The 144,179-nt window shown below is 38.3% G+C and overlaps 7 protein-coding genes across 9 annotated transcripts in view; 5 read left to right on the top strand and 2 right to left on the bottom strand.

Annotated features, from left to right (window-relative positions):
• Positions 1–52,634, bottom strand: part of LOC127451964 (myosin-binding protein C, fast-type-like) — a 53,500-nt gene extending 866 nt beyond the window's left edge. Inside the window, exons 1-33 of the mRNA XM_051717061.1 lie at positions 52,030–52,634; positions 47,763–47,957; positions 33,192–33,227; positions 32,615–32,629; positions 31,892–31,912; positions 29,245–29,265; positions 28,851–28,865; positions 28,059–28,142; positions 27,548–27,696; positions 27,342–27,459; positions 26,828–26,876; positions 26,419–26,475; positions 25,983–26,155; positions 23,835–23,967; positions 23,413–23,537; positions 22,862–22,967; positions 22,047–22,207; positions 15,957–16,122; positions 15,557–15,663; positions 15,441–15,470; positions 15,173–15,315; positions 14,742–14,901; positions 14,521–14,625; positions 13,992–14,180; positions 13,764–13,898; positions 13,392–13,559; positions 12,205–12,293; positions 11,863–12,058; positions 10,528–10,667; positions 5,642–5,801; positions 5,033–5,169; positions 4,716–4,902; positions 1–1,735 (exon numbers count right to left, since the gene is read on the bottom strand). The exon at positions 1–1,735 is cut by the window's left edge and continues 866 nt beyond it. Of these exons, the coding sequence (XP_051573021.1) occupies positions 1,698–1,735; positions 4,716–4,902; positions 5,033–5,169; positions 5,642–5,801; positions 10,528–10,667; positions 11,863–12,058; positions 12,205–12,293; positions 13,392–13,559; positions 13,764–13,898; positions 13,992–14,180; positions 14,521–14,625; positions 14,742–14,901; positions 15,173–15,315; positions 15,441–15,470; positions 15,557–15,663; positions 15,957–16,122; positions 22,047–22,207; positions 22,862–22,967; positions 23,413–23,537; positions 23,835–23,967; positions 25,983–26,155; positions 26,419–26,475; positions 26,828–26,876; positions 27,342–27,459; positions 27,548–27,696; positions 28,059–28,142; positions 28,851–28,865; positions 29,245–29,265; positions 31,892–31,912; positions 32,615–32,629; positions 33,192–33,227; positions 47,763–47,784 (3,435 nt within the window). The 5' untranslated portion in view covers positions 47,785–47,957; positions 52,030–52,634 and the 3' untranslated portion in view covers positions 1–1,697. The remainder of the gene's footprint in view (positions 1,736–4,715; positions 4,903–5,032; positions 5,170–5,641; positions 5,802–10,527; positions 10,668–11,862; positions 12,059–12,204; positions 12,294–13,391; positions 13,560–13,763; positions 13,899–13,991; positions 14,181–14,520; positions 14,626–14,741; positions 14,902–15,172; positions 15,316–15,440; positions 15,471–15,556; positions 15,664–15,956; positions 16,123–22,046; positions 22,208–22,861; positions 22,968–23,412; positions 23,538–23,834; positions 23,968–25,982; positions 26,156–26,418; positions 26,476–26,827; positions 26,877–27,341; positions 27,460–27,547; positions 27,697–28,058; positions 28,143–28,850; positions 28,866–29,244; positions 29,266–31,891; positions 31,913–32,614; positions 32,630–33,191; positions 33,228–47,762; positions 47,958–52,029) is intronic.
• Positions 52,635–53,063: 429 nt separating this feature from the next.
• On the top strand, positions 53,064–62,546 carry LOC127451942 (ER membrane protein complex subunit 10). Of its 2 annotated transcripts, XM_051717029.1 has the most exons (8): positions 53,064–53,225; positions 53,394–53,460; positions 53,544–53,656; positions 53,763–53,876; positions 55,225–55,409; positions 59,219–59,312; positions 59,971–60,069; positions 60,711–62,546. In XM_051717029.1, the coding sequence occupies exons 1-7, from the start codon at positions 53,130–53,132 to the stop codon at positions 60,055–60,057; spliced, it is 756 nt and encodes a 251-aa protein (XP_051572989.1). In that variant the 5' UTR covers positions 53,064–53,129; the 3' UTR covers positions 60,058–60,069; positions 60,711–62,546. The 2 variants fall into 2 exon arrangements, with proteins under 2 accessions (XP_051572989.1, XP_051572988.1); XM_051717028.1 differs by lacking the exon at positions 59,971–60,069 and having other exon boundaries at positions 60,711–62,542.
• An 11,126-nt stretch (positions 62,547–73,672) lies between these two features.
• Positions 73,673–89,369, top strand: LOC127451679 (tripartite motif-containing protein 16-like protein). Its single transcript, XM_051716546.1, has 5 exons — positions 73,673–73,783; positions 83,497–83,532; positions 84,282–84,344; positions 86,341–86,480; positions 88,445–89,369. The coding sequence occupies exons 1-5, from the start codon at positions 73,729–73,731 to the stop codon at positions 88,862–88,864; spliced, it is 714 nt and encodes a 237-aa protein (XP_051572506.1). The 5' UTR covers positions 73,673–73,728; the 3' UTR covers positions 88,865–89,369.
• Positions 89,370–91,730: 2,361 nt separating this feature from the next.
• On the bottom strand, positions 91,731–99,310 carry akt1s1 (AKT1 substrate 1 (proline-rich)). Its single transcript, XM_051716059.1, has 6 exons — positions 99,150–99,310; positions 97,693–98,427; positions 97,277–97,541; positions 97,093–97,176; positions 96,534–96,703; positions 91,731–92,917 (listed from the first exon to the last, which is right to left on the bottom strand). Exons 2-6 carry the CDS (start codon positions 98,065–98,067, stop codon positions 92,780–92,782), a joined length of 1,032 nt encoding a protein of 343 aa, XP_051572019.1. The 5' UTR covers positions 98,068–98,427; positions 99,150–99,310; the 3' UTR covers positions 91,731–92,779.
• A 130-nt stretch (positions 99,311–99,440) lies between these two features.
• Positions 99,441–118,015, top strand: tbc1d17 (TBC1 domain family, member 17). The gene is made up of 17 exons (XM_051716058.1): positions 99,441–99,969; positions 100,714–100,809; positions 100,914–100,991; positions 101,193–101,310; positions 107,679–107,865; positions 107,951–108,062; positions 108,137–108,307; positions 110,024–110,149; positions 110,306–110,409; positions 110,788–110,882; positions 114,447–114,563; positions 114,649–114,749; positions 114,834–114,933; positions 115,370–115,467; positions 116,221–116,337; positions 116,501–116,587; positions 116,692–118,015. Exons 1-17 carry the CDS (start codon positions 99,943–99,945, stop codon positions 116,875–116,877), a joined length of 1,920 nt encoding a protein of 639 aa, XP_051572018.1. The 5' UTR covers positions 99,441–99,942; the 3' UTR covers positions 116,878–118,015.
• Positions 118,016–128,821: 10,806 nt separating this feature from the next.
• LOC127451691 (G1/S-specific cyclin-D2-like) lies at positions 128,822–131,116 on the top strand. 2 transcript variants are annotated; one of them, XM_051716569.1, is made up of 5 exons: positions 128,822–128,949; positions 129,156–129,417; positions 129,705–129,920; positions 130,037–130,357; positions 130,487–131,116. In XM_051716569.1, the coding sequence occupies exons 2-5, from the start codon at positions 129,199–129,201 to the stop codon at positions 130,625–130,627; spliced, it is 897 nt and encodes a 298-aa protein (XP_051572529.1). In that variant the 5' UTR covers positions 128,822–128,949; positions 129,156–129,198; the 3' UTR covers positions 130,628–131,116. The 2 variants fall into 2 exon arrangements, with proteins under 2 accessions (XP_051572529.1, XP_051572528.1); XM_051716568.1 differs by lacking the exon at positions 128,822–128,949 and having other exon boundaries at positions 128,972–129,417.
• Positions 131,117–132,545: 1,429 nt separating this feature from the next.
• On the top strand, positions 132,546–142,186 carry nucb1 (nucleobindin 1). Its single transcript, XM_051716567.1, has 13 exons — positions 132,546–132,657; positions 132,934–133,057; positions 133,175–133,282; positions 134,363–134,495; positions 134,632–134,735; positions 135,150–135,335; positions 135,462–135,552; positions 135,643–135,701; positions 138,033–138,125; positions 138,399–138,488; positions 139,190–139,363; positions 139,527–139,653; positions 141,312–142,186. The coding sequence occupies exons 2-13, from the start codon at positions 132,944–132,946 to the stop codon at positions 141,398–141,400; spliced, it is 1,368 nt and encodes a 455-aa protein (XP_051572527.1). The 5' UTR covers positions 132,546–132,657; positions 132,934–132,943; the 3' UTR covers positions 141,401–142,186.
• The last annotated feature ends 1,993 nt before the right edge of the window (positions 142,187–144,179 follow it).

The following is a 144,179-nucleotide window of genomic DNA, read 5'->3' as shown; positions in this document are numbered from 1 at the left end:
AAAAAAAAAAAAAAAAAAAATTTACGTAAAAGAGAAAGTGGAGATTTATAGTAATAAAGAACATAAATATTGATCTGTTTCTCACCCACATCTATCATATCACTTCTAAAGATATGGATTTAACCACTGGAGTCTTATGGGTTACTTTTATGCTGCCATTATGTGCTTTTTGAACCTTCAAATTTCTGGCCACAATTAACTTGCATTGTATAGACCCACAGAGCTGAGATATTTTTCTAAAAATCTTCATTTGTGTTCAATAGAGGAAAGAAAGTCATACACATCTGGGATGGCACGAGGGTGAGTAAATGATGAGAGAATTTTCATTTTTGGGTGAACTATCCCTTTAAAGTGGACGATTCTCTTTAGAATTTAAATGGTTTGCGTGAGTGTTGTGGTCTCCGCCGAGACATCGAGGGAATGCTTGTTGAATCGCACAATTGTTGCATCTCAGAGTTCTGATTATTATATCTTTGCAGCACGCTGATGTGCGTTGCAGTGGTAAATTTGTTTCAGCGGCCCGAAAATTCAAGTCTCACGATGATGGAAAAATCCTTCGAGCAAGATTTATTGCTATGTTTTATTAATTTTAAATTAAGATACGTTGTCTTTTTATTTGGCAAAGACAGAGCCTGAAAGCGTGTGTTGGCAAAGCCATCTGCTGTTAGTTAGGTAGCTGCGCCATCTGCTGGTCACTCTGAGTAGCTTTAGTTTGTGTTTCCCGCTTTTTTAAACTAGGTTTAGAAGTAACGTATCATGTCTTCGCATCCTTTCCATTTAAAAAAGTGGTACTGTTAAAAATCAACTCATTTATTATGCCTTTTCTCCTTTCTTGAGCATTCCTCGTGGGAAAACCCTCAAACTCACCTTATTCAGCTTGGCTCCAGGATACAGCAGCGTAGTCCTGGTGAGATTTAACCGGTGCTGGCGAACCTTGGGCCGCAGCTTCTCCCAGAGGATCCGCGCTGGTGTGTTTGTTTTACGGGTGTGTAAATTAGCCGTAATTCGTTTGCTCAGTAATGACGTGGGAGAAGGCTAATTAGGGCAGAGTTGATGGGTGCGTAAATGAGTCTCTAGTGTGATATGCTAATGAGACCCTGATTCTCTAACTCTCCTCCAGTCTGCACTAACGCATTCATAAGCAGACAAAGGGTATATATTATATAATTTTAACCATAAACATAACCAAACCTTTTTGACTGTGAACAAATAATTAAAAAACTCATACTTCAACAACACACATATATATGTATGAGCTTTTACTTAAAGCAATTTGACCTGCAAAAACCTGACATACAAAGCATATCAATAGACTTAAGCGACTATATAAGAGAAACAGAAGACTATATTAGATTGAATACTGATTCTGCTAACATTAAACACACAAAAAAAGTACCATGGTAGTTTGGATCATGGTATTCTTTGAAGTACCTTGGACTACCATGTAATATGGAGTCTACTTATTCAGTACCACAGTACTTTATATATCAAAATAAAATGTTATTATTACCATCTAATTGTGCCAAGGAATCGCCACGGTACTTTTTTGTAAGGGTCAAAAGTAAGGCAAAGAAAAGACAGCATAACGATGTAATTTTATTCTAACTAAATAATTATTCATTTTTTTATCTTTCCCGATACTCTCGTGATGCCCATATGCCTCCTGGCTTCTTTAGAGTATCTCCAGGGTTTTGCATTCACTTCTTCATCCCTTCCTTTTCCTTTTCTGTTAAGACTAAAGTGGGAAAAGCAGAGAATATTACATGAGGAGAGGCAATTGAGAAAGTTGTGTGAAGAAAAAAATTAAAAAATCTAAAAGATTGTTTTCCAAGACTGTGATACTGAGTATCATTTTTCTTATCATTTACTCACCCTTATGCCATCCCAGCTGTGTATGGCTTTCTTTCTTCAGCGAAACACATTTGAAGAAAAATTTAAAAATATCTTAGCTCATTAGGTCCTTATAATGCAAGTGGATGGTGATACAACATTTGAAGCCCCAAAAAGAACATACAGTCAGCATAAACATCATCCATATGACTCTACTGGTTAAGTTAATGTCTTCTAAAGTGAAATGATGGCTTTTGCTGTAAAAAAGATCAGTATTTAAGTACTTTTTAACTATAAATCATCGCTTACGGTCAGCAGCAGTAATTGCGTTGGCATGTTCACGCGAGAATAGACACACAAGCCACACACCCGGAAGAGCAGCGCTGTTAACAACTGAGTCAGAGGGATGCTGTACAAAAGCTTTGTTGGTTTTGGTTTAGATCTGTAATTATATCTGTTTGTTTACTCACAATTGGGTGTTTGTGTGCTCATCTTGAATGTCTCAACCCAGAGAAAAACGTGATATTACTAGGGCTGCCCCTGACCAAAGATTTTAATAGTCGACTAGTGGAAATTAGTTTAAGTAATTAGTCGACTAGTTGTCACACGTTTATGATATTAAGTTAATTACTTAAATATATATTTTTTGGGGGGCATCAGAAAATGGTTTGAGTTCCAGGGCTGAGAAAGAATGTTATAAGTAACATTGCTAACACTGTTCTACATTACAGAGAAATACTAAACCATAATAATGAGCCTTTAAAATATAAATTTTACAAGCGCACGCACGAAGCAAGCCGCAGCGACACAGGCAAAAGTGGGAATGATTCTGAATGTGTCGGTAAAACCAGCAAGGAGACCGTCTGAACATTTTATTAATTTATAGAGAGAAATGCACATTAGGGTTTTGCAGACAGATGATGATCTCAGGGATCGACGATGGTCAGAGTGATCGCCAATAGCTGATGCCTTTGACGATGTCAAGACGATATTTGGCTCGTTTTCCCATTAATGTATTAAATTCTACTTATTATTATTATTAGGCTATTATTATTATCAAATTAATATTACAAATAATTTGCCTGTAGACACACAGTCACACGCTTGAAGAAATACACTTCATGTTATTAAGAACAGATGACAGAAAAGCGTCTATGCGCATGTATGACACGCTGTTTGTACGGAGGCGTGCAGTCTCGTGGAACGTGCATCTAAAAGGTTCTCACTCTTTCTTTGTTTCTGTCTTCTGAATTTATTTATTTTTTGCAAGAACAGTATCGTCTATGAGTGCTGCAAATGACCTCAGACATCTCAGCTCAGGAGGTGTTTTGAGTTCAGTTCACTTTTTTTCCACAGAGCACTTTTGTGAACGCAACTCTGCAGCCTATACTACATCTGTGATTAAAACATAAAATAATACAAAAACAAGTTCACCTCATTCCATGATTTATATTTCAGTGATTATTATCATCATTATAATTATTATTTTTACATTTAAAATTGTTTTTATGTCTTCATTTGTTTAAGTAATTTTCCGCCTGCATGTTTAGACGGATTCTTGCCTGACGGTAAATGGAAGGTTACTTATATAGATATTATATATATATATATATATATATATATATATATATATATATATATATATATATATATATATATATATATATATATATATATATATATATATATATATATATATATATATATGATCACTTTATTATTTTTATTGCTTTATTTTAATTGCGTTTTCATTTTGTTTGGAGTGCAATTTGAATTTAGAAATGTATTTTATTTAAGTTTTTTGTTTTTTAAATAAATTAATTAAATTTTTAATGCAAAATCACTAAAGCAAGAATATTCACCAATCCCTCAGCCCCGGGGTTGCCGATGTAATTGGATATTGTGATATATACAGTATATATATATATATATATATATATATATATATATATATATATATATATATATATATATATATCATGAAGGAGGGAACAAAATCACAAAGGAGGGAACAAAACAAATTTATTCACACACATGATGTATTTTCCCAGACAACGAAATACCCGACTGGTAGAGAATGCACGGATGAAGTAGGTTAGCTTCCAAAGAGATGTTGTTCTTCACAACTGTTGTAAAGCCATCTTTCAAAAAGTTGAAAAACACACATTTGAATTGCACTTAATTTTTGTCCAGTTTCATCTGAATTTTTAGTTAAAATAAATAAAAAATAAAGTACAAAGTTTTGAAATCAAGGTGTCTTGCTTTATTGTGTAGGCTTAACCCTAACCCTGCTTAATGAAAATTGCCCCATAGTACCACTTAGCGTCCAACCAGCAGTAATACTTGTGTTCGTCAGTTTCCTGTGGAGTTCTTTTTTTTCTGACCAACCAATCAAAACTTGGTCGACCAAGACTCTTCTCATCAACTAACGTTTGGTCAACTATTAGGGGGCAGCCCTAGAGATTACATCCATAACATGCCAACGTGAATACATCACACGAGAGACCGCGTGAACTCCACCCTCTCATAAATGCACATAATGCTTCTTACCAGAAGTGATGATTTATAGTTAGAAAGTACTTAATTACTGATATTTTTCACACAAAAAGCAACCATTTAGCTTTAGAAGACATTCATTTAACCACTGGAGTTGTATGGATGATGTTTATGTTGACTGTCTGTGATTTTTGGAGCTTCAAAGGTCGGCTCACCTTCCACTTGCATTTTAAGGACCTACAAAGCTGGTATATTTTTCTATTTTTCTTCAAATATGTGTTCTGCTAAAGAAAGAAAGTCATACACACCTGGGATGGCATGAGGGTGAGTAAATGATTAGAGAATTTTCATTTTTGGGTGAACTATCCCTTTAACATAATTGGCCATACCTCGAACCTCCAGCTTGCATTCCACTTCATCCTGTCCTAAGTCATTGACAGCTCTGCATGTATACTTCCCCCCATCAAACAAGCTGGGCCTACGGATGTTTAAAGTCAGCACGCCCTGGTTATTCTGCATGAGAAACTTCGGGTCCTCCCCAATAATCATCTTATTTTTCATCCATATAATCTTTGGCTGGAAGGAGAACAACAGAATGAGAGAGAGAGAGAGAGAGAGAGAGAGAGCGCAATGTAAAGTCATTTAAAAATCTCTGGCAGGGCGTCTGAGTTTATACACCGTAGTCACAAACTACAAATTCACTTACTTTGGGGTAACCACGGACAGCACAGCTGATGGCAGCACTGTAACCAGCAATGACACACCTATCCACGAGAGGTGTGATGAATTTAGGAGAGCTGTTCATGTCTTTTTCCTTATAGGGCTGTGTATTAAGATTAAGACCTAAGAAGAGGAGACAGGAAGATGATTACATATTACAAATACTGCTTCAGCAAGGACATTTGAACTAGTGCAGTAATCTGAAACACTTAACAATAAGTTTTGTATACATTCGATACGTTAATGCATTACTGTAGGTATCATGAACTAACAAAATATTTTTACAGCATTTGTTAATATTGCTTAATGTTACTTCATATATATACAATTGTTTATAGTTCATGTTATTTCATAATACATTAGCTAATGTAAATGTATACAACTTTTAATGTTAAAAATGTTTTATGCTGAAATGAACATTAACCGAGATTAATGAATGCTGCCTGTAGAATTATTGTTGATTGTTAGTTTCCGTTAACTAATGAGATAACTAATGTAAAAGTATACAACACAGTTAAGTGTTTTGCAGTATTCATGTAATGTACAATGTTCTGTAGTGTTTCGAGATTACTCTTTAAACAGAGTTTCTTGGAACCTGTTTTGGTGATGACAGCTGTGTTTTTGCTGACGCCAGCTTCATCACTCAGGCCACAGATGTTCTCGCTGAACACACGGAAAGTGTACTCATTCCCCATCACCAGATCAGACACAGTGCAACTGGGTCTGCGATTGTGCTCAAGAACTGTGAACCATTCCTAAAATGAGTTATAGATGTAGAAATAATTACTTGTAAGATTTGGTTATATCACAAAGAAAGAGCCAGAAATAAAGTAAATAGATCACCACTGATTTAAAGGAATAGTTCACCCAAAAATTAACATTTTGTTATAGTTTACTCACCCTCATGCTGTTTTAAACACTTACGACTTACTAATGGAGATGTAGTAGTGTGAATATCAAGAGGCGTCTTTTCAGTACAATGGAAGTGGATAATGCACGTGCATAGTCGGCAGTCACGTTCCCGATCTAGTCTTATCGATCATAATAAATCATTATAAACATCTAAAATTAACATTATATGTTTGATAATATGTAATCTGACCTTCAGTGCATCTGCTGTGAAGTGTAAGGTGACTTGGTGATTTTTATTTTTAAATACAGTGCGCATTATTTTATGCTGGGGAATTAGTCAGTACAGGAAAGTCTCACGTGCGAAAGGGTTAAAAAATGGACACAAAAGTATCATAAAAGTAGCCCATGTGACTCCTGCATCTTATTCCAAGTCTTCTGAATGCATAGGTTTTGGTGAGAAAGAATCTTGTGAAAATATTGACGTCTTTTTTTGGTGAATACATTTTTTAAAACCATGGTTTTCAAGCTGGGCATGTCAGAACATGTCAGGGGAGATGCAGAAAATGTTGATAAATACACCAAGTAAAATCAAAAGATAAATGATTACAATAATGTGAAGATAAATTAAAATGAATAGCTTAGCAGGCCGTAGTCCAGCTTAATAGACCGTAGCTCTATTGCATTATAATAATGTTAAATGTTAAGAGCACATGTATGTCATGCGAGAGTGCATCCAAGTACTGGTTGCGTGAGCGCAAATCTCTCCGCTCACACGGATTTCCTTTGCTCTTGCACAAAACTGGACACGCGCTCTCAAATATACACTGCTCTCTTATGAAATTCCCTGCTCTCGCTCTCACTCAAAACGGGTGCATTTGCAAATATATAGTAATGCCATTTAGTTCTGCCTCTGTTAATTAGAACAAATATTCGGCCACTGTATATGGGGTATATTGAGGGAGAAACAATACCAGAGTTTGAGGAATCAACTCACCATTTGCTCGGAAACTTTTTTAGGAACTTCAGCATCATACATGGTTAAATTAATATTATAAGAATGATATTCTGATGCTCGCTGACGATGTAAGAGACGTGAGCAAATCAAATGACATACAAACCATCAATTAAGAACATCTGTTGCGACTCACGTCTACTTACGACTTTCATCTCAGTGGAAAACGTATCTGCACAAGTTTATCTAGAATGAATAAAGGATTTTCCAGAACTCATGTGGTGGCACATTCTTATAACATCTGAAAATATGTGGAACAAAATAACGACATGTCCATTAATACAAGTTCAACATGTTATCGGTTCGACCTGTCTTCATGTGTTTGTAACAAGTGCAGTTTCACACAGAGATGGAGACTGGATCATGTGAAGCGAGTTTATCTCAAATATAGACAAAAAAAAAAGTTACGCTTAAGTTTAAGGACAAACATGTATTTTTAATACAAATAATGCAAAATACGGTTTCATATTATTTACACATACAAATATTTATAGCTGTTAATCATGCACCCGTGTATGACGCATTGCCGAATGAGTCCATCAGACTAAATTTAAGGTTATTGATCATCATTGGTGAATTGCTCCAACACCTAAAAATATAATTAATTTTGATAATAAATTAATAGAGGAAAATACTTAATTAATCTTCAAATAAGTTGCCAGAATGTAGTGCTGTTTTTGGTGCAAGAAAGATATATATTTTTTTACATTTAGCAAGGCTATCTTATTTAATATTTACTTGGCAATTGAATAGACCTATGCACAACATTATTGTATGTATAAATCTGCAAAAAAGAAAAGAATGAGTGGAGGGGCTGTTGAAGACTTTAAAAATCCCTGCTTTAAACCAAGACTCTGAAAAGATATATATCCGTTCAGGGGCGTCGGACCACGGGTAATGATTGACCTGAGTAACGGGCTCCCACTGGAGGGGGGCCCACAGAAAGGTTTCATTGATATTCCATCATATTTCATTTGTTATAAATATTCACAGATCAGCCACAACATTAAAACCACCTGCCTAATATTGTGTAGGTCCCCCTCGTGCCACCAAAACAGCACCAACACGCATCTCAGAATAGCATTCTAAGATGCTACTCTTCTCACCACAATTGTACAGAGCAGTTATGTGAGTTACCGTAGACTTTGTCAGTTCGAACAAGTCTGGCCATTCTCTGTTGACCTCTCTCATCAACAAGGCATTTCCGTCCACAGAACTCCCCCTCACTGGATGTTTTTTTGTTTTTGGCACCATTCGGAGTAAATCCCAGGAGATCAGCAGTTACAGAAATACTCAAACCAGTCCATCTGGCACCAACAATTATGCCACGCTCCAAATCACTGAGATCACATTTTTCCCCCATCTGATGGTTGATGTGAACATTAACTGAAGCTCCTGACCCGTATCTGCATTATTTTATGCACTGCACTGCTGCCACACGATTGGCTGATTAGATAATCGCATGGATGATTGTTGGTGCCAGACGGGCTGGTTTGAGTATTTCTTTTTGAGTATTAATGTAATACCTGCACTATTACATACGTAACAAACCAAGTGCATTTTAAACTCAACTCAACATATATTCAGCATTCCGAAGCTGTAGGCTACATCACTATTGAAGTAATAACTTATTAAAATGGATATGAGAAGGGATGTTGTGATGCGGCTCGAATGTTTTAATCATATGCTGACATCCCACATCTTCATCACTGTAGAAGGGCAACCTATCATTGGCAATGAACAGCCCAAGCATTCAGTTATTCTTTCATATCTGTCAGAATTAGCACTGAGTGCTTGCTTAAAAACAGAAGGGAGTTTGTGCGCTATCTTTTCCTGGGTGATTTTGGCGTAAATGTTTAATTATATAGATGTATTACCAGTATACAACACTTGCGTCAAGCGATGTCTGCAAACAGTGCCTGTTTTGTAAATGTTTTTTGACCATCGCTGTTGTAATTGACTGCAAAAAGAAAATGTTCCCAAACAGGAGACTTAATTAACGTATAATTAACTTCTCTATCAGTTGCTCATTTTCTATGTTTGCCATTTTCAACTACACACAACACGTGCAGAACTGTGATCTCATCAATCTGACCCACTTGAAACACAGGCAGAGCGTTTACAGTTCCATTCAGGGGTATTAGCAGAGGTTGGAACTGCATTTGTCTTTTTGACGCTTTGATTTGTTCGCCAAACCTTGTGCTTCAGATGCGTCATTGAACTTGAGGGGAACCGCGGTGCCAATGCTTACTATATATATATATATATATATATATATATATATATATATATATATATATGTATATATGTATGTATGTATGTATGTATGTATGTATATATATATGTAAATATATGTATATATGTATATATGTATATATGTATATATATATATATATATATACAGTACTGTGCAAAAGTTTTGGGCACATAAGATGTTTCACAAAAACATTAGTCTTCAGATGGTTTTTTTTTATATTTTCAGCTTTAGTGTGTCAAAAGGAAATATAAATTTTGCACTCCCAAACATTCCTTTTGCAAATAAAATAGAACTGGAGAACAGGGAGCCCTGCAACAGATGGCATGGCCCCTACAGGCCCCCCCCCACCCCCGAAGATCAAGTCAGTCTGGTACTGCTTGAAGAGACAGAAGCTATTGAGACAGCCTAAATAGATAGAAGAACTGTGTCAAATTCTCCAAAAAGCTTGGAACATCCTATCAGCCAACAACCAAGAAAAACTATGCCCAGGTGTACCTTTGAGAATTGATGCTGTTTTGAAGATGCTGTTGTTACACCAAATATTGATTTAGCTTTTTTGTTATGTTTACTGGACTTTGTATTACGTTAATTGATAAATGAAAACTATTTATGGCATTATTTTTAAGAAATCCTCACTATGCAACACTTTTCACAAGTGCATAAAACTTTTGCACAGTACTGTGTGTGTATATATATATATATATATATATATATATATATATATATATATACACACACACACACACACACACACACACACACACACAGTATAATTTGTACAATTTATATTTTTTAAATTGTATCTAGAAGGGTTACCTAGAAGGTTAGAAGGTCTCTTCATAATTATCAGCATGAGCTAAGTGGATATTGTAACCAAAATATTCCTCTTATATCAGTTAGCAACTTTCTGAAACTACCTGAGAGCAGAAATGTCTCAGGATAGACAACCTGGTACTCTTTTCATTTCAGAAATGCTATGGTGACTTTGCCAAAAAGGAAACCCAAATTTATGTATAATTTATTTCGTTAGTAGGCTTAGTATATCTTTTTTTTAATAATGTATTGCTTGATCCAAATAATATGTGTGTTTGAACATAAACATTTATGAATTAGCACTGTTAAATATCCATTTAAAAAGTTTATACTGGATATTATCCCCACCACAAACCCAAATTGGTCAAGGGGCCCTAAAATAGTTCTGTGCTTGGGATCCCCAAAATTTGGTGCTACACCCCTGTATCTGTTGTAAGAGAGAGAGAGAGAGAGAGAGAGAGAGAGAGAGAGAGAGAGTGAGAGAAAGAGAAAGAGAGCTGTATAAAAGCAACACAGGAAGAAGGTATGGTTACTGGTTGGGGTTTACCTTGGTTTTCAGGTCTGCCTTTTGGATAGTGTAGCCAGTGATCTCACTATTGCCATTATCTTTAGGTGGCTTCCATTCCAGAGCAGCATTAAAGCCCCAAACATCGGTTACTGTAACACTCATTGGTGGCCCTGGTTTGTCTGCAAGTGTATGTGAAGGAAAGGAAATAGAGGAACAAATTACTGTAGGTATATGACTATAGAGTTTGACACTGATATCTTGTCCTAAATTCATCCAAAAGACAAGTTAATGTGTGCTAATCAGAGATGCAAGTGAGTGAGTTGAAGAATGATAAAGATGAAAGAGAGGGATAAAATGTTTAAAAGGGGTAAGAGAAACAGAGAGATTGTGAGCACATAAGAGTGAAAGCTAAAAAGGAAAGAAAATATGTGTGAGAGAGAGTTAGAATTTGCGGCTGGGAGCGGTTGGCATTAATCCTGGGCAGGCTGCTGGGATGCTGGCAGCAAACTGTGACTAAATGGTTGTCTGGCTCATCTGAAGGGTTTTTGCGCTCTCATTAGTTTACCTCCCAGCGGGAAAACAGAGTGAGTGTCCCCTAATCCAATCCTAATCCCGTTCAACACCAGGAATAATCTAAACAACACCCCACAGAATAATCCCTGCAGCCGTACTGACCTATGACACCCTCAATTTTGTTGAAAGTGTAAGTGTTTAATTTGAAACCTTTCTGACAGTTTCGGAGTTGGAAATTTAGCAGATGGGAAAAGCGTCAATTTTAAAAGTGATCCTGCTCTATGGGTTAACAAAATTAACCTGACTCACACTTAACGTCACAGAGAAATAAACCCTTTGAACTGTCAGTGTAATCCTATAATTTTATGTCAGCCTTGTAGTTGTGGCCCTAGTGATGATGTGACCTACCTACACAAATTAATGTAAAATATCTATCTCTTCAGCACACTTTTGTTTAAATATAACCCTAAAAAAGTGCCAGTAAAGCTAAAGTGTGTCATTTCTGCTGCAGTAGCATCACCCAATGGCATTTAAAAAAAAAATAATAAATAATGGTTTTCAAACAGATTTCAGAAAACTGCCCCCATCTTCTATTGGTTGTACAAACAGATAGTCCTGGCCCAAACTCACACCATTGGTCGAGCCTATTTGCTGTGTCAGGCTGGACGAGCTGCTCAAACGAACAGAGATGTTCTGATGGAGTCACAGAGCCACTCTGTTTACACATTTAGGGGAAATCAACCCATGAATCACTTACTCATATTTGTCTATCCAAATTATGCTGGGAAAGAAGAAAGTATTTAACATAAAAAAACTAAAATTACACACATCAGCTTTAACCAAATTACTGTTCACACTAACCTACAATCCGGATATCAATAGTGGCTTTGTCCTCCATATTCTCAATCTGCACAGACAGAGTGTATTGGCCTGAATTTTCTCTGACTGCCTGCCTGATGAACAGGATGGTGTCCACGTCAGTTGTCCGGACATTTACCAAAGCTGTGTCTAGAGATTGACCATCCTTGAACCAGTTCACCACTGGGCGTGGTTTGCCCTGAGTGCAAAGTAGACGAGTGCATTGACTTGAGTAGAGTAGACTTGAGGTAAGTCCATAATGTGAACTGTTGTAAAGACCAGAAACTTAACAGCACAGTTGCATTAAGTAAGTAGGGAGCAGAGGACAGGAAGTGCACGACTGACCTGGAAGGGAATGACAAGGTTGACCTTCTCGCCCACTCTTTTGATATACTTAGTCCTAAGCTGCCGAGGGAGACGGATTTTAGGGCGCTCTGAGAGAGAAGAGAATGTAAAGGGAGGGGAGAGAAAAGGAAATGTGCTGTAAATTACAGAAGACAGATATTGGGGTGTCAATTCATGACATATTCGACTTGTCACAATTATGTGTAAGAGTGTGCTGTGTATGTGTAAAATGTGAGGAAAGTGTAAAATCTACAGCCTCATGATCTCATGAAAATTATGTGATCGTGGCTAAATTTGTGCAAACGAAATTACATGCTTCATTACATGTTTCATTGCAGTTTCCCAGTGAAATGTCCAGCGAGGGGTGCCAAAAGTGAGTGAAACGGTATCATAATCAGACGAGATTTTTAAGGTGAATGTTAGATGGAGGTTTAAATGAATAAAATGTACCACCCTAACCTAAAACCTAAACCTAACCGATAGTGTCCTAAAAGCAAATGCGACATGAAAAGCAAATTTCCTGAAGCAACCACATTGTATTTTGTCGCTTCTGTGATGCTTTCGGCTCACATGTCAGCTTGTGTGCTTGGCTGGGCTTGAGCCTTGGCCTTCTGGGTTCAAAGTCCAACACTATATCAGGCAAGCAATTCAAATGATGCATTATAGTAAAAGTGTTTTGATATCATAATATAGCAGGGTGTGAGTAATAGCGTGAGAAATAAGTGTTTATAAAGTCATAATCAGCCGTTGTACTCGTGATTTACGTAGTGAAAGTGAATAAAATGCACAGTTATGATTCTATTAATGTAGTGCCTCTAGTATTAATTTCACCAGGAAACTGTGGCTAAATGTAGAACGTGGCACATAAAACTCAGTTTAATGCAAAAATTTTGTTATAGTTATCATTCTATGAGACTAGGTTGAAAATCTGCATTTGTGTAGCCAAATCTATGTAAAACTGAAGTGAGTAATTTCTGCACCTCTAGCGTCACCAAATAGATTTGTAAAAAATAATCACTGTTTTCAAACAGAATTCCAAAACCTCCCCATCTTACATTTGTCTCTGCATATTAAGCTGGGATACGAGAAAGAATTGTAACATCCAAAAAATTACACACGTCAGCTTTAAGCAATCTACATATACCCCTGAGAAATTGTCTGAGTTAATGTATGAGCATGAGCCTCACCGACAATCTCCCGGATGGTGACAGCTTGCTTCATCTCAGCTGGAGGGCTACGGCCGGCAATGTTCACAGCTGTCACCCTGAACAGAAGCTTCTCTCCCACGGGCAGCCCTTTGACCCTGTAACTGTTCTTCTCAACAGGAGTCTCGTTTGCTTGCACCCACTCAGTGCCTGCGAGTCCCACCAGGAGCAAAGGAAGGGTCAAACCAGCAAGATGTGTAAACATGTCAAAAAATGATCAAGAAGAATTATTTCACTGTGATGGTGTGCAAACTGAATCAGCACAACTCATTGACATGCAATGATGTTCTTGTTCTTTACTCTGCTCTATAGCTAACAAGTTCACTTTTCTTTTCACTGTCTTGTGTGCCTCACCTCCCTCAACACAATATTCAATGAAGTACCCATCGATGCCACCGGCTCCAATCCTCTCAGGGGGAAGCCATTTAAGAGCACAGGTACCATCAGTGATGTCGTCCACCATCAGCCGTGTTGGTTCGCTGGTTGGAGCTAGGAAGGAGAAGAGAATGCATGCAGTTTAAATAAGTTTGTTGAGAAAGCAACAATTAAAACAGATTGAGGAAGAAACAGATTGGGACCAACCAATGGGCATGAAGGGTTTGGAATTAGCACTGGGCTGGGAGATACCAATACCATTAACAGCAAACACCCTCATCTCATATAGCACCCCCTCAATCATCTTCTTAGCCTCATATGTTGTGGACTCATAAATGTCAAAGTTCAGCCTAGTCCATCTGGAAGAGCCCTTCTTCTTCCTCTCCATTAGGTAACCTGGAATTACAAACAAAGTTGCAAAGTCAAAGTATGTTTATTGCCATTTCTCCTACACAGTAGGAGAGGAAACAAAATACAACAACTCCTGGAGCCACAGAGCAGAACATGTACTGCAACAGAACATTTAGCATACAAATGCAAAAAGAGACCAATGTGTACAAACATATTATAATAAATATTTAATTGTAATGTGTTCTATGAGGTAGAAATGTCTTGGGTGGGGTTAAAACGGGTTAGTGCAAATAATGCAATAGTCCAAAAGATTTATAATATACAAGATATTCAAGGTTTTCCTAAGCCTGGAAAAATAAAAAGAAATAGTGAGCATCTATTTTACCTTTCACTGGAACTCCACCATCAAATTTGGGTGGTTCCCACTGGATAATAGCAGTGTCCTCTCCCACTCCAGTGCATTTCACATTCTCAGGCGGATCAGGCACATCTGAACACAGCACAGAGCCAGGTCAAAAACAGCAGAAAATTACAGGGGTAAAGGGCCGTAATCAAGAGAATAAAGGGGTGGAGAACAGAGGTCAGGGTCAATAAGGATTAACTTACCAACTATCTTAACAAAGACATCAGCCTTGTCCTCTCCAGCAGGGTTGGTTACAGTGATGTGATAGAGACCTTCATCTGATCTCTCTGCCCCTTCAATAACAAAAGAGCTCAGGGTCTTCCTGGTCTCCACCTTCACACGCCCTTCAGCCTCAGTGATCTCCTGCAACATAAACAGAAATCATGTTTTTAAACAAGCTGATCAATTGGAAACATCATATTTCAAAGTTGCTTTCCTTTTGCAGCAAGTATGTTCGATAACTGCAGAGATAATGTGTTATAGGAGTCTGGAGAATGAGAGCAATGATGTACATTTTTAACGGAGAACATATTTCTCTGAATCTGATCTGAAATTTAGCAAATGTTTCTGTCAGGGGCCCATATGGGTCATTGGCTCTGCCCAAGTGTGTGGCAATTTTCCAGCAAGCCCTCACTGTATCTCCTTTTTTCCAGCATACGGTGGGGGTGGGTTCCCCTGTAATGTCAACATCAAAACGCATCTTGTTTCCTGCCACAACGATAATGGTGTTTTTGTTGACAAAGCTGCCAGTGGTGTCCAAGTGAATTTTGGGAGGTTCTGGAAGATAACAGTAAGAATTAGCAAATAAAGCAGCTGGACTGGAAAAATAATTCTTACAACCTAGGAATCCTGACCATGCATAGAAATAATATATCAGACTTATTGATGCCATTGATACTTACCTTGACGAGGAACATAATCAATCTTGATCTCTGTGGGTAAGAAAATATAGTGATCAGAGTCAAGGCTGAAAATTTAACAGCTGATTTAAAGAAGCATCTCTAATTCTGTCCCATACCCAAAAAGTTGAGTTTGGCAGAAAGGGAGAGAGCGTAACCATCTGGTACAAAGGTGTAATCTCCTGCATCCTCAGGCTTTACATCATTTATCATTAGCTTGTGAGTCCTGAGATAAAGGGACCAACATTTACCATGACAACAGCAAAGTATGCAACCTTATCTTTACCTAAAAAAGCAGTCTTGTTAAGAATGATAGAGCATTTTTACTTGACAACAGTGAACTAAACTACTTCAAAACAACTCCAAGAACTAAAAAAGAAGAACGCAGTGTACATTTCAGTGACTTATCAGCTTTAGTGCCTTGGCATAAAAAAATATGTAGATATCTTTGAGGTCAGGGACGAGGCAAGCTTGCTTATGCATGAATTGATAAGGGTGGTTGTGAGTGGGCCAATATACCTGCCGACGTGTGTCATTTTGATGCGGTCACTGGGATTGACCTCCACCCCATCCTTGTACCACTTCCCAGTCACTTTCTCATCAGACACTTCACACTTAAAGACAGCCTGTTCTGCTGCCTTCACTGTCAGATCAGCTATACTCTGCAGAACCTCCAGCTCCTTGTCTATAATAGAGAAAAAAGAGAAGGACCATGAGCTAAAGGCAATAAAGACATAAAATGAACAGAGAAATATTGCTGATCAGCCAGAAGGTGGAAGGATAATTAAAAAAGGAGAGTGATAATAATTTATGGGATAATGGAGATGAACATTGTCACTGCAACCAGTAGAAATTGCTTTTAGTCTACACAGGAAGCATGGCTTGCCCTTAAACTTCAGAAGATATGTGGCACAGACAAGTTTAATATACTGTATGTACGGTCACGTGAACCATGCGAGGTTCGGATGTGTGAACGGCGAGCTCTGCACACTTTGCTAGTTTTAACACTATTAATGACATAAACCGGTGAGATTCGGTACACTGTGTTCCATAACTGTTCTAGGAGGACACTATGTCAAAGAATTCAAAATCCTTGGGCTCTGGAGACATTAAAAGACACTTATGTGCTCAAGCTGACACCCCCGAGGCCCCAAGCCAGGGAGCCGATTTGGTCGGAGGAATGAAGGAAATTTGGCGAGAGATGTTGAACATGTCAGCAATGCTGAAGAAGGTCGTTGCTAACTTGGAGGATCTTGCTGTAATACGTTGACCGATCACTGCCATGGAGACTAAATTCTCTGAGGTGGTTTCAAGAGTGGGAGATGTCGAGAAACGGATCGATTATCTGGAGTCATCGGAGAGGGAATTATCTGCTAATCCGCTAGTGACCAAGTTGGATTTGGAGCATGTCTGGGAGAAGTTAGAGGACATGGAGAACCGTAGCCGGCCGAAGACGCTCAGGATATGTTGAAATTCCTGGACGGGCTATTTGCGAATCTGCTTGACATAACAGGCCATAAGCTGGAAATCGAGCGAGCTCACAGGGTTCCAGCACAGCAATCCGCTGAGGGAGAGAGGCCAAATTCTGGCCAAATTTCTGAGATCATCCAATAAATATCTTGTGTTATGCGAGGCGAGGTGTAAAGGAAGGCTTTTTCGGAAGAACCACAGCATTTTACCCACTTAAGTTCTTAGGGGCCAGATCATACAGTATGCCTCATTCACAAAAAAATCCAAAGCACGAGAACTCGTGGAGTTGGAAGGGAATATTAAAAGTGCCGAGGCAGAGCTGAAGCACCAAATGTCATCTGATGGCCTCAGAGAATTGACCCGATTGAAATACAGATATAATACTTGTCATGATCCACTGTTGTGTTGCCTTGTGTTTATCCTCTGTCTTCTGTTTTCCCCAGACTACACTTCACAACATGCACTGCCCTCATCTCTGTGAGCTGTTCCCGATTATTCTAACCTGTGTTCCATTCCCTCGTTAGCCCTTGTGTACATAATGCCCTGATTTCTGCTCAGTCTTTGTCAGTTGTTGTTTTCTCCAGTTCATGTACCGGTTGCTATCTTGGATGTAACATTTGTTTTGTTTCCCAGTTTCTAGTCTTGCCTTGTTCCAGTGTTTACCCTGTTTTTGTAAATTGATTTAATTTCTATTAAATTTAAGCTGCATCTAGATCCTGCTCTCATGACTTCCTTCAAATGTTACAATACTATTTTGTCTTGGAAAGTTGAGTTTTGGCTATTCAGGGCAAGGCAGGAAAACGTCTGGTTCCCTATCTGTCACTCACTCGAAATTGGTGTCGATGTAGTGACACTAGGGGTCACTCTTGGGAGCCCGAGACACCTCCGGTCTTTGATAAAAGGCCAATGAAAATTGGCGAGTGGTATTTTCATGCCACTCCCCCGAACATACGGGTATAAAAGGAGCTGGTATGCAACCACTCATTCAGGTTTTACGCTGAGGAGCCGATATAAGGTCCGGCCATTTCAGCGGGTAGTTCAGCGTTGTGGCAGGAGGGACCAACGTCTCGTTCCCTCCATCAGGGAACGGAGGTTACACCAGTAACCATGACGCTAGTTATATAAAACAGAGAGAGTCTTTTTCTACCATTCCCTCAGTGAAATATGCTGGTGGTGAAATATTTACCTCAGCCATTGATATTAATAATGCTTTTAAAGTGGGGGAGGGGGGGCTGAGTAGCTCAGCAAGTAAAGATGCTGACTACCACACCTGGAGTCGCAAGTTCGAATCCAGGGCGTGCTGAGGGAATCCAGTCAGGCTTCCTAAGCAACCAATTGGCCCAGTTGCTAGGGTGGGTAAAGTCACGTTGGGTTAACCTCCTCGTGGTCGCTATAATGTGGTTCTCGCTCTCGGTGAGGCACGTGGTGAGTTGAGTGTGGATGCCGCGGAGAATAGCATGAAGCCTCCACATGCGCTAGGTCTCCGCAGCAATGTGCTCAACAAGCCACGTGATAAAATACACGGATTGATGGTCTCAGACGTGGAGGCAACTGAGGAACTGAGTGAGCCACTACGCCACCAAGAGGACTTAGAGCGCATTGGGAATTGGGAATTCCAAATTGGGGAGATAAATCCACAAAAAAATGCTTTAAAATAATTCTATCTCGATCTCTATAGTTCCATGTCTTCGTCTACTGATAAGGATATTAGAAACTTTGTGGAACCATTCCAGAACTTCCTAAACTGACGGCTGAGCAAAACATTTCTCTTGATTCTTATATAAGCTTGGAGGAGCTTGGCGAGGTAATTAAGGCCTTGCCTATAGGCAAGTCTCCGGGACCAGATGCCTTTGTTAGATCTTATCTTATACAGAATTGGCTCCACTTTTGCTAGAAGTTTATACGGAATCATTAAAGATTGGAAAGCTTCCACCAACCATGACGCAAGCCCGGAGCAGTCTGATTCTTAAAAAGGACAAAGATCCAAGCGAAGTTCGGGAAAGTTCGGGAAACTTTTATTGGTTGGATTAAGTTACTTCATAGACACCCAGTAGCGGCGGTACAAACGAATAGATTAATTTCAGATGATTTCACTCTGGATAGGGGCATCCGGCAGGGTTGCCCTCTTTCCCCATTATTGTTCTGTCTTGCTCTGGAACCATTAGCAGCCGCGATAAGAAAGGAGGATGATTTTCCAGGGGTGGTGGCGGAAGGTGTGGTACATAAGCTTTTGCTTTACACAGATGATATTTTATTATTCGTCTCCGGCCCTACTAGATCTATGCCTAGCCTCCACAGAATTATTCATTCCTTTTCTATGTTCTCGGAATACAGAATTAATTGGTCTTAATCCGAAGCTTTGGCTCTGACAGCGTACTGCCCGGTAACGGCTTTTCAGCCGGGCGCCTTCCAGTGGCCCAAACAGGGCATTAAGTATTTGGGTATTTTATTCCCAGCAAATTTGTGTGATTTAGTTAGAGTTAATTTTGACCCTTTAATAAAAGGTTTTCAAGCAATGTGGGCAGGTGGGCTTCATTACATTTATCTATGATTGGGAAGGTTAATGTTATTAAAATGAATTGTATTCCAAAATTTAACTGCCTGATACAGTCTCTCTCTCTTATTTCAAGCAATTTGATAACATAGCGAAGCCCATTTGGAATGGTAAGCATCCCAGATTACATTTCAGTAAATTGCATAGGCAGATTAACAAAGGTGTGCTAGGCCTACAAAAGATTTTGTTTTATTATTATGCATTCGGTCTCAGACATTTGGCTCACTGGTCGCTTCCACCTGAGAGAGCCCCTCCCTGGTTTTGTATTGAACAGGAGGTTCTTGCCCCTATTTCGCCATTGCAAAGCCTTTCTGTCAAACTAATCAGAGAAGTTAAGTTACACCCCGTTATCTCACCTTTACACTCAGTATGGACAAAAGTGTCCAGAGTGTTTAATTCTGACATTTATTTAAATGTTGCCTCGAGCATATGGCTGAACCCAAAATTATGTATTAATAAGTCCCCTTTCTGCTGGACAGGTGACCTATATGAGAGTAGAGTGTTGAGAGCCTTTGAAAATTTGGTTCAACATTTTGGGATTCCCAGATCTCAGTTCTTTAGGTATTTACAGCTGCACCACCTGCTCTGTACCATTTTTAGGAGTAGTGTACATCCCCCTAAAGTGGCAGATACTCTGGGAGTGGTGATTACTGCTTTTGGAAAAGGTCATGAGGTATCAGTGTATTACTCCCTGCTAATTCAGAGTCTGGGGGACAGAGCTTTATCTTCTATCAAGAGATTATGGGAGAAAGATTTAAACTTGATATTGGAGGAGGGAGTGTGGGCTAGGATTCTAAAAAACATCAAGTCTGCATCTAGAGATGCAAGGGTGCGCCTTATGCAATTCAAGATTTTACATCGATTCTATTGGACCCCCTCTAGATTGTATAGGCTTGGTTTTAAAGACACACCCACCTGCTGGCGATGCCAATCAGAAGATGGAGACACAACCCATGTTTTTTGGTGATGTGTTAAGAACCAAGAATTTTGGCTAAAGGTTCAGAGATTTATGTGTGACATACTGGGCACTCAAATTTCATTTTGTCCCAGACTGTATTTTAGGCAATGGAGCGGTCATCAACATAGGGGATAAACACATAAAAAATTGGGTCCTGGCCAGTGGTATGATCGGCAGACAGATTGTTTTAAGGGGATGGAAGTTGGCTGGAGCAGCCTCATTTCAAGAGTGGTGCATGGAGATGGGGAGCGTGGCGGCTTTCAAGGAAGTGTCATGTAGACGGCTGGGGAATTTGGATACGTTTGATGGGAAATGGGGCAGCAATTTGGTGTTCTTGTAGGGCTCTCGGGGAGGGGCAGTGGAGAGAGAAGTATAGTTTTAAACTGTGTGTGATTATAATAATAATAATAATAATAATATATATATATATATATATATATATATATATATATATATATATATATATATATATATATATACATATATATGTTGGAGAGGTCGAGGAGGCTGATTGCACCACCTTTAGTGAGCCGCTGGCGCCCCACCTTTACATGGTGCCCCTATGCACTGCATACCTTGCATATATGGTTTTTGCACCTCTGAGTCCATTGAGCCCCATTGAAGTCATGCTTCAATGGGAGTCTATGGCAGATACCTGTACCATTCAAATCAATGGTGAAAAAGACCGATGTTCATTGGACAAGAGGCTCTAAACATGACATTTTAGGGTCCCCTGAATGCTGTGTTTCTCTAGGAGTCTTTGGGAGCTTCATGAGTCCCATTTGCATTGGAAAAATCAACTGACTGTTTATTGGACATTGGGCTTTCAATCAGTGAATTTCTGTCCCGCTTGGATGCCCCTGAGTTCCCTACATGATGATTCGTCGAGTTCTCAAATGGGCGGAACTTTATCAGTTATTAAAATGGTGATGTACATGACTAACAGCGTATGAAATGTTAAAGCACCGCTAATGAGTACAGAGTGTTTGGCAGCTCGGAGATACAAGCACAGTTATTTGCAGTCTGACAAAACACATTTATTTTAGCTTTCATAATTGGATATTTTGCCTATTGGTACTTTTAAGTGTTGCAAAACAGTTTGAGCTTAGTTAATTATTTCTGTTTAGAACTGTACAGCGTTAACAATAGTTTGAGCTGTTTCACTGCTTGAGTAGTAGTTTGAGCAGCTTTTGGGAGCAATATTGCAGATACCAAAAACAACAGTCTGTGCTTACCCACTCTTGAAAAGCACCAGCCGCCACTGCTGCAAATACACTTTCTGAGCACTTTATTAGGAAAATTATGGTCCAAATAAAGTGCCAGATGTGGTCTTCTGCTGTTGTAGCCTATCTGCCTCAAGGTTCGACGTGTTGTGCATTGTGAGATGCTATTCTGCTCGCTACAATTGTACAGAGTGGTTATCTGAGTAACCAGAGCCTTTCTGTCAGCTCGAACCAGTCTGGCCATTCTCCGTTGACCTCTCTCAATAACAAAGCATTTCAAGATTTTATGCGTTGAACTGCTGCCACACGATTGGCTTATTAGATAATTGCAAGAATAAGTAAGTGTACAGGTGTTCCTAATAAAGTGCTCAGTGAATGTATATCCCACTCTTTCGAAGAATTACCTTCAACTTCTAACTCTCCCTTGGACTCCCCCCCATTAGTGAAGACATAGTATGTTCCCATGTCCTCTGTAGTCGCCTCGTTGATGATGAGCCAGTGCTTCGTCCCATCTTTCTTAAAGCGATACTTTCCGTCTCTGCTTAATTCCACTCCATCCTTCATCCTGAGAGAGATGAAGAGAGACAGAGGGAAAGCAAGATAGAAAGAGACAAAGATGGAGATAGAAAATATTGTTAAGAAGAAAAAGCAGGAAAAGGAGATCTATGATGAGGCAACTGATGATGGAAAAAAAAGAGTGGGGGATGTATAAAGGGAGCAGAGATGGACAGAAATGGAACATGATGGAAATAGGGAGGAAAAAGACAGAAAGAGGACAAGAGCAAGAGAAAATATAGCTTGTCCGGGCCTTTGATAATTTACAGGATAACAATTTAAGGTCAAAAGAATCGGGTAAAAACTGAAAAAGCTAAATGGACAGACAAGATAAGAACTCTCATTATATGGTTTGACTTCATAATTTTACAACCATGTCATCCAGTGTGCAGAAATACAGTAGTTTTAATGGTGTGACTGGATTAATCTATGAAGCAGGTCTTTTGGATTTCTATCGATTCTGTGGTTTGGCTGGTCAACAGATCAGATTTCTCTGTGTGATAGTGAGTTAATTTAATCAGTTGGTGAACTACTCTGCATGTATTGAGAGTTTAACCAAGAATTTTCAGTTAGACTTTGGTCAATTGATTTGTAGGGTTGTTGACTGAACTAAATGGCCAGCTGACCATGCAAGTGTTGCCCACTGCTAAGTCCATTATCTCACCATTTCACATTAGCTCCCTCTTCAGAAACCTCAACCTCAAACTCCACCTTCTCCCCAACCACCACATGGATGTCATCCAGCATCTTAGTGATTGTGACCGGGGGTTCTGTTGATACAAATACACCAACAAGTGGCATTACACCCTCTACAGCAAAGGCATTTTCATCAAATTCAGTGCAAAGGATCAGTCTGCAGATACTGTCTGGACATGGTTTTTACACAATTGCAATTACTATACAGGAGCAGATGGCAGCTGCAATGCTACACGTTTATGATGAATTACCCTTCAAGAACTTAGACAAAAGCAGAGACTTAGCTCAAAACAAATACTAAAACAAGAGAAGGGCTGCATATAAAAGGGGAAAAAAAACAGAGTCAAAATAATCAATAGCACAGATGGCTGCCATTCAAGGACAGACAAACAGACCACAGGACAAAAGCAGACATAACTATATACGGTGACAGATAAGCAGTACAAACGAGACAGCTAAATTTACAAAGCGGGTGGTATGTTAATGATGTCAATGATAATGATAATGATGACAATATACCTTGGATAAAGACCTCTGTGAAACTTTTCTCCTCTCCAACCACACATTCGTAAGCAGCATCATCCGCAAGATTGCACTTGTTAATAGTGAGCTTACGGATACCACCTACACTCTCAAAGACATATCTAATAGAGAGAGAGAAATTCAGCACGGACCTCATTGAAGGCAGAAAGCATCAAAGTGCATCATATATTGTAGAAACCAAAGAGGTGCCTTCCAGTCATGTCCTATTGGTAATATTCCTTTTACTACAGTAGATGTACTGGCATTGTCTTTTTTCTTTTCCCACCCTTAAAAATATCATCAGTGTTGTGACCAGTACACCTTGGTGTTTTTGAAGTGCTATACAAAATACTTTATTCTTTACAAAGCACAAACACACACACACACACACACACACACGCACACACACAGGATCATACTTGGCTGAGGGTTTGATCTCCTGTCCATTTTTCAGCCATTTGACTTGAGCGTTGGGGTCAGTCAGTTCCACAGAAAGATTTATTTTCTTGCCTTTCTCAACAGAGTAAGCAGATTCTAACTTTCTCAGGAAAGCTGAAACAGAATGAACAAATTCTAAATTGTAAGTATTGTACTATATTGTAGTACTGTCTGTGTATGTATGTAGAGTACAGTGGCCTCAAAAAGTATTTGGACACTTAAAGCTACACTATGTAAGATTTTTTGATAGAAATGAACAAAATTTAAAGAATGAGCAAGTACACCAACAATCCATCTTTCAAACCATGTTTTTGCCTTACCCCAATTCACTATGGTAAGCCTATAATAATAATTTATATTTTAGAGCTGTCGGGACGGATATGGCGGGAAATTGCATACTTTTGTCATTCGTCCGTGCGTGTTTACATCATGTCCATAAATAAAAGAAAAAGAAGATCCAGCTACTACAGTGCATGTATATGTGTGCTGACAGGTGTGGTAGTAGTTTGAAGCTGAAAGCTTGCACCCACCACAAATGAGTGATATTGACCAAGGATCATTCAAAAAGGCAACCCTCTGGGGAATCACCCATTTTCAAAATAAAGGAACCTTGAACAGAGAAGGGTATACAAGCAAAAAGCAAAAGCCACAATTACCAAAAAATGTACCTCTGTAAGTAACTTGCAGTTTTATGCTTCAACCGCTAGAGTGCCAAAAGTTACATAGTGTAGTTTTAAGTCACACTTAAAACTGCATGAATTTTATTGCATGAGAAAAAAATATTAAATCAAGTGGCCTCTTCAAACAAATGATGGTAGACCATTTCTCAGAACTAACTTTACCATTTTGCAATTTATTTTAACCAACTGGTCCCAATGTAATTTTTTGTGGATGTCTAAAGGGGGGTGCGAGATGATGCAAAACAGTTAAAGAGGTCCTTAAAGAGCTTGTTTACATTGAAAAACAGCACGGACGGATGCAAAAACGTTCTGTGTGAACTACACTTCTCAGGATACACTTAAAATGACAAATGCTTTAATACAACGACAAGAGACAAAGGGAGACAAAAGGCTTAACATGAAAATAGTGTATTTCTTGTTGGATTAGTGTCTTTGCTTTGGCAGTAAATACTGTTTATCACAAGGGAAATTACGTTAAGCGTTTTAACTAAACCTGTACTACAGTACTATTCATTTGTATTAAAAGTGCTGCAGTTTTTCTCACTGTTAGTCTTTCTCTCCCCTCCAGAATGAGTACAATAAAATGTAATGCCATTTCATGAATAGATGCGTTTACTGGTGTTTTAAAATCACAATGGTGGGAAACAATTAACATGCACTCGAATGTTATATTTTTGACAAAAATCATTCTGCTTCTGACAGAAAAAACGAGGTTGATTTCTCTCGATTTGTGAAACATTCTCAACAGTTTGTGTGTGTGATGCTTCCTTGGGTGTGAGACAGTTCCTTATTATATTCCTTATTATTTTCCCTTTATTAATTTTACCTGATACTGCTTCAGCGTGATGGTGTCTCTCCACTCGCTGCCATGATGAATTCTCTCAGTTGGTGACAGCGGTTGTCAGGGGCAGGGAATGGTAGAATTCAAGTGATAATGCACATATTGCAACAAAGAATCGGTAGTTTCCCAAAACAGCATGGGATACAGTTAAAGGGAAGCTAACATGACAGTAGATTATGGACTTATGAAGCAGCAAAACAAGTGTGTATACCGAAGGTGTACGCAAATATTGATCCTTAGAAGTCATTATATGCAAACAGCCCTGGGAAAAAGTAAGCATACGGCGTATACGTGCGTGTGGCCCCGACTACACCACTGATCTAAAGTCAAATCTCTTCAAATTTACACATGGCCTTGCACAGTGAACAATAACTATTCATTATTACAAATATATACAAATACTTTTTATCATTTAAAATCCTGTAAAATATTTTGTTTTAAAGGTGTGCTTGTGCTATCCTTCTTTGAATTTAAATGATTTTATATTTTAATATCTAATGCGACAACATTCATACATTTTTAATTGTGGCTTAAGTGTCAAAATAATTTTTTGGGCCAGCATATGTGTGTGAGGGACTGTATCTGTATGCATCCATTGCGTGTCTCACCATCACTCTTCTTGGGCTCCACCTTCTTCATCTTCTTCAGTCTTTTAAGCATGCCCCTGAGGTCAGTGATGCCGTACTGGAAGGCGATCTTCTCATAGTCACATGGCTTAGCCTTCTTCAGGATCTCCCACACATCCACGTCCACCTCAGGCTCCTCCTTCTGCTTCCTTTCTCTGAGGGAAAGACAGATGCACAATACATCGGGCACCATACCGGTTATCTCCCAATATTATTGCTTTTAATGTATCGTATTGGTCAGTATTGGATATTTAAATTATGGACTCTTTCAGAGCTGTGTGCATTCATGCATAAAAATGAGTTAAGTTCATTACTGATGATACACTGAATGAATGACACCAGTTCATCAATGATGAAAGATGATGTATTGTACAGAGTAAAAAGAAAAGACATTTAGAATGTAAAATGTGTTCCAGACCTTTTCTTGAGTAAACCACTGAAGTCCAGATCTCCTGCATCCTCTCCTGCATCTCCCCTATGGATGGTAGAGGGTAAATTAATGAAAAAATGTTAGAGAGCATCTCAGCATGCGATACAGGTTTTGCAAGCAAAGCAAATTTTGAGACAAAAAAGAAAAACTATTATGACTAACTAATGAACTGTAAATAATGTTTTGAACAAATAACATAAGCACCATATTTGACTTTAAGGAGGGCTGACATTTTAAAGTACTCCTAATAGGTAAATCTCATGGTGCAATCTGAGTTTTGTCTCGCGCAATGCAAATTGTTATTTGGTACCCCAGATAAACTGACAAGTACACAATTAAAGACAAAAGAGAAACTTTGTACATAAGAATTTCTGCATACAGAAGAGAACAAACTCACGATCGTTTGAATGCCTCCAATATGTTTGTTTGCTGTGCCTCTTCGGCAGCTGGGGAGAAGATGAAACAAATGACGATGATGAAAAACTGTGAGAGTCTGATTTGCTCCACAATCTGATTGCTGTCAAAGCCAATAAATGTGTAGTGCTAATTTACTAAATGCTGCGTAACTAGCAGGAGAGGATCTAATCAGCTAAATACCAACTGAATAATAAATAAGCTCAGTGGCTTACAGTAAAGTGCATGCACACACATTGGGTGTGTTAAATGACTCGGTTCTCTGTCTGAAAATTTGCATCATAAATGTTCTATGAGGTACATCAAGTGCTGTGTTAAATCTCCATGGAATACAAAAGGAGATGTTAGGCAGAATGTAAGGTGACTGAAACTAATGTACTGCCTAACATCTCTTTTAATATTCCACAGAAGAGGGTGTTAACATGAAAACAGAATTGTAATGTTTTTGGTGAACTATCCCATTCATATTTTGTACTCATAACAGTGTAATGTCCTACCTTCAACAGTGATGTCAAACGTACAGCTGTCACACTTGTCTTTGGATGTGACCTCACAACGGTAGCCTCCTGCATCCCCGTCCACAGCCTTAACAATGGTCATCTCATAGGTGTATATCTTACATACAGAAAGAAGAGCTAGTTACTGTTTTAGGGTTAGGGTTAGGTAAACAGCTCATATATAAAACATACATTCCTTCACACACCTTGCTGTTCCTGTCATAGGTTTCTTTGAACTGCAGGTGTTTCCCAGCTTTGCTGCCCAGATCCAACCATTTCCCCTTCAACCACTTCATAGCTGGCTTTCTTAGCAGCTGAGAGGAGTCCACCTTTGCCACAAATGTGAAATCTTTCCCTGTTATCAATGATAAAATGAAGAAGGCAAGTAAATTTGATTTGTAAAGCTCTTTTCACAATCCACGTTATTTCAAATACATATAAAATACATATTAAATAAATGTCAATGGACATTGTTTCACAACAAATAATGCTTTAATGTCTGAAAGCCCCCAGTGAGCACCTGTGGAAAGGAGCTCCATAAGATATGAAAATGAATCTCTAAATACCATTTATTTTAGATGTTCAATGCCGTCCATTGATATGTGCTTACAGGAAAATATATTTCACTATGTTTATAGCTTTCTTTTTTGACACATAGTTCTCAAATCTTCAAATGAATTCAGCAGTGGAGCAGAGAACAGTCGAGAACTGTCTCACCTTTAATTACAGTGACACTCTGAGGCTTCTCCACAAACAGGCCAGTTATCTCAGACCGCTGAGGCTCTTCTCCTGGGACATGTTCTACCAGGGGAGTCAGAGAAATGGTGTAAACTAATATGATCTACTGAATGCCCACATTAATGGACATGATAGACAAGGCATAGTAAACAGGGAATGAAAAGCGGCTGAAAGGAGTTCATAATTCTTGATATTCACTTATCATTTAAAGACCCCATGAAATCGCTTGCTGAGCCCAGGGTTCTTTCCTGTTTATGTATTTCCAGTTGAAACAAGAAGTAAGGGTGGGACATATCGAAGGGCTTGTTCTTTTTTTAAATAGCCATTAGCCTTTAGTTTGCGTCACAGCCACAAACGTGACTTGCTACCTGCTATTGCTAGTCAGAAATGTGTGTGTGATTGATGAATCATCAATATTTTTGGTTCGCTTTCCTGGAAGAGACTGTAAATTCTTATTAAAGTCTCTAAATTCGTAAATATGCTAAAAGTTGACTTTTCAACTTTTAGGTGCACAATAGCACAGCTAAGCTAACAGACATGGACTAAAAACACAAAACTCTGATTTTGATTCCATGGGGTCATTGGCAGGTTGGGGATTTTTATGCTCAACTTTTATCCTTTTCAGTTTCTTAAGGTCTGCACTGGGATGTGAAAGACACTTACACAATTTCCTTTTGCATGACCGTTATGAAAGTGTTTTGTTTTTTTGTGTTTTTTGTTTTTCATGTATATGTCATTGACAATACATGCTAAAGGATTTGTGTGTCTTACCATCCTCAGGCAATTCTGTATCAGAGAAAAAGAGAGAGAGAGAGAACGAGGGAAACCATTAGAAAGTTGATAATATAGGCCAAGTCTTTAGGGCCCTTTTAAGGCTGACCTATTAGGAGGCATTCATACACACATACATACTAACATACACGCACGCGCGCTCAGAAACTGCCTTCCTCTTGTCCTTCAGTCTTTCAGAACAAATAAAGTGCATAGTCGTTAATGAAGTTATTTCTCTATTAACCAGTCATACAAATTCTTCACACTGTACACATTTCCCTGCAAACCATTATCATCATAGTGGTATTGGTAATGGGTGTTTTGATGCTGGTTAAACTGAAGTTATGTGGATGGTTGTGATGGCTGATTATTTAAAATTCATTTTCTTTCTCACCTTCATAATCAGACAATAGCTCTAAAGAAAAATAATTTGCAGTAAATATGAAATGTACATTATATAAAACCAATCAATACATGTGTATGTTTCAAAATGCTTATGTAGCCACTAGATACATCAACTATCCGTATGGAATCAAGGTCAGATTATATCATGCATTTCCATAAAATCAGAGAAACAACTTCACTTTCACATTCACTTGCTGTTTTATGTTTATGCAAGTCAATTTGATATACTGAACATGACACTGATGAAAAGTCACAGTGCAATGCTTAGCTTGGCTTATACTAAAAAATAATATTTATTTTTTTAAAAAACAAGCTTTGTAAACAGCATATTTTCAAACTATTTCTGGGGCCAAACTTCAGGACACCAAGGTTTAGACCAAACCATCCTAATGTATAACATTTACTGTACCTAGACACGCTTATCCCAGATTAGACAAATGCTCTGCTGAATTTTAACACCAATGTCAGCCACTAAACATGTGCACTGTGAACATTCTCCAAGCTCTTGTCCAGCTCTGGGTGTCCTAACCTCATATTGCTAAATGTCCTGACCCTAACACTCTCACACTCCAGCACTGGATCTCAAAAACAGATCCAGACATTTCCAATGGTGAAACTTTCAATGTGACAACCACTTCAGAGTATCAGTATACTATTTTAACTTGGCCTCCTAGGAATGGTCACCACACCTCTACAAACATTTCAAGATGTTAAATTCAAACAAAGTTGTTTTCAAGACATCATGACATGATGTATGTCATGACCAAACAAATTAAGCCAGGTTCACACTGTACTGGCCACAAATTTGCTGTCTGAGTCAAATTCCTGGAATTTTTCTGTGATTACTTAGTATGACATGTTCAGCAACAGCCGATTAATTGCCTTAGCAATGAATCTAAAGCCCAAAGTATACGTACAGGATGCGTGACGCAAATCTCCTCATCAGCAGAGTGCACGAGCACTGAATGTTCACCCATGCTCCTGAATTATTTTCACTAATTATTGGGTACACAAGGTGGCAAAACTTACATTTTGAGCCATTGCTGTCATGAAGAAGTGCTAGAAGATGTAATTGCCACTAAACATCAGGAGATGAAGGTAAAAACAACAACAGTGGATGTGCAAGTCAAGAGTGCGTGTGTGAGGCGGTCAGGAGATACCTGCATTTGTATAACTCGAGTATGAAGGAATATGAAGACATATTTATGTGTCTAAACTCCTGAAGAGAAAGTCCAGTGTCTCACAGCATACTTGGCACGCATGTGCCAACCACCAGTGTATGCACGCACAGTTATATGGAGTATACTTTGACAGGCTCGCGTTCGACTGTACACAGATGCTGAGCATTCGTGTTAAATCCTCTGCTGTGAGTAATGTTACTGTATTTGTGAGGTATTGTGGAGAGATTCAAGTCTTTTGCTGATTTGGTCTGACACTGCTTAAATAAATAGATGCAGTAAAAAAGGTTAAAACTTCTGCATGCTGTAAACTAGTTGTGGATCTGCAATATAACCTTACAGTTCTGCACTTTTGAATGTGCAGCGAGGATCACCCTTAGGCTCCCATACTCTCAGATTACATTGAAATGCACCATTCTGTATTCATAAATGGTTTAGTGCCTCTCTTTATTGGAGATTTTCTTATTATTTTCTTTGATAGTTTTGTGCAAAACTATGTTATAGTTATTTAGCCTATTTTTTGGTTGAATATCTGTTAGCTTCCATGTTGAAATGCTGCGCTTCACGTCCATGTATCCCTCTGAAACGCTTCTAATTCTAATGCTTCTAATTCTAATTCTAATTATTATACATGGGTTCCTTTACACCGATTGTCGACTAGTCAGTCAGACAACCCACCAACTAGTTGATTATGAAAACTGGTCCTTTTGCACATCTCTAATTACACAATTTGGAGTCTTGGGAATGATCTATATTGTACAGTCTGACAGGCAACAATTGTAAAGGATCATAAAAATCATACAGTGTGCACTTAGCTTTAGTCTGGGGGAAAAAATAAAAATAAATTGTAGGCCTGTTGGATTTCTTAAAAATCTAACAAAGCTTGTTAGATTTTTTGTCATGTGACCAGGAGTTAAGTTAAACACCTTTTGTTTGTGCACACCTGCACACATACATTGATATATACCACCTCTAATAAACAAGGTATATATCAAAATGTTCAGCAATAAAATGCATTTCACTTAAAATAGTATTAATAATGTGCTAGAATATAGCATGTTCTTCACCTGGATGCTTTGGCGAAACCTGACTTGAATAAAGAAAAAATTTCCTTAAGCGAATCTTATTTAGGTTTATTGCTTTGGTGAATCTTAAAACACAATATGAATTTTAAAAGACAGTGAAATGTCAATTGCAAATTGTCCATTGCATCAATTAACTAAAATGTATAAAAAATTAAAAAACTTGGTCTTCGCCAGAGCAGTCTCAGATTTCATCAGTAAATCAGTTGTTTACTTGTTGGTCTCATTCTGGTCAGTCAGAACCCCTGTGACAGACCTGTGGACCACAGAGACAGTGACTGACATTTGTTCACGTGCACAGTCACAGAAGCAACTAGCACATTGATAAATAAGCACACGCACACAGCGAGCCAAAAGGACTGTTTCTTTGCCTTACCATCACGGCCCTCATTTGCCTCTAAATAAAAACAAACAATGAAAGCATAATGAGGTTAAGGCAGCACATAGAGACAGGTTAAAACACCAACAGACTACAGACACAAAGTCCTGGTGTCCTGTTCCTGCAGTCAGGGGCTGAAGAGAAAGTTTCAACAGACAGGCCTGTCAAGTACAATTTTCAGCACTGTGATTTCATGCAGATATCATCTCCATTCATACTCAAACAGACTGGAACATAAATCCATAATTTCAACAAATATTTAACAAAAAAAGTGCCCTAACAGTCACACACAGTTCACACCTTTACACAATGTACAATTCTCACTCTTACCAAAGCTTAGCTCCAAAAGAGACCATTTTTACCATAGTGTATGCACACACTCCAACAAAGTGTGCACTCTGGATTATCATAATTGCTCACTGTGAAAAACTGTGCTGGATTATCATAATTGCTCACAATCAGATTTAATGCACATATTGTCCATAGACATACATATACAATAAATTCATACACACATATTCATATATATCAGGGTCAGAAATGTACTTTTTTTATTATTATTATAGGACAATATTTGCCTCTTGGATAAGATTTTTGGGGCATTATTTATGTATGTTGTATTTTTACTTAAAATACTTTAATTTAGTCAATTTATTAAAATCAGACAGACAGAATGAAGATACATGGTGGTCATGAGAAGATTCAGACCAGGTGACCCACCTTCTCTAGGCTTATCTGTGAAATAAGAATTACAAAGAGTGAGTCAGACTGCTTTTGAAAAAAAATGAGTAAAATATGAATGGTTAACATTATCTTAGAGATATACGGAAGCCCTGAACCGCAAGGTTAAAAAAAAAAAATCACAATGTTATTTTTTTTTTTTAGGTGTCTAGGTGTCTTCTTTATGTGTCTTAGCCTATCTCCTACAAATATTCCTGACCATTTTTTTTTCTCTCTCTCTCTCTGAAATTGTTATTTTTTCTCTCTGAAATTTCTGTCGCCTTGTAAGCATAAGATTTTATTCTAACTGATAGTGGCACCTGGTGGCCGAGGTTGGTACAACATACTAACTGTTAGCTTGCAAGAAAAAAAAAATATCATGAGTTTCCTCTTGAGGAGAAAATATGTTCATAGAGAAAAAAAAAATTCAGAGAGAAAAGAATTAGGCTCATAGGCTCAGGAAGGCACTAAGACACCTAAAACATCTTGCGGTTCAGGGCTTCCGTAGAGATGCATAGAGTTACAGAGTAAGAAGTTTACACAAGTGATGAGTCTATAAGTAAATGCATGTACTCACCAGCAGGGAGAGCGTTCTCCTTCTCTGCCTTGGCACCTAAAAAACAAGTATTTAAATCACAGTATTCAAAAGAGATCATAATAGCTTGAAATAAAAGCTGCCCAAACAAATTTAAATATCAAAAGACAGATAAACTGAGTCAAACTTTGTTGATTGTGATAACCGCCATGAATATTCATGAATAAAAAATACATATAAACAGTGACCCAAATTGATGGTCAAGTAACCTCTAAATCTCATATGATTTCTTTAGATGTTCATGTACACATAAAGTATTATGTAAATCATGAAAGACATCAGACTGACTGAACATATACTGTCCATCCCATGCAAACAAAGAGCGGTTACCAGCGAACACACAGTCCAACATAAATTGACTTTGACTCAGAAAAGAATCAGAACAATAAATACAACCAATTTTGGAAAACAATTTATTCTCACACAAATGCTGAACATTTGAAGATTTCAAGAATAACTTTAAAAAGAAACTAAATGACATTTGAAGGCCAAGACATCTTTGTTCAGCTTTTACCTATGTCTAGGTTAGCCTCTTGTGAGGGAAAGAAATACATCATCCCTGATTATTATTTAATTTGTTCCTGTTCAAAATCTTTTTTACTAAAGTGGCATGCAGTGAACATTAAAATGTGGCATGTGAAGGATCCGGTTCTACAATAGTTTGTAGGTTATTGGGGCACACAGAAGACAATTAGAAAGACTTAATTTGTTTTCAAGTCTGTCAATAGAACTCTGCATGTATCATAGAAACTCATTTCATCCTTATGCCCTAACCAGGCTTCTTAATAGTAGTGTAGTAGTCTCTGAAGAGGTGGGCATATTGTGAATTTATGAAAGACTAAGGGAAGTGGGGCTTTTATATCATGTCTCATGTCTCGCTGTGTTTGGTCATGCGTGCGTGCAAGAGAGAGGGAGCACTATCATCCAAGGCCGTGAGAAATGCAAAAATAATGCAAAATTATAACAAATGATACGTATATTATGATATATAATATATTACAATATAATAATTTTTTGGAATGCGCATTCTTTGCCATGGATTTTGCATAACCGCAATAGACACGATCCTTAAACACTCTTGCTGTTAACACATTTCTACTGGTATTTCGTCCACCCCGACGCAGAGCCCTGCATCCGTTTGATGGTCTTCTTATAATGTTTTAACACGTCAACAAAGTATGCAGTTTTAATACGTTTTTGCAGTCTTGCAGTGCGTGGTTATAATGTTGCAGTTATTCCAAAATCCAAGAAAAGTAAACTCACAAGCACTTGGCCATGCGACAGTCAGCGCACCTCCGCAGAATATATTTGATGCACTTCATCCCCATGCAGTTTTGTAAAGAGGCTTTGGTCGATTAAGTGACATTTCATGAAATTTTGCTACAGTTGCCAGGGTGTCAAGTCTTTGCACGGTTTTTTATATTGAGATATTGCTTATCACGTTTGCTGTGTCCGAATATCCATACTTCCCTAATATATTGTATGCCAAATACAGTATGCCAATGGAGTAGTTTGTCCGAATCCACAGTATTCAGGAAGCAGCAAACGAGAAGTACCAGGATGAACTATTATTTCCGGTGAGATTCTGAAGTGCGGATCGACTAGACACTTTACGATCCCATAATCCCTCAGGACATGAGGTGACGTCACATTCAAAATGCTGGATTTAAAAGAGCGGCGATGAATCGTGAGTCGGATGGCTCTTCTCAACTGTAAGTGCTATATATACCATGATAATTGTTCCTTGTGCTTAAATTGTGCTTTTTTAATAAAACCTGAGTGGATAGTTTTCACGGTTGTTGTTCTTACGTCATATATTCGGGTCATGAGACAATGCCCAGGTACCCCGGATGATGTATGTCCGAAATCTATTCATACTACTCACTTGCATACCTAAAAGAATGTTCTGTTTTGCCGGCAGATATGTGCGTTCTTCATCAAATATTGTACATACTGTGACAGTACGTGTTTTCAGATGCAGCAGTTGAGTTAGATGAGGAAGCTCACATGTTGTCTTACAAGTATTGCACATTTTATCGATCTTTGACCGCATCAAAGTGCATGTGGTTCCGCCCCTGTTGGTTCCATTGGTTTGAAAGTCAGATGTTTTCACATTTGAGTCTTCTTTAAATATGTGCGTGCTTGTAAGTTATTTTCCCACCGAGTGGGCTTTTTCAAGCGCAGGTTAGCCGCCTCAGGTGAGTCAAGTCCCTTCTTTTACCGGACCTTGTCGACGTGTTCATTTTGCTCATCAAAAAATGTGTGCTTAATGAGTTACACTATCTTTTATTCTGTGTGCACGTCATGTTTAGAATATATTAGGGTTATTGTAGGCTACATCATAGGCCTATTTTTTTCTATCCTATAGCAATTTATTTTACATTGTAACTGTTATTGGCTAACGTTCTTTAACAGCTGTCATATTAGATCAATGGCTAATGCATGACTGCATGTCGTGAAATACGTGCAACTTTTCAGCGCATTTGTTTCTCTCATAGATTTGGCTTAGCCCATCTGTTAATTATTTTCAACAATGTCTTGACTGATTTAATATGTTAAGTATCTTTTACTTGGTGAATTCAGTTTAGAACAGGCTATTAGGGTTGCGCTATTGGTCCTGCACTATTCATTCAGTTGTTAATAATCCTGGATTCGCTAAAGGTGAATGCGTGTTCTATATTTAATGTACAATGATGATAATTCAAGGCGAGCATGTCGCAGATAAATGCACCTTTTCAGCTGAATTTTGCTTCAGATTTGGAATAGATGAAGTATTTTAAATGGGTCGCATAAACAATTTTTTGACTGTTTTCTGAAGTTTGGTTTCTTTTTAGACTAGTCGACTCCAAAATTTAAACGTCAGTGAAATTAGTTGTTCAGCACATCCCTAATTAATAGTTGTCATTAATGTTCCTTTAATTAGGCTACTATGAAAATGTATATTACTTTATTAACACTTTATTATTACTCAATAAATATTATTGGTTAGCAAATATCCAGTCACGTCTGCAATGAACATTCTGATTGGTGGATCAGCTCAGTTGGACTGTCTGTCTTGCCAGTGCCATCAGTTGCGCTCCTGCCTACTGCTGCTCCGTGTGCGTTTAGAGAGAATCTCTGTACACTTAAAAAAAAAAAAAAAATATATATATATATATATATATATATATATATATATATATATATATATATATATATATATACTCACACACAATTCACTCAACAGTGCTGCGGCATTGCATTAGTAGATTGAAAATGTTCAAAAGAGTCAAAAGACTACTCGATGTTCTGCCGGCTATACGTATCATCATTTATTTCAGGTGGGTATACAGCATATGCCTGTGTATGCCCTAAATTACACTACTGCTTCTTAACTACCTTTACCAGTAAGAATTAAGCTTGAGCAGAAAGACTATGCTGCTTGACAAGCTTTTTTTTTTTGCTGGTACATATCATGGTTATATGTGTTAACCAGCTAGACCAGCACCAAACCAGCACTAACCAGCCTGAACCCTTATGGAAATACCTGCTAGTCTAACTGGTCCTTTCAGCAGTATACAGCAAGTAGAGCGGGGACCATTTGTGCCTGTCCTGTACTCTACCCTCTGGCCAACAGTAGGTGTAAACTGCTTTTGAAGTGTGCTAGTCTCTGACTCCACCCTCACCTTCCCTGACACTCTCCTCATGTTCAAACACAAACTTAGCTTCAGATTGACTCTAGAACTGGAGGAAGGGGGCCGTTCACTATTTAGTGTTAAAGATATGAGACACCACACTTGGCCTTGGCCCCAGGGGTCAGATTGCGTGATTGCCCTTCAGGTGGTGGTCTCTACTTGCATACTGAAGTCCCGACACATCTATTTTTGATAAGGTTTGTCTTTCACTGAGCAATCTGTTAATGGCGCTCAAGCACTTCTGGTATATCTCCTCGTCTCAGAGGAGTGGGATGCAGAAATCCAGCAAGTTATAAATGCTTTTCCTGCCTAAGGATGTAAGGACCAGGCTGAGAGGTCCACCCATAAAAGGACACAGCACCGGGTCACCAGATAGCTGTATGTCACGTCTACACAAACAAGCACCTGAAACAACTCTGAATTCTACTGTGAAATGCTCAAGTGTTCTGAGCAACAATTAACATACCCATGATAAATGGGTCTGGCTGCATTAATTCGCCCGGCTCCAAGATTTAGTCTGCAGTTATAAAATTTTTTACAAAATCTTTGCTGAGTTGGAGAATCACTGTCAGCTTATATTAAAATGGCACTTTCCTCTTAAATTCATTGCTAACATCACTGCAATGGTGCACATGTGGCATGATGTCACTATGGAAACCACTCTAACTCTCATGCTCTCATCTGTTGAACTGAGGAAAACATCTATGAATCATCTTTTATTTCCTTGGCCTCCTACACTGCAGAAAAGACCAGCTTACACAAGTATGAATTTGGTGACACCAGCACACCATCATCCAAAACACAACATACAGCATGCTTGATATGTTCATCTTTGAACAGAGTACATTTAGACTGATTTGCTTTCTGCAAAAACAATGGCCTTTAAAGCAAGTTCATCATGGGTGTTTCTTCAACTTTGCGCACTTTTGGCACTGTGTATTCTAAAATGAAAGATCTCATTAAAAAAATGTTTACACTTTCACTAAATAATTTTTTATTTGGCTCCTTCTAACAAAGGAGATTTAAGTCATTCTTTTTTTTATTTATTTATTTATTTTTTTTAATAAAAATTCCTAAAAAATCTTAAATCAGTATTGTGTTCAATATAATTCCATGTGGAAATGAGGGTGATGGAAATGATATTTTTTACATTTTTGAAAAAACGTATTAAGTGACATATGTGGCTGCATAGGGCTCCCTACTACAGGCTCAGTATAGCCAAATAATTATTTGCAATAAGTGTAAATAGCACTGGGCACACAGCCCAGATCTATGCATGCCAATAGTCCGATGGAACCTATATAAAAGGCATTTGAGAAGTACCAAAAATAAATGATGAAGGTCTGGTAAAAAGTTTGCAATTCAGTGTTAATGAGACATTAATTTAACAAAAATATAAAAGTTATTTTAATAAACATTATCATCCATCGGGACATGAAAGTGCCCAAAGTTGAAGAAACATTCACTTTGATGAGATAATTTCCCTCTGACATATGTCCCTAAATAGGACTGATGCTATAATGAGGCAGACAAATTTTTCTGACAATTTCTTGCTACCTAAATTCTCTAAAGGCTCCTGGTCTCCTACTATGCCATTTCACCCCTGGGACTTCTCTGATTACCAGTCATCAGCACTCTCCGTCATTCAAGTCTTGGTTTCTGTCACTGCTACACAGTGCTAAAACTTAATAGACACACTATCGCTACACAAAATATACAAATATACTCTATACAAAAATGTGGATTTAACCAACTTCACAAAAAATTTTCTTACACCTTTCCCACTGTTTTGTCTCTAAGAGAGATGAAAAGAGACAGAGTTTTAGAGAAAGAGAGAGAGAGGGACAGAAAATAAGCCAGAGAACCAGACAGAGATTATATAGTAAGTGAGATGAACCAAATTTAACGTGGTCATGTTAATTAGCACAGAGAAAACTCAAAAATCTATGAGTACATTTCATAAACATCATACAAGTAAAGTGAAAATGAGTGGTCTAATACCCTCTCCTCTCCTATGCCACTCTCCTTCAATAATGTGAATACATTTCCATAAATACATCCTCTATGACTGCATATCTCTCCATCTTCATGTACAATTCTATATTAAGGCTGGAGGATATTTAAAGTTTTCTACCCTATTTGTTTCTGTCAAATCCAAACATGGAAGGTCTGATATAGCTAATCCATAATATCCATAACTGTTTCAGAGATGCAAATCTCTGTGGGTCATGCTGCTATTCTGAAGCCTAGAAAAACCTGAAATTCTGAAAAGGCGTGAAATCGAGATCAGAGTGAAATACCAGTATATCTTATAGGTCGCTACACTCAGAATTTGCTCACTTCCATTACATTAGCTTACAGTTCTAGTGCTCTCCCTTCACTTTGCTGACAAATCACTCTCGCTCTCCATTCTGCTGGGTAACCTCTATGGAATGTTCACTAAGATAATCTCTTTTGACATTTACTTCACTACTCTCTGTATTCTTCTTACAATGCTGCTTATGCAGCTAACTGAATTTTAACAGGAAAAAGCCCTCTTTGAACCGTAAGCTTTCCAGCCAATCAAAATAAAGAGATGATCGAAGACTATTCAAGTCAAGTTTTGACTGCCTAAAGTAACACCTGAGTTCTACAATTTTAAGAACGATAGGCCAATGGGGAAAGACAAACGTTGCCAATGTTGTCAAGGCTCTCAGACACATCTTTGGATGTGATAACTGGAAGCAGGGGCCCCAAAGCCCTAACTCTTTTTGAGCCTGAGTTATCATGTCTACCCACACCACCCTGCGTTAATGTAATGCCTTAGCATACCACCATATAGTATGTACTTCAAATGCACTTCGACTTGTCACATACAGTGTTATACAAACAGAATTTGAAAGGACTGTCAGAGTGTTTAGAGTCAGGCTCAGGTGTTTGGAGTGTGATCTCCAGTGCTCAAAAATGTAGCCTACTATAAATTATCATATACTGCCAATCCAATCGAAAATGGGCCTTATATTCTGGGACTGATGGCAATTTTTAAATGTTTAAAATATATTAATATCAAAAGATGCAAATAAAATGAATAATATTCAAAATGTCAAACTGCACTGGAGGCTTGGTCAGGGTCTCATAACTCAATGTATTTGTCTGGGTCCCAAAAATTCTTGGTCTAGATCTGGGTCTCGGCTTACAGACGAGACCGCAGTCAATTTCCAACATACTAAAAGTGATAATTACCTCAACCAGAGGTGTCTTTACCATTACAGAGATCTGCGAGAATTTTATGGATCTGAAAAGTTACTTAAAAGTGTCTCAGTATCTGAAATGAACGCTGCAATAAATTCAAAATGTTCTCGATTTCAGTACATTAAAATGGACAGCCTGGTTACTGGAGTGACAGCTCATGGTCTGGATCTCAGTACTGGGGTTAGCTCTTGGTCTGGATCTGGGCATCGAGGAGTCTAGTCTTGAACTGGGTCTGGATCTAAGTCTTAGGGTTAGGTCTGGATCTGGGCCTTTGAGTTCTGGTATTGGTCTGGGGCTTGGAGGGTCTAATCTAGCTCTTACTCTGATATCTAACAAATAAAATAAATGAATTAAATTTATAATATCTGAATTTTCAGAATATAAAGAAAATTCTTATTGGAACAGACTAGTGATATTTATAGTATTTCTAATTTTTTACAACAGAAAATATGTTTTTTCCCCTCAGGCTTCATTCAACAGGAGATCCAGATTGAAGGCATCTATTTTTACAAGCGGGTGTGTGATGGAGTATCATTGGCATTAGAAGCATCTGGAGTGGATACAAGTGTGGGGAGGGTCGGCCACAGATGATGAAGTTTCCCTTTTTTATGAGGATGGTGAGAGTGATTCTTTTGGCAGTGAGAGGAAACATTTAAGAGACATCCTGCAATATCTATCAGTCTCTCACTCTGCATGACAGTAGTGATGATTTGAGTTATGGATTTGAATCGTAAATATCTCTTTCCTACATATATATAAAAGGAAAGATGAGGTGGTGAAGCTAAAGATGAAGATTAGAGAGAGAGGAGACCGTGACTTTGCAGAAAGTGGTATTTGCATAGTTTAATAGTGTGTGTACAATATTTGATCACAACTTCATTACATAGGCAAAACAATAAAAATAAATTGGTTGCTATGGGTCATGCTAATAATGTAACTGTAATATATATGAATAGTTAGGTCATGTCTACCAGGGCTGCCACTGGCTAAATTGATGCCCTACGCAGAGCTGCACAATCGTCAGACGTATAACGAATAACTTGCGAGGAAGGTCAGCCAGTGGAGTTTATGGTGCCCCCTAGGGTGAGATGGTGCCCCCAAGAGAATTGGTGCCCTACGCAGACTTCGTAATATGCGTATAGGGAGTGGTGGTACTGATGTTTGTACTAATACTTTTTGGTTGTCAACGTATTGATTTCACAGGCTGATCACACTGTGAATTTGGCAACAGTAGGTCGATAATTCTGCTGCTGAAATCGTTCTGCGCTTACCAAAATTCAAATTACAAGTGTTGTTGACCATATGGGCATGTTTCAGTTTCCAGGTAAAATGTCTACAGAGTGGCACCAGAAAATTTTCTAGTAGTAAATTATGTAAAACAGTCAACAGAAATGCCCATTTTTATTAACTCTAACCCAAACCCTAAACTTAAAGGAATAGTTCACCCAAAAATAAAAATTCTCTCATTATTCACTTACCCTGATGCCATCCCAGATGTGTATGACTTTATTTTTTTACACAAACTGATTTGCTTCAGAAGACATTCATTATCAACTGGAGTCATGTGGATTACTTTTATGGTGCCTAAATATGACTTTTGGACCATTAAAGTGCTGGCACCTGTGTACTTGCATTATAAGGACCTGAAAGAACTCTATTTTCTTCTAAAAATCTTAATTTGTGTTCTGCTGAAGAAAGACACATTTGGGATGGCATCAGGATAAGTGAATAATTCAAGAAGTTTCATTTTTGGGTGAACTATTCCTTTAACCATCAATGCAGTAAAAAAAAAAAAAATGTATGCGAAAATTCAACCTCTGAATCACTCTTACCATTGTTTATGTGAAAACAATTACTTCCTGGTTTCCATGGGAACAGAACACGAGTCTCAGAAGTTGCTTGAGTGCAAACATGCAATCAGCAGCATTAGAGGGAAATGTGTTTACACTTTAATTGATGCAGAAATGTCTGATGGGGGATGGTTCTTGTCAGTTATTTGACTGAATAGGGTTGATTCACTTTTTGAAGCAACATGTAAATTTCCCAAGTTATCATGTTGGACAATCCTGCTCATGCAGATCTATCTTCCTGCAGAGTTTAGATCCAACTAACTTATATCCAATCAAACACTCATGAACCAGCTAATCATTTTGATTTTAGATCTCTAGGAACGGAAGCACTGCTGGTGTATGGAATAATCAACAGCAGTTATTAATATGATTAGGTCATGCAGTACATATCACATTAGTGTCAAGCTATAGGACATAACCCAGAATATTTCAAATGTGAGTGCTCATCTGAGTGTGATCCATCATGACGGAGATGCATGCAGAAGAAAGCATTGTGATGTTGATGGTATGAGATCATGCTACACTAGCCCAGCTGGAAATGAGACACTGAATGCTAAGACATTGATCCCTCCCTGCTAATGCATGTGTGTACATAGGTCAGGTTTTGCCTACATTGATCCAAAAGGGTAGTAAAACCAAAAATCACTTAAATTGGGAAACTAACAAGTACAAACACTTAATAAACATAGTAAATAAAATCTTAACAAAAATCGAAAAATGCTAAAAGGTTTCTATAAATATCGGTAAATATAGGTTTCTATATCTTATTTAGCCCCGCCCCTTTTCCGCGCTCCGCTCTTCTGCATTTTGTCATCTAAATTCCTGTTTGTATTGAAGCTTCTGAGAAGAGTCGATCACAATGGATTACGTGTGGGAGCACAGAAAGTATTTTTAAGAGTTGATTGTGTGAGTCTACACCACCCCTTTATTACATGAAAATGGTCGTGAGGTGTTTTTTTTTTTTTTTTTTGTCACTGTAAATGTTCATTTTTTCCGACACCTGCGGAGTTAAATTGGACTTGGCAGATCACATTCAGACAGCTATGACACACTACACCTTTTAATGATACAAGCATTTAATTGTCATACTTATAATTCTGATTCATTTTTATGTTTCAGCTTGTAAATAATTTGTGTTAAAATGTGTAGTTGACATGAAATTTCCAACAGTGTCAGCTTGTATTATTACACATGCAAGTTCATAACATTAAAGACAATTTTGATTGTACTTTTTAAAATTAATTTGTCTTCCTACATTTTTAAGATGTGATTAAAATTGTTGTAAACTGAATATATAAAAAAACATACACTTTCACATGTATACAGTATGTGTGTATGTGTGTGCATAAATATAGCTGCTCCCCTTCCCGTCCCGATTTAACACTCAAAAAATCTGCTCACCTTAACTATAACGCGATGGGTGAATGACATGAGAAGATGGTCAGAGGTGTCAAACAGAGATATTTTTAATGACTTTGTGTTTTCTTTCAGTTTCATGAGCACAGAGGCATATCAGTACGTCCACAGTATAAAGGTAGGATCTTGTGTATTTATGAAAGAAGTACTTTTGTTTTAAAATCTCCCTGCTCTGTTTCCAGTCGTTATGACATCCCCTGAACACTTTAAAATCCTCATGATTTCTTCTGACAACTCTATTATCTGTAAATCAACTTCACTTGCTAATTACACTTATTAAGCCGGCATCACACTAGCCAATTTTTCTAGCAATTTTCAGGTGTAACCTTCATTTACATAATATATAGTAGCTTGGAATAGCATCTGCCAGTGGGAAGTCATTAATCTCTTCACTGACAGGTCTCTCTGCTGAGTAAATGGTTCCAGCAACTGGAAAAGCACATCAAACATGACAGAAAAAATCATTCTGTCGCAGGGGCGGGCTTGTGTTTAACGAATAAGCTTCTTTTTTTACTGAAGAACTGACGAGACGTCATGTTGATCTGAAAGTTTTCATCAGGGATCGCACTCAGATGCATATGGAGGTCTAAACAAAGGTTTGGGAGGAGCTTGTCAAGTTGGTCCTCTCAATCATAAAACAATCACGTACAGGTATAAGGTGCTGCTTACCTCACTCCCATGACGATTCTTCTGGCATCCCTCCACCACCCCTACACCTCCTTGATTATTAACCCTAACTAACTTTATTTAGGTTGTCCTTGAGCCGAGCCCCATGCTCAAGCCCCTCAAGATCGAACCCTCGAACCCTCGAACCCAAGCCAAATTGGTTTATCCTTAACGATCTGATTACCATTTCCACTTCAGGGGCTAGGTGGACATGCAAACTCATGACTGTAATCCTTAGTGATTCTGTCACCAAGCGTTTTTTCCTGGAGTTCCCCTACACTAAAATGACTAATAAAATCAGAAAGTAGTTTGTTTTTACAGAAAGTAATTTCTTTACTCACTGACAGCTGCATAAGGACATATGCTTTCTACGGCAATCCCCGAGGGGATAAATACACAATCACACACTTTCACAAGTTAAGGTCCATGAATCGCATCCTAAATTACTTTATATCAAATGTCACCCCTTCACCATTTTGTAGCACAAGTGTGTCATACCTCCGACTGAAGAGAGTGAGTCGGCTAGTGTGATGCTGGCTTTACATGGACTTTTTTCCAGCTACCATTCAATATCAATGCACAAGTTGACAGCACACATCCTTGTGTCCCTATTACTGTTCTATCATTACAGAGTATCCATTATCATAGAGCAAAATGCAGGGACACACCCATCTCCAAACACTTTTCCACTGTCAACATGCCCATTTGTAAATGCAAGCAGCTCAAGGCCATGAGGCTATTCTGGAACCTGTTTATTAAGGAATCGTGCTCTCTGCCAGTGACTACAGATTCAGGAGATCCAGTCAGACATTATCTTGACATGTCTCCACTCACTGCAAAGAGGGTTGTGTGTGTGCAGTGGTAGTGGGATTTAAATGGAGGGTGGTAAATGTGATCTTTAAGAAGCAATGAACTAAAAGAGGAGCGTTGTGTGTGGTCTCATAAGGGTGAAGGTGGGGTGAATGAGAGAAAGATAGAGTTGTAGTTGTGAGGCAACTGGTTACGGCCATATAGAAGGTGGCAGTTATTTGACACTGGTGATGTCATGCTCTCAGACTGGACCCTACACGGTGAGACATGAGCCGAGTGTCATGGGGCTGAGTTAGAAGGAAAAACTGAATCATAGCAGAGATAATGAAGACAGGTCAGATCTCAAGAAGGGATGGTAACACAACACGACATCACGAAGACACTGATCTGACCTTCTGTCTCTGAGTGGGTCATTCTCTGGAAATAGTGCAGAAGTCGGAATGTTGTTTCCGAGACTTCCAGTACCCTACGATCAGCCACATTATTCCGACTTACCAACCAGCGCTATTTCCCATCAGACATTTTTGCATCTGCCCCTTTGTGTTTACCTTCCTTTGTGGTGCAACCGGAAGCACATTGCTTCAGCAACTTGGGAGACCCAGGTTCTGATCCCTTATTGAAACTAGGAAGTAATTGCATTCACGTAATCAGTGCAAGCAAACCAAGTGCAATTTGGAGGTTGTATTTTTCCATTAAACATAAACAAAATTCTCCAATGATGGTTAGGTTTTGGTTTGGGGGTTGGGTTGGGTTGGGGTAAATTGATCAAATATGCATTCCTCTTCACTGTATTACAGACAATTGAGCTCACACGTGCCCATACGGCCAACAAAACATACCGCTTTGGCCACTGGGGACAGTGTTTCGAATTTTGGTATTCAAAGATCGATTTTACCTAAAGAAAAGTCAACCGTAAAATAATGCTTTTTATAGGAATATTAGCCCATTTGCATGTCTCTATTCAGTACCATTACATTTAATGGGTTATGTAGAATAAAACAAAATCCAATTCTATTTTGCTTTTATTGAAATTTAAATATCATGCTTCAAATAAAAAAAATCTTATATAAAATATATTCTTATGAAAGAAATATCAAATAAAATATCAATAAAATTTCACTATCTATGAAGATTTTTCTAAAATGCTTTATGGATTATTATTTTTCTTTTTTAATGTTTGATCTTTCGGATGCATTTTGCAAGAGGGACATCATATTTTTGATCAGTGGTAACCTTATAACCATAAACCATATATGTAATGTATGCAACGCATAGGGGCGCCATATAAAAGGGGGCACCGGCGGCACACTAAAGGGGGCGCAATCGGAAACCCAACCCAAACCTTTCTATTCTTAATAGAAAGTATTTAATATGCAGAGGTAACTGTAAGAAAGCCATTCATTGGTTGATTTCCTCGAAAACTGTAAACACTGCGTTTCTGTTGCGCTATGAAAATTGCTCTGTTTGTTTTGAAACGGGACTATCTCTTTGTTTCACCAACAGCAGACAGGGGGCGTATTCAGAAAGCTGTTTTGAAAACAAAGTTTATTTTTGCAATTCCGTTTGGTGGCACTAGTGTTTAGAAATAACGTTAGCTTTAAGAAATCAAAAAGGCCATATTGTAGAACCTCAGTCAGATACACAACATCCATATGATGATGCGCACATGATATGCACATATGATGCTAATGATTCCACTGTGATGTCAGGTATACCATTCACTCATCTTAAAAAATCCACAGGTGAATCACAACATTATAAACTTTGATTTGAAGCAAAAAAGTATTTGATAATCAAACAATAAGTCAGTGGTACAAGACTGTGTAGGAGGGGTGGTGATCGTGAATGAGAATGCCTCTGAAGTTGTAGATCGGGTGGGCCTCGTGCCGCCCTCCACAAGATGCCGCCCTGGACAACTGCCCATGTCGCCCATGCCTAAATCCCCCACTGTTCACACTGAACTGCACAGTCAAAATCCTCAAGTAAAACTGAATTGTTACCAAAAACAATTTGCTTCTGCCATGACCTGCTCCTAACTCAGAAAGTCGGGACTCTAAGAAAATCCAGAGTTTCCCACTCATAATTACGACTTTGAGATGCCTTTCATGTGCACCATCTTATCAGTGTATTTCCCCCCTCAGGTTCAGGGTAGTGTAGTTCTTCACCGGGAATTTCACTATTAAACACAATTTTTAAAAAGTTACATTGAAATAATGAGGACTGGTCACTTAGCATATACCATTGATTAACAACATTAACAACAGATTAATTTTCTACCTTAAAATGGAGTTGACTTGTTTTGAGAAGATAAATGTACAGTATTTGCCACTGGTTGATAATTACTAATGATGATTAAAGTAGTCATCACCAAGATATATAATTCAAACTGATGGGTATCAAGGTATAAAGTATCTCCTCAGTTTGTTAGCATAGCCTCGTTTACATCCAGTGTTGCTGCCAAAACTCAGCAGAAACCTGACCTCTCACTGCTGTGGCTGCCAACCCAACCTATAAAATGAATCTTTCACCACCTGTCAGAACTGAGGTAGTCTCACCATTCCCTTACGAAGAGTTATACAGTCATTCAGACCCTTGATTTACATCTCAACCATACATAACAATATTTCTCAGCATTAGTACATAGAACAAAAAGATTGAAGAATGTGACCTGGATTATATCATTGACATTGTCATTCAGATGCACAAATGAAATTACTAATGTACATAACAAAGCATCAGCTAAATTGAGTTTGAGCCAGACTCTCTAGGATACCACCAGTTAGAGCAATTCTTCTATGAAAGTGATACACTATATAAACTGACAAAGAGAACAAACAGTGGTGATTAAGATATACCGTAGTATTAAATGTATAGTCGATACTAAAAAATTAATTTAAGGGGCTTACCTGGCTTCTTTGGTTCAGGCATGGCGTTTTGTCATATGTCAGACAGCCTAACTTCTCTTTCTCCCACACTTTATTCATCTGTCCCCATTTCCTTCTTCATCCCTTTTTATTCCCTCCTCCCTTGGCAAGCATGTCGTCCCCATCCTTGAGAAAGATTGCGGAGGGTGGGTGACAAGATAGAGATGGAAAAGAAAGCTAGAGGGAGGGAGAGTCACAGAATGAGTGGCACTTGATATCTTAAGGGAATACAACTTGGAAAGGAGGAGCAGATGAAAAATAGAGACAGGAGTGAAAGAGGTTTACACTGAAACTGACAAAGTGTCTCTAATTGGTTATCTTGTTAAAGTGTGAACCAAGCCATTAGCTAATGGGCTGATATACTGATAGACATATTGATTGAGGTGCTTGTCACTTGTGATCACCTACAATATGATTTCAAACTGAGAAATATGGAGACATTTCGAGAACAGAATCAGGCTGAAATGCTGTCACTAATGTCAGAGGTTAAGTTTATTTGAGAGCTTGAACCTTTGACTTCACAGCTCTGAAAGATCTCTAACTAGCACTATCTTTCAAGAAATGTGTGCTGACATGGAAACCTGCTCTTTCATTAGGCCTATCTCGTAGGTTTTTACAGGCCAAGGTATGAATGCAGGAAGTTCAGTGATGCTCTATTAAGCATGACACACCAATAAACGCTCTTTTGAACTTTAATCGGGGAGAGAGAAAACTGGGCAGAGACTGAGCTATTTATAGTGAGTGCAACTTAAGAGGCAAGTGTCAGAGAGAGAAAGAAAGAGAGAGAGAAATTACAGTGGAGACAGAAGAGAGACTTGACAAACATACAAGAAGGCAACAGCCAGGAAATAAGATACTTTATCAAGTGCTAACTTAATCTGTTTGATTCAATTAGAACTTCAGATATGGGTTTGGTAAAGAAATGACAGTCATAAGTAAATGTAGAACAACTGCAGAACTACTGGACAGACTACAACTTGTTCCATCATGAAATATAAGCATACAATAACACTATTTTGTAATAAAATGTCAAAGCACAAATCTTATGACACACACACACACATGCACATGCCTTCATGCTTGTGAGATGGCTAATTATGGTTATGGAGGAGTGTGTGGCTGTACTATTGTTTGAGAGCGTGCTGACAGATCAATGGAATAGATATTAATTTCAAAGTAAGAATGTCTTGGAAATCACATGGCCTGCATTCATGCGGAACCTTAGCCCTCCTGCTGAAATGGTCCATTCATCATACACACTCTCTCATAGGGATGTGTTCAGTTATGGAAATGCTAATACTCTATGCTGTATCACTTACCCCAGAGTTATTTGATTAATGTAATGGAAAGGGTGTGTGTGAGTGTGTATTTGTTTTTCTTTTGCCTTGGTTCTTAATGGTAGTTCATAAGTGCCTTAATGCCTTACTGTGTGGAGCAGGTACTGTATCGATTGGAGAGAAAGGGAGTAAGATAATCATTGACTTTGATATACAGAGCAATAGAAAAACGGTGTACTAGTGTAATTGATAGTAATTGATCTCAGCAATTGATCGTTCTGTGACAGTGGTGGCTATTATCTTATTGACCGTTTGTAATTAATTTCCAACAACGACAGTTATTCAGGAAAACTAGCAAGTTCTCAGGTGGTGTGGGGACATTACAAAACTTGTGTAGACATAAAAGTAATTTCTGTAATGACTTAAACCATATAACATTGTATTACATTCATGAATTACACAAGGAAAACATAACTATGAAATGAATAACAAAAAGTGAACTTTAGCGTGCACAAATCGACATAAGTTGCCAGGCTCTGCAGAATGACAGTAAGATTTTAGAACAATGTGGCTGGCTCTCATTGCGAAGTGAGAAAAATGTCATCCTCAATCAGTTAAGCCTTTGACTTTTGACATTTGTCTTGGCCGGCATATCCTGTGTTACTAAACTGCTCTCTAGCATCCAACTGCTATTGCAAATTCTTCACCCAGGGTATCTTCAGGTTTGTAGGAACGAAATGTAAGAATTTTTAAGGCCAAATAAAAGAAAAATCTGAGACCAATTTTGCAATGAAAAATTTACATTCAAGTCATTTATATTTTTATAGTGCTTTTCACAACACAGATTGTTTCAAAGCAGCTTTCCAGAAAATTATGCTTTAACAGAAATTGAAGCTTTAATATCTTTAATGTCTTAGAATCATAATTGTACGGTTTGATAAAAACGTGATTGTAAATTGTGCCTTAAAATGAATAATTAAATAAATAAGTAAATAATATAATAATTATGTATGCATGGAGCCTACATTATGACCCTTCTCTTTAGTTACTTGTTTCCCAGCCAGATATGATGCAATCATGTGCTGAACTGCATTTATATTGTTTTTCTTGGCAGATACCTTTAACAACTACTTCAACATTCTCCCAAACATCTCATTTTAAGTTCCACATAAAGCAGTTATACAGTTTTGCAACTGCGTGAAGGAAAGTACATGATGACAATTTTCATTTTTGTGTGAAGTATAACTAGTACAAGTCAATACTAAGTTATGGTGTATATTGAACACAGACTGTATACTATATATTAAAGATAGATCATATATTTTCATATTATGTATATTATTGATATTATAATATTTGCATAATTATATAATTATTATTTATGTACATTATTAGAAACGTATTAAAATTGACTGATTCACATGGCAGAGAAAATAGCTGTATACGTCAAATGTGAGACAGCTTTGTTGATTACATGAGCAATAGTTTTAGAGAGAGAGAGAGAGAGAGATTGATTTACTCGTGCAGATTCTGTTAAGCTTCTCCTCTGTTCATGCACCAAAAGTTAAGACCTCCACAAACGAAACTTAAAGACTTCTTGTGATTTATTTAAGATTTTTAAGACTTTTTATGGCCTTAAATATTAAAAAGTACATTTAAGACTTTTTATGTACCCGCGGGCACCCTGTCACCTATTACCATGACCTCAACAGAAACATGAGCTACAAACACACAGCAGGGGCAACCCTTTTTAAAAGCGCACCACATCCACTGGACCTTCTCTATACGATTTTCAAATATGTTTTTGAACAGTTAAAAGAGTATTCTTGGTTCAATAATTTCAGTTGTTGATTACCACAAACATTTATTTTATCTTGTCCCTCCTTTTCATAAAAAATAAAAAAAAAAAGAAAAAAAATAAAGAAGCCAAAATCGGTTACAGTGAGGCACTTACAATGGAAGTGAATGGGGCCAATTTCTGGAGAGTTTTAAGGCAGAAATGTGAAGCTTGTAATTTTATAAAAGCACTTACAATAATTCCTCTGTTAAAACTCATGTATTATTTGAGCTGTAGTGTTTAAATCGTAATTTTTGCGGAATAACAGGCTTTACAGTGTTACGGCATCAGGGCAACAAAGTTGTAAAGTTGGATTTAATTTTACAAAGAAAAGGTTAGTCAGCTATTTTATCACACTAAAATCATGTTAAAATACATATTTTTACAGCTTGTGGCTACACTTTTGAAAATGTGATTATTTTAACGTTAACGGAATGCCCCATTCACTTCCATTGTAAGTACCTCACTGTAACCTTGAATTTTAACCTTGAGTTTTTAAAGAAAAGGAGAGACGAGTCAATTTGTTTGTTTCTTTGTTTGTTTGATAATCGACATTATGCCACAAATGCTGTCGATTCCTTTTTCACACTCCAGGTTTTGCAATGCAGAAGTAAATGTTTGCAGGCTAAACTTTGACAGCGGTGAATGGGAATGAATGGGAGATCACAGCAAATATTATTTTCACTTACCCATTTGCTCCAAGACCAAAAGAAAAAATCCACTATTATGTTTGAATGACTTTTGAGAAGAGGAAAAAAAATTGAGAGCGGTGGTTGAGTAAAATGGGAGAAGATGCCAAATTTGCTGTCACTCTCTCAGCAGCTGTAATTGAAACCCCCTCACAGCTGTGGTAATTCATTTTTTTAAACGAATTCCAGGGTAATATAACACTAAGCATAATGTTATAAATTTATACTCAATATTTAAAAAAATTATAATATAAAAAAATGAAAAAGGTCTGTGAAAAAGGTCTATTGAGCTTAACTTATATTGAACCCCAAATATTCCATAAATGTATTTTGGAGGTACATCTTAGCCACCTTTAATTATGGAGATACGAAACTTAAATCTAATCAATCATACAGTGACTTCTTTTCAAGACCGCTGAGTATGGAATAAACGTAAGAGTTATTACCTTTTAATAAAACTATTTCAAGATGCGAACAGCGACTCCTGCTGGACATGATTCTTATTGCGCAAATTACAGGTGTAATTCACTCTTTCAAACAGAGGGGACAGTAAAGCACTTAGTTTCTAGCCCATGTTGTACAGTTAAAATGAACTAAATTTAACTGAATATTGTAAAGCAGAAGCATTAATTGACGTTTCGAAGATATAAAATGTTGACTAATGTAGCATAAATAGTTGAAGGTGCAAACAAAAAGTTAAATATGCTAATCAATATAATATTAAATTAACAAATAAATCACATTCTGGTTAATTGCCCAAAAAGGTTGAGTCCCGCTATTTTGCTCAGGCTGCGCTGCAGCGTCTATTCACAGGCGCGATCCCACTACTGATCAGTACGGGGGCTTTGACCTGCTCCGTTTCCGACCTGGGCCGGTGCACCCCTCCTTAGCCGACCTGGTAGTCCCGAGCTCCCCCAGGAGCACCATATCGATACCGAACTTAGTGCGGACACCCGATCGGCATAGTCCACAGCAGCCCAGAACCCCTGAGCTCAAGCGGTCCGCCAGCCTCAGCCTCCCAGTAGCTTGGATTACAGGCGCACGCCACCGCGCCCGGCGATATAACAAGAGATCTGAGCAGCTCTTCAATGTTTCTGAATCATCAATCCACAGACTGCCCTCTAGTGGTGGACGAAAAGTATGACATCTCCAGTCTGCACTAGCGGTTAACGAAAAGCACTGCAGAATTTTCACTTTAAAAGCCATAGACTGAGAAAATGAGCATGAAAATGTTTTTCTTCAGATATATGTTGTATGGTACCTGTATTTTGGGCTTACGGTCAGGTGACTGAAAATCACAGGTTCATGCGAAAAGGAATAACTGACGACTTTTATTATGAAGTCCTACTGTATTATCAGGTCTCATGAACTATGTCATAGTAGGAATACAAAAATACAAAGGATTTATAAACTCAATTAGATAAGGGGCAATGTGTGTTCTGAAACCCGTTTTGATGAAAATCTTTAATGTGTCTATGGCTTTTGTTTTGAAACGCTGTGTTTCCGCTGGGCGGATGGAAAGTCTCTCAAGGCTTGCGACAAAAACATGGCGACGAAAAGAGCCTTGTCCCTTTTACTGTCCGTCCTGTCAACTATAACGTTTTTATGGACAGAATCAGGCGAATGCAATAATGGCCGAAGTGTACGTTAAGGGTTTTTTCGTTTTATCTCACAGTAATGTAATGTGCTTTTTGCATAGGCTTGCTGATGTCTTGCATTGGGAGCTTGTTAGCATGCTAGGTTGTTCGTCTGGTATGTATGCAACTGATTTGTGACACTGACTGACTGTGAATGATTTTGTCTTTCTCAGTCAGGAGATGTAGTGGACACAGATTTCAGTGGGTTCTCTGTACCATTAGAGCACTCCTTTGAAGTGGGTGAGTATTAAAGTAACAACACCCAATTGCTTTATGAACGTGTTTCTCTACTGTACAGTCATCACTGCTTGTCTTTGTTGCAGATGATTTCCCCAGGTTTCGACTTCGTGGTGCCCTGCAGTTCAGGGGTGGGAGAGAGAACAGTGTGTATCTCTCCCAAAACCAGCTGTCAGAGAAAGATAGGAATACACTGAAGGTGAAAACATACGATTTATAGTTTAGGGGTATACATATGTTGGCCTTAACCGTGCATGTTTTCTCTCTGGTCTGATATTTTTGTACTCTTTCTCTGTGTCCCTCAGGACGTTGCAGCTGTTGATGGTCTATACAGAATCCGGGTCCCTAGAGTCTCTCTGCAGGCAGATAGACAGACGGAGAGACAATCTGAGGGTTACCTCACTGCATTCGTTAGAGCTGTAAGTTGTAGGGATAGTTCACCCAAAAATGAAAATTCTCTTCTCATTTACCTCATGCCATCCCAGATGTGTATGACTTTCTTTCTTCTGCAGAACACAAACGAAGATTTTAAGAAGAATATTTCATCTCTGTAGGTCCTCACAATGCTAGTGAATGGGTACCAACATTTTGAAGGTCCAAAAAGCACATAAATGCAGTATAAATGTAATCCATACAACTCCAGTGGTTAAATCCATGTCTTCAGAAGCAATTTGTGAAAGTGAAAGTGGAGATTTATAGTAAAAAATGACTTAAATATTGATCTGTTTCTCACCCAAAGTGATTGCATTGCTTCAGAAGGATTATGCTGCCTTTATGTGATATTTGGACCTTCAAAGATCTTTGATTTGCATTGAAAGGACCTACAGAGCTGATTCTTTTAAAAATCTTCATTTGTGTCCTGCAGAAGAAAGAAAGTCATACACATCTGGAATGAGTAAATGAGAAAAGAACTTTCATTTTTGGGAGAACTATTCCTTAAAGCTCCTACCACAACTAATGTTTACATACAATTGTTTAAGATTTTAGCCTAGTCCATTTCATATGTTCTGAAAGGATTAGTTCGCTCAAAAATGTTGATTCTGTAATTATATATGCACTCTCATGTTGTTCCAAACCCGTTTGAAATGTAAGATGAGATCATGTTGCTGTTTTCTATACTATGAATGTGAATGGTGATAAGGGACTGTTAAAAGAACAAAAGGCACAATTAAATAAGTGAGGAATGGACCACAACATAAATCATTATTCGCTGAAAATCTTCCCCTTCACTGTAGTCTCAACCTCAGACGGCACGCCCACTTACCACCACAGTCTGTGCAATAACCATCTGATGCACATAGCACACAAAATTGAAAAATGGTTTCTCGAATCACTCCAGCGTAAATCTGATTGGCTGGTGTGATGGGAGTTCCACGAGTAGACGCACACAGGACTTTTTATCAGTCCGCCTGGAAACAGAATTGTGTTCATAAAGTTTGCCATTTATAGAATGAGGGCAAAATCATGTCCAGGTTTGCCAGGTTAGTGACATCAAGTCATTTAATGACATGCAGAGTTTTGTTTGAGGCACATAGCAGAAAGTAAAGTAGATATCCACGAGCAGAACTGCTCTCAGATTTCATTCATGCTTGCACACATTCACTTTATGCTTTAATTTTATGAAAAAGATCACCATGGACATTCTGCTAAATGTTTTCTTTTGCAAGTAAATGAAGACAGCAATTAAGTTTTTGGATGAACTATTCCTCTGTTATTAAAATAATGGATATTTTCAGCTATCAACATTGTGTCATCTTTTCTCCACAGTGTTCATTAGTGGAGTCCCACCTCAGTGATGTCATCACCCTTCACACTGATGTCAGCGGATATGTTATCGGCATCTCTGTAGTGACAATCCCTGGGTCATGTCGCGGGATAGAGGTGGAGGATGAGGTTGATCTTGAAGTGTTTAACACAACAGTAAGCGTTGTGGCACCAGTCACTGCACCTGCGTGAGTACACACGTGCTTGCACCGCTACCTTTGTTACTTTAGGATTAATTTAAAACAGTAAAAGTGTAGACTACACGACAAATTCCAGCCTTACATAAACACTTTAATTATTGTAACAATTAGTGGTCGACCGATAAATCGGACGATATTTTGTATTTTTACATTATCGGCATCGGACGTTACATTTTCCCATTTGGCCGATTAGTTTCTTAAGCTGCGACGGCGCTGAGAATCGTGTGCTTGCACGTGAAGGAGCCGTTTGAGACATCTAAATGACCAATAACAGTTTGTTGTGTTACGTTCCATTGCATTACTACAATAATAGACTGGCGTACAACAACTCCTTATTTAAACGGTCCCCCATATCAGAGCAGTGACAGACACGTATAGAGCTCATTATGTTTAAAGAGCTAGTGTGTTTCATTCTCTCTCTCTCTCCTCAACAGTTCGCTCTAACTTTAATGATTTCAACATTGGTCAGATGAGAAGTGTGGCTAAAGCACCATTCAAACATGATTAGTTGTCCGGACATATATCCATAAAGTAATTATTACTGCGGACATCTGTAACATTTACCGTCAATTTGCACGGGATAAGCGATGTCTCTAAAAATCACAGAAATTGCTGTGTCTACAGCATTTACACACTGCTGTCATGCTGAACTGACCTATTACAGGTGCATCTCAATAAATTAGAATGTTGTGAAAAAGTTCATTTATTTCAGTAATTCAACTCAAATTGTGAAACTCGTGTATTAAATAAATTCAATGCACACAGACTGAAGTAGTTTAAGTCTTTGGTTCTTTTAATTGTGATGATTTTGGCTCACATTTAACAAAAACCCACCAATTCACTATCTCAAAAAATTAGAATATGGTGACATGCCAATCAGCTAATCAACTCAAAACACCTGCAAAGGTTTCCTGAGCCTTCAAAATGGTCTCTCAGTTTGGTTCACTAGGCTACACAATCATGGGGAAGACTGCTGATCTGACAGTTGTCCAGAAGACAATCATTGACACCCTTCACAAGGAGAGTAAGCCACAAACATTCATTGCCAAAGAAGCTGGCTGTTCACAGAGTGCTGTATCCAAGCATGTTAACAGAAAGTTGAGTGGAAGGAAAAAGTGTGGAAGAAAAAGATGCACAACCAACCGAGAGAACCGCAGCCTTATGATTGTCAAGCAAAATCGATTCAAGAATTTGGATGAACTTCACAAGGAATGGACTGAGGCTGGGGTCAAGGCATCAAGAGCCACCACACACAGACATGTCAAGGAATTTGGCTACAGTTGTCGTATTCCTCTTGTTAAGCCACTCCTGAACCACAGACAACGTCAGAGGCGTCTTACCTGGGCTAAGGAGAAGAAGAACTGGACTGTTGCCCAGTGGTCCAAAGTCCTCTTTTCAGATGAGAGCAAGTTTTGTATTTCATTTGGAAACCAAGGTCCTAGAGTATGGAGGAAGGGTGGAGAAGCTCATAGCCCAAGTTGCTTGAAGTCCAGTGTTAAGTTTCCACAGTCTGTGATGATTTGGGGTGCAATGTCATCTGCTGGTGTTGGTCCATTGTGTTTTTTGAAAACCAAAGTCACTGCACCCGTTTACCAAGAAATTTTGGAGCACTTCATGCTTCCTTCTGCTGACCAGCTTTTTAAAGATGCTGATTTCATTTTCCAGCAGGATTTGGCACCTGCCCACACTGCCAAAAGCACCAAAATTTGGTTAAATGACCATGGTGTTGGTGTGCTTGACTGGCCAGCAAACTCACCAGACCTGAACCCCATAGAGAATCTGTGGGGTATTGTCAAGAGGAAAATGAGAAATAAGAGACCAAAAAATGCAGATGAGCTGAAGGCCACTGTCAAAGAAACCTGGGCTTCCATACCACCTCAGCAGTGCCACAAACTGATCACCTCCATGCCACACCGAATTGAGGCAGTAATTAAAGCAAAAGGAGCCCCTACCAAGTATTGAGTACATATACAGTAAATGAACATACTTTCCAGAAGGCCAACAATTCACTAAAAATGTTTTTTTTATTGGTCTTATGATGTATTCTAATTTTTTGAGATAGTGAATTGGTGGGTTTTTGTTAAATGTGAGCCAAAATCATCACAATTAAAAGAACCAAAGACTTAAACTACTTCAGTCTGTGTGCACTGAATTTATTTAATACACGAGTTTCACAATTTGAGTTGAATTACTGAAATAAATGAACTTTTCCACGACATTCTAATTTATTGAGATGCACCTGTATATACTGTGCTGATTAATTATGCAGGAAATATTAAACATGAGCATATACTGTATCTGTGATTATTAGAAGAAATTGATTGGAATATCTGGCTAAATACAACAGAACTGGTGACATTAACAAGCCTGTAATATTGTATTATACTCTTGAATTAAAAATATGGACAATCCCTTCACATTATGTCATTTTATGTTCCGAAACACGGGCCGCAACATAATTTCCCGCACTCACTCTGCTCAAATCATAATAAAAAAAACTGCTTGTTTCTGTTTTACATGGGTAAATATTTAATATTTAAAGGTGCTGGAAAGTGCAGATTTATGGGCTTTTTATTAACATGTCAATTCGCATTGGATTAATATTACCAGGGGTTACTTTTACAGGCCATTTTATAGTAGTGCAGGAATGCACAGGCCGGAAAAATTCAGGGAAAATTACTGACATTACCTATTTGCACGAGATTAAAATTACTCAGAGCTCAGGTAATTATTACATTACCCCACATCCCCTTATAAAACTAATCCTGTACATATAGGGCTAGAAGTCAGGAGTGGTGGGACCAAGTCCACACGTTTAACAACAGGGAGTGGGCTCAAAATTTCCGCCTCAACAAGAGAAGATTTGAGTATTTGTGCGAGCCCCTACAGGCACGTCTGCTTCATAAGGACACGCCTTTAAGAAAAGTCTAAGGGAATCTGATATACGTGTTTAGACATATGTTTAGATGTCCAGCTATCGGATATGTATCTGATTTAAAACCACATTTGGAAGTGGCTCAATCGGATACAAAAAAATCAGTTTTTTCTGTTTACATGTGTGCAACAATATCCTATCTGTGTCAGATGTGAGTAGGAGTTTTTGTGACAGCGTAAACACAGCCAAAGTGACATTGATTAGTTTGCAGGTTAGTGTATGAAACTGGTGTAACTGCACAAACTGAAAGATTTGAAATGGCAATGTTTATAATGCAATTTTCCTGTATGTAGCCTTGAATAGGTCTTTCAGTCAAGCTGTTAAACCACTAAAAGACATACTTGTAATTGAAGATACATTGTGTAGGCTATATGAATGATACATATACACAATGTATCATCCAGTGATGGCTAGAGTAAATAATCTTTGTCCTTTGATAATGATTTGGGTAGAATTTAATGGGAACCTATAAGCTGAGCTCCATGGCACTGCAGAATTTTGACGCTGAGCGTTGGTGTTGTGTGCCAATCATCCACCAGTCACGTTTGGTGTGACTTCCCCCCCTTTAAGTTACCCTGCCGCTCACGCTTAACAAAAGTAGTTTTGAGAAAAAATCTTCCAATTATCAATGCGTGAAAAAGGCATCGATCCCAAGCCTAGTCTTTTACTATTAGCCTATATTAAATTGTATGATATATCGGCCTATCAGCCACCCTGCTCTCTGGGCACTGGAATCGGCCATTAAAAAAACCCATGTCAATCAACCTCTAGTAACCATTGCACCCACAACTTGCATGCGACTGAATGCCATGTGCTGCAAGTTCATTTGGATATTTGTTTGTCTCTTATGGCACTGATTTAGACCTGAAACTGCACCATTCATTGAGAGGATGGAACAGGAAATGGAAAAGAAAGGAAAGAACCCACAAGAGCAGAAATCCTTCTTTGCCAAATATGTGAGTATTTCTATTTTTGCTTTATGACACAATTTAATTACAACAATATGAATCCTGGAAGAATCGTTACTTGGGTTATGCCTGTTTTTACCTCAAATTTTTGTCAAAGAGGAGTTCACATGCTTGTAGTATTTGTTTTCAGTCTTGACTAATTATTAATGTGATCCATTTTTCCTAGTCATGTAGATAGTAAAGGTGTACAACCTTTGTATTATTTCCTTACCATCTTTCATGTCACATCCTTCATTTCACATCCTTTTGTGGAATATAACTCCTTTCCAAATGGCTTTGATTCCTGCTAATAGTTTTTGCTCTTCTATGCCTCTTTGGAATTAGTATATTTTTTTCTTTATCGTTTGTGTTTGAGTTATGGAACTAATGGACTCTTGTCTGAGCTCACTGTAACTGTTTGTTTATGGGTGTTGTATTCTGTGCGTACTGTTTCTTCATTTGCTGCCCTGCTCCATGTTCGAGTTGCAGTGTGACCAGTCCTGCATTGCAACAATGTAGTCCTTGAGTGTTCCTTTAACAGGACTAACTCCCGTGTGCGATTGATCTCTCAGCAGTGCGTGTTGTGGTCGGCTATTCTGTGTTCACTATGCTGTGACTGTGTTGTGTTGTGTGTGTTGATGTTGTGCTGGTCTGTGCTGTGTTCCAGTGGTATTTGATTCTGGGAGGTGCAGTGTTCCTCATGGCCACCAGTTCAGCACAGACCCCACCAGGGGGCGCCAGAGAGCAGAGCTGATTTCCATTTCAAGTACTGAACTCTCATTTCAGCCTATTTGGTTACTCTGTCACTCCAACTCCATTTCTCTCATTGTGTGTGTGTTTGTGTGTATGGACCTGCACACACACTCACATGCTTACAAACTCAAATCCTCTGATCTTTCCTCTGTTCTCAGCTTGGTGTTCAGTTGTCTGTGTGGTTCTTTGCTTTTATGTCTTTTTTCCTGCTGGGTCATGACCAAATCAGTGGTGTTTTGAAATATTTTGGAGGATTTTTGAGTGTTATGTGATTTAATGAAATCAGCAAGGTGACTAGTTTCAAACAGGTGAGCAAAGCTTTTCTCTTGAAGGTAGATTCATGTTCATGACCCATTCTGCTTGCTTCACTATTTCCTATTTTTTCAGTCTCATTTCTCCTGTTTTCTCCCTCCCAGAGGAATGTGATTTGTTAGAAGCAATAAGTGGTGGAGGTTGTACAAAGAGAGAAAAAGAGCGAGAGAGTGAGGAAGGATGAAACTGAAAATGATTTGCTTGTGAAAACTTGCCAATGAATTAAATCGCCTGTAATCGCCCTGCACCTAATCATTGACACGAAGAGGAAGCATTTAAAATCTGCAAAAATAAATATGTTAAAATCTTCTGTTCTCTTTTTCCTTTCTCTTTTATTTTCAGTGGATGTATATTGTCCCTCTTGTTCTTTTCCTGATGATGTCTGGAGCTCAGGATCAGTCGGGAGGCGGAGCCGGAGGAGGGGCAGCCAGTGGTGGAGGTCGATGATTCCCATGACAACAAAAACCCCTGTGTTGTACATAATAATTTAAAACAGATTTTGAATTCATTCACACACAACAACAGGCATACATTTATGGAAGAAAAATTATTCTAGAGAAATAACTTATGACTTCATTCTTGGATTGCATTTTTACTACTGATTTAATAAATAAAACATTTGATGACCATTAAAATTGGTTGCCATTGTTATTTAATAGAAAATGTAACGGAGTAAAGTGATTTTATAATTATTCTACAGTACATCATGGCACTTCAGAAACTAAAAGGTGATAGTTTAACCTTCATCTAAAGCTCTGTCTAGCTCTTAGTCTTGTTTCCTGACCCAGTGCCATTTAGTCAAGTTTGTTTTGAATTATGATGATGCTGGTAATACCATCCCTCTGCATCTCACCACCATAAATAACGGCATCAACCTAGGCTAAATGAAGTCATCTGCCATAACAGTGACTCATGCTATAGATATATCCCATTCTAAACTAATATTACTAATATGTTACTAATATGTTACTAATAGGGCAAATTCCATCACAGCTAAATATCTGTATTTTGTGAACTAATTTTAATTTAAAGGTATGTTCCCAAGGTCAGTAGAAGTTATCACCATACTGTTAGTTAGCACATAAGATTATTTGCAAGAAAATTATTCTGGTCCCTCAAAAATCCCCTATGCAATGTTACACTTACAATGGAAGTCTATGGGACAAGGCATTGCATCGGAATGGACCCTTTTCACAGACTGATGACTCATGTCTGCCTTAATTTAGCAGATTAAATTAAGAAAACTTTATTTTATTTTAAATTAATGTACATTTATATTAAAACAGTTTTTGTTATATTACTCTGGCATCAGTAAAAAAATAGTTACCACTGCTCTGCAATGGAGTTTCTAATACAGCGTGACAGACAATATTTATTATCTTTCTGTCTTCTGGCTGGCGTAATCCCTTTTTTTATTTTGATAAGCTGTGGAAATGTATAGTGGATTCTTTCTTTTACTGTTAGAGGAAAAATAATGGATTCTGTGGTGTCCCATTCACTGCTATAGAAGTTTACCCCACTATAGTTTACTACTGCATGTGAAAAGGATCCATAAACATTAACCTTCCTATTCTGTTCGCTTATTTTTGACCAAAATATTTTTTTTTCTAGATGTAATGTTACTGAGCAGTAAAAGACTTTGTGACTCTTCCTCCATTTGCTGTCTGAACACACAAAATAAATAAATTAGACTTGATTCGATAAGTCTATGTAGTCATTAAAAAAAAAAAAAAAGACCTGACCGACCATTGGAAATGAATGGAAAAGACTTTATTTTGTCAAATAAAATCTATGAATCAGCCACAATGCAGAACACACACATTAATGAGGGGGTAAAACCATAACACACCCACAATGCAGCACACAGAAATAAATGGGTGAGACTAACACAGCCAGAAGGCTGAACAAAGTCTGAGTCTTCTGTTTTATACACTCGTTTAATTTTCACATTCCATTTCTGTTTATTACTGTTAATTTCCTTGTCAAAACAGTAAAAAAAAAAATCTTAACTTTCACAAATAATAGTTTTATAATGTCTAAATATATATCCAAATGTATGACTACACAGTTGGTGGCTGCATATAACACTGCAGCCATCTACTTGCTATTATTGTCAAAACATGATTTTCAGGCATGTTATTTTTCTTTTTCACAAGATGCCAGCAATCTGCCCCCAATACATGACACAGTCTCTATAAGTTAAGGTTTTTACTGTTTTGGAGTTAAATAAGCTCATTTGCATATGCAAATTTATGTGAAATTGAGAAATGTATATGTAAATAGGATCTAAAAAACATAAAATATCAAATGTAATAATTTCTTTAAAAAAGTTAACCGGCCTTTCTTTAACAGAATAGTAGGGTTAAAATACACATTACGAATGTATATCCACCACACTTAAACATTATACGTGTTAGCATGGGACTACTGAATTAAATCAGTTTCCTTTTCTGGGTAGTTATATCCAATCTTTCACGAAAACTGAAAATGAACAAACATTTTTGCAGAACGTACCCCAAAATGGGAAAGAAGTCCCTTCTTAAGTGTTCCGGAGTGAAAACGTTACTTTTAAATGTTGGTAACTGGTTAATAACCAGTAAATTTCTTTCTGATAATTTTTTTCATGAAACCAAAACATTGTTTCCCCAAAAAATTAGTCATCTCTATATTTAGTTGAACATAAGCATGTGCTTTGATCGTGAAGGAAAGTGCTGCATCATGCATTTCTTTGCCTAATTGCACATTGTGGACGTAGCACTCTGTGACATGCTTAAGACCTTTTGACAACTATATAAATATATATATAATTACTATGTATACATGCATGGTTAATCCAGATACAAGGAAAAATATCAAAGTAAAAAGTTTAAGAATCAGAATGAGCTTTATTGCCATGTATGCTTCCACATACAAGGAATTTTTCTTGGTGACAGAAGCTTCCAGTGCACAAACAATACAACAAGACAGAGATAATAATATATATATAAAAAAAGAATAAAAATAAAGAGCAAATAGAAATGTAAGTATATATAGAAATATACAATAAGACAAAAATATACATATAGTATGTATGAGGAGTGGGAGGTGGTCATGTGTCTGTCACTGGGGAGAGAGGAAGCAGTAAGGACCATCACCTGGTGATTAATTATGCATAACACCTGTTTCTGGTTACAGTGATGACGGAGATGGGCTTAAAAAGGCCGCTGAGAACGCCAGTGACAGAGGGAGAGTTGCGTGTAGCTGGAAGCCACATCTGTGTCTGAGAACCTGTTTAGTGTTACGTGAAGCTGAAAAGCCTGCTCTTAGTTACATGAAGCTGAAAAGCCTATACTTTGTCTGTGAAGCTGAATGCTGAATAAAAGCTGATTTACCTGGACTACAAACTCGCTTCCCACTGTCTTCCTGCTGAAACCTTTACAATGTACAAATACAAATCTGTTATATACAGTGCAAGGGAATGTAATGCAGAAGAGGTAGGATATGTTAAATAATATAATTGACTAGGCTGTGCATTGCACGTAATTATAGTAACGTTTTAACTGCTTATGAGATGGATAGCCTGAGGGAAGAAACTGTTCTTGTGCCTGACGGTTCTGGTGCTCAGTGCTCTGTAGCATAGAAGGCAACAGTTCAAAAAGGTAGTGGGCTTGGTAAGTGGGGTCCAGAGTGATTTTACCAGCCCTTTTCCTCACTCTGGAAGTGTTTAGTTCTTAAAGGGACAGCAGTTTTTAAAGGGAGGGCAAGGGGCAACCAATAATCCGCTCAGCAGTCCAAACTGTCCATTGTAGTCTTCTGATGTCCGATTTCATAGCTGAACCAAACCAGACAGTTATTAAAGTGCAGAGGACTGACTCAATGACTACTGAGTAGAACTGGATTAGCAGTGCCTGTGGCAGGTTGAACTTCCTCAACTGGTGAAGGAAGTACAACCTCTGCTGGGGTTTTTTCACAATGGAGTCAACGTGGGTCTCCCACTTCAGGTCATGTAAGATGGTAGTGCCCAGGGACCTGAATGACTCCACTGCTGCCACAGTGTTGTTTAGAATGGTCAGCGGGGTGAATGTTGGGGTGTTCCTCCTAAAGTCCACAATCACCTCCACTGTTTTGAGCGTGTTGAGCTCCAGGTTGTTTTAACTGCACCAGTGAGCCAGCCATCCAACTTCCTTTTGTATGCATACTCATTGCCATCTTGGATGAGGCTGATGACAGTAGTATCATCTGAAAACTTCAGGAGCTTGACAGAGGGGTCCTTGGCAGTGCAGTCTTTGGTATACAGGGAGAAGAGTAGTGGGGAGAGCACACATCCCTGGAGGGCACCAGTGCTGATCATACATGTGCTGGAAGTGAATTTCCCGTCTCACTAGCTGCTGCTTGTCTGTCAGAAAGCTGGTGATCCACTGACAGATAGACGTGGGAACAGAGAGCTGGGTTAATTTAATCCATAGGAGAGCTAGGTTGATGGTGTTGAAAGCCGAACTGAAGTCCACAAAAATGATCCTTGCATTTGTCCCTGGTCTGTCCAGATGTTGCAGGATATGATCCAATCCCATGTTGACTGCAACATCCACAGACCTGTTTGCTTATAAGCAAATTGAAGGGGATCTAAAAAGGGTCCAGAGATGTCCTTCAGGTGGGCCAACACCAGTCTCTCAAATGACTTCATGAACACAGAGGTCAGAGCGACGGGTCTGTAGTCATTAAGTCCTTTGATCTTGGGTTTCTTTAGGACAGGGATGATAGTGGAGCATTTGAAGCAGCGAACTTCACACTGCTCCAGTGATCTGTTGAAGATCTGTGAGAAGATGGGGGCCAGATGGTCGGCACAGGATTTTAGACAAGTGGGTGAAACACAGTCTGGGCCCTGTGCTTTCCTTGTCTTTTGTTTCCGGAAGACCCGGCACACCTCCTTTTCACAGATCTTAAGTGCATGTTGAGTGGGGGGAGAGAGAAGGGTGGATGTAGGAGGTGTTGGTGTTTGTGTGAAGTGAAGTTCAGAGCAGGTGTGGGGTGTGAGACTGGGATTTTCAAATCTACAGTAAAACACATTCAAGTCGTCAGTCAGTTGTTGGTTCCCTACAGTGTTGGGGGATGGTGTCTTGGTGTCTTGTCTTTCATGCCTCTCCATACTGATGTAGGGTCATTAGCTTAACTTGTTTTTCAGCTTCTCAGAGTAGCTTCTTTTAGCCATTTTAATTTCCTTAGTGTGTTTTTGGCCTGATAATACAAGATGTTATACCTGCTTCTGTAAACATCCTCTTTGGTGTGACGAAGCTGTCTGAGTTTTCCTGTAAACCATGGTTTGTCATTGATGAACGTTAAATAAGTCCTAGTAGGAATGCACATATCCTCACAGAAACTGATATATGATGTCACAGTATCTGTGAGCTCATCCAGATTGGTGTATGCAGCTTCAAAAACACTCCAATCAATGCAGTCAAAGCAGGCTTGTTGTTCCAGCTTTGCTTCATTGGTCCATCTTTTTACAGGCTTAGCTGATTTTAGTTTCTGCTTATAGGTCGGGAGAAGATGAACCAGACAGTGATCAGAGAGTCCCAAAGCTGCTCTAGGGACTGAGCAATATACATCCTTTAATGATGTGTAGCAGTGGTCCAGTATATTTCTGTCCCTGGTGGGGCTTGTAATGTGCTGGCTGTATTTTGGCAGTTCACAGGTGAGGTTGGCTTTGTTGAGATCGCCGAAAATAATAATAAGTGAGTCCGGGTGTTGTTGCTCTGTGTCTGCGATCTGATCAGCCTGCTGTTGCAGCGCTGCATTCACGCATGCGTGTGGAGGTTTTTCATTTCAAATCTTCTCTGTATTACGGTTAAATATGATGCATTTATATAGATTTGATGCTGCCAGGTTTTGACCGAAAAGCAGATCTGTAATTAAAACAAATAATTAAGTAATTATCAAATTATTGCATGTTAAAATAAAATTTGGCCCGCATAAGATGACGTTTAGTCCAAACATGCCCAAGCAGTGTGTGCATTAATCAAGGAGAGAGAGATTTTGGTTATATTAATTGATCTAAGAAGGAAAGATGTATTTTGAAACATTTAAAATATTTTTGGGGATATATTTCAAATTAAGAATACATTTTAAAATACGTTATTTTATATAGGCTACTGAATACTTTGCTTGTTGTGATTTCTATTCTGATAATTCCCCCACAAAAATTTTAATTGCTTATTATCACTTATTTTGGTTGAGACAATTCCCTTATTTTGAGCTTGTTTTCGTGTTCTAGACCAGGGGCTAGATTTACAAAAATGTTTTTAAGAAAAAATTAAGAAAGTTCTTAGGATAATTTATAAGCAAATTTGTTTCTTAAGAATAAAAAGACTTTGACATTGTCTGATCAGCCTGCTAATGGAGTTGCCTAGTGGAATAGCCTACAACAAATTCAATACTTCAACACTGGCAAATCATTCTGGTTCCAGAACGTAATTGTTCTAACTGGTTACCAATTGGAAAGGAGGCTGCGGAACACTGGAACCAGAACAAAAAAAAATAGAGTTCCTGCTCACAACGAACCGAAATGAGAAACATTTCATTTTTAGTCCCTGGAGCCAATTGTATTTAGTTTAACCAGAGATACTAACCTCTGTGGTTCTACCATAGGAGAGAGTGTAACGACAACTAGCGTGTTATGACAGTAAATTACCGTTTGCGGATACCATCCAAATGAATGATGAGAGCCGTAAACTGACACCTACTATCAGAAAGGTGAACTGAGCACAAGTGCAAGGCCCCAGATAAGACAAATCAGAGTTTGTTGAAAAAAAAAAAACTTCCAAATGAATGCGATAACATGAATAGCATCCAGATGACAATAGGGCAGAAAGCTTCCACAAGGTGAGTGCACATAGTAACATTAGATGAATGAAATCCAACATCAGGTTCAAGGTAGAGATTCAAAGTTCCCTCCCCCACCCACCATTTGGCAAATTCATTGGACTCAAGATGGCGCCAAGTATGGCTGCTGCGTTGCGAGCTCTGACACAACATGGCAGTGTTTTGTTTGTTTTATTCACAATTCTTATGTTTTTGTCTTGGATGTTGTCTGCCTTATTGTCTACGACAGACAAACACTTTTGGACATTGGTTCAGCAATTTCACACCGTAAACCGGACTTCAAATTCCTCAATGCCGACCCGCTGTTTACAAACATGCAAGCGGAGCCCTTTGTCTGGGCAGTCCGGACACGGAAACGCAGGAGGAAAAGGGGAAACAGAGCCGGCGTTCTCATCAGAGTAAGACGCCGCGCAAATCGACCCCCGCTACCCAGTATTCTACTGGCAAATGTTCAGTCTCTGGATAACAAGCTCTGCGAGCCGAAAGCGCGGATCTTTTTCCAACGAGAGACGAGGGACTGCTGCATTATCTGCCTAACAGAAACTTGAATGTTTGCGGAGATTCCAGATTCAGCCATTGAACCCGCGGGGTTCTCCGTGCACCGAGCAGACAGAGCGAAAGACCTCTCAGGTAAAAGCAGAGGTGGTGGTGTATGTTTTATGATCAACAAATCCTGGTGTGATCAGAGGAACATACATTCTATCAAGTCTTTCTGCTCTCCTGATCTGGAATTTCTCATGCTTCTGTGTCGACCATTCTGGCTACCGAGGGAATTCACAGCGGTCATTATCACAGCTGTGTACATTCCCCCACAAGCCGACACAGACCGGGCAATCAAGGAACTGTATGGGAGTATAAGTGAGCAGGAAACCGCGCACCCTGAGGCCGTGTTCATTGTGACCGGGGACTTTAATAAAGCCAGTTTCAAATCAGTCGCACCAAAATACCACCAGCACATTAGTTTCAACACACGAGGGGACCGGGAAAGACACAAAGTCATTTGTAAGTAAAGGGCTCTGCTGGTATAACAAGGTCTTTCACCTTTGTGCTTATAGGCTTCTGTAAATAGCTCCCATAGGTTGAAATGTGCAAAGTACAGCCGTGCCCTGGCTCAACTTCATTGTTTCTTTAGCTTTAGGGGTGTTAAACTAATGAAGAGAAGGCTTTGTACATATTACTGGCAAAAATACATATCTCAAGGAGTTTATCCCTTGCTGAATTGTTGGTATTGGGTAATTTGGGAATTTCTCTACAAATAGATCCCATTCAATGAGGAACTATCATCACAGTCCTGATGAATGTTTGGATACCAAGAAGCATAGTAGTATTAGTATTTTATATTGTATTTTATGTAGCTAAAAAGTGTTTTTATAAAATTCTGTGGCTAAAATCATCAATTCACACTTGGCCAGTCCAATCGAGTCACACCTTTCACAAATCATTTGCTCTAAACTGTTAATAACTGTCATTATCTGTCAACCCTCATGTCGCTTGAAACATGTATGATGACTTTTTCCCCAAGGAAAACAAAAGGAATTAAATACATGAGTAACACTTTACATTAAGGTTCCATTCGTTTAAATTAGTTAATGCATTAGGTATCACGAACAAACAACTAACAATATATTTTTACATCATTTATTAATCTTTGTTAATGTTAGTTAATAAAAATACAGCTGTTCATCGTTAGTTCATGTTAGTTCATAGTGCATTAACTAATGTTAATAAATGCAACTTTTGATTTTAAAAGTGTTGAATACATGTTGAAATAAACATTAACAAAGATTAATAAATGCTTAATAAGCATTGTTCACTGTTAGTTCATGTTAACTAATGTTGTTAATTAATTTTAACAAATGGAACCTTATTGTAAAATGTTACCAATACATGGTGATCATCTCTCAAGTTCAGTTGAGAGAAAAAGGTTATGTACTATATAGCCAGAATTTAAACCAGTCTCCTTGCACACTAAATAAAAACATTACCACTAGACTAACATATCATACAGCAGAACAATTAACTACTAAGTTGTTAAGAAGTGTATTCTCAACAAAGTGAGCAAGACTGCCACTTGTGCCCAATCCAAAACAAAGAACACATGATGTGCCTGAATATGCATCATGGTGTGTGACTCGCTCAACCTTTGCCAATATAAATCTTTTGAGTCTGAACTCAATCCAAGACCAAAACAGACACAAGCACAAGAAGAATTGCATGGCATGTGAGAAAAGCACACAAATATCACAGGAAAAGGAAATAGAAGAGGCCTCAGTCAGTTGTCAATCATAAATCTGCCTTCCTGTAACTGTCTGACCAGCTGTGTTGTCATGACTACCTCTGAAATTCATAGAGCACCTGCCAGGGATGCCGCTGTAATTTTGAAGTATTCTGAGCTTGTGTTTTGTGTGAAGGTTTAGTGAGGTCTCACGTTTTGTTTTTGCCCTAGTAACCTTGGCATTGTAGTCAGTAATGGAGAGTATGGCATTATATAATGTTTGCATATTTTAAGTAAACTATGATTGATATAGCTAATGTGTTCTAAATACAGTGTGGTTCAAAAGTCAAAGATTCCACTTGGGAACATTTTTATTTTTTATTGTATTATTTTATTAACAATTGGTGGACATACAATGTTGTTTAAAAGTCTTTGTCTACTTGTGAAAATGCTTCATTTTTTATTTTATTTTTTACAAATTGGTGGACATACAATGTTGTTTAAAAGTCTTTGTCCACTTGTGAAAATGCTTCATTTTTTATTTTATTTTTTACAAATTAGTACACATAATGTCAGACATAAAGTTTGAGTCCACTTGTGAAAATGCTTGTATTTTTTCATTTCTTTCTTTTTTTCTAGTAACAATTGGTGGGTATACAATGTTGTTTAAAAGTATTTGTCCACTTGTGAAAATGCTTGTTGTTGATGTTTTGTTTTGTTTTTTACAAATTGGTGGACATAATGTCAGACATAAATTCTGAGTCCACTTGTGAGAATGCCCTTTTTTTTTTTTTTTTTTTTTTTAATTGATTACTGTGTGTGAGTGACAAGTTGAATTGAAATTCATAATATCATAGTATTTGGAATGTCCCCCTTTTGCTTTAATGACAGCATGCACTCAAGCTGGCATGGACTCCAAAAGTGTGTAAAACAAGAAGATCCATATCCCAGCATGACTGTTCCAAAGACCATCTTTCTTATGTGCTTCAATGGAAGCAAGGAAATCTTTTTTACACAGGAGTTAACATGGTCAGTGTCACTTATTTCATTAGCGACCAATAAATAGTGCAGATTCTTAAATATTTATTTTTCATTTTATATTATACCATTTCTTTGTATACTTTCTTTTAATAGTCAGAATTAAATTAGATTTTGAATACCAGATTTTCAATGTGAACTCAGACTCCACTGTATGTATTGCACTAATATAAGTTACAAACTAATTATTATTATTATTATTATACAAATTATCAAACACTTTATTGTTCATTGTAGTTTCTATTGATATAATACATTTCACTCGATACTAGTTACTTGTGATTTATGCAGAACAGACTAAAATAGTTTGAGACTATGTGCAGGTTAGCTCTTAAATCATTTGTCATTCTATTTCGGTTGGAGGTCTGGTTAGGGTATCTTTTAAACATCCTATACATCCACATAAAATGTAAGTTTTGTTTGCTAAACATAGCATACAGTTGCCATCTATTAAAATTCTACTGGATAACTTACAAGTCTTCAAAGAGCAAATGGCTAATGAAACAGAGGTATCTGCGGAGAGGAAAAGCTATTTCTTATTACAACGTTACAGAGGGAACAGACATGCTAAGAGAAGAGTATGAAAGGAATGAGGGCCTGGTGTATGGGGAATACACCTGTCTCATTTATCAGGAATGAAGACAGGCCAGATACTGACATAATCAACAGTTGCTTTCAAGAATTAAAGAGGCTAAAACAATTACAATGTGATTTAAGAGTCTGAGCTGTGAGATGAAGGAATATGTCTGTAATTACAGAGCGATAATCTGCGGCAATATCGGTCAAGGCCTCTGTCTCAGCTTAGTAAGCCTTCACTGTTTCTCTGCACCCCTTGCATCATTAAATGTCACATTTACAAGCAATTCATGCGATTCAAATTTTAGAGGCCTTCTATGATTTCGCGTTCAAGACCTGCTGCCAAATGTCAGCATTTGCGATTTCTGCAAATCATTTATTATGCCATGTTATAACCAAAGTTGCTGTATTTACATAACATTTCCTACAACATGAAAGGTGTGCCGAAAATATGTGGGTTGCGTGTAAAGATGTCCTTCAGATATGCGGTAATGTGAGTACAATGCCAGACCCCCGGCTGAGTTCAGGGGTCAGATAACTTATTCTTTCTTCTCTTTATATAAACAATTACATTTGTTTTGAACTAATTTAACTGAAATTACTTTTAAGTTTCAATGAAATCATCTAAAATCCCATTTGGTCATTTTGTGTTCTCTTGAAACTTTACAGTTTTAGATTTTGTTGGGCTGCACTATGCACATTGTTGGGAGGGTTACTTTTGAAATGTATTCCACTACAGATTACAGAATACATGCTGTAAAATGTAATCTGTAACGTATTCCGTTAGATTACTCAAGGTCAGTAACATATTCTATATACTTTGGATTACTTCTTCAGCACTGGTAGATTTTTTCACTTGTTTTGACTATAAAAACTCTGTCAGTGTCAAATTAGATATTTTTACAGGAAAACAATACAAAAATTATTATCAAAAATATGATTTCTGCCCTAATATCAAAGGTCTTACTGGAAAAAAGAAATTATGATCCGACGTGAGTTTTCTTGATAAAAAAATATGATCGTGCCTGGTAACATGTGCATGTAAAATGACTAGAAATAACATTTTATCTTAGCGTAAAGCTGACAATTTACACAAGGTTTATTTCTATTTCTTCTGCTCCAAACTTACTTCAAACTTACTTCTCATAAGAAAGTGTTTCACCGCTGTTCAAATGCACTTTGGATTTCATCATTTATATGGATAAATGTTTTCCATCTGAAAGGACTAAATATTAAATGAAACAAATGACAATAAAATGCAAAGTAATCTCTTCAGTAATCAAAATACTTTTTGAATGTAACTGTATTCGAATTAACAATTATTTAAATTATAACTGTAGTGGAATACAGTTACTAATATTTTGTATTTTAAATACGTAATCCCGTTACATGTATTTCGTTACTCCCCAACCCTGACTATGCACAGACAGTTGTAACATTGATTGCGTTTCATTTAATGATTTATTTTTATCAGTTTAAAAATACATAAAAATGTATTGTTATCTAACCAATACAGAAATCTTATATTTGACCATATGTGTATGATAATAGAGAAATGCTTTGCCATTTTGCCTATTACACTGCTAAATGTATTATGCCAGCCATGTGCTTCCCTAATATATTAACATATATAAAATTATAATTTATATACACTCATTGAGCACTTTTTAGGTACACCTGTACATCTACTTATTCATGTGATTATCTAATCAGCCAATTGTGTGGCAGCAGTGTAATGTATAAAGTCATGCAGATACGGGTCAGGAGCTTCAGTTAATAATCACATCAACCATCAGAATGCGGAAAAAATTTGATCTCAGTGATTTCGACCGTGGTATTATTGTTGGTGCCAGATAGGCTAATTTGAGTATTTCTGTAACAGCTGATCTCCTGAGATTTTCATGCACAACAGTCTCTAATGTTTACTCAGAATGGTGCCAAAAACAAAAAACATCCAGTTAGTGGCGGTTCTGTGGACGGAAATGCCTTGTTGATAAGAGAGTTCAACAGAGAATGGCCAGACTGGTTTGAGCTGACAGAAAGACTACAGTAACTCAGATAACCACTCTGTACAATTGTAGTGAGCAGAATAACATCTCAGAATGCACAACATGTCGAACCTTGAGGTGCATGGGCTACAACAGCAGAAGACCACGTCGGGTACTTTATTAGGACCATAGTGTTCCTAATAAAGTTCTGAGTAAGTGTATATAAAATGATAGTTTATATATTTGGGTTTATACTGTATGTATATACTCAAATTCCACTATTATTTGGGAAAATATATGTTACATATATGAAAACATATATTTTGTGCTATTTTGAAATATATGTTGCATTTATGTACAAATATGTGACCTTTTTATATTAGTAAAAACCATACATGGACATTTATATTATAAACGTGGTTTACATATATTGTCATAAATTCGATTTCTGTATGGGTCTAGATCAGATTTCCATTGCACTGCATATATAGATTCAAAACATAACTTTTCATGGTACATGAGTAACATGCTTTAGGTGACAGGATTAACCTCATGGTCAACACCTCAAGTACCTACACCCCTCCCCATAGGCAGCGTCCTTTCCTCCTCCTTTTTCAGAATGAATAAGAGGGAACTTGGAGACTGAGAGAGACTTGGAGTCAAAAGACACTCATTCACTCCGGCTATGCCCATTAGTACCCCAACCACCAACAGAATCATGCCTGAAGCCAAGAAAGCAGGTAAGATCTGCTCTCATCACCTTACCTATATTCATTAATTATTGTCAGGCCAGTTCAAATATATTTTTTAAACTGCCTCTATGAAATGAAGAACTGCAACTTTCTTCAAATGCAACAGTGGAAGTTGCTTTATATTTTTAAATGATATGAGTCTATACAAATGTTTATGTTGCTATTAAATGTATTAATTTAATTATTTAAACAAATGGTGGAATGTGTGCAATTTGGCATTGGGGATGGATTCCATGTTTTTATTATTATAATTTATTTATAATATATAAATATGAATATATTTTTTATTAAAATAATAATTATTCTCTTATTTCTTTTGGTATATCGCAAGAATAAAAACAGCAGCAATAGTGCATATTCATTTCTATATTAACATACATAATGCTGAATGTGGAAATTAAACTCACTGATGGGTATAAATTGATCACAAGGGAAAATATACTGTGTGTGTGTGTCCAGTTTCTAAAATGTAATAATTAATCTCAGACAATGGTACACACCTTATGCAACCGGACATCCTTCTAGACTCTTCATATTACACCAGTTTATATGTCTAGTACAGTATTTACAGTGCTGGTGACAGTACCCAAACTAAAAGTGTCACCACAATGCTGTCTTGATTTAAGGTTATTATGACAGTTGTGTGCTTGCGTTTACTCTGAGACAGCTGAGGTCAGAGGGCAACATAAAACACTGATAGTAGGCTGCATGAGAATAGGGCACCTTGCACATTAGTGTCATTCCATTCCTCTTTCAGCTCTTGTGCACAGCTCAAGGTATCACAGGAAAATAATAATAGTCTTTACAGAGTACAGGAGTTTAGCAGCTGCTCTGTTCAATCTTTTGATAACAAATGATTATAAATCAAGAGGAAAGATGGTCACAGAAGACCTCGTACACTCTCTCTTGGTCCTGCATACATTTTAAGATAAGCATTTCAATAATCCTCTAGGCTTTATAGAGACTCAAGGTGTCTTATATTCTATTTAAAGTACATTGACACATGAGTGGACAAGATGCAAAATGCAAAAGTATTTACACATATAAGGAGCTTTAATATTCTTTTATTGAGCCTAATAAATAATATTAATAGTAACCATTTTAAATGCTTGTAAATAACATAAGGAAATCATTGCATTTTTACAGAAATTTTAAAATGAATAAATATGCATTGATTTACTTTGGTAAAGTTAGAAGCATTTCAAATAGTTTATTAGAAAGATTGACAGATATATATTAAACTACATCATTCTGCATACATACAGTATATTAAACCAAACCATTAGTATTCATCAGATGTAATTTATGTTAAATGTATGATATGTTTCAAGTTAGTTGCATGGCGCCTATTCTTTCACCCTTCTCCTTTAACACTTCCCCCACATCTGTCATCTCAACAACTCTCATCTCTCTCTCTCTCTCTCTCTCTCTCTCTCTCTCTCTCTCTCTCTCTCTCTCTCTCTCAACTTAAGCTTCAAATTCAATTTAAATAAGTGTGCTTTATTCTCATAACAAAAAACTGAGCATTTATATTGCCAACTAAACACAGTGCAGAGTAGAGTAAACAAGCAATATTTGCAAATAAACAGTTTTGGGGAAGTTACTCAAAATAGTAATTCACTACAAATGACCAATTACTGACCTAAGTTTGTAATTAGATGACTTTACTGATTACATCATTATATTAATTAATTATATTACAAATTACTTTACTTTTAAGTAACCTTCACAGAACAGTTTTTGTTTTTTCGCCTCAAAATTAATTAAAATCTGTAATTATAATCTAATTGTAATAATTTTATAATATAAAGTATTACACTAATTTTGGCTACAAAAGTAATTATATTACAGTAATTAATTATTTTGCAACACTGCAAATAAAATATAAATTATATAATAAATAAATATGTAACATAAACATTTTAATTTTGTCCATTCTTTTTTTTACTTTCAGTACTGGGCTACTTAAAAAAAAATAATTATACTGTATACTGTATAACTATAACTTATATAACAAATACCGTAGCACATATAGGGAATCTGTTGCTGATGCGAGGCATCTACTTGATTCTTATTAACTTATCAGTTATGACATGCCATCTTCTTGATCACAGCAGTAATGAAGTGTAAAACATTTCACAGTAGTAACTCATCTCCACAGCTCTGAATGCCGTCTTTGTTTTATTTATACCTTCTGTGATTTAGTTGGGTTTTGTCCTACTGAATATGGCAGTATCTGGAAGGCAGCTAGGCAGCAAGGAATTAATGTTCAGAGGGATCTGATCTAACCAATACATGAGACCATCTCCTGTTCGACCGGGTAGAATGTCATTCTCAGGACTGTGATGGGTCACACCTCTGAAATCTCCCTTTACAGGCATGAATCCCTCTATTTGTGCATCTGTTCGTTCATGTCATTTTCCATCGGGCCTGTTTCAAGTTAGCATTCAACAGAGGGCTGACACTCGGCATGGGGTTTTCAACACTTCACCAAGATCATATCCATCCCCTTACCTCTCAAATCATCACGCATAGTATCACTTTGATCATCAACATAGCTGCTGATGCTAAAAAAGAGGTGAAGTGCAATGCCGTTACACAACAGTAGAAGATGGTATAGCAGGATTAGCTGATATCACCTTTGTTCCAGTTCATATGATGCCAATATTATGTTAGGGATCTGATCAAGGTTGTGGAACAAAGTTGGATGAGGTTTAATTGGAATTTAACAGTAATTATGACAGCATTTAATTTACCAATTATAATGAAGAAACACAACAGGATATGGATTTCCCATGATGTTTTCCTACTTGCAGTGTCTCTTAGTCACTTTCTGTCACTTTATTCTCTTCATTCTCTTCCTCACACTGTTTGAAATTAACTTTTTTTAGGGGCAATGTTTGCAATATTAAAGGATTAGTTCACCTAAAAATGAAAATCTGTCATCATTTACTCACCCTTATGTCACTCCAAACCCACCCTCTTTCTTCTGCTAACACAAAAGGAAATAATTTAGTGAATGCCCCGTGTGCTGAATTCAATACAATGATAGTACATAGAGACTCACTTTAGAGGAATATTCCGGGTTCAATACAAGTTAAGCTCAATCGACAGAATTTGTGGCATAATACTGATTACCACAAAAATTAATTTTGACTTGTCCCCCTTTTTCTTTAAAAAAAGCGAAAATCTAGGTTACAGTGAGGCACTTAAAATGGAAGTGAATGGGGCCAATCTATAAATGTAAAAAAACTTTTGTTTTTATTATTGCCACAAGATATAAACAATATGCATATTAGCATGTAGAGCTGTACATCCCAAGAAACCTCCAGCTGCACAACAAATATAAGTAAACTCTAGCAACTTTCCTCATGTCCAGCTCCCATGCTGACGCATCCCATTCAGAAGTGATCATCCCTATGCCCTATTCCCTTCGAAGATGGTCAGTCAGAACTCACTTAGTAACACTTTCTGTGTAAAGTTATAGCCAATTTACAGCTTCATTGCCATGACGATGTCAACAAATCCTAAAACTAAATTTACAATTTAAACAACTTTACAGCTTAAATAATACATGAGAAGTTTAACAGAAGAATTAATATGTGCTTTTATAAAATTATAAGCTTCACATTTCTGCCTTTAAACCCTCCAAAAATTGCTTTAAAACTTACTTTCATTGTAAGTGCCTCACTGTAACCCAGATTTTTGCTTTTTTGAGGGACAAGTCAAAATAAATGTTTGTGGTAATCAGCATTATGCCACAAATGCTGTCAATTGAGCTTAGCTTGTATTGAACCCGGAAGATTCCTTTAATGCTTAATAATGATAAAAGTATCATAAAAGTTGTTCATGCAACTTGTACATCATAAACCAAGTCTTCTGAAGGTGTACAATCACTTTTTATGATGAAGAGACCATTATTTAAGTTGTTATTCACTCACTTTATTATTTAACCACTTTATTAAGCAATAAAGTGAGTCACTACTGCCATTGTATTGAATTCAGTCAACTGGATATTCATGAAATTATTTACTTTTGTGTTCCACAAAAGGAAAAAAAACCATCATATTTGAAAAACATGAGGGTGGGCAAATGATGACAGAATTTCTATTTTGGGTGAAATATTCTTTTAGAGAAATATACTGTAACATTTATTTTATGTTTATGAGGGCTGATTTTATGTCTATGTAATACTACCTAGACGTGTCTGCAGAGGCACTAATATTATAAAGTATTACATGTTAGATAACATAAAAAACAAAGGAATTCACATATTTTTAACTACTTTAACAACATAAATTTTGACAATTGCTCTGGCCCATGTTCTCCGACAGGGCTTTCCTGAACTGTACATCTCTATCTCTGTCAGACCATCTGTCTTGTAAAACGATGTGTTTATCTAGGCAAAGATATGTGTTGCAAATCTTTGTGGATAATCCCTCTCAGGACTTAGGGGATTTTGAAACAAGGCTTTCACCCAGACCCCCTTCCAAGTACCTCTTGTTTACAGCATTCTCATGTCCAGGGTCATTCTCCACAAAAGTCACCACTTAAAAAACACCAAGGTTAAGTCATATGCCAGGGACAAACTAGATTTGTAGGGCTTTCAGCATGCCCAGAAACTTACAGTAAACAGTGGCCACTTGAGTAGTGCATCAACATCTAAGACTTTCAAATCTTTATTTTTGTTTAATTTTGGCGCCCTGCTTGGTGATCATGGGTACACTATGTTGGCAGTCATGCTCTGCTCCCTCCCTACTGTTCTTCCCGACTCCCTCCATACCAGCCCCTATAAGGGAGAGGTCTGAAGTGTCGATGAAACAAGCTTTGACTGATGGAGTGACCTGCCAGCAGCAGTTGCTAATCTCTTTATCACCTCTGTTTCCCCCCTTCCTGTACCATCCACTCCTCTATATCACCCTCTAAAAATGCAAACCAATTGATGGATTTATCATTCCACATGGATATCTAAGGTTTCATTGTATGTGGCTAATAATAAGAAAGATTAATGATGCCAGTCTGTTCCAGAACACAGAGCTAAATTCTCCCTGCCATATGTATTACCCTCCATTTGTACGAGTTTGTATCTCATGATTGCTTGATGGACTAATGGGCCTCCCTGCCATAATGTGTGTGGAGCCTGTCTTTCTTTGATAATAGCTAGCCACATATGTTCCTTTACACTTACAAGGACACACTGCAAAAAAAAAACATTTTCTTAATAAATATTTTTGTTTTGTTTGCCAGTAAAAATGTCTTTAAAAATGTCCTTAAAACACAATACATATCCTTGTAAGATATTAACAAGATATTGTTTTCAGAGAATTTGTTTTAAATTAGTTTTATTTTTATTTTAAGCATAAACTTTTAAGCATAAAACACTAAATTTAGTTAAGATTTATGCTGAAAACGAAGAAAACAATTTGTCAGTAACAATTTGGTGTAAGAAAAGTTGACTTAATTCAAGACATATTCTTTGAAAACTGGTCTTATACAATTTTGCTTCTCAAGTAAATTAATCTTGTTTTAAGGATGTTAAAGGAATAGTTCACTCAAAAATGAAAATTTTCCCATCATTTACTCACCATCAAGCCATCCTAGATGTGTATGACTTTCTTCTGCTGAAAACAAATTTTGAAGCTTCAAAAATTACATAAAGGGAGCATAAAAGTAATCCATACAACTCCCGTGGTTAATTATATGTCTTCTGAAGCAATAAAATCACTTTGAGTGAGAAACAGAATAATATTTGAATCCTTTTTTACTACAAATCTCCATTTACACTTTCAGAGTGTGAAAGTAAAAGTGAAGATTAATAGTAAAAAAAAAAAGTCTTAAAAGATTTAAATATTGATCTGTTTCTCACCCACACCTATCATATTGATTCTGAATAAATGGATTTAACCACTGGAGTTGCATGAATTACTTTTATGCTGCCTTTAATTTTTGGAACTTGAAAGGTCTGGTCAGCATTCACTTGCATTGTATGGACATATAGAGCTGAAATATTCTTCTATAAATCTTCGTCTGTGTTCTGTAGAATAAAGAAAGTCATACACATTTGGGATGGCATGAGGGTGAGTTAATGATGAGAGAATTTTCAGTTTTGGGTGAACTATCCCTTTAACATTTTCTCCATAAAGAATTAAGGTTTGTGCCTTCATTGGAGTTGTCATTGTTAAAGATGATGACGAAGATGATAATGGTTACAAAGGTTCAATCTGTTCCCTGTAATTGTCAGCAGGATCACAAACAGTGCAGGGGGATTGAACAGGTGTGTAACTCCCTATATAGGCTATATATATATATATTAATATGGTTATTTATATCTTCAGCTTTAGTGTGACAGTATATAAATGTTAGACTCCTAAACATTACTTTTGCAAATAGAAAAGATTCGAATAGAAGAACAGGGAGCCCTGCAACAGATGTCATGGCCCCCACAAAGCCTCCCACAGAACATCGTGTCAGTCTGAGATTACATAAAGAGACAGAAGCAATTGAGACAGCCTAAGTAGATAGAAGAACTGTGGTGAATTCTCCAAGAAGCTTGGAACATCCTATCTGCCAACAACCAAGAAAAACTGTGTCCAGGTGTACCTAGGAGAAGGTGCTGTTTTAAAGGCAAAGGTGGTCACACCGAATATTGATTTAGCTTTTTTATGTTTACTGGACTTTGTATGACATTAAGTGATAAATGAAAACTATTTATGTCATTATTTTTGAAGAAATCCTCACTATGCACCATTTTTCAAAGGTGCCTAAAACTTTTGCACAGTACTGTATATATTTATTTATTTGATGCTATCTAATATCACTAAAAATTAGACAACATTCTTCATTGTGTTACTTTTGGAGATTTTTACTACAAGATTCCCAGTAAATAGTCATTTTGCAAATGTTGCTTTGACTTATTATAAGAACAATACAACTTTGGGCATCCAATCATGACTTGCTGAGGGGCACATTGGTGACATAGTTCCTAGCTTGACTTGAACTATCTACCGTTTCCTTTAGCAGTCTATTAGACTTTTTGCCACTACACAACACAAACCACCCTTGACTTTTTTCATCTTATTTGTAATAAACTGGATTTCAGGACATTATATACAAGTTTAGTTGTGCAGTTTTTGTTTTTGTTAACTAACAATTTTTAAATGAAGTGCGGCAGAAACAAAATGTATTCTTAGAAACGGCTGTCAGAGCCTATGATGTGTGTCCATGGTGAATATAAATTTAGGCCTAGCTTACTTCTTAGATGTAACCTAAAACCTGACAGGCATGTGTAAACTATATGAATCAGTGCTAACAACGATGGGGTACATAAATACCATACAGTGATAGAGGTAAGGACAGAGAATGAGATGGCAATGTTAAGACATCAAATAGAAAAAGAAATATTCAAAATGCTGGTATATTGTCAGTGTATTTCCCAAATGGCCTGTACTTTCTTTTAAAACTGAAGTGTGCCATTTCTGCACCACTACTGTCATCAAACAGAATTGTAAAAATAATCACTGTTTTCAAAAATGTTCCAGAAATCTCCCCATGTGTTCCATTAGTTGTACAAACAAATAGGCCCGCGCCGAACTCGCATCATTGGTTGAACCAATGTTGCTGTCTCCAGCTGGATGAGTTGCTCAGACAGAGGAATGTTTTGATAGCATCACAGATCCACTGTCAATATGCTTACATGCACTCTAAAAGGTCAGTTTTAGGGTCGATGTCCTTTTCTGCATATCGCAGCCCCCTTCAGCATATCGCGACACCATTTTGCGGCCCTCTTCAGCCTGTCGCGGCCCATTAAGCATAACACGGTGGCCCGTTTCAGCTTATCACGGCTAGTCCACCCCTGGTTGGAGTAACAGGATAGATAATGCGATTGTAGCTCGACTTCATCCTACACATTAATCGGACCACAACCATTCTCACCATTGCTACACACTAACATTTCCTCAGCTGACATCCTTTCCTCAAATATTCTATTACGCATTGTGTCATGTTCTGTATACTTGCACAAACCGATAGCTGGATTGTAAAACCCTGTTTATGCCAGCAACATTATCGCTTGATGTCGCTAGTCCATGTACTGTATGTTGCCAGTGGGCATTCCTACTGCTGTCGCTCCAATGTTATTGGTGTACTGCTAAACTGCCCATAGCTTTTGAAATTCTGATCACAGATGAGATGTACTGCTGGTAAAACTATGATATCACTAAGATAATTTCATTAGGAATCAGTTTTCTTGCAGCTAAAAATCAACATTTTGCAGGGTAGAGTGTTTTTATATAAACTGTAGCAGTACTCAATGCATCAAATCACTAACAAGATGAACATGTCTGTGGTTACAGACAATCAAATAAAACAGTGAAATTGACCCCATGAATTCAAAGACCCCATGAAATCAAAATCAAAGTTTGGCTGCTTTTAGTCCATATCTACTAGTAATTTATATGCTGGTGTACTTGACAGAATTTGTTTTCAGAAGATATAAGCATTTAAAATCTACAGTCTCTCTCTTCCAGCTAAAAAGACTCATCCATGATGTCACAAAAAGGTTGAGAAACTTTGTCCAATCAAATGCTTGGACAAGAACGCACCCTCCCCCTGCAACTGTTCAGCACGTCTGGCTGTGTTCTAACTGGCGCTGATCATGCCTGCACAGGACACTTCAAAGGGAGCATAATCCATGCTGTAGGGTCATTCCAAACAGATTTTCCAATAAGAATTGCTCAAAAAGTGAGGTCTGACTGACCGTCTTCGAAGGGAATAGGGCATAGGGATGATCACTTCTGAATGGGACTCGTCAACTTGGGAGCTGGACATGAGGAAATTTGCTAGAGTTTACTTATATTTTTTGTGCAGCCGGAGGTTTCTTGGGATGTACAGCAAAGGCCGCTTCTAGTGGGGTGAAAGGTGGAAATGATTCTAGGGGCCAAAAGGTCCAGGGGGGCCCACAACAAATTCAAAACTGTATTATTTTAATAGGTAAGTGGCCCAGAGCAATATATAGTCAGGGGGCCCAGAATTACTTGCTACAGCCCTATGTACAGCTCTAGTTAGTGCTCTTTATTCTTTATGCTTAGAGTATTGTGATTCAAAACATTGATATATGATCTTTTACTCACCTGTTTCTCATTCATTTTGACTTGCACAATGGCTCACCTTGTCATAAGCTTGTGGGATGGTTATGGATTAATGTTGTCAGTTAGATCATTGTTCATTTCTCAAGTCTTATGAAAAGCTGACCAGTGATTCTCAAGTTTCCCCAGCAAGCAGCTCTGACATTAGCATCATGATGGAAAGTGTATGTGTGCCCCCCCCCCCCCCCACACTATAAAAACACCAAACCTTATGACCCTTTATGGAGACTTTAACTTCTCCATTTTGTTTGCACTCAACTCTATTATCTCACAGGAGCTGGATGACGTGAGTTCTTTTGACTTCACTCCCATTGACAGTCTCTCAACTTTGTTGTGTCACTTGCCATGCCCAAATCTTGTCGCCAGCGGTCGCTGTTGCTCGTATTGCCAGAAGTCACTCTGCTCTTATTGAAAATTAATTAAATTGTGTCTTTGTCACTGTGTGGCGCTGGCGGAAATCAATCTTCAAATGTCTTACTTATAGTCGTCTCTGCATATTAAGATGGTTGGTCCTTTCATGTTTGTTTGTTTGTTTTTTTGTTTTGTTTTTTTCAACAGGAAGAAAAGGAACAAAAGCAAATGGGAAAACTGCAGGTAACTGAGGACAACTGCAGCACATGTTTGAATACAGGACAAAACAATTCTGCTGAGTATTCACAGTCTCAGTTGAAAAGGTTTACTTGTACTGGTGCTATAAGTGATTGTATATATTCTTTTCCACCAAACTTCGCCACTGAATTAGACCACCTCCTATCCTTTCAAACACACACATTCTCCAAAACCCCACCCTCCAAAGACATATCAATAAACCAGATGTTAGTAAACCCAAATGCACAAAAGTGAGCATTTTTGATCGGATAAAAAAATATATTTTTTGTAAAAAAGTGCTTCCAGATTCTTTATCGCAGTTTACATAGCCCAGGGGTGTCAAAGAGATTTCAAGTGTGATTTCTCAAGACACCTATTTCTGCTATATCTGTCAAGTTAGCAGCGGAATTTGGTAAAGTATCATCTAGAGCACCTTTAATCACAAATTAACACACTATAACATACAGTATATGGAGAACATAGTATTCTTAGACCTCACACCTGGACGCTTAACACTCAGATCAACATGTCATGAAAATCTGACAATATGATTTGCACGTGTGATAATTAGCATGACTCGTCGAAGGTGAATGTAACTCTGCTGATATCTTTACACCTCTCTGTCTTAACTGTGTCAATGGGAGGGGGTAATAACACAATGTGGAATCACATAAAGCCTGAGCCTCCATTAAACAGGATAATGTAATCATGGTATATAGAACATAATTACCTCTTTCTTCTTTCCTCCATCACAGAAAAGTCACCACCATATGAGCCCAACATCCCTGAGCCCAATACGAGAGCTGAGCTGATGAAATGTACGTCTGATACCACTAAACACCTTTATACCATGAACATACTGGGGCTGTCTTTTTTTCTTGCCATTAATATACAGTAGCCCTAAGTATTCAGACACTTTAGCCACACATTTGAAAATGTATGAATGTCATTGTCAAACCAAGCAGCATTTTTTTATTTATTTTTTTCAAAGAAAAAACTTGTACAAACATACTTTCAAATTGTCATTCCCGAGTTTGGAAGAAATGTCACTGGAAAGAGGTACGCAAGCCTCTGTATACTTTTCTGGTGATTGCAAGATCATATGAACGTTCTCCTACTGAAAGTTTTGTTTAGAACTCCAATTAATGTTTTAAATTAAAACAATAGATTTACTGTTCAAAATTAAGATAAAGTATTTAGACATTTTCTGGTTGTCAAACTTGTCCATAGTTAATGTGATGATCTTTGGTTACTCTGTAAGGACATCTGTATGAACTTGAGGGGAATTGACTCAAGCACTCAGGAACATTTTATTTATGTTGTCTTGGACTTACTGACACTTAGGGGCATGAATGCAGCATCATTCAAACACAATAGTTTTCAGTTACTGATGATGCCATTGTAGAAATCTACTATTCACAGTCAGCCATGATTTATTTAATCTATGGGTGAAAGTGTCCAATAACAGGACGATTACTGAGATTAAGCAAGTAGTATTCGGCTGGTCATGTGATTCTAACATGAGGGGACCCTCACCATGTAGAATAAAACAGCTTTTATAAGGTTACTGATATGACTTAAGTCTTCATCTCATGTGAGTATTCTTAATATTAATATATCCCAAAAAATATTTTAAATATACTGTCCATCTAAAATCAATTCATAGCCTAAATCTATCTCTCCTGCATGCATGCACACACTGCGTAGGCACGTTTGGACTAAACATCATCTCATACTAATTATTTTATTTTAATTATTTAATAATTGTTCAATTCTTTTATTTTATTTTAATTACAGATCTGCTTCTGAGTCAAATCCCTGCAGCATTAAATCTGTATCAACGCATCATATTTAACAATAATTCAGTTAAGACTTGGAAACAACTAATACATTTACTTTTTACTATAATATATTTTCTTGTTTCTGTATTAAATGTGCATTTATACGTAGTAATTATGTATAGTTGTCAAAAGGTCTTCAGCATGTCACAGAAGGCTACATCCACAACGTGGATTAAAGGTGCACTCAGCAACTTTTGTCTTTGGGTCATCTTGGACTTACACTTACACCTAACGGAGTGGATGCAGCATATTTTAAAATCAACAGTTTTCAGTTTCAGATGCTATTGTAGAAATGTAATATTCACAGTCAGCCATGATTACTTTAATTAATGAGTGAAAGTGTCAAATAACAGGATGGTTACTGAGATTAAACGAGTAGTATTTGGCTGGTCATGTGATTCTAAAAGGGCAGCACCCATGTGCGGACCCTCTCCATGTAGAATATGATATGACTGGAGTCTTCATTTGAATGGGAGTGGTCATTATTTCCTACATATATTGCAAAATGTCTTTAGGAGTTAAACTTTGGAAAAAATTACCGAGTGCACCTTTAAGGCAAAGAATTGTGTGTTGCAGCAGTTTCCTTCAGGATCAAAGCACATGCTTATTATGTTTTACTAAAAAGGAGTGAAGCCTAATTTTTTTGGACAAAAGGAAGTGGTGTAATTCCAAATATTTACTTTGATAAACCCTTTGGTTTCATGAAAAAATTTATGAATGAAATTAACCGGTTATTATCCAGTTACCAGCATTTAAAAAATAGCGTTTTGCGTTTTCACTCCGGAACAATTGAAAGGAACTTTCTGCAAATAATTTCGTTCGTTTTAATTTTTTGTTCCACGAACCATTTATAGTCCCTGGTTTTAAGTGACCAAATAGGCTACTTTGGGGGCCACTGTAGTTTTATATTATTGTTTATATGTTCTTACCATCTGAGATGCTATTTAGAGTTGTTTTTCTCCATCTCTCTCAGACTGGATGAATCTCTCCCTGGATGACAGAACTGCTCAGAAACTGTTGTGGCTCTCAGAAGAAGGGGCCAAGGTGTCACGTATGACAGAAGAAGTGTGCCCAGTTCTGGACAGACCTGAGAGATATGAGCATTCACCACAGGTATAGAAGTGTGTGTGTGTGTCTGTGCCAGTCCCTACATTCTTTTGCAAAATTCTATATGTCTGCTCTAAAACACAGTGAGCTGCCTTGCTGTCTCCTGCTTTTCATAGACAGCTTTCTTCTATGGCATCATCCTAATTGAAATGGAGCCTCATAAGAGACTGATTTGAAAATCAATGCGTCATTCAAATAGCGTTCCTCACGTACAGCACATGGGAGACTTGACTCGCAACTGATTTCAATACAGGTAATGCGAGAGGAATGATGCAATACTAATGAGCATACAGTACGTAGCACCAGTAGCAGCTCGTGACCACAGATATACGTGGGGCAGATCTTGCTCTAGCTCGGCATCCTAAGAACATTATGTTGATTTTAATATTCTAAATAAGAACGCTTAATCTTAAAATGTTAAATTGTGGTAGATCAAAAACTAAATCATATGTTATTTTATGTTGTGTTGTTGAAGAACCCCAGGGAGGAGACGGAGAGAAACAGAACTATGTGCATGCCAATTATATGTTTCCACAGTACTAAAAAAACTAAATGCTTTATAATTATAATAATGTTTTAAATCACAGTAAATTTAAAACCAAAAGTTTCAGGAGCCAATGCTTTTTGACATACAATTTGTCATCATACAACACATACAATGTCTTATCACCTACCCTTATCTTTTGATTACCAAACTATTTTTTGTCTGGCTTGTCAGGATCAAGTTCTTTGATGGTCAATTTGTTTTTAATTTGCAATAAAAATGACAACCTGTTAGACACACATTTATGGATAGTGCTTGCCATGTTTGCAATCTGTCACACTGCTGGCACGCACTAAATCTAAAGTTACCTTTGGTTTGGCACTACATTTATGGGCAGATTAATTTCTGCACCAATGGGTCTCAATGACAGCTCGTTGCAGTACCATATTTGACCACAGATTTCCATTGGAAAAACTGAGGGGCGCTGTGGAGTTCAGGAGGGCAGCAGACCCTCTGCCCTACATGCTTGAATATCTACTGTATATCAAACACTGTGTAACGGAGATTTCAGCTACTTAATGGATGACTTAAAAATCGGATAAAAACTTATACTAGGCCTGCTTTGAAATACATATATCAGCATTTTGAACATATTTATGGGCAAACAAATTACATTATAGTCAGTTTATGGTGTGGTTCTATGTTTTCAAGTGGATGAATATTTAGGTGGGGTTCTGCCCTTACCTGCCCATAAAGACGAGCCGTGCCTGCATAGCATACACATTTTGCGTGAAATAGTCAGTTTTCTATTATTTTGTTTATCAATACATTTTGTTATTGAATGGTTAAAATTGATCTCACTTCGTCTGCCATCTTGGATTTATTTTTCCACCAAGTTCATCACAAAAAGTACATTCTGGAATAGTCTACTTGGGGAAGGATACATATGATGATACCTTAGAATTTGGCCAAAATTAAGTATCTCAGGAGGCAACATACTTAACATACCTACCTTGCCTTAAAATGCTACCCTCGGAGGCAGCTCTCTAGGTTTTGGAACAGACCCATAGTAATGATTTCCTGATATTATTAAAATGTAGATCACTTCATGTATCACTTCAAGTCTTTTTTCACTGCTGTCTTTCATGTACTTCTACATTTAAAGGTGCCACCCCCCCCATTATTGGACACTTTCACTCACTGTAATGAGTTAAAGTAATCATGGCTGATTGATAGCAAATTTTTACTGAATCAGTAACTGAAAACTTTTGCATTTGCATAATATAGCATCTGTGTCAGCAGAAGTCCAAGTCGACTGCCATATCGGACAGCAAATCACAGACAAAAAATTACTGAGTGCACCTTTAAAACAAAATGATCTCATCATAGTTTTCATGTGTAAGCATGCTATGGTCAGTATATAGGGGGAATATAATTGTTAGTGTTATCTGCAAGCATAACTTTCTTTTCCAATGTTCTCCTTAAGGTGCTGTGTAAGGAGGGTCTTTTGGGCAATCGTGGGTACTGGGAAGTGGACTACGAGGGCTGGGTGGTGATCGGGGCAGCGTGTGAAAGTGCAGGACGGAAATCAAAGGATGGCCCATGTGGCCTAGGTGAGAATGACCTGTCATGGGGTGTGGGCTGGGCTGGCTCCTGCTACCATGTCTGGTATGACGGGGTAAACACTGAAGTCCAGGCTCCCCTCTGCCCCACTATTGGGATCTACATAGACCAGCCAGCTGGCATCATCAAGTTTTTCCTAGTGGAGGAGGGAGAGAATGGCTCCAAAGAAGTCAGACCGATTCATCGGTTTACAACCACCTTCAATGAGAAGCTCTTTCCTGGTTTCTGGGTGGGCACGAAATCCTACTTTTGGATCCGAAAAAAGGACCAGGAAATGGATTAGGGTGACGTTAGGAAAAGAGGAGAGCTGTGCTAGAAACTTAAAGGAGAAAGAGTTATTGATAGAGGACAAGAGAAATGCCAAATCTTGACATATCCATGGGAATAATTTAAGTAACAGAAACTTTTTGATTATTTGTAGAACTCATGTTCTCTACAACAAAAGTTATCCTGTATTTTAATTAACTACAACAGCGTAGATATACAAAAGAAATCTTAAATGGACTCTAAATGGACCCTTAAATTCTAAATGAATGCTCTAAAATATCAGTGTAGTTCATTGTCAGCCCTTTCTGAATTCACAGCTGTTACAAATAACTGGGTTGGCCAAAAAATGTCTATACTCAAAATATATTAGGTTAGTATTTTTAATCAGAGTTTTTATTTGTGTAGCATTAATCTTTGTACTACTGATTTTGAATAGTGATTTTATTTCTAGGGTCTGAATAATTTTGTATTCCATATGATGTCAAATGTAGTAAATACCTGTCTGTGATCAAATAAACTAGCTGACAAAAATAATGTGTTATTTATTGGTTAATGCTGGCATGTTATAAAAACTAGATAGATACAGGTCTTGGATCTGTCTGCTGATCTGTCTTGACACAGTAAACCACCAGATTCTCCTTTCAACCCTCACGACAAAGGGCATCACAGGAACCACACTCCACTGGTTCTAGTCTTACCTCACAGGTAGGTCTTTCAGGGTGTCTTGGAGGAGTCTCACCAACTAGCTACTGGGGTGCCTCAGGGTTCAGTGCTTGGACCGCTCCTCTTCTCCATATACATGTCATCACTAGGGTCCGTCATTCAGGCAAATGGCTTTTCCTATCACTGCTATGCTGATGACACACAAATCCGACGGTAGCAGCCTGGATCTCAGCCTGTCAAGCAGACATTTCGTGTTGGATGAAAGATCACCACCCCCAACTCAACCTTGCTAAGACAGAGCAGCTCGTGCTTCCAGCGAGCCCAGCAATTCATCACAACTTCACCATTCAGCTAGACTCGTCAACGATTACACCGTCCAGCACAGCCAGAAATCTTGGAGTTGTGTTTGACAATCAGTTCACAGACGACATCGCAAGGACTACCTGATCGTGCAGATTTGCCTTGTACAACATTAGGAAGATCAGGCCCTTCCTATCGGAGCATGCTACATAACTCCTATTCCAAGCTCTCGTTCTATCCAGGCTGGACTATTGCAATGTTCTTCTGGCAACCCTTCCAGCATGTACTGTCAAACCTCTGACAATTGATCCAGAATGCGGCAGCGAGAGTGGTCTTCTACGAGCCCAAGAGAGCGCACATCAAGCCTCTCTTCATTAAATTGCACTGGCTGCCAAAGGTAAATAAATGTAAATGTGTAGGGATGCACCGATATGAAACTTTTTGGCCGATACAATAACGATTTTTACAAAAACTATAGGGTGATAACAATACTGCTACCAATGTTTTGCAACTTAACATATTTTGTCATCAGATCAATGTTTTACTTAAAGGAATGCTTTAAAAATTTACAAAGAGGTACAAAAGCTTTTTCACTGTTCTAACAATAAATAATTTCCATTGAACATGGATTGGATCTGTTGAACACGACAGGCCAACTTTTTAAAGTGAGCCACAGTGAAAGATACAAGATAAAAAGAAAAAAGATACAAAAAATGACTAAACATGATAACATGATGATTGATATGTAAAAAAAAAAGGTTATTTAGTACTTCAAAAACATTTTTGCACTTCTGCTTTTGCAGTTTAAAAGGCAGCCTTTTAATGTTTAGTAATTGTGCAAGGCCATAATGCAATTTCAATCTTAATTCAGTCAATGATTCAGCATTAATTGATATCATACCGATGTCTCAGAAGTCAATGTCTGCTGGTTTCAAAGCATTTTGGATGGTTTCCCTCATCATGTAGCCTATAGGTAAGTGCCACTTTCTCAACTGTTGTGTCCAATTATGGCCTTTTTTCTGCATTAACGCGATGGAATAAAAATTAAATATTTCATGTTTTTAGGAGTGCCAACTCTTCTACATATTGTGGCTATTATTATTTCTGGATTTTGCATTTGATTTCACAGTGTTTTTACAAAGTGTGTTACTAATTAATTATAAATAAACCATCGGTTTTTCATATCAGCATTTTCATGCTTATTACAGATATGACGATATCAATAATTGGCCGATAAATATCGGCAGCCGATACATCTGTGCATCCCTACCTGCGGGGCCACAATATACAGCTGCCCCAAAAAGTATTTGGACTCTTAAAAATATATGAGTGTCATTTCATTAGATAAAAAACCTTTTAACTTTAAACCAACTCTTGTCAAGGTGATTTTAAGTGGATGTACAAATCAGTTAACTATGGACATGTTCCACTAAAGTTTGACAAACAGAAACTGTCCAAATACATTTTGACTTAATTTTGAACAATATATCTACAATTACACTATCTGAAACCAAACAAACCTCCTTTGGCTTGAAAAGTGTTTGTGCTATCTTTCTTTTAAACAAATGTCACATTTATATATTTTTAGTGTGGCTTAAGTGTCCAAAAACTGTTTGGAGCCACTGTACATCATAAAAACTACATGAAGGATCAGCACAACCCTCTGCTGGACAAATGAGTTGTTGATTTTCCTCAGTAGAGTTATGGGGTGCGTTCCATTCAGAAGTGATCATCCCTATACCCTATACCCTTCTAAGAACTTTGAACTCTGAGAGCTTTGGAGGACTGAAATGTGCGGCTGTCAAATTTAAAAGTGATTCGTAACTCACTTTTTAAGTCTTTTTAAGTCAGTCAGCCTGCTCAACCACACTATCCTTAGGCAGACATTTCTGACATTTAAAAGGCAAAAAACAAAAGGGTTCAACAACGAACAACTTGTTTATTCCAAAAACTCATTACCTAAACATTGAACAGTTGGGAAATGTTTAAAATGGACACATAGCTACTTTTGTAGTGTTGTAAACCCTCATATTTAAAATCTTTATTCCTTCAATCTGGCAAGGTTTTTTAGAGAAGCTATGACACTAATCAACAATGCAACATTTGGCATCTCTGCTTCATCACTGTTCAAGCACATCAGTTAAATAGCAGAAATGCACTTCATTTTTGCAGTTGAAAACCCCAAACATTCATGTTTTTGAAGCTTAATGATGTCAGAACGTTTAGAAGCAACAGCCCTGAAAGAACATGCCTCCTCTCATTGTCCATTTGCTTCACAAAGCATTGATTCAGAAAGTCTTCATGACAGTATTTTAAATGCAGGTGAGTGTGGCAGAGAGTGACATCATTTGTAAGCATTCACATTAACATCTAGTCAGCTTTGGCAATCCTGCCATGAATATTAACCACTGAATTCAAAGCTGAATGCAGCAGTATATATCTTTAAGCGCATGTAGTGTTTGCAAATGTACAATGCTCCTCTGGTGATGGATGTGTATCTCAGTGGGTAAATAGGTTCATATATGATCAATAAATCCCACACTGCAGAGGACAGATACTGGGTGTGACAAGTAATGCAATGATGTACATTTGCTCTGTTAGTGTTTCTCATAATGAAATGCAATACACAACTAAGGTCTGCCACAACCATTCAGTCTAAGCCATCAAAAAGTTTCCAATTTAGACCACGCTATTCAAACCCCTCTCATCTTGCTTCTCATATGAATATAAGGTTTGGAAAAAGTTCTGCCACTTTCAGCGCAATAGAAATACTTATGATATGCAAGAGAAGCTTCAGATTTGGCAACAATGTCTTTGCTAAAAACATCCACTAAACCATGTTTAATTGTGTCTTTTAAACTCCAGTTCTGCTCAATTAACTTTTGAACACAAACAAGCTCACAGGTCGTCATCCTCTCTTTCCCATGCATGCACACACTCAAACATACATACAAACATTGGCCCTCTCTCAGTGCTTGAGAGAGAAGTCGCCCGTGTTAAGGCGAGGTCGTGGCAGTGCTCCAAACATCTCAGTTCCGTCGGTGGCACCTGGGACCAGCAGGGCTTTCATACTGGCAGCTATGTGATCCAGATCTGCACAGCCCACCTACAAAACAAGAGCCCATTTCCATCAAGCTAAACACAAGTTTATACGCAATTACCCTACAACTAACAAATTATGACATGTTAGAAAACATTTCATAAAATACTTTCTCCATTTTCTATAAATTAAATAGGTTTAAGAACTAATTTGAACCTGTATCAGTGCAAATTTTTAAAAGCAGTTAACAATGACTGAATGTCTTTTTATTGTCTGTTTGTGCCATACTGCGAGTAATTTTTAATGTTCAATGACATGTAGCAACATAGAGTCACACCAAATTTCCCCTTGAGGACAATAAAGTATACTTTGACTTTGACTATGTAACAAACTAATAGATTTTGTTTTGTCATGATGGCTATATCAAAACTAGTCAGCAAATTTGTTGTAATACCTTAATGGGCAGTTTGTGTACAAATATTAAAATGGAAGCTATTAAGTGACTGATTTGAGATGCTAAGAAGCTAATAAGTGACTCTTCACAGACGACTACTCTGTTAACAGCTATACAAATGGTGCTTCTTATGTTAATAATGTTGGTTAAAACAGCACATTTTTAGTCATATAGATCTGTTGACTGTCGATGGATTTTAGTATAAAATAAAAACATACTTGCATTGACATATCTATAGCTGTGTTACACTATACACTCAGCCATCTAGTGTATTAATTTTAAAGTGTGTTACTGTCCCAAATTAATCAATAACGTTTGTTACTACACTGAAGCATTCATTGTTTTTCAGCTGACGGAAGTGACGTTTTAAAAAAACGTGATGTACTGCTGCTAGATTTAGCGTGTTAGCCAAACTCAGCTCATCACACATATCTCAAATAACATACATATTCACACAGCATGGGGTGATGATTAAGCATCCAACTCACATTTGTATGGTGCTGTCTTCACAGACGATTCATAGTTGCTACATTCGCCATTATAACAACAGTTTTTCCAGGCCAGCATTGCAGTTAGGTAACCCCACCCCTTCCACTAAATACTAGGGACTTTAAGCAACTGCTGTTGACAGCACTGCTACGTCATTCTGTGTGCTATTGCACATTCGCAAATTTTATTCGCTACCGTCTAGAGGAGAATCGCTACTTTGCCACATATTCTATATTATGTGACAGATTAGGTAACGAGATTTACAAGAGATATTTCGAAGTGAACACAGTATTTGCCCTTAACAACCTCCTCAAAACGTATATGTTGACATTATTACCCACGGTTGGTTAGAATAGACTTCTGGATGAAAAAAATCATCTTTTTGTTTTTTTATATTGACATCGTTTAAGAGTAAAAACTCTCCTCCTTACAGTTGGTGTAATTTAAAGGGATAGTTCACCCAAAAATAAAAATGATCTTATCATTTACTCACTCTCATGCCATCCCAGATGTGTATGACTTTCTTTCTACTGCAGAACACAAACTTTTTAGAATTTTTAGAAGAATATTTCAGTTCTGTAGGTCCTCACAATGTTAGTGAATGGATGAAGGTTCAAAAGCATACTGTATATAGGCAGTGTAAAAGTAATCCATAAGTCTCCAGAGGTTAAATCTACAGTATATCTTCAGAAGCTATATGATAAGTGTGGGTGAGAAACAGAAGTCCTTTTTTACTATAAATCTCCACTTTTACATTTTTATTGTTTTATTTTTGGCAATTCACAATCTTCGTGCATATTGCCACATAGTGGGCAGGAAGGAGAATTTATGGTAAAAAAGGACTTAAATATTGATCCGTTTCTCACCCACACTAATCATATCACTTCTGAAGACAGGGATTTAACCACTGGAGTCTTATGGATTACATTTACGCTGGCTTTATGTGCATTTTGGAGCTTCAAAATTTAGGTACCCATTCACTTGCATTGTGATGACCTACAGAGCCGGTATATTCTTCTAAAAATATACATTTGTGTTCTGCAGAACAAAAAAAGTCATACACATCTGGGATGGCATGAGGGTGAGTAAATGATGAGCAAATTTTCTTTTTAGGATGAACTATTCCATTAACACTAAAAGCAACCCTTCTCTTGCTGTTTTAAATTATAATTTTTTTGGAAGGAATAAATTAATGTGAGAATGATTGAATACCTGGCTAGCTGTCCCGTCTGCAGCTGTTGCTTTAAGTCCCTACTGTAGAGCAAGCCGTGACCACTGAGTGCATGAAGTGTCCAACATTCCACACTCCGTTTTGCTGGATATAGTAGTCAGTGTAGTATGTAATCCATTTACAAAGTAATTAATGTCTGGACTTTGCAATCCCAGGGTGTGCTGAGTGACTCCAGCCAGGTCTCCTAAGCAACCAAATTGGCCCGGTTGCTAGGGAGGGTAGAGTCACATGGGGTAACATCCTTGTGGTCGCTATAATGTGGTTCGTTCTCGGTGGGGCGCATGGTGAGTTGAGCGTGGATGCCGTGGTGGATGGCGTGAAGCCTCCACACGCGCTATGTCTCCGTGGCAACACACTCAACAAGCTACGTGATAAGATGCGCGGGTTGGCGGTCTCAGACGCGGAGGCAGCTGGGATTCGTCCTCCACCACCCGGACCTACGCGACCACGAGGACTTAAAAGCGCACTGGGAATTGGGCATTCCAAATTGGGTGAAAAAGGTGAAAAAATCCCCCCCCCCCAAAAAAAAAGTAATATATTGACCCCACCAATGTGTTTGGCTTTACTTTGCTTAAATTAGTTCACATTTACCATATAGTGTGCTGTTCAAAATTGTTCATAATGTTGACAAATTATACATCTTTATAATATGTCAACATTATTAACTCTTTTTTTGACTAGACTATATAGTATATGTGAACTAATTTAAGCAAAATGACATCAGTTGTCGGGGGGGGCGGGGGGGGCATGCACATCAACAGGTTAATGTAATGTAATCTAATTACTTTTAGTCAAAAAAAAAAAGTAGTGTAATGTATTACAATTTAAATTCTTGTAATCAGATTATAGTTACTGACTTCCAATTAATTTAATTACTTTTACACATATTATAGGGTTATGCTTATTTTTAATATATTATTTATGTAGAATACATGAATTATGGGGAGTCATTGTGAAGGAGAAATGTGAGGTGCTGAGAGTATGACTTGTGTGTAACAATGACAAGAAAGAAATATAGATATTATTTTGAATTTGTTGAGTGGAAAAGTGTTTTAGAAAGAAACTTAAAAGTAAAATAATTAGTAATGTGATTACTTTCAATGAAATAATTAGTAAAGTAATCTGATTTCAATTTTAGAGAAATAATTAATCATTTGTAATGGATCACTATTTTTAAGTAACTTACCTAACAATTATAGGAGTACATCATCCTGGTACTCGCAGTACACTTCTTTTTGTTACATTTTCAGTGTGAACATGCTACTCGCACTACCTACACTATAAAATGGCATAAAATAGTGCAAAGTGTGCGATTTGGTTTTGAGACATATGCGACAGCTGTAGGTACGTTTGTGAATGAAGGCATTGGAAGTGTGGCTATAACGATCAAAAAAGCTAACTAGGAAGGCAGCTCACTTGGTTTTGAGACAAACGCTCACATTTCTATGCGACTGAGCTGTAGGTACATTTGTGAATGAAGGCATGTATGAAGTGGGTGTGTAACTGACCCGTTCTCCGCTGTGGGAGTCGCCCTGTTGGGCATGGTTGTTCCTGTAGCCCCACACTGGTACAGACACAGGCAGTGAACGTGCCATTGCCATGGGGTGAGAAGTGCGAGACGCCAGGTGACCCATTGCCAAGCCACGTGGAGGGGGAGGGGCTTCCTCACTCAGAGAACCTGACAGCAATAAAATGAACAGTATTGGGAATGAGAGAGATAGAACATACTTATCACATTACAGTCTAAAAAAGACAACTCAAATAGTGATTTCTCTTTAAAAGGTGAAGAGTGTCATTTCTGTGCCACTAACATCACCAAACAGAGTTTAAAAAATGATGGCATCCTAAAACTAGTTTCAAGCACTCCACCATCTTCCATTGCTTGGGTAAACAGGTAGTCCTGCCCTACAGTTATGCAATTGGTTGAGTCAGCCAATGTTGTTATGTCCGGACAGTCAACTCAAACCAAAAGATTTGAATTCCGTTTGTTGCTGCCATTTGCGCAGACAATTACTACATGAAGAGTCATGTGTGTTTGAAACAATTTTTCATAACATGGCTTCTCACCATCAGTGCTCTCCTCTTCCCCATCAGACTCAAAGAAGGGTTCACAGTCCCGGGACAGAGAATCCTCATCCATTGAGAAGACTCCTGAGAGAGACGGATCAAATTTGAATTTATATTTTGACTATCACTGCAGGAGAAGCAAGGAACAAACAATATCTCCCATACAAGGTCATCATAAACTTGCCTGCTGATTCATTAAGGTTATGTCTCCTTCCATCCAAATCTTCTTCCTCCTCATCCTCTTCCTCTTCCTCCAAGTCCACAATATCTGCTCTTTCTCTCGCTTTCTCACATTCTTCCATCACTGCTCTCTCTCTTTCCCGCTCTTCATTTGCATGCTGTCCAGCTGGCTGGCCAATGGCAGTGCCCGCGCTGTAGATTGACGGGTAGCTCTGTGAATAAAGTCTCATGTTGGGACTTACAGTCCCGACTCCATCCCCAGTCAAGCTCTTTGGGGAAAAAAGGAACATTTAAGGGTTAGTTCACAGAAAATTAGGAGATGTTTGGCAGAATGTTAGGGACTGGCAGCCTCGGTTAAAAAAAAAGTTGCTTGACTGAGGTGAGGCAAATAAGCTCTGAAAGTAAAGAATGACCACTTACCACCCTTTGAGAAGGCATGTCCACAACCAATTTGGCTCCTCCCTCTTCTATATTCCGACGAATGTGTCTCTGTGCCGTCAGTACAGTGGTAGAGTGCAGAACTGCAATGTCATCCATGTATCGCTGTGACGACTCAGCCAGTGCCCCTTGTCCCCAAACATGGTAGGCATAATCGCACTTCCTGCCTCCGGGGGGCAGATCTCTGCCCCCTTCACCCTCGACACCGGAGGGATGGAACTTCTTGTATGCAGTCAGAATCGCCAAATCACAGCCAGACTTCTGACTGTAAGCCTCAGCTGCAGAAAGCAGTGCCAGCCAGCTATCCTTGTGATTATCTGGGATCTCAGGGTTTGAGGATTTGGTGACAGAGGCCATGATGGGTTTATGTGACAACTAATGGCTCTGTTGAAATGTTTTGTTTTTTTGGGGGGAATTATGAGTCGTTTTGGAATGTTGAAATGCTGGTGACAATAAATCTCAATATGTTTTATCTGCAGCACGAACTAGCTGCGTGTATAAATGTATGCTTCTCTCCCTGTGTGTTTGAAATATCACCTTGTGCGTTTCACAATTCCTGGTTTGTTTAGTGTGTGGTTAACACTCTTTGGTAATGAGAACTTGGATTATTATATGCTTATGGGACTGTTCAAGGAGGCACACTTGTAATGGATGACAGTGTCTACATGCATGAGAGGACTAGGGGAGAGATGGGAGGATGACACTTGCTTATGTTACCTAAAAAATGAAAAAGGGACCAAATTAATGCATACATTATATATATATATATATATATATATATATATATATATATATATATATATATATATATATATGATCAAGATTAGATCCAAGCTTGTTCTTGTTCATGCACAATTAATATTAACACATTTGTTACTACAGGGCAGCTTGGAAAGCAGTTTGCTTGACTTATCAACAACCATATCAACTGCAGTGCCACAAACACCCAATTCACTTTGAGGGCTACACCTCCATTCCTTCGCACGTGACGCTCACGTACACACTTCACGTCTGTTTCGGGTGTTCTAATTGCAGTGTGACACTAAAATCGATTTCGAGGCATGTTGTGCTGCTGCATGATCTGCAGAGGTTGTCTGTCTCTAGTATTTTCGGTGCAACTTGATGTACAACCAACCCTACTGGGATTGCTGACGTTGTTTTGTTTTTTGTTTTGTTTTGTTTGTTTGTCAATGTCAGCTTTAATCAATAGGCTATGAGAAATGGCCAGAATCAGGGCTAAGCAGCAAGGTCTCTGCAGTACGCTATTGAGCTTGTTGATCCGTTTACTGGTAAGTGGCGAAGAAAAAAAAAACAGGCCAGTCCGCTCCAGCGTTAGCAGTGCAGCTAATACCAAAACTCACGTCTTCTGTTTTAACATTTTGCATAAACAAACGTGAATCGGGCTGCATAAAGAAAGGAAGAATAATTATTTGACTTACACACTTAATATCCTCCTGTCTCTGTCACAACCGTCCTTCACTTGCAAACTTAATTAAACCCTCTTTTGTTCAGAGCCTCAACAACCCGAGCCTGTCTCTCCCCTAGACTCCAGCGCAGCGACGCGCACAGTGCTGTTTACAGTAGCAGCAGACGCGCGCGCGCGCGCGCACATGCGTCAACACACTGAAAGATGCAACACCTCCAGAACGAACAATAACAATTTTTAGGGTTGACATTGACATGTGATGCATAATAATCTGCAAGACTTCAGATGCCATTTTCAACTTTTTGTAGCACACAACAAATGCTGCCATTACTCCAAGGATTTGCTTGTCCTGGTGCTTGCTGGAGGGATTTATGCTCTTTTTTGAAGTTTATAAGCAGGCGTAGGACATATAGTGTTTATGGAGGTTGTGGATGGGCATTTCGAGTAGTTTTGTAGTCGAGTACTCTAACACATAAGAAAATTAGTAAACGATTACCTGAAATGTAGAATTTAAGTTCAACCATGAACCTTTGAACTTGTATTATTTAAAAATGAGCACAATGCAGGGGCGTAGATTCCGGGGGGATGGGGAGAGGTAACCCTCCCAATAACCAAAAGATCCAAGTACAACGTGTGTTCTATTTGTATTGAACTTTGAACATGCTAAATATGCTAGTGGCCAATATCAATAAAAAAAGACAACCAAATAACTACTGAGTATCTGATTGGCTGCTGCGAAAGTAGGCGGAGCCCTCCAGAAAAAAACGGAAGTGCGATTGTTTTGGTCAAACTACGTGAGCAACGGAATGGAGACGAAGTCAGGGAGTCACAAGGTGAGTACTGATAGTTAGCAGTATTATTGAGGTATGTCGTCGATGTAATATCTGACATGACATCAACCGAACCTCTGTATAACATATATAATCTTTTAAACTCTTTACTTTCCCTGCATAGGGCTAACAGTTTTCCACAGCTGTAGCTAGTTAGCGAGTACGCAGGCTGTGACATGGTTTCGTTCAAGCCTGATGGTTTAGGCATTGTCATCATGTCTTTAAGATGGACTCACATTTACAATAACACTGTCATGTATTGGGTAAGACGTTCAGCTCAGCGGAATGGAATGGCATGCCATGACGTTACTGGTTAAACCAGTTAACTAGAAGCTTTGGTCACAAGTTACTCGATATTAAAGAAAGCTATTAGATGTATTTCTCGACACATCAGATAGATCTCCACTGCCGCTTTCTCCCTTCGTTATGACATGAATGTCATCGTAAATAGCTGATATATGTAATAAAATATTAAGCAAATTACAACAGGAGATGTTTCAGATCTGACTTAAGAAATAAATCCTATGTAAGATACTGAATTGTCAACCATTGGAGCATAGGACATTTACCAGTTATAATAATCTTAGTATTTAATAATGCCTTATTGTTGTATTATTGTGAAAAAGAAATTGATTGTATCTGTTTCAGTGCTTTTGATATGATCAAACCGTTCATCATAATCCTTATACAAAGGCTTGATGTTTCAAATTTTACTCTGAAAGTCTGATATTTTATGTCATTTATCAGCTGATCTTTGAGAAGGAGGGGGTTTATCTCCATACCAATGCCAAGAGAAGCAATCAGGACACAACCATCCCTGGCTTTATTCGGATAGTTGAGCGGGTAAGATCTGTATGTAGTCTATTTAAAATACTTCTGTAATAAGGATTTTTTATTTTTGACAGAGACTTGATTGATATCTGTTTATGACATTTGAACATGTGTAGGACGGAGAGCCAGCACTAGAATGGAGTCCCTTTGAGGAGGATGTGAGAAACGCTCCAGCTGTCTTTTACACCAGAAAGGTTGGTAAGAGAAAGACTTGAGTAGATTGTCACCATGGGACACTCTAATCGCTCTTCAGAGATCAAAGTTTCACTTGACACATGCTCTTTTGGGAAGACAGCAAAATGCTTTTAAGATCAATACTGAACTTGACATTAAAAATGCTTAACATATGCCACCTAAATCTCTCCCAATTCCCTGAACTGTGTGTTCCCTGAAAGGATGGGGATGGAGGGGAAGAGGAGACAAAGTTTGACCCAGGCTATGAGCCAGACTGGGCTGTCATCAGCACAGTCAAGAAGGAGAGACGGGAAGAGTGTCCACCAGTCAGAGAAACCGGTGCTGTGCTACAATCTTTTATCAACATTGTATTTAAATGGATAGTTTATCCAAAATGAAAATGTTTTAAAATGTTACTTACCCTCATGTTGGAGTTATTTATTAGAATGTCCAAGATGCTCTTTTCCATTCTATGAAAGTGAATGGTGACCATGGCTGTCCCGGGCCCCCGTCCACTTTTATTGAATGGAAAAGAGCAGCTTTGACATTCTGCTAAATATCACTTTTGTGTTCATGCATGAAAGTCAGAGGGGTTTGGAATGACAGGAGGGTGAGTAAATGTTGATAGAATTGCAATTTTGGGGGGTGAACAATCTAGTGGTCAGCCGATATATCGCAATGGCCGATAAATCAACCGATATTTGGAACTTTTAAATTATCGTCATCAGCCAATAAATGTTCTCATTTGGCCGATTAATTTCTCAAGCCGCAAGGACTCAGAGAATCACCTGCTGGCATGTGAAGGAGCCGTCTGAGACATGTAAATGACCAGTCACAGTTTGATTTGTTGTTACATACCATCGTGTTACTACAATATTCAAGGATGCAAACTACTCACCTTTCAGCTAAAGTCAAGTCAGGTCATTTTTATTTGTATAGCGCTTTTCACAGCACACATCGTTTCAAAGCAGCTTTACTGGAAATCATGCAATAATAAAAAAATGAAACTGTAATATCTATAAAGTCTTAGAGTGATCATTGTGTAGTTTGATTAAATATTATTGTAAATTGTGTATAAAAATTAAATAATAATTGTATTTAGAACCCCTGTGAGCAAGCTGAATGCAACTGAGGCAAGGAACACAAAACTCCATAAGATGTTGGTTAATGGAGAAAAATAACCTTGGGAGAAACCAGGCTCACTGTGGGGGCCAGTTCCCTCTGGCTAAACAACATGAATATAATGGCAATATTAGTTATTTGTGTGCAGTGCAAGTCATGGTTTCAAATTTGTAAATTAAGTAAACATTAAGGTCCAGTGTTTAAAAAAAAAAAAAAAAAAAAGAAGATTTTTATGAACTGTAAGATTAATAACTAATGTCTTTGAAGTCCATCCTGGATTAACTGCAGAAGTTCACATAGATGCATTGTCCTTTGTTAGTTGGCTGATGAAGGCTTTTGTTGGAAATTCAATGATAGTCCATGTATTCCATTTCAAGAGTGTATTCCATCAATAGACAAAGGTGATGCATCGCAGTTCAACCAGCAGGTCATTTCGGTGAGGTTCAGTGGGGTCTATCCTAAGTCCAAGGTTCAGGCAGTGGCATATGAAGTATCCGATGTCTTGCAGTTGGAGTTGGCATCATTTAATCCTCTGAAGTCGAAAGACTGAAGTGATGTCTGGCTAGCACCGGCTGTAGTTTGTCGTCATTACTCAGCAAGTGGAGTCTGACACCAAGCAGGAATGGAGCTAGATCTGGCCGGCTCTGGTAACCTCGGTACATGAATTTTGAGACATGGAAACAAATAGAATAATATTAGTGTAGATGCCATTCAATTTTATGCAGAGTTATAGATCGTGATAGATGTTTCTGGTTCCGGCAGATCTAACTAAAGCAGTCTAATTGTGAGTTGATGGATAAATTAGGTGTATGCCTGGCTAAATAGATGAGTCTTTAGTCTAGACTTAAACTGAGTGAGTCTGTCTGCATCCCGAACAGTGGTAGTGCTCAGGAACCTGAATGACTCCACTGCTGCCACAGTGCTGTTTAGAATGGTGAGGGGGGACAGTGTTGGGGTGTTCCTCCTATAGTCCACAATCATCTCCACCTTTTTGAGCGTGTTCAGCTCCAGGTTGTTTTGACTGCACCAGGTAGCCAGCTGTTTAACCTCCCTTCTGTATGCAGACTCATCTTCATCTCGGATGAGGCCAATGACAGTGGTGTCGTCTGCAAACTTCAGGAGCTTGACAGAGGGATCCTTGGCAGTGCAGTCATTTGTGTAGAGGGAGAAGAGTAGAGAGAGCACACACAGTGGGGAGAACACACATCCCTGGGGGGCACCAGTGCTGTTTGTACAGGCGCTGGAAGTGAATTTCCCCTGTCTCACAAGCTGATGCCTGTCCGTCAGAAAGCTGGTAATCCACTGACAGATAGACGTGGGAACAGTGTGCTGGTGTAGTTTAGTCTGGAATATAGCTGGGATGATGGTGTTGAAAGCCGAACTGAAGTCCACAAAAAGGATCCTTGCATATGTCCCTGGTATGTCCAGATGTTGCAGGATATGATGCAGTCCCATGTTGACTGCATCCTCCACAGACCTGTTTGCTCGATAAGCAAATTGAAGGGGATCTAGAAAGGGTCCAGTGATGTCCTTCAGGTGGGCCAACACCAGTCTCTCAAATGATTTCATGACCACAGACGTCAGAGCGACAGGTCTGTAGTCATTAAGTCCTGTGATTTTGAGTTTCTTTGGGACAGGAATGATGATTGAGCGTTTGAAGCAGCATGGGACTTCACACTGCTCCAGTGATCTATTGAAGATATGTGTGAAGATGGGGGCCAGCTGGTTAGCACAGGAACTAAGACATGCGGGTGAAACACCATCTGGGCCTGAAGCTTTCCTAGTCTTTTGTTTCCGAAAGACATGGCACACCTCCTCTTCACAGATCTTAAGTGCAGGTTGAGTAGCAGGAGGGGGGGAGGAGGGGGGTTGCAGGAGGTGTTGGTGTTTGTGTGAAGTTCAGAGCAGGTGTGGGGAGTTAGATTGGGCCTATCAAATCTACAGTAGAACACATTCAGGTCGTCAGCCAGTTGTTGGTCCACCACAGGGTTGTAGGGGGTAGGAGTCCTGTAATTCGTAAGTTGTATCATGCCACTCCACACTGATGCAGGGTCGTTAGCTGAAAACTTGTTTTTAAGCTTCTCAGAGTATCTTCTTTTAGCCACTCTGATTTCCTTATTCAGTGTGTTCCTGGCCTGATTGTACAAGACTTTATCCCCACCCCTGTAAGCATCCTCTTTGGCCTGACGAAGCTGCCTGAGTTCTGCTGTAAACCATGATTTGTCGTTGTTGAACGTTAAATAATCGTGCATTCCATTTGTCTCAGAAGTCGAAGCTCCGAGTTATTTTCCGAGTTCCGAGACTGGAACTGACAAATTCCTATGGAATTCCTACTCGGAAAGTCGGACGAACTCAGAGGACCTCGAGTTCAGAAAGCAAGATGGCTGTGAAGAGCATCGACTGTGGTTTTTACGTTTTTTTTTTTTAGCACTTTTGTCTTTTTTGTGTCCAATTTAGTAAGTCGTATACACAATACTGTATTACCATTGCCTATAGGCATGTTGCTACGATCCTGTTATGCGTGAATTACCGTGTAATGTGTTGTTTATAAACTGGTACAGCTAAAATTGGCTAGGTCGCTGCTGCTACAAGAACAATGGTCAATGTTACTACAACAACACTGCCTAACGTTACAAACCATAAAACCATTTACACATAGACCCCGTTAGGCAAATTTATATGGCAAATATACGTTTGTAATTCCATAGGGCATTGCCTTTTGTTTACACCGCTGGTTCGATTTAAACGTGGTTAACATGTTTTGATACAATCAAATACACGGAAACATTAACATACCTTCTCCACTTTCTGTCATCTTCTGAAGGGCATACTTATTTTGTAGCTCTCTGTACTCCAAAAGAGCTAGTGCAACAATTACTTTCCTGGAGGCGTCCATTTTTTTCAAAGGAACGCATCCAACTCGGATTTCTTGTTTTTTTTTAACGGATATGACGTCGATCCAAGTCCTGAGCTCCGACTTCCGAGACAAATGGAGCGTAGTATAAGTCCTAGTAGGAATGCACATATCCTCACAGAAACTGATATATGATGTCACAGTATCTGTAAGCTCATCCAGGTCGGTGGCTGCAGCTTCAAAAACACTCCAATCAGTGTAGTCAAAGCAGGCTTGTAGTTCCAGCTCTGCTTCATTGGTCTATCTCTTTACAGTCTTTAATACAGGCTTAGCTGATTTTAGTTTCTGTCTGTAAATTGGAAGAAGATGAACCAGACAGTGATCAGATAGTCCCAAAGCTGCTCTAGGGACAGAGTGATATGCATCCTTTATTGTTGTGTAACAATGATCCAGTATGTTCCTGTCTCTGGTGGGGCATGTGATGTGGTGTTTGTATTTGGGCAGTTCACGTGTGAGGTTTGCTTTGTTAAAATCCCCAAGAATAATAATAACTGAGTCCGGATATTGTTGTTCCGTGTCTGTGATTTGATCAGCCAGCTTTTGCAGCGCGGTGCTCACGCATGTGTTTGGTGCGATATACACACCAGAATAAACGAAGAAAACTCCCGCGGCGAGTAGAAAGGCTTACAGTTAATAAAGAGTGCTTCCAAATTAGGACAGCACATCTTCTTTAACGTTGTTACGTCTGTACACCAACTTTCTTTTATGTAAAAGCATGTTCCACCGCCTCTTGTTTCCCCCGTTAAATCCATGATGCAATCCGCTCTGAATAGCTGAAAGCCCGGCAGATGTAACGTGCTGTTCAGAATAGCTTAACTCAGCCAGGTTTCTGTGAAGCACAAGGCAACAGAGTTTGAGAAGTCCTTGTTTGTACAGATGAGGAGATGTAGTTCGTCCGTTTTGTTAGGAAGAGAGCAGAGATTCGCTAGATGAATGCTCGGCAGCTTTTCGAAAGCCGCGTCGACAGAGCTTGATCAGCGTGCCTGCTCCTCTCCCTCGCCTGCGTCTCTTGAACAGCAAAGCTGCGCCTCCAACTCAAATGTCCAGCAAAGCGTCCGAATATTCAAAAACCGGGAAAAGATTGTCTGGTATATGCTGCCGAATGTTCAGCAGTTCGTCCCTGGTAAAACTGACTGGAAAAAGATTACTAAACACAGGACAAACAAACAAAAACAACAAAAGAATAGGAGCGCTCACACCGAGGCGGCCATCCGCGGCGCCATCATATGGTAAAAAAAAAAAAATTAAGACTATGAGCCAAATTACTAAAGAGTCTGTCTCTCTTTAGCAGGTCAGGTCTACCCCAAAAACTCTTCCAATTATCTATAAATCCGATGCTATTCTCCAGACACCACTCAGACATCCAGCCGTTCAGTGACACTAATCTACTATAAACCTCGTCACCATGACGAGCAGGGAGGGGGCCAGAGCATATTACAGTGCTGAAGTTGAGTAACAATAGTGGCTGGAGTCTCTATTTCCACGTTCCTTACAATAGAATCACCTATTTTTAAGGCTCTTTCAACATGATTCTCAGTGAGTGCATCACTGAGTGGGGAGAATCGACTGGAAAACCCTAACAGGAACGGGAGAGTGGTGTCACTTTGCTGAGCGAGTATGCCGCCGAGAAGCAAACGCCTTGCTGTGGGGGCTCTAGAGACAGAACCAAAGTGTGTGTGTTGCTCGCTGTGCTACCCGCATCCGAAACAGTATCTACCGGCTTCTCTTTCTCTCTGACCTCTACTAGCGTTCGGATGCATGTCCCTAACTCATTAATCTTCTCCATCAGCCTGACTAATTCCTTACATTTATAACATGTTAATCCCTCACTGCTGACAAATGAAGCTATAGTAAACATGTGGCATGCAATGCAGGAAGAAATAACATGAGCGGATGCCATGACTTACCACAATTAGTTGTTGTTGTTGTTGTTGTTATGGTTGTTCTTGAGCGGCGAGGGTTTGAGGTCGATGTGGTTCCTAATCAGCAGATGTTTGAGATTGATGCAACAATCCGTGTAAAACACAGTGGAGAAAACGAATGCATGCAGTCAAGATGCGAGATGTAGACAAGCTGAAAAAAAGAAAAGAAAAAAGAGAGAAACGGGTGCGCGCGGTAAACTACACGCAGTTGAAACAGCAGAAAAGCGGAAAAACCCAAAGCATGTGGTAAAATGGCAAATTATAAAACGATGAATGTGAATAAGCAAGAATAAGCAGGCTAGCAAGCTATAAACACAGACTCATGCAGCATGCCGGCCGCAACTGGAACAGTCACCTTTTCTAAAGCTAATTTGCCCAAGTTGTTTGGTAAATGTTCTAAATTTTCCTTATTAAAATCACTTGACAACAAAAAGCTTTACATACAACAAACAAATCAACTGAAAACATTCATCTGAAGAAACTGCTATCTTCCATTTAAAACACCAATATTATTTTTTTAAGATTTCTTTACAAAGTTAAAGTTTTGTATGAAATTGAGTAAATATAGTACTAAATAAAAGTGAAATCATTTTGTTAGCAATTTTATGTTTATGACATTTACTGTATTAAATTGTGCGATTATATCAGCCACCATGCTTTCTTGAATTCAGCATCTGCCATTAAAATAACCTATATCGGTCGACCACTAGAACAATCCCTTGAAGTTTATGTCTCCCATCTGTTGGCAGGTCAATGGGGCTCCTTCTCTCTGTCCCTGTCAGAGCTGTACTCCCTACGGAGGGCTCGCTTCTCTTTGGGTAGGAACTTCCTAGTACTGACCACCAGAGGGGGCGATCCTCTCCCTCCACTGCACTTCCATCGAGGGGGCACCAGAGAGCTGCTGAAAGCCATGCAGCGGTACATCAGACTTGCCCCGTGAGTCAAATACAAATTTCTCTCTTTCATATTACTGCCACTTTTGCATGTGGCACTTTTGTGACGATGTTCTGCTCTGTCTAAGATCTCCCCTGGATGGTAGGCTATTCCTGGCCTACCCACATGATTCTGGGGCACTATCTCAATCGTTTGATGAGCTTCACCTCTTTGATGATGCCAGTTCAGACCTTGTCTCTGTAAGTCTAAGGAATGGTTTTGTAAGGTCGTAAACTTGAGCCTATAAACACCATCTTACTGGTCGTTTCTACAGAGGTTCATTCAGGACCCTTACGAAACCACGTTTGGGGGGTTCTCCAAAGTGACTAACTTCTTCCGGGGAGCCCTTAGACCTCCTGAGTCACCCCTCAGTAACCGCTCGCCTCAGGACGCTCACTCGCCACACCTAGCTGACGAGGAGCCAGGCTTTGAGCTCATTACCTGCGTAAGTCACTGAGTGTTCCGGTTATCTGTTTCATGTTGTCTTTTAGTATTGTGTGTGTATGTGTATATATATACAGGTGCATCTCAATAAATTAGAATGTCGTGGAAAAGTTCATTTATTTCAGTAATTCAACTCAAATTGTGAAACTCGTGTATTAAATAAATTCAATGCACACAGACTGAAGTAGTTTAAGTCTTTGGTTCTTTTAATTGTGATGATTTTGGCTCACATTTAACAAAAACCCACCAATTCACTATCTCAAAAAATTAGAATACATCATAAGACCAATAAAAAAAACATTTTTAGTGAATTGTTGGCCTTCTGGAAAGTATGTTCATTTACTGTATATGTACTCAATACTTGGTAGGGGCTCCTTTTGCTTTAATTACTGCCTCAATTCAGCGTGGCATGGAGGTGATCAGTTTGTGGCACTGCTGAGGTGGTATGGAAGCCCAGGTTTCTTTGACAGTGGCCTTCATCTCATCTGCATTTTTTGGTCTCTTGTTTCTCATTTTCCTCTTGACAATACCCCATAGATTCTCTATGGGGTTCAGGTCTGGTGAGTTTGCTGGCCAGTCAAGCACACCAACACCATGGTCATTTAACCAACTTTTGGTGCTTTTGGCAGTGTGGGCAGGTGCCAAATCCTGCTGGAAAATGAAATCAGCATCTTTAAAAAGCTGGTCAGCAGAAGGAAGCATGAAGTGCTCCAAAATTACTTGGTAAACGGGTGCAGTGACTTTGGTTTTCAAAAAACACAATGGACCAACACCAGCAGATGACATTGCACCCCAAATCATCACAGACTGTGGAAATTTAACACTGGACTTCAAGCAACTTGGGCTATGAGCTTCTCCACCCTTCCTCCAGACTCTAGGACCTTGGTTTCCAAATGAAATACAAAACTTGCTCTCATCTGAAAAGAGGACTTTGGACCACTGGGCAACAGTCCAGTTCTTCTTCTCCTTAGACCAGGTAAGATGCCTCTGACGTTGTCTGTGGTTCAGGAGTGGCTTAACAAGAGGAATACGACAACTGTAGCCAAATTCCTTGACACATCTGTGTGTGGTGGCTCTTGATGCCTTGACCCCAGCCTCAGTCCATTCCTTGTGAAGTTCACCCAAATTCTTGAATCGATTTTGCTTGACAATCCTCATAAGGCTGCGGTTCTCTCGGTTGGTTGTGCATCTTTTTCTTCCACACTTTTTCCTTCCACTCAACTTTCTGTTAACGTGCTTGGATACAGCTCTCTGTGAACAGCCAGCTTCTTTGGCAATGAATGTTTGTGGCTTACCCTCCTTGTGAAGGGTGTCAATGATTGTCTTCTGGACAACTGTCAGATCAGCAGTCTTCCCCATGATTGTGTAGCCTAGTGAACCAAACTGAGAGACCATTTTGAAGGCTCAGGAAACCTTTGCAGGTGTTTTGATTTGATTAGCTGATTGGCATGTCACCATATTCTAATTTTTTGAGATAGTGAATTGGTGGGTTTTTGTTAAATGTGAGCCAAAAGCATCACAATTAAAAGAACCAAAGACTTAAACTACTTCAGTCTGTGTGCATTGAATTTATTTAATACACGAGTTTCACAATTTGAGTTGAATTACTGAAATAAATGAACTTTTCCACGACATTCTAATTTATTGAGATGCACCTGTATATGCTAAATTAAGAGCATAAACATGAGAAAATGGAAAGCATTTTATATTCCACCAGGGGGCGGAGCTCGGCCCTAGACCAGAGGTCAAAAGAGGAAAACCTTTGGATAATTGGGATCAGTTTTTGGATTCAGAGGGACGTGTCACAGATCCACAGCGAGTCAAAGAGCTCGTGTTTAGAGGGGTATGTCCATGTTTTCAATGCATATACTTCTATAATCCTTGTTTCTGTTTTGCAACTTGGAACTGAGATTTGATCTGCCCCTAATGCTTCTCATATGTCAAGACGCCATAAACCAGTGATGTAATTTTCACTAAAGAATCCTTTCTGCCATTCTAGGGCATTGTTCCATCTTTGCGGAAAGAGGTGTGGAAGTTCTTGCTGGGGTTCTACCCATGGAAGAGCACAACCGTGGAGAGAGAGGAAATCCTTAGAGTCAAAACGTGAACTTAACATCCTCTGGTTTTGTCACAAACTAAAAATAAAAATGTTTACTGCATTCATTCCCTTTACCCATCTTTAGAGACTTATCTATAGCGTCTTGATCTATTTGCTCTTTCTGTGGTTTCCTGTGTTATTTTGGCATTCTCTTCAGCTTTTTACAGCTCTCCACAGCACATTACATGTCATTTTAGCTATCTACATAGAACATGCTTATGAGATGTGTATTTTCCCACTATGGTCTACTAAAAACATAAAAAAAAAAAAAAAAAAAAAAGGATATTATTCTGTCAGACAGGAGCCTAGCTTTTATGAGACTTTTAGATGAATGTTTTCTTCTTTTGTTTAATGTTTTCTCCTGTGTATCTTTTCTGCTTCAGAGATGAGTATTTCAGGATGAAAGTTCAGTGGAAATCAGTTACTGAAGAGCAGGAATTGAGGAACTCTCTCTTCAGAGGATACCGAAGCCTCATAGGTCAGTTCAGCTGTCTTTCATATCCCTTCTCCACCTACACAGTGGCAGTGCTGGTGCTGGGGCCTGCGTCCAGTTTCCACTCAGCCTGTTCCACACATTTCAACTGAAGAAAATGTGGATGGAAATATAGGCTCCATACTAGCCTATTAAACATGCTGGTTTCAAACCAGGAAGGATTAATATCATGGGCTGGGGGATGGGATAATGTCATCACAATGTAAAGTTTTCTAATCAACAACTCAAAATAGCTAGTTAGCTAGCTAGTGTTAACTATATATAGGAAAATGACTGACAACAAAACTGTCCAGCACTGCTCTGCGGAGGAAACCAACGTTGTTCTTGCAATATGGTCATCCACGGAGATACATAACAAAATAGAAAACTCTCCAAAAAAAATGTGCACAATTACATAAGAAAATAAATGGTGAATGTATTTCAGTTGTACAACCAAACAAATATATTTTCAAAACTAGGAGTTTAGACTTTAGGAAAGAGTAAAAAGACAATAGAGCTGCATTTTTGTTTGTGGGCAGGTTGCATAGTAACAGTCTGTTTTGTCGTCTTTCAGCTCTGAAGTCAGTGCAAATGCGGGCTGGTTCTAAGAGAGGTCTTGGCCACTAGCACTGTTTCATCAGAAAATTGATATCAGTTAAGTCTAAAGGCCCCAGCACACTTACGGAAAAGTTCTTCATCAGAAGTAAAAATAATTTTAAAACAGCAGAGCAACTACTTTTAGCGAACATTAAGACAGCAACCACGCTATTGGAAGAGGTGTTTAGAGGTACATTTAAAGGTGCAGTATGTAAGATTCCGAAACCCGTTATTAATGACACCTGTGGCCGTTAAGTGAACTGCAGCCAGCTACCTGTTGCTCATGCTCGCTCTCGTGCACACACTCCATAGAGACGCGAGCATCGACCAAAACAATGACGTAACGTACAAAGAGACAATGTGATTCACTGGCATCATGCTGACAGATGAGGTAGCATAATTATAATTACACAGTTATGATTGTTTTTCTACAAACTTTCTGAGACTTTATATTATATTTGACTCTCCAGTGCTGGAGACTAAACAAAGAGCACTGCTAAAACAAAGTGTGGATATAGGTCTGACTATGCGAGACTGTAGTTTGAAGTAATCACTTTTCTTTGCATGATACATTGACTGCATTTATACGATAGCCTATGTCGGCGTTAGCTAGCTAGCCAGCTTTATCAATAGCTGTTAGCTAAATTTGGTGGATGATGACAGTAACTGTTTATAAAATAGACTGTACATAATAAATATGTTGACACAATTCAGTATTGATATGATTCCATCACAACTGTCATTTTGATATATCGATGCGCTATTGTTTTATAGTAATAGAATGTATATATTTTCTGTATAACCAAGTTACGTTACACTAATGAATGGGTCTTTTTGCATTATCTTGAGCATTGTCTAGCATTCATTTCATGTATTATTGTAGTTTAGCTAAAATTACACAGATCAGTCCTTATGGCACTATATTTCACATGCTTTGCAGTTATGTAAGCTTACCTGTCCAATAAGAAGAACGCCAATTCAGGGTCGGTTTTGATCCTCAAAACCGAACGAAGATCCCTCCAGGAATCAAATGCCCTGCCGATTTTCACTCGACCACGATCACGTTCCCGCTTAGCCAGACGGCATTCAGTAGATAAATGTTGTTGTTTTTTTTTTTTTGGCTTACTGGGAGTTTGTGTAGGAGTCGGTGTTGTGCTGGGAGCAGGACGTTTGCTGGATTCCATCTCTAAGATAACGTTACCTAGTGTTGCAGTTTGTTGTCGCTGTTGAATAGCGGAAGAGAAGCTATTACTGTCTGAGGAAAGTCTCTCGGGAGCGCGCATAAACGTCACATCCTTTGGATTTTCCCGGCAAAAGTGACCCGCTCCCTTCGCATGAAAATCAGTCTATGCTAAAAGGCCAAAACATACTGTACGCAAGTACAGCGAACGCAGATGTGAGCATTTTGCCACCGCATTCCCAATATGCGGTCTGGTTGAACATGCTTAACGTGTGTTCTTGTGTTACTGTGGCGGTAATTAACCTCCATACTCAAGGGGTCAAAAGAGTTTACCTTCAAACATCTGTGTCATTAAACTGGATTTGATTTATTCGTATGTATGTATGTTTTGGCCCAAAGACTACATGTAAAACATTCACTAATGTGACATTAAAATGTGTTATCAATGACTTTATGCCTCATTCTATGTGTAGAATTCACACTAGATCAGTAAAAGAAGCTTTTTTTTTAACCACTTGATGATGATTTAAAGTTATAGATGCAGTAGATAATGCATAATTTGTCTTGTTTACATTCTGCATTCATGGGGCTAATGTGCTATCATTGTGCGGACAAAGTATGCACTGATTACATTCTGTTATTGTAATTTATGATGACACTGATACTACTGCAAAGATGGGTGTATAAAAGAGTGTTAATGTGTAGAATACAGACAAAAGAATGTTGATAGGCATAGTAAGGCTATGGGCAGATATGTAAATGGTTTTGCTGCAGATAGCATGAGTAGTCTTGCGTAGCCAGACCTATGACTGCGGCATAGGTCTGGGGCCTTCAATTGCCAAAGAAACGGCATCTAACTGACGTGAGCAATCACACTCAGTTTTGTCATTACAGGGAGTTTAGGGGCAGGATTATCGGAGATGTATCATACCATAATAAAAGACTGATATGGGGTGAAAATAATTTTTAGAATGGTGTGCGAGTCTCTGCGAGCGATTGCACAGAAAACACAGGAATATAGTAGACAATTTGTTGTCTAAATACAGCACAGAAAACCTCTGTAGAGAACTGTAGAGAATTTCACAGACATAACTAAGTAAACAAAGCAGAAAACAAAACTCTTTAAAAGATTTGGTGTCACTAACTTGGCAAACTTGTGGAAATTCTGTGATTATTTTGTCCTCAAAAGCGCTCATTCTATCAACACAGATCTTTGTGAACACAACTCTGCTTCAGGGCAGACTGATCAACCATCCTGTGTGCACCTACTCACAGAAGTTCCATCAAACCAGCCAGTCTGATTTGCGCTGATTGATCGAGAAAGCGTTTACCAGTTGTGTGTGCTATAGGCATCAATGGTCACTTGAGATTAGATTAGATTCCTTTCGTAAATTAATTAAACAAAAAAATCGCATAACATGGTTTTGGAAAATGTCTCTTAAGCGAACGATCATACAGATGTAGGTAAGTTTGCACCAGCTCACTAACAACTCTACATGGCAGTGTGTTTATATTGACTGATCTTGACTGGCTGAACGGGAATTAGCTTTCGGCCTCAAGCTACCGATGACATGGGCCAATGGCAGTAAGAAGGTGTTTAGCAGCCAGTAAGAGGTTTTCTTAAAAGTTTGCCCTGGCGAGCTGTTACGAATCACCAAAATGAGGTCAAAAAAGACCTCCTTTTCGGCCAGATTTTGTCACCCCCATTTGTTCTTTGATTTCATGGGAAGTATACAGAGGCCTTAATGGGTCATTCACTACATCTGATTTGCTATTGTTTTCTTTTTGGATAGAACGAGATGTTAATCGAACAGACAGGCATAATTCCTTCTTCTCTGGGAACGAGAACCCAGGACTTGCCCTGCTCCATGATGTGCTGATGACATACTGCATGTATAACTTTGATCTAGGTAATTGTGTTCTCCATACGTCATGGTAATTCTACTTCTATCCAACAGAGGATGCTGTTTTAACATTTTCACTTCATCTTTTCAGGATATGTTCAAGGAATGAGTGATCTCCTGTCTCCACTCCTCTTTGTCACCCAGAATGAGGTGGAGTCCTTCTGGTGTTTGACGGGCTTTATGGATCTAGTGGTCAGTAGACATTCTTTGTTTTCATAGGTTGAATTATTTAATGGAGACATTAGCTATGGATATTAAATCTTTTTCTGTCTTTAGCACCAAAACTTTGAGGAGTCTCAAGAGGCCATGAAACAGCAGCTCCTTCAGCTCAGTCTCCTACTAAGAGCACTCGATCCTGAGCTATGTGACTACCTGGGTAAACACATGCTCTCTCTCTCTCTCTCTCTGTATCAACATCTGCTTTCTCAAAGTCAGGGTTTTATTTGTCTAATGTGCAACATGGCAACAGCAGTGTTTGTTGACAATGAAATTATTAATGAGCAGGTATTTTTTAAACAAGCTTCCAAGTAAACATTTAAATCAAAAAATATATTAGAACAAACAGGTTGTAATAATTTATTTAAAATATAATTTTCTACATAAAAAAAACTATTAAAAATACATAATATATTTATAAAGTGGTATATGCTTGTGGTGTAAAAGATTAAAGAAAAACTAAGAACTCAATGTGAGTAGTAATAAAAATATGAACAACCATTTTCAAGTTGTGTACAGTTTTATTATGATGTACATTTCTTCTTGTTTGGTGGCATGACCTGTTCAATATTATTGAATTCTCCTCTTTGTCACAGACTCTCAGGATAGTGGTTCACTTTGCTTCTGTTTTCGATGGTTACTGATTTGGTTTAAGAGAGAGTTCTCTTTTGAAGACATCTTGAGTCTGTGGGAGGTAAGATAAGTTAAATGGGTAAATGTCAACATACAGCGCTTTTTTTTTTTTGTTTGTTGCAGTTTAATTTCACGAAAGTGTCACAAACAATCAAATAAGATGGAGTTATCACATTAAATTTAGCAAAAGACAAGAACTATTTGGGTTCTTAAAGAGCACCTGTTATGGTTTTTAAACATGCCTAATTTTGTTTTAAAGTTCTCATACAATAGATTTACATGCATCCAAGGTCAAAAAACACTTTAATTTGCGCATAATTTAAATTGCAGCATTACCTTTTTTTTTCCCAGTGTCAAAAACGACTCGTTCAATGATCCATTCTAAAGGATTCATTCTAAACTTCTCCTTTCAGAGAGCCTACTCTGCTCTGATTGGTCAGATGTCCCAGTCTGTTGTGATTGGTCTACCGCTTAGTGTTGTGTTTGAGGGTCAAAGCTGTTCGCGAGCAGCCATTGAAGACCAGAGGCGGGTTTTTTGTTACCATATTACATAGGTTAGTACAGGAAGTAAGTCTGGAATTACTAACGACTCGTTTCAGGTGTTCAGAATCGGTTCTTTCTTTTGGGAGTCAATAACTCCATTTGTCGTGTACTTTGATTTTGGAAACTTTGCAGACTTTTTTTACATTCACAAACAGCTATATAACACACTACATGAAAGGTAATATTTGAAAAACCATAATAGGTGTTCTTTAATATTGTTATAGACTCATGTAATATTCAACTAAAAAGTCTTCATGTGTTCTTGTTGTAGGTCCTGTGGACCCGTTTGCCTTGTGAAAACTTTCACTTACTGATGGCCTGCTCCATTCTTGAGTCACAGAAAAAGGAGCTGATTGGCTCAAATCATGACTTTAACTCTATTCTTAAGGTGTGTATTCTATACATAACTTATAAAGTGCTTATAAAGTGTTGTAGCCTATGGAAACAAGAAGCCTTTGGAAAAAGTACAGTTGAATCAAAATAATTATGAATAAGTTAACCAGTTTCAATCATGCATTTAAATGTGTGCAAACGTGTGTTATTGTTTACAGCACATTAATGAGCTCACCATGAAGCTGGATCTGCAGTCAGTGCTCTGTGGAGCTGAGGCCATTTATTTGCAGCTTGCTCATTGCAAGGTGAGATGGGACAGAGCTCTGTAGAAGAGATAGGACTGTTGATATAATGACAAAAAACCATGGTCATATGTACTACATAATGCTTGATAACTGCTTTGTTGCAGGAGCTGCCTGTGAAAGTGCAGGACGTTCTTGGACTCTTTGTCCCCTTAAGCTCTTCAGAAGAAAGCCCAGACTCGGAGTCCAGAGAGACTGACGCCCTTCTCATCCAATCAGAAGCCAGGGGAGCTACAGCCTGTCAGCCATATAATGGGCAGTCACCACAGTGCCCACGTCCTACATACCCTTAATTCCACTGATTGGCAGAAGGGAAAGAGTGGATTTTAATTGAAATGTAATCGTGACTATTCCAAAAGATTGATGATTAACGTTTTTGCTCATGAAATATTGGTGATTGTAATTCAGAGATTCAAATCAACAGCTGCAGCAACCTAATAAAATGGAGATTAGCTGTTTAATGCGATATCTTCCTAAGAAGGGCAGAATATTTTCAACATGCTGTTCAAACTGAGATGTGTGAATGACTGAGGGCATTGCAAACATTCAGAAAGAGAAGGAATTCTGACAACCTGTAATGATTTGTGTGTGCCTCTGTTGATACTGTTGTGCTTAAAAGGAATATTCCAGGTTCAATACAAGTTAAGCTCAATAGCATTTTTGGCATAATGTTGATTACCCCAAAATAATTTCGACTCGTTCCTCCTTTTCAGTGAGGCACTTACAATGGAAGTGAATGTGGGCCAATCCGTAAACGTTAAAATACTCACTTTTACAAAAGTATAGCCAAAAGACGTAAACAATTAGTGTGTTAACATGATTTTAGTGAGATACAATCGCTTACTGACCTTCTTTTCTCTGTGTAAAGTTAAAGTACTTTTATGAAATTATAAGCTTCACATTTCTGCATTTTAAACCCTCCAAAAATTGACCCCATTCACTTCCATTGTAAGTGCCTCACTGTAAACTTTTTATTTTTATTTTTTATATAGAAAAGGAAATTCAAAATTATACGTTGTGGTAATCAACATAATGCCACAAATGCTATTTATTGAGCTTAACTTGTGTTGAACCCAAAAAATTCCTTTAACATGGTTGTGTATCTCATTGCTTGTGTGGTTGTGTTCACAGCTCTTGCAGTACACGTTTTAGTTGTTATTTAGTTATGTATTGTATTAAATGTATATTCCTCCTGTTACGTCTCTGTCCTGTTCATGTTGTCTGCTTCTTCCCCTTTCTCTTTTTTGCATCCATTAAGATAACTAAAGGTTAAACTCAATGACAGCTAGATGATGCTGTGCAGCACCATTTTGCATGCAATGGAGCATGAACTACAATTGAAATGATATATTTTGTTGTTTGTTTTTAACCAAGATGCTTTTTCGTGTGTTTCATATTGCTAAAGCATCTAAAATAAAACTGTTAAACTTGTTCTTTGCAAAATGTGTTCTTTATTCTCTTTCCTTATCCCATTATATTTGTTCTTTATACCCTAGATAAACCTATTTTATTTAAATCTTCGCACAGGGATAGTTCACCCAAACATTTTGTCATCATTTACTCACCCTCACGTTGTTCCAAACCAGTATTACTTCCCTATTTTCTTTTGTGGAACACAAAAGGAGATGTTAGGCAGAATCTCAGTCACCATTCACTTTAATGGTACAAGAAAAAAAGATGCAATGAAAGTAATAACTGGGAGATGAGAACTAAGTTTGTTAGTACTTTTTGTAGTAGAGAAGTTAAATATTTTTTTTTAAATAAGATGCAATGCTCTGAGTAAAATGATAAATTAATGAAGCAGAAAATCTTCTAACGTTTGACATATGTTTTGTTTAACCACTAAATTTATGTTTGGCACAGAACGACATGGCCCATATGTCAAGAAGACACCACCAGTGCCATCATCACACAAACAAACACATTCACACACTCCATCAGCAGGTGTCTGACTGGGGTTAAAAGATCAGGGTAAATGGGGTCACTGTTGCCCACTGTCCTGGCAAATGAGCTAGAAAATGAGGGGTGGAGAACCACGCCTCCTCACCATCATTCGGCCTCCTCATTTCTCTGTCTCTCTTTCACCCTCCTTTCATTTTCCCACTGTTTGTTTGAATACAGCTGCAACATATGAATTTAGCATGGCACTTAAACAGCCCTGCGATCTGCCACCCTTCTTTGTCTCATACACAAACACACACTTTTACTCATGAGACTCATCTTGTCTCTTTTATAACCAGCATGACCTCGCTTTACTGGGGATGAGGGAAAAAAGAGTGCCTCATTCAAACTCAATCTGCTGTGAGTTAAGCTCTAGTTAGCTTTCATTGCCTAAAGCTGTTTGAGCAGCTCTGTGGTGTCAAAGTGAAGTCACTCTTGGTGCATTTGAGAACTTCATCGCTTTTAATAGGGTTATTGTCATGTGATTGTGGCTCTTTGGCTGATATGTCTCTGGGTGAGAGTTATATTGGACTCCTGACGTTTTCACAATGTTCTATGCTCTGTTCTTTCTTTCTCAAACAAAATGGGGAAGAAATTAACGTGAATTAAGAAGTAAACAGCAGTCTAACAGAATGACCCTTTATTTCCAACTTTCCAAGAATCAGGTGTTCAGTGTTTAGATTTTGTTTGCTCTAGAAAAGACGAATACTACCTAGCCACTTTTGTAACTAAAAATGACCTAAGCCAAATCCACTCAGAAATGATAATTATTTCACAAGTTCACATGCTCCTAAAATCCTTGCGTGAGATGAAGGTAAACAGATTTGGCTTGCTGTCCACGAAGGAGGGCTTGTGGATCCTATAGCGAACAAACATCTTATAATATTCTGAATAGTTTTTCCTATACACCAATGGGATTAAATAAAGAGAACAAATGGAAACTTTTGCTGACTCCTAAGGGAAGAAAAAATAAATAAAATAGAAACAGTATCTCACATGCGTCTCCTCTGGACTTTCAAAAGAAATCTCAACAGTCTCAAACAGTGCTCAGATTTGCCAAGATACCAAACTATACAATCAAATGTCAGATATTTAAAAATGAACTTGAACATTTCTCATCTGTCTTCCAAGATACTCTGGGCTATGCTGTCCAAATAAGTTTTTTAGCTCTGTCTGTACATGAGCTCTGTTTTTGTTTCTCCTAAGGAATTGTAGAGCCATCTGAGATGAAGTTGATACTTAAATCAAAAATAAGAACTCACATAAATTGTTCTGAGCCATGAAAGAGCAACCTCTGAGCAATAAAATGTTTCACTGACAAGGTTAATCAAAAAAGTAATGAACTATAAATTACTACTTCTCTGTAATTGTAATCAGATTTCTTTGCTGATTAGTTCATCAAAAGTAATCACATTACTAATTACTTTTACATTACTTTTTAACTTAAAAAGTAAATACCGTAATACAGTAATTAATTACTTTGTAATTAGATTACATCCGACCCTGATTGTGATTGACAGGATTAAACAAGATTAGATTAGAACATTTCGTCCCGAACTCTCAAACTTTTGTTTTGACCTCCATTTAAAAACACATTTTATTTAGGGTTACTTAATTTTTAGAGTTCTCATAGCTAAAGGTTAGGTCTTATCCCAAATGTTAGGGGCCACATAAGCTAGCATATGAAATTCACACCAAGAACTAATATCCTGTAAATTAATGCATTCAAAAAAATATATATATATAATAATTTGTTCTGAACAAAAGCATAATGAAATTTGTATGACAAATTTTTTACAACACCCCAACTTCAAGCATTTTAAATGTTCAACCACCTGTGTGCATACTGGAAAATTCCAGTATTGAGTTCCTCATTTTAATGACCTGCCGTGACTGTGTGGACCATCCATGAGTTGAGTGCTGGTGTTTGAATGTAAGTGTGTGTGAGTGTTTGGGTGAGTGGGAGCAGAAGGACAGGCACTGCTGTCTTACAGTGATTTGTGAAGAGAGACAATACACATTGACATGCCTGGCTCCACTGTCTGTTGCACATACCTCGCCCAGCCCTCCCATGAGGATTCAGCGCTCTTTAAACAAGACACCAGATTGCCACAGGCCCAGGGAGGGGCTCATTGCATGTTGTGTGAGATGGAGAGGCATAATGGGGGACTAGTTGCTTTGACAATGAGATTCTACAGAGAAAAAAAATGGGGTGATTAGGTGGCACGTGAGTAAGTGTGACTTCAGTATGACAAAAACAAAAGTTGCACACTCCAGTTTTACCCCACAGTCTCAGCCTCTGTCTTGTACTCCTGTATCAAATTCCAAAAAGCTTTTCCATCTGCTTTGAGCCTGATGTCATTTAAGACCTGAAAAACCAGGTGTTCTGGAGTATCAGTTTCAGTTTTTTTTTAATTTAAAAAAATTTTTTTTTTTTTGAAGAATCATAACATGTACTATATAAGAAAGACATCTATGCTTAACTCATGCTTAAAACATGCAGTACACTCTGTTGAAAATATCAGCATTGCTGGTCAAAAAAATTGAATTCTGGAGTCAAGCTTCTTAACTAGCTTAAAGTGCAAAACTTCCTTGGTCAGCCAGTCTTTATGGTGAACCTGGTTGACCAAGGAAATCTAGCTGGTTAAGCTGGTTAAGAAGTCTAGTGCTGAAACCAGCCCTTTTTGGTGAGGCTGGTTGACCAAGGAAATCTAGCTGGTTAAGCTAGTTAAAAAGTCTGGTTAGTGCTGAAACAGGACTTTCTGGTGAAGCTGGCAGACCAAGGAAATCTATCTGGTTAAGCTAGTTATGAAGTCTGATTAGTGCTAAAACCAGCACTTTCTGGTGAAACTGGTTGACCAATGAAATCAGCACATTCTGGTGAAGCTGGTAGACCAAATAAATCTTGCTGGTTAAGCTAGATAAAAAAAATCTGGTTACTGCTGAAACCAGCAATTTCTGCTGAAGCTGGTTGACCAAGAAAGTGTATTTGGATAAGAAGTCCGGTAAGTGCTGAAATCAGCACTTTCTAGTGAAGCTGGTTGGCCAAGGATATCTAGTTGGTTAAGTTAGTTAAGAAGTCTGGTTTGTGCTGAAACCAGCACTTACTGGTGAAACTGGTTGACCAAGGAAATCTAGCTGATTAAGCTAGTTAAGAAGTCTGGTTAGTGCTGAAATCAGCACTTTCTGTTGATGCTGGTAGACCAAAGAAATCTAGCTGGTTAAGCTAGTTAAAAAGCCTGGTTAGTGCTGAAACCATCACTTTCTGGTACAGCTTTTTGACCAAGGATATCTAGCCGGTTAAGCTAGTTAAGAAGTCTGGTTAGTGCTGAAACCAGCACTTTCTGGTGAAACTGGCTGACCAAGGAAATCTAGCTGGTTGAGCTAGTTAAGAAGTCTGATTATTGTTGAAACAAGCACTTTCTGGTGAATCTGGTTGACCAAGGAAATCTAGCTGCTAAAGCTAGTTAGGAAGTATGGTGTGGCAGCGGGGGCGTGGTCGAGCACCCGTCCGGAGAGAGAGAAAGCGGTAAGGGTGCTAACACCTGAGCTAAATTATGTCTAACACCTGTCTCTAATTCCAGTGAGCTTGGGGAGAGCGGCATATAAACAGCCACGCCACCGCCAGAAGAGAGAGAGAGAGAGTCTGGTACGAGAGTCTCATGGTGAAGCTACTGAGTTTGTGATGCTACAGAGTTGTGATAAAGACATTGTGATGATTAAGAGGCTGTGATGCTAAAGAGTTTGTGAAGCTGAAAAAGTTACTGTGCCAGTTGTGACTGTGTTATCCCTAAGTTTGTGATTAAAAGCTCACCTGAGACCTGAACCTTCCTGTCCCAGTAACCTCATTCTCTCACATATGGTTAGTGCTGAAACCAGTCCTTTCTTCCGATGCTGGTTGACCAAAGAAATCTACATGGTTAGGAAGTCTAACTAGTGCTAAAACCAGCACTTTTTTTGTGAAGCTGTTTGGCCAAGGAAAGCTGGGTAAGCTATTTAAGAGGTCAGGTTAGTGCCGAAACCAGCACTTTCTGGTGAAGCTAGATGACTAAGGAAATCAAGCTGGTTAAGCTAGTTAAAAAGTCTGGTTAGCGTTAAATCCAGCACTTGCAGCCGATGCTGGTTGACTAAGAAAGTCTAGTTGGTTAATAAGTCTGGTTAGTGAGGAAACCAGTACTTTCTGGTGAAGCTGGTTAACCAAGGATATCTAACTGGTTAAGCTAGTTAAAAATTCTTGTTAGTGCCAAAACAAGCACTTTTTGGTGAAGCTGGTTAACCAAAGGAAAAATAGCTGGTTAGGCTTGTTAAGAAGTCTGGTTAGAGCAGAAACAAGCACTTTCTGGTGAAATTGGTTTACCAAGGAAATCTAGCTGGTTAAGCTAGTTAAGAAGTCTAGTTAGTACAGAAACCAACACTTTACAGTAAAGCTGGTTAACCAAGGAAATCTCTGGTTAAGCTAGTTTAGAAGTCTGGTTAGTGATAAAACCAGCCCTTTCTAGTGTAGCATGTTGACCAAGGAAATCTAGCTGGTTAATCTAGTTAAGAAGTCTGGTTAGCCTCTCTCTCTCCTGCAGGAGTGGTGGGGAGGAACCCAACCCAAACCCCTTCCCCAATCTTGGGGGTCCTTCCCTTTATCTGTGTCCCCCACTTCTGTCTCTCTCCGCTCTCTTCCCCAGGTTGACAGAACCACCCCCACAAGTGAGGTAGGGAGGTTGGGGCTGCGGGGTAGCCGGGCACTTCCAGGATCAGTGCTTCGCGATAGAGGTGGCGACACTGGTCCGGATCCCTGATGCTCTGCACGCCGCCCCGATTGGGTAGGGGCGTATTGTATACCGGTGAGTCTAAAAGGGGATACATACCACATGTTGGTGGATTCAGGCTGTTCTCAAACCTCCATTCACCAATGCTTGGTGCAAGACGGGGCATTGGGCACAGATAAACGGGTGAGGTGTGTGCAAGGGGATATTCACATGTAGCCGGTGGTTACCTTTGAGATACTATTCACAGGAAAAAAGGGTAGAGGCTGCCGTTAATTCCCGCCTCACCCATCCACTGATTTTGGGAATGAATTGGCCTGATTTTAATAATCTATTAAGGGAAATATGTGTGGATGGGTCCTGTAAAATGTTGTCTCGGTGTGTGAAGTGCGATGCTATGGCTGGAGAGGCAGTGCCAGGGATGTCTACATCTGCTCCTTGATGCAGGGGAGAGAGTTCCCTTCCTCAGGGGATTCCCTGAGGAGGATTTCCCTCTAGAGCAGTCATTTGACAAGTCTCTCAAGCACGTGTTTGAACAAGTGAGAGTAATCGATGTTCAATAGCTCCGGCCTGATGTTGCACTCACATACCCATATTTTTTCAATTATCAAAGATAGGTTGTATCGAGTGACACAGGACACTCAAACAAAAGAAAATACAATCCAGTTGTTATTACAGAAGAGCCGTTGGGAAACCCTCTTCCAGGTGGCTCACCATAATACAATGGCTGGCCATCTAGGTCACGAAAAAGCACTCAACCGAATAATGGCCCATTTTTTTTGGCCGGGCATTCACGGGGACGTTCGCAAGTGGTGTGCGCCGTGCCATTAATGTCAGTTGGTGAATCCACCGGCCACCCCAAAAGTGCCATTGCACCCTCTAATGCTAATGGAGGTCCCCTTTGAAAGAATTGGCTTGCACCTCGTTGGGCCATTAGAACAGATCGCATGCGGTCATCGCTTTGTATTAGTTCTGGTGGAATATGCAACGCGATATCCGGAAGCAGTGCCCCTGCACAAAATCTCAGCACGTAGTGTTGCAAAGGCACTCTTCAGAATTATCTCCCGAGTGGGGGTTCCAAAAGAAATCCTCACTGATCAAGGCACTACCTTTGTACTATGTCACAAACAGAACACAAACTGCACGAATTGTTAGGTATTAAATCAATTCGCACCAATGTTTACCACCCACAAATGGATGGGTTGGTGGAATGATTTAATAAAACCTTAAAAACATGATTCATAAGTTTGTGCATGAGGATGCTAGAAATTGAGATAAGTGACTCAATCCCCTGTTATTTGCAGTGTGAGATGTCCTGTAAGCCTCCATAGGGTTTTCCCCATTCAAGCTGCTATATGGGCATCGGCCGTGCGGCGTGCTCAACGTCATACGGGAAGCTTGGGAGGAGGGACCTTCAAACAGTAAAAATGAAATTCAGTACGTTCTTGATCTTAGAGCAAAACTCCACACTTTGGGTCGATTAACACAGGAGAATTTGCTCCAAGCTCAGGAACATCAAAGCCAGCTGTATGACAGGGGCACTCGACTACGGGAATTTGCACCGGGAGATAACGTGATTGTATTACTGCCCACCTCAAGCTCTAAATTACTCACCAAGTGGCAAGGGCCCTTTGAGGTAACACGGCAAGTCTGAGATCTCAATTATGAGGTTAAGCAAACAGATAGGGGTGGGGCACGTCAATTTACCATCTCAACCTCCTAAAATCATGGAGGGAGGCGGTCCCTGTGGCCTTAGCGACAGTAGTCTCCGAGAGGGTGGAGCTCGGGCCGGAGGTGACTCTCAAACCAAATAAATTCACCCCGGTCCCTTGTGGAGACCACCTCTCACCATCACAGCTCATAGACGTGGCCAAGTTGCAAACAGAACTTGTATTCTCACCTCTCCCCATTGACACGAACCTCATAGATCATCACAGGCCCCTATTGCCTTCCTGAACACAAAAAATGTCTTTAAGGAAGAATTAGAGGCGATGCTTGATATGGTTGTAATAGAAGAGTCGCACAGTGATTGGGCCAGCCCGGTGGTTCTGGTGCCTAAGAGCAACCGGATGGTGTGTAGACTATAGCAATGTGAACGCGGTGTCTAAATTTGGCATGTACCCAATGCCTTGGATTGATGAATTGCTCGATCGGTTGGGCGCGGCTCAATTTTATTCGACACTGGACTTAACAAAGGGTTATTTGGCAGATCCCTTTAACTCTAATCTCCCGAGAAAAAATTGCTTTTTCCACACCGTTTGGCTTACACCAATTTGTGGCCCTTCCATTCGGGTTGTTCAGGGCCCCGGCCATGTTTCAGCATCTCATGGACAAAATTCTCAGACCACATACAGCATATGCTGCTGCATATTTAGATGATATTATTATCTATAGTAATGACTGGCAACGGCACGTGCAACATCTGAGAGCTGTCCTGAGATCGCTGCGACGGGCGGGGCTCACGGCCAACCCGAAGAAGTGCGCAATTGGGTGGGTGGAAGTTCGGTATCAGGGGTTCCACTTGGGCCATGGGCAGGTGCATCCCCAGGTTAACAAAACCACAGCAATCGCGGCCTGCCTGAGGCCCAAGACCAAAAAGGAGGTGGAAACGATTTTTGGGGCTGGCTGGCTACTACCGAAGGTTTGTGCCTAGTTACTCTGATGTCACCAGCCCGCTGACTGATCTTACTAGAAAGGGGGCCCCCAATCCAGTCCAGTGGACAAAGTCGTGCCAAAAGGCTTTCCTAAAAATAAAATCTGCACTTTGTGGGGGGCTGATTTTAAATGCTCCTAATTTCTCTCTCCCCTTTATTTTGCAGATGGATGCATCTGACAGAGGGGCTGGGAGCAGTGCTCTCGCAGGAGGTGGAGGGAGAGGAGCAACCGGTGCTGTACATTAGTCATAAGCTCTCGCTGAGAGAGACTAAGTACAGCACCATGGAGAAAGAGTGTCTGGCGATTAAGTGGGCCATCTTCACTCTCCGCTACTACCTGCTGGGGTGGGCCTTCACCCTCTGTTCAGATCACATCCCACTCCAGTGGCTCCACCGCATGAAGGATACCAATGCATGGATCACCCGTTGGTACCTGGCACTTCAGCTGTTCAAATTTGAGGTGATTCACAGACCAGGACCGCAGATGGCTGTGGTTGACTTTCTCTCCAGAAATGGGGGGAGTTGGCAGGCTGGATGTTGCCCTGGCCTGAGTCGGACGGTAGGGATATGTTGTTATGGGGCGTGGTCATGTGTCTGTCTGCGGGAGAGAGAGAGAGCGGTAAGGCTCGTCACCTGGGTTGTAATTATCTCTAACACCTGTCTTTTGTTATAATGATGGCAGAGGGAAACTTAAAAGCCGCACCAACGCATCAGTTCGGGGAGAGAGAGAGCGACCCGAGAGCACGATCTCAGTGTGTATTGTGTGTATTAAAAAGCTTATGTTATCTTATTGAGTGTTGTGAAGAATCTACATAAATTGAGTGCATTAAAAATACAAGATGCTGAAAGCAGAAAATAAAAGACTTGCCTGCACTGCTTCATTGTCTCCTGAGTACTCCATTGCCCAAAAAGAACCAAACCTACTACACCTAACTAACCACTAACCAGCTAAACTAGCATGGGATGTCATGTTAGTATAAATTATTTTCAGCAGGAACATTTTTATTATTATTATTATTATTAGGGGCCAAGCACTGAAAGTGCGTAGGCACCTATTGTAGTCGTTAGTGTTCTTTTTATTCTTCTTCTTCTTCTTCTTCTTCCACCATTAAGTCTATGGCAGCCCATAGAACCGTATGCGGGAAAGTTGTGAATGGCACTAACTCAAACCCTCTAGCGCCACCAACTGCCCAAAGTTTCACATATGTTTATGCTAATAACTTTTGAACCGTAAGTGCAGAATAAAAATATTTTTTCCTCTCATTCCATCAGAAGAATCGATTGCACCCTATGGCGTCATTTTCCGTCTTGAAAATATTTCCGCCATTTCGATTTGCATGAAAATTGAATCAGATTATCTTCAGACCAGGCTGACAAAAATGTATGGAATTCAAGTTGATAGGTCAAACGGTTCTCGAATAACGTGTAACAAATTGGACGTAGACCACGCCAAATTGGACGTGAGGCTATATCTCCACAACGCTTTAGTGTAGTCACACCAAACTTGGTGTGTGTTATGACAACCATGACCTGAGGGTACCTGCACAGTTTCGGCACAGCACCACCTAGTGGTCACGAGATATGAAAAATACATATTTTTGCTTATAACTTCTGAAGGGTTTCACCTAAAAACAAATCTGGACTTGTTAGATTCTGTGTGGGATGCCAAGTCAAATGATACCAAATTTTCCTATGTCAGAAATTTTGGGCGTCGCCCATTTTGAATTTTGTTGTAAAATGCTTTATTTTTCAAACGCAGTGACATATCGTTACAAAACTCGTTATGTGTCATTGACACAACATCCTGAAGGTACTCAAAAAGTTTTGGGACAGCACCACCTTCTGGTCAAAAGGTTTTGGTTATACCAAATTTTCATAAAATGCTAATAACTTTTGTTTACTTTATGCTATTGTTATGAGACTAGTCTTGTTAGATTCCATGGGTCATGCCAAGAATGTGGATACCATTTATGCAATAATCGATTGAACTTCCTGTCCACCATTTTGAAATCCTTTAAAAACCTACTTTTTCAAACTCCTCCTAGATCATTTGTCAGATTTTAACCAAAATCGAATCAGACCACCTTCAGACCATGCTGACAAAAAGTAATGGATTTCGTGTTGATAGACCAAACCGTATTTGTTTAACACAACAATGAATTTTATGGCACGGTGCCAGAATGTTTTTCAGGCTCTATCTTGGCAATGCTTGGCATATTGACATGAAACTTTATATGTGTTATCATGACTGCACCTTGACCACACCATATCAATTTAGTGACAGCGCCACCTGTTGGTCAAGAGTAATAAGCTTTTATGTCCCAATGCAATTGATAGTATTCATGGTTTTTCAACCATTTGGCCTAAAATCATGACAAGATTGCTTTAATTACTTATTTTTTGCCATTGTTATGCCTAATAATGGTTGATGTGCTTGGCCCCCTAATTGCTGCTTGCAGATATGTTTATTATTATTATTTAATGTAAATTGAACTTCTAAAAAAACATGACCTTCAAAAATTGTTCGAGGTTTCAGAATGAGTTGACTATATCAAAGTCCATGAATTACTGCATATACATGAAGTAATGTATCTTTAGTTGAAACACAGATATACATATCTGTGTTTATACATATTATCTGATACACTTCACAGTCAACAAACATCCAAGACTTATTGTTATTCATTCCCATTGGCACAGCTTGGAGATGACCTTTTTCTCTCCTCTCTCTATTGCTCTCTCTTTTCTTCTCTCGCTTGACAGTGACAAGCTGTTGCTCTGTCTCTCTGGGCAACACCCACTCTTGTCTGCGCTCCTCTCTCCTCCCCTCCCTCTCTCTTTCTGTCTTTCTCGCTCTCCCTCTCTCCACCTGTTGATGCCATTGTTGCTCAGCCAGCATTGTTTATTTTTTTTACTTCACTCATTTTACACACCCCTTTTTTATTCTTCACTTTTTCGTCATAAGTCACTCTGTCTCTAGGAGGATATATAACAGGGAGAAGAGAGAAGAAGGGTTAGAACAAAACACGAGAACTTTGGAGAAACACTCACCAGCACACATCTACACTTACACACAAAGCTCAAGCACTTTAAGGAGTCAGAAGAAATTGGCACTTGCTCTAACAGTCAAATTTACATTCTCTAATTAGTAATAGGGTGAATTTAAACTCATAAACAGCGCTTATTCTCAAGACAGTGCAAAACCTCTCTTCTACTTAGGATAAACACCTTCAGTTTTGGATCACAACTGCTGGCAGGAGTGATGTCTGTGTCTCTGTGGTGTAAAGAGGAGGAGGACCAGGACAGGACTCAGTGTCGGGAATCTTCGGTCAGAGCCCCCTGGGACCCAAGCGCCTCTGGATTGAGGGTTATTCAGAGACTTCTACAGTCGGAGGAAAGGTACCTGCCCTCCCCACTCTACATCTCCCTCATCCAGAGAGAACCTCAGCACAGAGAGGAGCTCGCTAAGTTGACCATGGAGGTACATTTGGATTTAAAGATTTGTGAAGTTTGTGATATTGTGAATTTGTGCCTCAAATTCTTCTTTATGCATGAAAATAGACCAGTTTACCATCTTATCACTTCACAGTATCTTGAAATAGTTCTCTCTATACTACATATACTGTATTCATATACTATATTTGAAGACTTTAGGTCATTGCTCTGATCCAAAAGCTTGGGACACTCTTACTGCAAGTTTGCTGGAGCTAAAATCTTTCTCCTGTTCTGTTTAGTTTAAATCCCTCTTTTTCTGTGTTTCTGTGATAGGTTTGCTGTGAATGTGACTGCAATGAGTCTGTATTCCCCCTGGCTGTCTCCCTGTTGGATCGATATCTGTCAGCCACTCTATCTATGCCTGTCTCTCCATCCTGTCTGGCTGCAGCTTGTATCCTGGTGGCTTCCAAACTGTCAGAAAGTGATACAGTTAGTGCAGATACCCTCTGTGCAGCAGTAGAGTATGACTTCCTATCCTCAAACATTCGGGTGAGTTTCATTTGTTAACTTATTAATTTGTTTTTTAGGAAACCCCTATTAATTCACCCCTCTTTGTTTACAAATTATTATATTATATTATATTTTATTATATTATATTTTAACAGGAAATGGAACGTGTTGTCCTGGCGACCCTGCGATGGGATGTGGCAGCAGTGACCCCTCAAGACTTTATACCACACTTCCTTCGCATTCTCGGGGAACTGAAGGATAGTGACACAAACACAGGAGACTTTCTCTCAACACTGAGACGTCATAGTGACACACTTGTTGCCATGTGTGTGTGTGACTCTCGTTTTCTGGGAACACCTCCTTCACTGGTTGCTGCAGCTGCACTAAACTCAGCCCTTCGGGGTTTAAGGGCCAAGAGTGCAGGAGAACTGAGTGTCATGACTTCTGCCCTGGCCACATTCTGTCAGACTGATGTGGTAAGCAAAACTTTTATTTGAGAGGGAGTAGGAGATATATATCATTAGTCTGTGTGTGTCAGTATTTATATGTACTGTATCTCTATGTTTGTGTGTGGCAGTTGCTGACTGTATTACTGTCTATTACAGGCTGTGCTACAGTGCTGCACTGATCTGATTGAGGGAGCTCTCAGGCAGAGATTGAGAAATGGAGCACAAGAAGAGAAAGATGCTAATATTGAAGATGAAAGAGTCAGCACTCCTACAGACCTAAGAGAAATAGACTTTTAAAGCAGGGTTAATTCATGAGTGATATTTATTGCGCCTGTTTGTCTGCAGTCTCACTTTAATTTATCAGTAAAACTGATTTAAACACAATGTGACATTTATGTTTTGTATTATGTAACTTTTGAAGTGATCTAATTTATAATAATTTGTATTTATTTGTTTGAGGGATTATTTACTTGTGGATTGTTTACTTTGAGAAGATTTACTTGTGCCATATTTATTACTTCTATTGCCATAACTGTAATTGCGACTATTTATGTATTTCAGGTTTATTCTCTTCACTTTATGTATTGCGTTTCCACATTTTATAATTAATATATTATTTATTGTGTGCAATTTTTTTTTTACATTTGAATTTATTTTGCTTATAAGTGTTTCAACCGGGTTGTAATCAAAGTGTTTGATAAAATGAAAATCTGTTTTTCAAAGTAATTGTCTACGTTTGTCAACAATAGTTTGTCAGTAGTGCTTGATTCTCTCATTGTCCATTTAGCTGGCCTCATATTAAAGGAATAGTTCACCCAAAAATGAAAATATTCTCATAATTTACTCTCCCTCATGCCATCCCTGATGTGTATCTCTTTATTTATTCTGCTGAACACAAAATAAGATTTTAGAAGAATATCTCATCTCTCTAGGTCCCTACAATGCAAGTGATTGGTGACCAGACCTTTGAAGCTCCAAAAAGCCCAGACAGTCATAGTAAAAGTAATCCATACAACTCCAGTGGTTTAATATATATGTCTTCTGAAATTATGCAATAACTTTGGGTGAGAAACAGATCAATTGTTCAATATTTTTTTCTATAAATCTCCACTTTCACTTTCAGAATGTAAAAGTGAAAGTGGAGATTTATAGTAGAAAAGGACATAAATATTTATCTGTTTCTAACCCACACTTATCATATCGCTTCTAAAGATATGGATTTAATCACTAGAGTCTTATGGATTACTCTTATGCTGCCTTTATGTGATTTTTGGAGCTTCAAAGGTCTGGTCACCATTCACTTGCATTGTATGGAGCTGAAATAGTCTTCTAAAAATTTTCGTTTGTTTTCAGCAGAAGAAAGAAAGTCATACACATCTGGGATGGCATGAGTGTGAGTAAATGATGACAGAATTTCTTGGTGAACTATCCCTTTAAAACATAGAACAAATCAATCCAAACTACAAAAGTCCATTACCAGACAAAAAGGAGAAAAACATAGAAAAATACATTTGCTATTATCTGCATTCCATACACAGAAAGTTACAGGAACTGACAATTTGTTTTAACTTGTCACTTGCACTATCGATTGCATCCATTCACTTAGTGCTTTAATTGTATAAAGATACTGCATACAGTTATAGAAATGTCTGAGGTTTTCTTCATTAAAAAAAACAAAACAACAAAAAAAAAACATTAGAATTTGATATACTTTTATTATTTCAGATATTCAATTAGCCTACATGACAAGTCACCAGATGCTCACTGCATCACCTTTAGAAAATGATCATAACAGGTCAAAACTTAAATACCATGAATGTAATGATGAGTTGTTTTTCTTCATAAAAGTTAATAACATGTTTTTTGTTTTGCTTTTATTATTATTACTATTATTATTATTATTATTTTTAAAGATCCATTTTCTTTAAAAAAAATAATATATATATATATATATATATATATATATATATATATATATATATATATATATATATTTATATATATTATTATTTTTTTTTTTATTATTAAAATGATATTGCTTTTGGTTAAAAATTTTTATTTATTTATTTATTTATTTTTTTGCCAGTTATTCACATTTTTGGCCAAAAAGTGTTTTCCAAACAACAGAAAAATTAATGATTTGTTAATTCTTTCTCATAAAAGTTCATGCTTGTTGTGAAACCAGCGCGTCGCATTTGGATTGCGTCATAATTCATGGCCGCTCTTTTTTACTTTTTTTTATTTTTTTTTTTTTGAGGCGTCAATGCTGAGTAATTTGTAGTCACTGTAGGTATTCGTTGTTGATGCTGCAACAGGATCTGAAACTGGTAAGAGAACACGCTGTTGATTCGATATAGACTAAAGAGATTTGGTCCAAACGGCTTTAGCAGTTGTTGTAAAAGTCTATTACTGTTTTTCTTTTTTTCTATGAAAAGTAAAATGTTTTCTCGTGAACTGGCTTGAACAGCCCTAGGCTTCCCATTTCTCGTATGGTCTTTTCTTGCTCTATACACTATAAGCTAGGGATTATTTCATATCGAGGTATGCCATAAGAATGACGGAAGATTTTCTTATCAATAAAAATTAAAAGTGCCTTGTTCAAGGTATACGAGGATGACAGGGGGGTTTAAAGGGCTGCTGCTGCTCTCTCTGTGTCTGGTGGTGTGGACAGTCCCAATAGATCGCAACGCAGACACCATTCATGAGGAAAAAGCAGAAGAGAATGTGGTAAGATTCGTCTCAATTCATGCTCTTTGGCTACAACAGACTTCTGGGGTTAAATATAAGTAATTTATTCACCTTTACCCTGGTCTTTGCTGAATATGGTGTGTGCATGATTCATAGGACACTGGTCTGTACTATGATCGCTACCTGAGGGAGGTGATTGAGGTGTTGGAAACAGACCCTCACTTTAGAGAAAAACTCCAGACAGCCAACACTGAGGATATCAAGGTAAACCACTCTGACTGTTCCCTTTGTGCACTGAATTTTTTAATGTCATGTCTGCGTGTAGCCGTTAAAGGGTTAGTTCACCCAAAAATGAAAATTCTCTCATCATTTACTCACCCTCATATCTTAAGATGTGTGTGACTTTCTTCTGCTGAATACGAACAAAGATTTATAGAAGAATATCTCAGCTCTGTAGGTCCATACTATGCTAGTGAATGGTGACCAGAAATTTGAAGCTCCAAAAAACAGATAAAGTCAGCATAAACATAGTCCATATGACCAGAATATAACTCTTTTTTTTCACTGTACATTTGGTCATTACAGGCACAATCATGATTTCATGCTTGATTACACTTCCTAGCGCTTGACTCATGCAGAGTGCTAGATGGCGCAATAGGAAGTGCAATCGAGTTTGAAATGAGGGTGAGTAAATAATGAGAGAATTTTCATTTTTGGGTGAACTATCCCTTTAATCTTGGATAAGGAAGTCCTTCACTGGTTGATTTCCCTGAAAAGTGAAAAAATTATTTAAAGTAAACATGAAATCAAAATTAGCCCTATTTACTTTCATACATGGTTAATTGGTGCCTGGTGTTCTTCAAAAAAACATTTGTCTTCTAAATCTTTAATCAAAATGTAAACTTGCCCCACCTCTGAAATGACTTTACTTTTTGGATAACGTCACCAAGCTTACTTATTTTTTAACCCCTCCCCTCCAACCACGTGTAATGTAGAGACAACTTTCCACAATTCAATTAAATCCAGATGTAAAAAAAATCTAAAAGTCCTGTATATTTCCACGTTAAAGATACATAGAGATACTTACTTTAAACTATTGATTGATCGATCCTTTGTGGGAAGCTGGGCTGCATTAGAAGCTAGACAATCAACTCTTTAAACACAGTGTACCACATATAAAACAATAAGTACAGGGAAATTAGAAAAGGTTGCATTGTAAACAACAAGACACGCAATATGCATTATGTGTCTTGTTTTACACTGAAACATATAACATTATGGAAGAAAAAAATGGGTTTCGAATGCCATGTAATGTTGACTTTAATGGAAAATGCTGTCTCTCAGAATGGGCGCCTCAGTAAGGAGCTGGATTTGGTGGGACACCATGTGAGGACCCGACTGGATGAACTAAAGAGACAGGAGGTGTCACGCCTCAGGATGCTGCTTAAGGCTAAATTGGACAGCACCAATGCACAGAGTGAGTGAGTGAGTGAGTGTGTGTGTAAGATGCTTGATGTCCTATGTATTACACTCATGCGATCCTTCTGAGCAAGGAAATCTGTTGATGTGACTCTTACGCTTATGTTCATGCAAATGTTTTAATGTGGTTGCAGGTGTTCAGATGGATCATGCCTCTTTGTTGAAGCAGTTTGAACATCTGGATGCTCACAATCAGAACACTTTTGAGGCCAAAGACCTAGAGCTTCTTATTGCCACGGTAACACACATTCCTAACTTTAAAAACTATGCAACACCATGAATAGATAACATGCCTTTCTAATAGATTGTCCTCGCTGTTTGTACTCCATGCGTTCAGTGAATACTTGTTCAACAGCTTGGTTTAATTCAGGGTCCCAAGTAAACATTTGCCATATGCCAGCAAAAATTGGCTTTGTCGAGTAAATAAAAACTTGCCAGTTAGCCAATAATTTTATTAGGAACTGCAACGTAATATGTGTTTTATATCAAGCTGTTTGACTCTTGCTAATGTAAGTGATGTGAGCATTTCAAATCAAAGCACTGCCACTGGTCAAACATAACACTCACTTTTTTTCTTTTGTTATTTCTCTCAGATTATATTATAAATAATTTACTTGTAATATACTTTTGTGTGTATGTGCTTATTTATCAGGCCACTAAAGACCTAGAGAATTACGATGCAGAGCGTCATGAAGAGTTTAAGCGGTATGAGATGCTGAAGGAACACGAGCGGAGGGAGTACCTGAAAAGTTTGGACCAGGAGAAGAGAGAAAAGGAGGAGAGGAGAATTGAGGAGCTTAAAGAAAAACACCGGCAACATCCTAAAGTTAATGCTCCGGTGAGAGAGAGGCAGAAGATAGACCTAGATAAGATGAAATCTATTTTGATTGACTCACAATTCCTCTTACTGTTAAAACTTCCAATCTTTTTTTTGTCTTCCTTTTCTGTCACTCCATTCTTTCAGGGTAGTGTGGATCAGTTACGTGAGGTTTGGGAGGAGACAGATGGGTTGGATCCACAGGAGTTTAATCCCAAGACTTTCTTTAAGCTGCACGGTCAGTCTTTTTTTTTTTTTTTGTCCTCAGCTAGTCCATAATCAGTCACTCTGCTGACAAAATTAATTTAATCTGTGTTTCCTTATTAAGACACAAATGGCGATGGTCTGTTGGATGAGCAAGAGCTGGAGGCCCTCTTCACAAAAGAGGTAAAGAGCTTTTCAGTCTTCGAGGCTGGTGAGTAATGACTATCTATTTTTGACAGTGATCGAGGCCTCTCTTGTGACATCACTGAGTCTGCAATTAAGACTGTGGTCGGCTCTAGTGGCTGTTCTGAGTAACACGCCTAAAACACACAAATTCATGATGACTCTCTTGATATAATAAATATAATGGTCATATAAATTCTGTTCTTAAAGCTGAAGTGTGTAATTTGTGCAATTTCCAGTGGAATTTGAAAAGGTTTCTGAAGAACTCCACCCTGGTCTGGCCTGCCGAGAAAAAAATAATTAGCAAAATATTAATAAACACAGTCTTGACCAACACAAAATAGGTATCGTTTTAAAGCTTAGAATCTGTACTTTAGAATGCATGTAGGCATTATGACCAAACCTGAACAAGTGCTTTGAAATTTTCAGACAAATCAGAAGTGTTCCGTTTTTATCATTTATTAATAATTTTGCACTGCACATTTTATTGTAATCAGTAAAAACATCAAAATGAACAAATAGCCATGTGCCATGTTGTTGGAAAGCTCTGAGAGAGTAGAATAAAATCAGCCTATTTGTTTTACTCATGGAAAAATGTAAGTATATGTCTTTGACATACATGTTACATGTAAACAGGTGTTGCTTATAAGCCTCGTTTTTTTGCTTATAACTTTACAAAAAATAAACAGAACATAAAATGTCACATACCATTTCTTAGAGGAGGCTTGTTTTATCTTTAAAACAAGCCCACACACAACATAATTGGATGCATAGATCATTAGATAATACACACAAAGCACACTATGCACACAGGACATAATGTGCTATCTGGCTAAAAACACATTAGCTTTCCTGGATCAGATGACTTAATCATAATTGATGTAGTACGTTGTCCAGCATCATGGAACACTAAACCAATCGTATTAGGATTTAGATTGCCTCAACCAGAGGTGGAAGTCATCCAGATATGGGCAGAGAGGATCGTTCACTCTAATTACATATGGCCACCAGGAGATGGCGCCAAGTACATGACACAGACCCAATGATGGCTCAAATGACACAGAATGGAACTAAACGAGATCTTTTTACACATGCCTGCATGCTTTGGAGAGAGAGCATACCTTTAGTCACTGCATTTGCATGTGTAATTAGTTATTATGGAAAATTATTGTTTTATTTGTTTGGAGAGGCTTTTGGACATTTGGAGACGTTTCTGGACACTAGGATTAATTATTTTTGTAATGCTATAACTTTTGATTGCTGTGTCGTATCAACACAAAATTTTACTCGGTTATACATGATTGGGGAAAAAAACTAAAGCAGTTTTTTGGAGCTACCTTATTTACACCCTGAGAGAGATAATGTCAAATCATAAAAATAAGAAAAAAAGTGTTACATTTTGGTTCAAGTTTTTTTGTGATATTTTTTCAGCAGTTTCTTAAGACGCGGTCACACGTACCTTTGCACAGCGAAATTCTGCGGGCGAAGATGGCGTGGGCAGATGCTGAGCGTGTGTGAAATCACCAAAAAAATAACTGCCAAGCAGCCTCTTTTTAATGCTGCACTTCATGCTCTGGCAGAGTTAAGTTAAAAAGAAACTTGCCACTAAAATTATATCCTTGTCCATTGTGTATATTCAGTGTAGCTGTGTACGAAGCAAAGGTATGTGTGACCGCGCCTCTAGGCTGAGAGTCTCAGAATTTATCATAATTTATATCATTAATATATATATATATATATATATATATATATATATATATATATATATATATATATATATATATATATATATTTTTTTTTTTTTTTTTTATGTTATAAGCCTTTAATTTTGGTTATGGCACTGAAACAGGAAATCTTCCTCAGAGCTTAAAAGGTTAAAGAAAATTTTGATAGCACCACAATTTTTTCACTTTTCAGGGAAATCAACCAGTGAAGGACTTCCTTATCCAAGATTAAAGAGATAGTTCACCCATAAATGAAAATTATATCATCATTTACTCACCCTCATGTTGCTCCAAAGCCCACATGACTTTCTTTTTTCCATGGAACACAAAAGGAGAAGTCAGGCAGAATGACATCCTCAGTCACCATTCACTTTCATTATATGGAAAAATAAATGCTATAAAAGTGAATGGTGACTGAGACTAACATACTGCATAACAACAACTTTTGTGTTCCTCTGCAGATATTAGGAGATAGAATAGGACAAACTATTTTAACAGATAAAATAATACTCACTTTTAATATGCAAATATGAATAACTGAAATGACACAAGCCCTTGCCTTTTGACATTGTTCATGCTGTTTTATTGCGCTATTTTTTTGTTGTAGCTGGAAAAGGTGTATGATCCAAAGAATGAAGAGGATGACATGATGGAAATGGAGGAAGAGAGGCTGAGAATGCGAGAACATGTCATGCAAAACGTAAAACCTTTTGACTTAATCATCTTTCTCTTCTTCTCTCTCTTCTTTTTGTCTGTGTCATCAGACTTTAGCTTTTTAACACTCACAATGTGTGGAGCAGCAGTGACTCCATCTGTTCTGTCCTTCATTTTCATAAGATGAAGAATAAGCTTGGTGATTCTCTTATCTGCGCTGGTGTCTTCGCTTTTTTTTTTTTTTTAATTCGTTAATTCAGTTCTCTCTTAAATATCTGAATGTAACTGCTTATTTTAGCTTTTTGTCCTCTCGCTGCAGGTTGATATCAATCGTGATAGGCTGGTCAGCCTGGAAGAGTTCCTCAAATCAACGGAGAAGAGAGAGTTTAACAACCCAAAGGAATGGGAGGTTAGATTTATAATGCAGTTTACATTAAAAATGTGGCATTCAAAGTCTAATTTGAACCTGCAAATAATCAATGTTTTATGGTCTTGACAAATTTAAAGCAAATAAATGTTATGACAGAAAATTTATAAGAAATATTTAAGAGTATACACTAAATCTAGGTAAATGATCAAATAAGAAAACTTGTTACATTTACCATGTCAACTAATTTTTACTAAAGTCAGATTTCCTTGCTTCCACTGAAGCACACAAGATGCTCTTTGGAACATTCTCAAATCATGCTGGGATAACATGGTTTATCAGGTTGTGGAGTCCATGCCAGCTCAAGTGCATGCTGCCATTAATGCAAAAGGGGAACATACTAAACACTAAGAAATTCTGAATTTCATGTTGCATTTTCAATTCAGCTTTTCACTGAGCCTGTAATGCTGATAATATAACTTGTGAAAAATTTAGCATTTTTCTAATATAGTTTTTTCATAAGTGGACTCAGTCTTTTGAACAGCATTGTATGTCCAGCTGATGAAATGGCAGTGGAATGGTTTAGCCATACCTATTGTATGTGTGTCAGAAAAGGAGGATGTTTGAGAGAGAGTGAGTAGAGGAGTGATTATAATTGCCTTAATTATACTGTGTTTACATGGCAGTGTTTAAAGAGCAGTGTTTTGTGCTAACTCATTACCTTTCTATACTTCTCATTCCAGACACTAGATGACACAAAGCCAGTGTACACAGAAGAGGAGCTGCAGCGCTTTGAGGCAGAACTTCAGGATAAGGAGGTGGAGCTTGGGAGAAGGGCAGAGACACTAAGACAGGAACAGGAACTTCTCAAAGAGAGAAGCAAAGCTCTGGAGGCTCAGAAAATAGAATATCAGCAGGTAAAGAAGATCAATAAATGTTGTCAGAGGTTCCTCGGACACAGTGCTAACCAACATAATAAACTAACTTTATATAAGTCCATTTTAATAATCTTAGAAGCATTGTATTATTATTATTTTTTTTTTTTTTGGTTTAATATTATTTGATTTGATCTCTAATCAGGCAGTAATGGAGATGTCACAAAAACAAAAGGAGCAACAGGCAGTTAACAGACAACCTCCCTCTAGGCCTAATGGTGAACTTCTGTTTCAACAAGAGATCCAGAAACTAACAAATGAAGACAGTCCAGGTGAGAAGAATAAATGAACATGAGTCCATGAATCAGGCTTTTGTTAAAGGGTTAGTTCACCCAAAAAATAAAATACTCTCATCGTTTACTCACCCTCATGCCATCCCACCCAATGTCTTTCTTTCTTCAGCAGATCACAAACAGCAATTTTTAGATCTCAGCTCTGTAGGTCAATACAGTGCAAATGAATGGTGACCAAATCTTTAAAGCTCCAAAAAGCACTGTTTAAACAATGTTTTCTGAAGCGATCCAATCGGTTTTGGGTAAGACCAAAATATAACTAATTTTTCACTATAAATCTTGACATCAGCAGATTTCAAGCTTGATTTCCTAGCACTCTGCGCATGTGTCAAGTACTTGGAAGTGTAATCGAGCTTAAACTCATGATCATGTCTAGAGACTGCAATGGCAAGATGTACAGTGTAAAAGGAGGTCATGTATATTTTGGTCTGTTCTCACCCAAAACCGATTGGATCACTTTAGAAGACATTGATTAAACAACTGGAGTTTTATGGATTATGTTTATGCTGACTTTATGTGCTTTTTGGAGCTTCAAGTTTTGATCACCATTCACTTGCATTGTATGGACCTACAGAGCTGAGATATTCTTATAAAAATCTTCGTTCATGTTCAGCAGTAGAAAGAAAGTCATACACATTTGGAATGGCTTGATGGTGAGTAAATGATGAGAGAATTTTAATTTTTGGGTGAACTATCCCTTTAACCTAAATTAGCAAAATAGTTTTAGTTTGAAAAGTTTGACAAAGAATGGTATTTAAATTAGGGATGATATGCATAAGGAATTTTGTGATTCTGATTCCGTTTCCAATTCCAAATCTGGTTGCATAACGATTCCATTAGCAATTTTTAGTACTTTTGAGGAAACGCCAAATAATTTATCCTAACTATATATACCTTACAGGCCTTACTATATTTTGTTAATATACATTATGAACAAAAACAAACAATAGTATTTTGGTAATAATATGTTTAAAGAAAGCATTAAAGTACCAATTATTACAGTAAAACATTTCAAATGTTTTAAAAATCTGTATTTTTAACTACATGTTGTGATATTAACGACCAGTCAGTCTCATAAATCTACAACAGAACACAGTAACAATTCGTGGTTTATTTTGAGTCCGATATTACCGAAAGCAAATTCTTGCAGTTCAGTGAAAGAGTCATTAATTCAGTAACTTCTCCATCTGATTCAGTGAGTGAATGAGTCATTTTAGTCTTAGAACTGGCTCATAAGAGTCCTTTTACTGTGAATCGAACTACACACTGATTGCGCTGAATGCTTTTTCAGCAACATTCAGGATGACGCTATAGAATATAGAATGGATTTGTTTACTATTTTTCGTCATGGTTGAGCCAGTCTTTCTCCCTTACAATATTCAATTCAGACTGCAAGCTCACTACTGGGCAAGCTCTCAATTGTTTTGCCATGATGCTGTAGATTGAACGGTCCAGGGAACTCTGTCAGACGTTAAAGAACCGTTAACGGAACCAAACATGTCATATAAATCAGTCTGTTCCAGTGTTTTTTTATTTTTTATTATTTATAATTAAACTGGTTCTGAATAAGAATCATTGTGGTTGCTTTAGTTACTTCATGCTTCAGCTCAGTAAGCAATGCGTGTTTTTTCTTTCAGTGGTTAAAGTCCCTGTTGATCAGAATGGTGATGTTCAGAATAAGCTGCCAGCTGAGCCACCACAGAATCTGCCTCAGCACACTTCCTAACACACTCACTTCTATCTGCTTTTAACTTGAAAGGACTTGGAGCCTTTATGGCATACTCACCTCAGTATGCACACCTCAAACACACTCTCATGTTGTCATGTTCTGCTTCATCCTCAACCAAATCTGTCCGATCCCTAAAACTGTGGTAACCTTAAAGACCATTGTAGTCTCTCTTGGGAACCTGTATGCTTGCTGTATTAGTTGATGTGAGGAGAGAAAGAATTCTTGGTAAAAGTCACCTTTGCCCTGGTTTCTTTAAGGTTTACCGTCTTGATTTGCTTTTTAAAGCGCAACAGTGAAATTAGAAAAAGCTTCAGATTGTTTCTTGAAAAAATGTAATAATATAGTGTGGATCACAAGTTTTTCTGATATGAGGTTTACTTATAGAGGAGCACAAATCCATAAACCAAACATATGGAGCTTATTCAGAGTGGCGCCATATACCATTTTTGACAGGAATACAAGGCTGCGAGGGATAGACTTGCAGTGTCTTCAACTCGTGTTGATCGCACAGCTGAAAAAACATCTTTCCAAAAACATTTCTTTAGACAAAAACTAAGAAAATCCGAGTTGTGAAAATTAGATTTGATGTAGGACCTTTAGACAGCTATCCTTCACAGCCTTGTTTTCACTAATGTCAAGAAACTAAATATGGTGCTACTCTGAAGAAGGGCTATTATTGAGATATGTGCAATTAATCTATTTTCTTGATGTAATATCAAATCCCAATAATTTTATGACAGTATTGTATTTCTTTCGTTTAATAAATGATATTTAAAAAACTTACCATTCGTTGTGCATATTTAGCTACATTATCATGGCACATTTTAAATACTGCTAACTACATCAGTTTAAGGTGATAAACAATAATGTGGGTTGCTTGATGTAATGAATATTTTGAAGAAAATCCATATGTGTTGAGTGCGGTGGCATGACACTTAACTTTAAAACTGAACTGCATCAAATACTATCAAATGTCACAGAAAGACTCAGCCCATATATCTCTTAACTTAAATGTAATTTCTTGGCGCCAAATGTCACTGTCAGCTGTTCTGCATTTCTCTTTCAATAAGTCAATACGTTTTTCTGCATCTCTGAAAACACCCCAATTTTGTCTTGTCTGTAAACTCTTTTGTTGTGACAGTGGCATTGTTCAGCAGTATTTACTGATTTGCATTGAGTGTAGTTTGCTCACACTCCTTGCCATGTGGCACATACTTGCTGTAAATTCCATTCCAATTCTGTCAGACACTACCTAACCCCAGTGACCTGGCTGCTCCGCCTCTTGTGCTGCAGCTGTCACCTTTCAATCACACTGGTGATGCTGCCATAGAAATGTAAATAGTGTCCTTGCACTCAAACATAAGCATGGAGCTCCAAAACTAATGCTGTCAACATATTAAACTGTTCTCACAGAGATCGTTTACCTTATAGACAGGGTTTTTGCTAGTGATTACAACTGCCAAGCTGATTAGTGAGCTTATATTTAGCCATTTTGAGATTATCAGCTTCAGCCAGTAACATGCCTGCTTGGCCAATTAACAGAAGCGGTAATTGTACACTTTTATTTTTTCCAAATATTTAGTGCATTTTGAGTGAATACGTGTATAATAAGAATTGTAGAAAATAATGCATCTTTTGTCTGAAAATGTTTGAATGTTTCATTTACTGTTATATTTTGTTATATACACATTATATTGTATGTGTATATGTTTATGTGATATACTGTGTGTGTGTGTATATATATATATATATATATATATATATATATACACACACACACACACACACACTGGCGGCCAAAAGTTTGGAATAATGTACAGATTTTGCTGTTTCGAGAGGAAATTGGTACACCAAAGTGGCATTCAACTGATCACAAAGTATAGTCAGGACATTACTGATGTAAAAAACAACACCATCACTTTTTGAAAAGTAATTTTTGATCAAATCTAGACAGGCCCCATTTCCAGCTGCCTTCACTCCAATACCTAAATTGCTAATTTGGTACTAGAAAATCACTTGCCATTATATCAAACACAGTTAAAAGCTATTTGGTTAGTTAAAGGAAGCTTAACATTGTCTTTGTGTTTGTTTTTGAGTTGCCACATTATGCAATTGACTGGCATGTCTTAAGGTCAATATTAGGTCAAAAATGGCAAAAAAAGAAACAGCTTTCTCTAGAAACTCATCAGTCAATCATTTTAAGGAATGAAGGCTATACAATGTTTGAAATTGCCAAAAAAACTGAAGATTTCATACAAAGGTGTACACTACAGTCTTCAAAGACAAAGGACAACTGGCTCTAACAAGGACAGAAAGAGATGTGGAAGGCCAGATGTACAACTAAACAAGAGGATAAGTACATCAGAGTCTCTAGTTTGAGAAATAGACGCCTCACATGTCCTCAGCTGACAGCTTCATTGAATTCTACCCACTCAACACCAGTTTCATGTACAACAGTAAAGAGAAGACTCAGGGGTGCAGACCTTATGAGAAAAACTGCAAAGAAAAAGCCACTTTTGAAACAGAAAAACAAAAAGAAAAGGTCAGAGTGGGCAATGAAACACAGACATTGGACAACAGATAATTGGAAAAGAGTGTTATGGATCTTGACCCCACTGAGCTTCTGTGGGATCAGCTAGACTGTAAGGTGTGTGAGAAGTGCCCAACAAGACAGCCACATCTATGGCAAGTGCTACAGGAAGCGTGGGGTGAAATGTCACCTGAGTATCTGGACAAACTGACAGCTAGAATGCCAAGGATCTACAAAGTTGTCATT

Source organism: Myxocyprinus asiaticus, chromosome 14 (assembly GCF_019703515.2).
Source record: "Myxocyprinus asiaticus isolate MX2 ecotype Aquarium Trade chromosome 14, UBuf_Myxa_2, whole genome shotgun sequence".
Lineage (NCBI taxonomy): Eukaryota > Metazoa > Chordata > Actinopteri > Cypriniformes > Catostomidae > Myxocyprinus > Myxocyprinus asiaticus.
The sequence above is the reverse complement of the archived record's forward strand: the minus strand, read 5'-3'. Positions and strand labels throughout refer to the sequence as shown.

Bases quoted from the DNA above. Each gene is read 5' to 3' on its own strand.
- LOC127451942 (XM_051717028.1), top strand. From the start codon at position 53,130: ATGGCGACGAAAAGAGCCTTGTCCCTTTTACTGTCCGTCCTGTCAACT. The intron at 53,657-53,762 runs GTGAAAACATAC...TGTGTCCCTCAG, and splicing joins AAGATAGGAATACACTGAAG to GACGTTGCAGCTGTTGATGG. The intron at 59,313-60,710 runs GTGAGTATTTCT...TTTTATTTTCAG, and splicing joins AATCCTTCTTTGCCAAATAT to TGGATGTATATTGTCCCTCT.
- LOC127451679 (XM_051716546.1), top strand. From the start codon at position 73,729: ATGCCCATTAGTACCCCAACCACCAACAGAATCATGCCTGAAGCCAAG. The intron at 73,784-83,496 runs GTAAGATCTGCT...TTTTTTCAACAG, and splicing joins GCCTGAAGCCAAGAAAGCAG to GAAGAAAAGGAACAAAAGCA. The intron at 83,533-84,281 runs GTAACTGAGGAC...CCTCCATCACAG, and splicing joins AGCAAATGGGAAAACTGCAG to AAAAGTCACCACCATATGAG.
- akt1s1 (XM_051716059.1), bottom strand. From the start codon at position 98,067: ATGGCCTCTGTCACCAAATCCTCAAACCCTGAGATCCCAGATAATCAC. The intron at 97,177-97,276 runs GCAAGTTTATGA...CGTCTCTCTCAG, and splicing joins TAACCTTAATGAATCAGCAG to GAGTCTTCTCAATGGATGAG. The intron at 92,918-96,533 runs GTCAGTTACACA...CTTGTTTTGTAG, and splicing joins ACTCCCACAGCGGAGAACGG to GTGGGCTGTGCAGATCTGGA.
- tbc1d17 (XM_051716058.1), top strand. From the start codon at position 99,943: ATGGAGACGAAGTCAGGGAGTCACAAG. The intron at 100,810-100,913 runs GTAAGATCTGTA...GAACATGTGTAG, and splicing joins TTATTCGGATAGTTGAGCGG to GACGGAGAGCCAGCACTAGA. The intron at 101,311-107,678 runs GTGCTGTGCTAC...ATCTGTTGGCAG, and splicing joins TCCACCAGTCAGAGAAACCG to GTCAATGGGGCTCCTTCTCT.
- LOC127451691 (XM_051716569.1), top strand. From the start codon at position 129,199: ATGTCTGTGTCTCTGTGGTGTAAAGAGGAGGAGGACCAGGACAGGACT. The intron at 129,418-129,704 runs GTACATTTGGAT...TTTCTGTGATAG, and splicing joins TCGCTAAGTTGACCATGGAG to GTTTGCTGTGAATGTGACTG. The intron at 129,921-130,036 runs GTGAGTTTCATT...ATATTTTAACAG, and splicing joins TCCTATCCTCAAACATTCGG to GAAATGGAACGTGTTGTCCT.
- nucb1 (XM_051716567.1), top strand. From the start codon at position 132,944: ATGACAGGGGGGTTTAAAGGGCTGCTGCTGCTCTCTCTGTGTCTGGTG. The intron at 135,702-138,032 runs GTAAAGAGCTTT...TTTTTGTTGTAG, and splicing joins AGGCCCTCTTCACAAAAGAG to CTGGAAAAGGTGTATGATCC. The intron at 138,489-139,189 runs GTTAGATTTATA...TTCTCATTCCAG, and splicing joins ACAACCCAAAGGAATGGGAG to ACACTAGATGACACAAAGCC.